Genomic DNA, 105,458 nt, shown 5'->3' with positions numbered 1-105,458 from the left:
TCCCTGGGTGGCAGTGACTCTGCTAGAAATAAGGGCTGAGAGATTTGAAGCATCGGCATGCCTCATGTCTTCGCTCTGAAAGTTCTTTCTGGAGCCTGCTTTGAACTCTTGAGATGGGAGGAGGAGAGCTTGGAGGAGATTGATCATCAACAGCTGACACTGGTGCCTGGAGAGTGATTGATGGGCCAGCTGCTGTTTGTTCAGCTGAGGAACTGGCTGGCAACTCTTCCAGGTCTGTTAACCCTTCCAGCTCCTCCTTGTCAGGGCTCATGACACTCACCTTCGGAAGCAAGTCTTTTTTTTTTTGCAGCTGCCGCTACTAATGGTGAGATAAGAATGGTTATAATAGCAAAGAGCTGGATTGAATGAATGATGGTTTTACCCAGTCTGGATATATTTTAGCTGACGGCAGCTTTGATTTGCTCCTGGCACTTTGGTGATACCTGTGTGTATTTTAAAAATGACAACTTTCAAACGTGTGAGAGAGGACAGCCACTCCCCTCCCTCCTCAAAACAATTAAAAATTGATGACTTTTACTCACCTCAAATCCCTAATTATAATCGTTGTGTGATCTTAGAGGATCTGGGTGTTTTTTCTGAGACTGCAGCTACTTCTGTTGTGTACTATTCCATGTCAGAGGACGAAGCAGGAAACAGAGATTAATGAGAGCCAAGCAGAGCAGCCTAAAGATGGAGAGGATGTGAGTTCAGAAGCAGGTGCAGGCTTTCTTGAACTGTTTCAGCTGACTGCTAAAACTGTGGAGTATATTTGTAAAAAGCTCCAGGAGTTGCATGATAAAATGGATCTCATAAGTAGCTGGGTTAAAAGTATAACTGAAGGGGAGTCTGATACATCTTGGAAAGGGGTCTCCAAGAAGACTAAGCAGCCAACATTAACTCATTCTGTGAACACTACTGTGGAAGATAAAGCTTTTGGAGTGTTAGCTGACTTGGCACAATTGAGAGTAAATAATCCCAGCAGGAATTTTCAACTAGTGCTTCAACCTGCTAAGGTCTGTTTGATTGTTGGCAAATATAATGGAGGCACCTCCAGCTGGAATACTAGAACTGCAGTAAAGACACATTTAAAAACATTAATGGGTGTCCAATTAAGAGGGTCAGATTTAAAAGACTTGGAAATTCTGACTAGTGTGAATCAAATTCAAAGAATCCTATTGACCTTTAACATCCCAGAAATTCCATCAATCTTGCTAAGGAACAAAAGTTTTTTAAAGACAAGAGGAATTTTCCCATCTCGGGTCTACAGGAACATAATTTTGGCACCCCTATTTCTGAAGAAAAGTGATCCCAAGCCCCATTACCAACATAAGAACTATAAGGGTCCAATTAACAACTTGAGGGTTACTGTAAGAAGTGCAAACCACAAGAAGCCTGACAAAGGGAGTGTTTCCATTAACAATAAATTAGTGCCTGCCCTCCCAGAATTGCTGATGGAAGAAGGTGATGTGGGAAAAAAACATCCAAGAGGCATTTGCTGATCTGTCTGACCAGGAACAACAATGGATTATTGACAGATTGGAGCTCTTGAAGGTCAAGTTGGTTAAATATGGAGCTGAAAAGCGGCCGTATCCAACGATGTCAACTGCCTTGATACATGAGGAAATGGACAAACTGTCACACCTCCCCCATAGCCCTCCCAAAGCAGATTTCATCAGGCCAAAATGTGGAGAGGTTAGAATTGCAACCTTCTCATCTACCTGACAGTGATAGAGAGATAAAAGAACTTTGGTGCCCCAACAAGGAGCTGGGGGCAGTAGTCAAAAGCCTGCCCAAGAGCATGAGAAATGGCAGTGTTTTCTTCGACAAGGATAAATCACTTGAACTGATAGCAGAAACTGACTGACTGAGAAAAGAGCCTGTAACTTCCAACCTTAAGATCTTGTCATGGAATATTGCTGGCTGGAAGAATAAGTCCTTGCTTCCTTAGGAAGTTTGATGTGATTTTACTGCAGGAAACTTGGGTACACTATGAGATTTCTCTAGAGGGTTTTAGGTCACTCTCTCCTCTTTAGCTTTCAAATCCAAGCGTTTTGGCTGATATCAAGCTGGACTACCATTGTTGTGGTCTTGTAACTCCAATTTTGAGGTGCTTCCCCTACAGGATTGTGGACATTTGGCACAAGCCTGTCTTTTGAAAAGTTCAGGGAAGTCCAATAATAATCAATGTTTATGCACTGCCATGCACTGCAAAAGAAACCTTGACTCTGTATTGGGATAGGCTCCTAGAGTTCTTAGAGGACCTAGAATGGAAATTTCCAGCCTTGGGTATCATAATGGCCGGTGACTTTAACGTCAGAATAGGTCAGATCTTGCAGGAAGGTTAGGTTTTACCCCAGATAACGTCCTGCTTAATTGTTTATATAATCTGAGACATTCTAAGGATCCCCAAATTAATGAAGCTGGAATTCGTTTAGCTCAGCTTTGTCTGAGGTTTAACTTGGTTATTTTGAATGGTCTACCTCCTTATGACCTCCCTGGAGAATTTACTCATGCCTCAAATCAAGGCTGTAGTGTTGTAGCTTATATGCTGATTTCTTCGAATCTGGGAGGCAGTGTAAGAACCTTTTCAATCTTGGGGCGTGTGGAAATTTGAGGGGTGGTGGCTCAGTGGTTGAGCATCTGCTTGGTAAGCAGAAGGTCCCAGGTTCAATCCCCGGCATCTCCAACTAAAAAGGGTCCAGGCAAGTAGGTGTGAAAAACCTCAGCCTGAGGCCCTGGAGCCTCCCCACAAAAAAGAAGTGATGAAATCTATGAATAGTAACATACTTGCAATCACTTGTTTCTATAATACTAGGGGAAATCAATACATTCCAGCAGCCCTTAAAGTTTTTAACCACAAAATCAGTGCTAAACTGCTTTATGGTATTTCAATCTGGATCACAGCCCTTAATAAAGCAGTAGAACAAATACAATCCTGCTTTTAAAGGAAAATATTAGGGCTGCCAGCGTGTGTGCCCTATGCAGCTATATGCTTGGAGACCCATCAAAGACTCCTAGAGACAAAAGCCTAGACTATAACAAATAAATTCTGGTTACGTTTACATTTTAGGAGTAGCCCCAATAATCTCATTGCATGCATGCTATCTGAACCCCAATTATCTGCACGGCTACTCAATATAGAAAAAAAATCTCCATAACTGGTTCAGTTTTGATGATTTAGTCTCCCTCCCTGAGAGGACTGCATTTGCTCTGATTAAACAACGACTTGTAGATATTGAAATGCAAGAACTCAAAAGCCTTGCCTCTGGCAGATGTTCCCCTTTGAGGTGGGGGATCTCCTCTAGTGGAACCTTGGTAACATATCTTTCTTGCTTAACTTCCTCTAAGCTTCGTAGAGCCTTCATGTTAGCTCGCTTTAATGTCCTCCCTTCTGCTGTGCTGTATGGGAGCTTTAAGAAAATTCCATATTCCAACAAGTTTTGTGGTTGTGGTTCAAGGGATATAGAAAGTACTGAACATGTTCTCCTGCATCGTACATTTTACTGTGATATTCGTGCCATGTACTTAGATACTCTTCTTCAAAATCATGAGGGACAATCTGATGGTGGTAAGACTCTCTTCCTATTGTCCTCTCACAACCCTGAGATTATTGAGACTGTGGCTCAATATCTGTGCTGTGTTTCTAAGAGGAGAGGAATGTTTCAAATGTTGGGGTAATATATGTTTTCTCCCTTGCCGATTGTGCACATCTATGCTGTTATGCCAATAAAGGTTGTTGTTGTTGTTTTCTACCTGAAATTATATTAACCAGGTAATTGTTCCAACTGGAACATAATTCTGAAAAAGAAAAGCCCATTGTAAAAGCAATACTGTGGAAGATTCAAGGTATTGAAGATTTGTTCATGCCTGATTTCCAATTAAACTGGTTACAGCATCTCATAAAGAGGTAAAATGGAACAGAAGTTCCCACATTTGTATAATTATAGAAAGCCAATACAGTATACTGAACACAACAGAGAAAACAAAATATGTATCCAGAAAAAACAGACGAAGGTCCTGTCCACTGAAACACATCAGCACTGCCTGAGACCAAAGAAAACAAAATCAAGATGTCCAAGAGCAAGTACCAATATTTCTGTGACCCAACAGTTGATGAACAGTAGCCTGCAGGCCACGTGAAATCTTATTCTGGGTCACTTATCAGCAGGACAAAGGGAACTTTGACTCCTGAAACCCTGGAAATCTCATTGGTCTACTGGGCTCAAATCTTGCTCTTCTATTGCAAACCAACTCAACTACCCCAGTGTGATAGGGTAAAGACTGCCATAGTTGCTTAATAAACTGCTCTGCAAAAGCTCCTGTAAAGAACACTGCCATAGGAAGAAGATTAGAGTGTTCCTCTGTGCTGTCCTTCGACATCAAGACCAATTTATCTCCATATACAAATAGATGCACATCATTTTGTATCTTCCATACAAATACATGGATATATCATTGGAATTTGACAAAAATCTATACTATATTATTTTCAAAGCAAAGTTTTGTTTTCCTGAGTTGTTTTCTACCACAACAAGAAGAATGATACAGATACTAGAACAGTTCTTGAGTAACAATAATGAATCCCCTCTCACACAAGGGAGATCCCAGAGCCTGTTGTCATTGCTTTGGATGTACTATCAAAAGTGATTCCCTGTTCCACTTGTAAACTGGGCACACTTGGCTTCAGTTCATTCATTGAATATAAACAGAAATATGCCATTAGCCTAGCAGCCCCTCTCATACTCTCTAAGTATAGGTGGGGACAGTGGGATGCGACATGGCTCTGACCCACAGAGCATTACCGGGAGGTTGCTTAATTACAAGGGCTGTCTAGCCATTTCTGAGATTGAGTAAAAAATGGGTAAATCTCCCCCCATCAGAGAAAACATATATTTTTATTAATCTATATAACCCAAGAATTCAGGGATTTCTTTACAAACAATTCCTGCCACATAAGTATCTAAGTAATTTTACCTTGAGCTACAGCTTTGAATAAAATTGTTTTTAGAAAAATGGGATCTAAATATTTTAATGACAAAAAACCCCCTCCTAGCTTATTGCAACCAGATGTATGCCTTAATAGTAAGGCTGCTCTAACAGTAAGTCAAGGAGGAGGATAAGATCTTATACGAAGTTTACAGGCATGCCTATCATTGGGGTAACCATTTCCGTTTGCTTCATACATACACAAAGGTATGCACCTCCCAGATCCTTTGTCAGGAGATCCAAGCATAGCAAGGGCAGACCAAATATCTGGAGGAATGTATTATGGAAGAATGAACTCTGCCTTTGAAGTAGGCTGCTGTGTTTCCTAAATGCTGCAGAGGACCAATCACTTCAGAAGTAGAACTCCATAATTCAGACTATGCATTTAAAATAACACTGCAGCACAGAAACAGGGAGCTCTTGTAATCTACACTTTCTCCCCCAGCAAGCTGGGTACTCATTTTACCAACCTCCGAAGGGTGGAAGGCTGAGTCAACCTTGAGCCAGCTACCTGAACCCAGCTTCCACTGGGATCGAATTCAGGTCATGAGCAGAGAGCTCGGACTGCAGTACTGCACTCTGCATCATGGGGCTTTTATGCTATCCACAGATTAACAGAAATATATATTCTGTTAGTCTATGGATAATAAATTTCTGTTAATCTATGGATAGCATCCTATATATGTTTGTGTGTGTGTAAAAGTATGACTGGGCTACCAAAAATTTGAAGGAAGTTGTGCTTTACACTTCTGATGAACCAGTGGCTCACACATACACATGGGACTCTGAAGGTACCAATACAGACCAGGGCATCTGCAGCAAACAAGAGCGCCTCCTCCTTGCCCCAACTTCAATGACCCAAATATTTGCTTCCTGCCACTGTACAAACCGAGTGCTGCTGGGCTGTAGGAAAACATAGCAGGGACACAGTGATACCTCTTTGATTCACAATAATATAAAGCTCCATGTTAGTTAAAATCTTGGATAGTAGGTTCCAATGTGCCCAAGAAAACTTACTGAAAACTTTCTCAGTATTGTGGAATAGGTTTAACATTGAATCATCTGAGTAGGCAGTTGCAATAATTAGATTCACACAAACCTGCAGATGTGGTCATATCTGCTTTTGGGGGTCCAATTAAAGTGGTGATAAATACTCTTTACCGATCTAGGTACAATCATGTGGAAAGCATATGTTGACGTTTTCTAAACTAGGCTTTATCATTGTCATTTGCAAACAGGCTTGTCTTAAAAGGTCCTGGTTGCTTTTATGAAGGGTCATAACAATGGCCCGCTGCATGGCAGATGGCAAATGAACAAGCTCTTGCCTCTGTAAGGACATCAGTAAGCGTTGAGGACTAGGGGGGGCAGAATATTGCTTCTGTGCCAACAGGCAGCATAGCCAACAAACCCTGGAGCCTTCCCATAAGCATCTCTTTGCTCACTGATAGAGTCCATGTGAATCAACAAGGCCTGAATTATGAATGTGATATTAGCTATTTCCAATTGTCATCACAATGATATTATGAGCTGACCATATTTAGTTAGTCCAGAACCCACTGCTGTGAAATAGTTGTCATTATTTCTGTCTTCCAACTGGAAGGGAAAAATATAATTTGCATAATAATCTGATATTTCTGTTCATATATAATCCTTGTACATATTAGCATTTTAATATAGACTCTTGCACAAAATCACTTGCCAGTTTCATTTGTAAATATACTTTTGGGAGCATCAACTGCTCCCAAAACAAGCAGCAGCAGTTTTGATCCAATGAACCACATAATTATGTATCTAAAACATGCAAGCAATTCACTATTCGCAGGTCCAGGACCTTGATTAGTTCTATAAATAATGCATCATTCACTCTCCATATCAAGTGGCATACAGAGGTAAGCAATGGCTTGTGAAAACATCAATGGTAGAGCAGTGTATGTTGTTCAGATTCACACAGTATTGATTAGTTACACAAGCCATCCAATCAGGAAACACAGCTGCGGGGCCAAAAGGCAAACCATCTAGCTATATGTAATTCTGAATGTTGCTCATAGTTACAGCTTTTGGGCTGAGAATCAATTCAAAGATGCATTGTGCAATTTTTTGAGTTCCAGGCGAAGCACAGTAATGTAGAGGGGCATAGAGCAGCCTATAGCTGCCTATAATTTGATTTAGCAGATCTTCAAGGCAAAGACAGAAACATTTATCTAACCTGTGTTTGTTGCAAGAATAACATTAGCCCGTGTCAGGATTTCAGACATAGCGATTTCCTCTCGCTCCTTCAGTTCTTTCCTCAGCGTCTTAATCTCATTTAGAAAATGGCTTCTCTCTCCTTTGTCATGGGTCTTTTTTGTTTTTGCCTGCACCAAAGCAAATAAAAGAGGACAATTAAAAAAAAATACAGCATGTCACTGCGCACAAAGTGTAGTAAAGGTAATGGCTAAAGCTAAAGAAGCAGAAACTCTCTCGTAAGAATGTAACACATCACAAATACAGCATCAACAGTACTCTTTAGAAGAGACTCAGTTCTCCTGCTTCTAGTGACAGAAGTTTAGTCTACATGAGAGAAGGAAATATAATTAGATTGAATGTACTATGGGTGCACATTTAACATGGATTTTTAAGAGATAGATTTTCTGGGATTAGGATCAGTGAAATTCTCCCTCCAACAACATAAAATTTAATAAGAATAAAATGAAATCAAACGGAGATCCAGTTCAGTTTCACTGATTCCAGGAAATACACATATACAGTGGGTAATAATACTGCTTCCATATCGATGTTTCTACCTTTGTCGCTAATATCTTGAACTAAAAACTAAATAATGAAAACGCACTGAAACTTCTAGACGCTTTTTGAAACAGTACACTATAACTTCACATGATGTGTAACCACTCTGTAATATTACCAGGCAAAACAGAGCAAATATAATGTGTTCTATAATAAACATATTGTATTATGAATCCTTTTGGAAATAATTCTGGAATATACTGTATTGTTTTATGCAGTTGTTTCACTGGTGTGCCTGAAGATGCATATTTAAAGTCACAAATGTAAATTGCCAGCAAAATAAGACACAGGAAAGATGTCTATACTTTTCACAGACTTTGATAATTTGTTTAATATGTCATTACCCTCAAAGTAACGCTACTTAGCCCCTAAATTGTTATTACTAATTAAATGCAATCTCAACACCAATAAACGTCCTCAGGTTAGGGAAATGCTAAGGCAAGCAGGGCTCAACTTGGACCCAGTTTGCCTGGAGCCTGGATAGCAGTGCCTACAATCTCCTCTCACCCCACTGTCAGTGGGGAGTAAGTCACACCCACTCAGTCCAGGCCAGAAACAGTGTAAGTCTGTAAGGCAACTACAGGCCCACACAGCCATTGCCTCCTCCCATACACTTGACAGCTGGGAACAAGACAGGCTCAGAAGTGCTGCCAGCAGTGCAAAGGGCTCAGCTCGGACTACTGGCAGGGCTCATCACACCCCCCCTCCATCCATCACCCTCCCCCCCCCCCCACACACACACTTCTAGCTGGGAGCAAGACAAACTCCAACAACCCAGCCACTGCCTTAGGGGCTCAGCTCATACCAGACCAGCTGTGCACAGGGGCTCAGGAGGCAACAAAGGATTAGGAAGGTGAGAAATGGACACCTGCAAGATGGGATCACACAACAAGCTACCTAGAATAGTATGACGTAAGACCACCATCCATGAGAGCTGTTTCATAGGCATTTTTCCTACAATACTGGGATGGGAGATGAGAAAGAGAGATTATAATCCTCTCTACTTCACCAGTCACTTATAAGAATTCTCTTGGAGTAAGTTAGTAATGTACTTTGTTCCATACTTCAGGAATGTACAGCATATATTCTGCAGCTGAATTACGTACTTTCGGCCAATAGAACGCTGCCAAAATGGCCTGAATCACACCTTTTATCTGAAGCAATGGGCAATATCTTACATTTTGTGTGTGGAAAGCCACACTGTTCTCCCACATTCCCCTCCTGCTGTGCAGTTATTTCCAACACCCAGAGTAAACCCTCCCTGGCCTCCCAGGATCTGTGCAGAGGAATAGCTGGGAAGGTTGGAGAGCCAAAGTGAGGAGGGGGGAAAGGATGAAATTGATCTCTTTCCTCAGTGGAGCTGAGCTTGCATAAGAGGAAAGGAAAGCTATTTCATAAAAACATGAGAAGCCATGTTGGATCAGGCCAATGGCTCATCCAGTCCAACACTCTGTGTCACACAGTGGTCAAAAAACCCAGGTGCCATCAGGAGGTCCATCAGTGCGGCCAGGACACTAGAGGCCCTCACACTGTTGCCCCTCCCAAGCACCAAGAATACAGAGCATCACTTGCCCCAGACAGAGAGTTCCAACAATATGCTGTGGCTAATAGCCATTGATGGACCTCTGCTCCATGTTTATCCCATCCCCTCTTGAAACTTGCTATGACTGTAGCAGCCATCACCTCCTGTGGTAGTGAATTCCATGTGTTAATCACCCTTTGGGGGAAGAAGTACTTCCTTTTATCCATTCTAACCCCACTGCTCAACAATTTCATTGAGTATCCACGAGTTCTTGTATTGTGAGAAAGGGAAAAAAGTACTTCTTTCTCTACCTTCTCTATCCCATGCACAATCTTGTAAACCTCTATCATGTCACCCCTCAGTCGATGTTTCTCCAAGCTAAAGAGCCTCAAGCATTTTAACCTTTCTTCAAAGGGAAAGTGTTCCAACCCTTTAATCATTCTAGTTGCCCTTTTCTGCACTTTTTCCAATGCTATAATATCTTTTTTGAGGTGTGGTGACCAGAATTGTACACAGTACTCCAAATGAGGCCGCACCATCGATTTATACAGTGGCATTATGATACTGGCTGATCTCCTTATCCTTGATCCAGCCTCACTAACACACATAATGTTCCTCTAGGTAGTCCAACAAGCCTTAGAATAATCTTTCCATGGATTGGAAGGAGGTGGAAAAACTGAAGAACAGGAAAATGAGGAATTCTGTGCAGAGTGAATAGATACTGCCCAGTGTTTCTAAGCCCTGAAAAAGAAGCAAATAAGAATAACCCCACATCATAAGCAAACATTGTGCATTTTCACTGCATTACATCAGAGTAAATGTTAGAGCCTTAAGGCACGCTGTTGTTCAAAACAGGCGGTTATCATAGCACTGGAGTCAGCAATAACCACAAATTATGAACATATGAAGCTGCCTTATACTGAATCAGACACTTGGTCCATCAAAGTCAGTATTGTCTTCTCAGACTGGCAGCAGCTCTCCAGGGTCTCAAGCTGAGGTTTTTCACACCTATTTGCCTGGACCCTTTTTTGGAGATGCTGGGGATTGAACCTGGGACCATCTGCTTCCCAAGCAGATGCTCTACCACTGAGCCACCGTCCCTCCCCTTAAAATTATTCAACATTCATATGAGTCTTTTTATTAGTCCAGTCTTTATTATGCAAAGTAACAGAACGGGGAGAAACCCCTGAAGAAATGGGGTGAGGTCAAATTATGCTATAAAGCTTCCTCTGAAATCCTCTGGATTAACTACTTGGGCAAATGCCATATAGAAGCAAGAGTGCTGGTTTGGGACATGGAAAGCCAAGCCCAAAAACCTAGCACTACAAAGGGTACTCTTCTGTGAGTCACTGTCTTTCAGCCCGATTCATTTGTTGCCATTTCTAAAATGTCAGATTACATGAGCCAATATCTCATCTAACAAATTAAGCTGCAACCTGGCCTTAATGCAAATTGAGAAAATGCCCATTCCATTCTGACTGAGTGGTCATTCTGAACAGCTTCTCTATGCATGCCAGATCACAAATTACTTTGAAGCTATTCAAAAAGTAATATCCATCTGGTCTTCATGCAAATAATTTTGAAATCACTGTTTTCTCAGGGCAGCCAACTGAAAATGCTCAGAATTCAAGAAAAATAATCTTGTGAAATGCAGAAGCACGGCACTTCTACACTAGGAATACAGTCTGATACAAAGCTATCACCTCATTCCACCCCACCCCCCGGGATGATTTATAAACCATAAATGCAAATATTCCCAAAGCAAGTCTCCAAGAACTTCATGTGACCCCTAAAAAGGCACAGCCAGATTATTCCTGACAATGCCATTTCAGAGATCCCAGAGGCTTCTGGAGCAAAGGAAAGGTTGGGGAGGATACACTTCCATGAGTGCCTTGTGCTTGTCATTCACAGGATCCAGCTGTATAAGAACCACCTATACCAAGCCAAAAGTCCCCAAAATACTGATGATAATATACAGAATGTGGAATGTCTATAACACACAGCCCTCACTCTTGAGGTGCAGTTTGGCAAACTATCTTCTGGTGCAATTCAGTTTGGATGGACATTAAGCTCTCAAACTGACTGCTACTGGGGACTCTTCCGGAGAACTATTTTGGAGTTGCTTCACCTCTCTGGTAATTAAAGACAAAAAGAAATTTGGGCATACTGCAAACAACAAACTGCTGAAGTAAGGAGTGGGGGCGACAGGGTGAACTTTAGCTCCCACTTGATAACAGACAAATGGTGGTTGGGTTGCTGCTAATTGTTCTCCAGTTAAATAGATTGCCAGTCTCTCTCTCTCTCTCTCTCTCTCTCGGCTTGGCTTTGCGAACGAAGATTTAAGAAGGGTGCAATAGTCCACGTTTGCTGCAGGCTCGCTGGTGGCTGACAAGACCAATGTGGGACAGGCAGGTCCGGCCACAGCGGCTGCAGGGAAAAGTCTGATTTAGGGTTGGTCCTGTAGCAGTGCCAGTATACTTTTAAGAATACATATTTCATTTCACTGAGGTCAACAGGGAAGAACCTGCTGACCATCCCCGGGCCGAAAGAGGTAAAACTACAGAGTACCCGCATGTGGGCCTTCTCTGTTGTGGCTCCACACCTATGGAACCAGCTCCCGGAAGAAATGCGGGCCCTGCGGGACTTTGAACAATTTCGCAGGGCCTGCAACACCATCGTTTTCAAGACGGCCTTCACCGATTAAAAGAGAGAGACTGCTTAAGTAATTTTACCATCTGTTGAAATAGCACCAGGATGTTAATTTTATTAATTTATTAATTTTAGAATTTTAATTAAATTGTTAAATCAGTTATTGTTTTTAAACATTATTGTATAACTTAATGCATTGTTCTAATGTTGTTAGCCGCCCTGAGCCTGCTTCGGCGGGGAGGGCGGGATATAAATAAAATGATTGATTGATTGATTGATTTGGAACTGCCCAATAAATCATAATAGAGATTCCTTATCTATGAACACTTCTGCTCCATAAAATATCACAGCTTTGGTATGTGTTATTTTTGAAGTTTTGATTTGGCAAATGCAATTCACAAGCAGGTGCATCACCCACAGAGCAACAGAAAAAAGTGGAAAAAGGGAGCATTTGGGCACCAAAACATTCTGTTAAATACCCCTTTTGGACACAAACCCATTTACTTGGGTAAATGACTCTGGGGCAAGTAGACCCTGGAGTCACTTGATGTCACTGGGGAAACACAGAACAGATTGTACCTCAGTCAGGAACAGGGGGTGTGAGTGCACTGAGGCACGTCAGTTGGTGGGCAGAACAGCCCCAAGAAAGACAGTGGGCAGCTAGCTAATTTTATTAACTTACTCTTCTGTGTTCTTCCTGCATGCTGCAGTTGAGCAAGTAAACATGGCCACAAAAAAGGCCAGCTGGACTATCATCAGCATTTTCTCATCAGCATTTATTTCCACTCTGTTTGACATATTATACAATCACAGATTTGTTATATCAAAGATCAGGCCTACACAACTTGTGAACTACCAAACTAATTACAACCCACTAGATGGATACGGCTGCTGATCCCTACAATAGTCAAATTGGCTTCTTTCTTTTCTGCCTGGACTTGCAAAAATACCAAGGTTGTCAAGAACCTGGCAGTTCACAATATATAGCTGGTGAACTCTGTTTGGCTTGACAGGTCATGAATTGTACATCCTGACACAGATGTTCCTCGACTGATCTTGTGATGTGCAAAAACAATGAACAAGACTGGGCTTCACAGGACAATTTGGTGTTATTCAAACTGGCATGGAATTCAATTAGTTTATCTCTCCATCTAGTCTGTCTCCTGTTTCAGCACTGCCTCGCCACAAACCCCAGCAATCTTCCGAACACCCAGGGAATCCACACACACAAACTTGTGTATGGGTCTCTAAATATATATTCAAAGAAAAACCTCCAAATTGGTGAATAAATAACAGCCCTGCAGGAAAAGCATAAGCAGCTGCTATGGGTGATGATTGCAGATTATTTTTTGTACAAACCTCTTCAGTCAGTACTTCTCCATAAAGTAGTAACACACCACAGTTACATTGATATGCAGAGATACTCTATTCTATTTGTACATATGAAGAAAGATATTTCAGTTGTGCCAGATAATTATTGGCCATCAGCATTTTATTAGAGAAACTTTCAACTGACAACCTGAGAGCCGAATCAGCTGTCTTGGTATTATCTGAAACTCAGCAGCCAATCCAGAGACCAGAGGATGTGCGGAGGAAAATGTAGATGTGGCCACAGGTTTTAATGGACATACATTTGGGGGAAAGTAATCTTCTACTCTTCTACTTAAAATGGCCATCCAGCAAAAGTAGTTACAGGCCAGAGTTTAGGAGAAGAGAACTCTAGAAAACAACACCAAGAAAGTTTAATTGCACTCAGATGAAAGCCAGAATATGCATGGAAACATGAGGTTCACATAGACATATGAAGTCTTTGGTTCCGGTACTGTAACAATGTAGCCCTGGGCAAGTCAGTCTTTCTTAGTTTCAGTTCAAAAGTCTGTAAACCACCTACCCCGAGGAAGTGTTGTAACATGACACACATTAACAGCTGTAACATTCTTTGCAAATTAAAAAAGATAGATAGATGATAAATGGTGATAAATATGCTACTGTAGGTGCAAAAGCAGCAAATTTTAAAGGAGCTCATGAGACGAGTCAAGTTACAACATCGCTTCACCAGAGATTCAAGTAACTCAAAAACAAATGGGTGAAAAGTAAAAAAGCAGCAAAGAAACCAGAAACAGAATGGTCTGTGCAACCTTCTGGAATCAGTTACAGATATGCCTCCATGTGACAAAGGATACTTTCTAGCACTGAGTGTTTAATGACATTATGAAGACATCTCGTACAAGGTCATTGGGAAAGAAATATAGACATTTGTATTAAAATGTATTATCTCAATTAAATTAGTGTCACATTTTAAATTAAATTTTAAACAGGAAATTAAATAAAGAAGATGACAACATACTCTAAAACTTTGTTTGCTGGTTTTGCTAGGCAATCTTAGGAGGGAACTAGAGGAAAATGTGCATAGCTACATTTTTATTTAATTAATCATCTCCTACCAGTTTCAAGCTGTAAAGCTACAGGCAAGCTCTAAATGTTGCAGTCTCTATTTGGGGGAAATCAGGAAGAATTAAGGTGGTGAGCACAATCCATCAAGGTCTACTTTCCATGCCACCTCAACCAAGTAGGGTTTCATGAAGGTTGTCTTTATTCTGCCCCATTTCATTTCAGTTTGGTGTAGTGGTTAAGTGTACGGACTCTTATCTGGGAGAACCGGGTTTGATTCCCCGCTGCTCTACTTGCACCTGCTGGAATGGCCTTGGGTCAGCCATAGCTCTGGCAGAGGTTGTCCTTGAAAGGGCAGCTGCTGTGAGAGTCCTCTCCAGCCCCACCCACCTCACAGGGTGTCTGTTGTGGGGGAGGATAATAAAGGAGATTGTGAGCCGCTCTGAGACTCTGAGATTTGGAGTGGAGGGCAGGATATAAATCCAATATCATCATTGTGAAGGAGCGGAGAAGCCCTTTAAACTCCCAGCGGCTCAGCTGTGGCAGGGAATGGGGAGTTAAAAGGATGGGAAACACCGGTGAAGGGGGGGGGGGGTTGAGATGGAAATGGGAACCACAAAATAAAGGTCTAGCAAGCTGAAATGCCTGGGTCTCCTTTTTCCCATGACAATCATCATTATCATCATCATATTACTCTGAACTCAAGTCAGAAATTCAGTCTCAGTCCAGAAGAAACTCCAGAAAAAAATGCAACCACTAATGATTGTTGGTGCCACAAATCACACTAGGTTCCAGAAAGGAACAGTTTCCTGCTTTTGATCTCCCAGACTGCTCCAATTAGTCCAACAATCAGATGCCCCAGGGTGTGCCACTTCTAAACCTGATAAGTAGGAACTGATCCTCTTGCATTATATTTTTGTACGTATATCAAAGCATACATCTTTGTATACCCTTCAAAACGCATTGCAATAAATGGTTGTTGTGCAACTAAATTAATCAGAGAGCTGGGATTGGCTGCAGCTCCCTGGGAACAATAAAAAGAGGCAAACCCAGGATGGTTGCTGTGTAATGTATGAAACAGTCCTTATGCCATTCAACAAAAACAGTTGTCATGATCTTAGGCCTAGAGCGCAGGGAGAAGCCTGCCTTGGAGATGCTAGTGGACCTATATTTCCCAGGATCCCTTCTGTCCCTCTGATTGGGTGGTAGAGATTTAAGAGAGAAAACTTGCCCAGAGGGGTGGGACCTGGGAGGAAAGCATAAATAGGTCTGGCTGGAGAGGCAAGTTGTTCTCTCTGGAGAGGCTGTAGATGGAGGAGTGTTATCTCTGGAAAAGCTGCAGCAGGAGGGTGCCCTCACTCAAGGGTGAGTTTATTAGGATTAGAATAAGGGAACAGCTAGTCAGACATGTCAGGGCTTTTATTTCTTAATACCAACTTTTACAATTTTCTATATTCACTGTGTACTAAAAGTTTTACAACCCACTTATTGTTTTTGGGCACTTAAACTTCTTGTTGTTCAGCTGCCTAGGTCCTCATGTCTCTTTGGTCACAGTTAAAAGGTACTTAAGAACATAAGAGAAACCATGTTGGATCAGGCCAATGGCCCATCCAGTCCAACACTGTCACACAGTAGTTAAAAAACCAGGTGCCATCAGGAGGTTCATCAGTGGGGCCAGGACACTAGAAGCTCTCCCACTGTGCCCCCCCACAAGCACCAAGAATACAGAACATCACTGCCCCAGACAGAGAGTTTCAAAAAGCCACAGTGGCTAAAAGCCACTGATAGACCTCTACTCCATATGTTTATCCAATTGGGGCAGTTGGGGACTAATTGGAGCAGTTAAAGAGATCAAAAGCAGGAAACTCTTCCTTACTGGAACCTATTGTGAAGTGTTGTACCAACAATCATTAGTGGTTGCCTTTGTTTCTGGAGTTTCTTCTAGACTGAGGTTGAATTTCTGGCTTGCTAATAAGGAAGACAGGGATTGGGTGGGTGCTCTGGGGCCTCCCAGACAGACCCTTATCAGAGTGGTGGCAACCAGTAGAAGGCGCTTCCTGGTCCCCTGTTGTGTAACAGCAGTATTAAGTAAAATCTGTGGGTCATAACCAGACAGCAGTAAACTGTTTTATAATTATGATTCTTGGGCAGTTCAGGAAATTGAATGTGAAACAGAAAGAAAAAAAAATTAAGACGCAGTGCATTGTGTGAATGGTGAGAAATCAAGAGACTGATCCAGCTATGTAATGAGAAAGACAAAGACGCTCAAGAGAAAGATGACAGAAGGAACCATAGTTTGATCTGCTGGTCCCCAGACTAAGGAGTCCGTGGAGAAGACAGCTGAAAATGGTTTTATTCAGGAATGCATTTGATTAAAGCAGCCCTAAACTGTGACTTTAAATTTGGTTTGGGATGTATGTATTTTATTTATGTTGTAAGCCGCCTTGAGCTCTGAAAGGAAGAAAGGAGGCAAGAGAGCAAGAGTTTGGGCGGGGGCAGAGGAAAACAATGATGGCAGAGCCTCTGTTAAGTTCAGCAGAGGAACCTGTCTTGGGGTCTGAAACACACAAGGATTTTTTCCCGTGTTGAAATGCACAATGCAAGCTCAGGAAGGAAAAAAGCTGCAGCAAGGTGGTTGGATCTCCGCTCCACAGAAACTGAGCTTTTGCACACATAAAACCCCACTATATCCTTCAATGAGCATGATATGAGTGAGTCACTTTTGCATAATTTCTCCCATGCATTTAAGCTGTGCAAAAGGAAGCACAGCAATAAATACACAGTGGATTGGGAAGATGGCCAGAAACAGACAAAGTTCTACCCAGCTGTGACTGGCACCCAGTGACCTTCTGGTGTTGACCCCACAACCCAGCACTGTTCATAATTCCCCAGCTTTTCCTGTCACAAGCTGTTAGACACCAGATGAATACTAGCAACATACTCAGAATAGCTGTAGAGCTAAAAACAGATTGTGAAAAATGGAATGCAACACATACAAATGCTTGGTCTATCTCCTTTCTGATATCTGCTACAATCTGGGCATTATCCCCACGTGCCAAGACTGCATCCAGGGAATGGTGCTGTATTGACTCCAGAAGGCGAGCTGGGTGACCAAGGCGTAGTATCCGCTCCTTATGGCCAGCAAGTTTTTCAACCAAGTTGTCCACAGCAATGTTAGATGGAGCACAGCACAGGACCTTAAGGAGAAAAGAGAAAGCTCCATTAATGTGGCTTCAAGCAAAAGCTTGGCTCCAGAAAGGGTAAAGAGACTGTCTCAGCATCAGGGCCAGGACATGGGTAGAGGGAAGAGAGTTTATAGACTTGAAGGGAAGAACAACATTTAATGTGCTGCTTGTGAGTCAGAAGGAAAACATTGTTAGGGTTATCAGGTCTCAGGGTTTGACATGAAGTTTCCAGGGATGAAGTTTAACAGCCTTTTCAAGATCTTCGAGAGTAAAAATTCTAGAGTGAGAGATCAGAGTCAATGGGACAAGTAGGCTCTTTCTACATGGTTTGAGAGATTTTGTTATTCACTCCTCTACCACCACATATCCACTCTGAAGCATGAGGCAAAGCCAGGCTTTTAAGGTGCCATCTTCTTTCCTCACCAGGCTCCAACACTGAATGGCTAGGGATGCACCCTTCAGCTCCCAGGCTCTGCTTATAAGTCTCAAAATCTTTCTGTTAGAAGACTTGCCAACCTTAAACAATGTGGAACATGGCAGTCTGCAATGGATTCCTCTTGTGTTTTCGTCTTCTCGCAGTTTTTCTTCAGGCAAGAATGCAAAACAACTCAATACCACTGAGGAAAATGAACAGGCTAAAACAATAGTTAAGACGTTTCAGGAGGGTTGATATCTGAGTTTAAATATCAGGTCCCCAGCCATCCTGTTATTTTGGAAAAGTCCTGTAACCTACTCAATCCACTCTCCAAAATATACACTTAGGAATAAGAGACCTATCTAGTATACAGCACTGTGCTGAGGACAAATAGAGTGTAGACTGTAAACTGCTTACAGACTGTGCTAATATAAGAGCTTGGACATAGCTTCATCCTGTTAATCCAGTAACTTTGATGCTCACAATGGCACAGAAACTGTAGTGAAATGCAGCATGGATGGGATTTGGAATTATGCAACTCCTTAGAATTTATACCCACTTACTCACTTTCAGGCCTTGCTGCACAGCTTGGAGTATTATTTCGACCACAGTTGTTGTTTTGCCTGTTCCAGGTGGTCCATGGATGATAGAAAGCTCCTTCTGTGCCAATGAAAACTGAACAGCCTCCTTCTGGGAGGCATCCAGTGATTCATTGTAGAACTTCAGTAGCCCTGCAAGAAGCAGCAGGAGAAGTATTTGTTCAGATCTCAGTCCCTGCAAAGTACATTTGCACAAGAAAGCAAGCACGACAGTACACATAAGAGGCATTTCGAAGTGCATTGCATTCGATGGCAAGAATCACCTTTTCAACAAAGGAAACACCCTGATTAACCCTCTGGGAAGTCAAGATCCCCTATGTGAGCCCCCACTGAGTTCTGGCTTCCTTTAAGAAAGACTGTGTTTGGCGGCAAATATCTCAGTCCTCTAGTTTCATATTTCTGAGACAATCTGTCTCTGTAAACCATCACTGGGAACAGAAAGTCAAGAAACTATGCCAGATTGCACTTTAAAAAGACACTGCACCAGTTACAGTAGGCCCATTGTGATCTTCCTGAAAACTTATAAAAATATGTTTTCCTTCATTAACAGGCCAAAGCACATAATGAATAGATGCCATGTGGAAATATGCTTTAATGTTGACACTAACCCATTGCATACATTTCGGGGAAAGCAGGCAAATGTTGGACATTTCCTCTTAAGAAGTAGACATAAGTTATTTTGTTCTGTAAGTCAAATCAGTATTATCATAAATGATTCTTTGAATCATAAAATGAAATACATCCAAGACTTTGATTTTTTTAAAAAAATTAATCTCTTATTATAGTGAATGGGTCAGAGCCAGCAACCAGCCATCACAGGGATCACAGGCCTTTCCCCAAACTGACCTCTTCTGTTGGTAGTTCCACTGAGCAAAGAAGTAGGAGACTTAATTGTATCCTTCTCTCCCTCCTCAGTTCAGCCTTCTGACCCTGTGGCAATTAGTCCATGCTGCTCCCCTGATCCTAAGAATCAATTTTTCAGGGATCAAAACGAAGTGGGGGGGAGGAGAACAAAAGGAAAGGTTGGCATCTTTCAGCACCTTCTCCCGATGGATCACTGGATCCAGCCCTACGTAGTCCTTACTTGATATTTCAATTCTTTTTCAGAAGACACTGAAACATTTCTATGGATAATACTGATTTGACTTACAGAACAAAATAACTTATGTCCATTTCTTAAGAGGAAACGTCCAGCATTTGCCTGCTTTCTCAGACATGTATGCAATGGGTTAGTGTCAACATTAAAGCATATTTCCACATGGCATCTATTCATTATTCTAGTACACATAGCTTTTAGTAATTTGTATGTTTTATTCGATCAACAAGGAGTATCCAGAACTAATGCCCATATTATTGCAACAAAAGAATGAAGGAAAAAAACTGAAGTTCTACACAGTTCCAAAGTACTTGCAAGCTTACCTGGGGATGCAAAGCATAACTAGATGCTACAAACTACATGGGTTTGCCATGGGGACTTGCAGCTATGTAGTAGTTGCTAGTTCCTAGTAGAAACTCATGAGTAACAGTGCTTCTGAGTCCCTTGGACTGGAACCACTGCACATTAGAAAGAGGAATTCCCATCTTTTCCCTGTGGTGTTTTCAGCTGTTGAAATAGTCTGGGGAATGCACAGGGGTGGGGAGTGTTATCTGCTTCATTGGAAGCCAGCACATGATGTCTTCCCACAGAGCAAATAACAATCTCTCACCATGGCTCACAGGCTTTTCAGCCACAGAAAACAGCACAGAAATTCCTTCTTCTGCAGCACAGTGGTCTTGATCCAAACTGAAGCCCTGCTGCACCTTTACTCATGAATAGTCACCAAAACTAGCATCTATAGTACAGCTACAAGTCCTTGTGGCAAACTCATGCAGTCTGTAACATCTAGTTAGGCTCAAAAACAGACCCTGGAGACCCTGAGCTGGGAATAAAGGTAGCAAAGAGAGAAATGTTTTAAATAATAAATAAACATTTAAAAAGGACCTGCAGCACATTCCATAGTTGCTGGCAAAACCAAATTGGCAGCAGAAACGGTATACATAGTATTAACCAGAATACTGGTTGAGTTTTCTTGCTGCCCCCTAACCTATGGATGTTAGGGTTGCCAATCCCCAGTTGGGGGCAGGAGATTCCCCAGTTTGGAGGCCCTCTCCCCACTTCAGGCTTATTAGAAAGTGGGGAGAGGGAGGGAAATGTCTGCTGGGCACTCCATTATACCATACAGAGACAGATTTCCATAGGGTAAAATGGAAAATTGATCCACGGGTACCTGGGGCTCTGTGAGGACCGTTTTTTGAGGTAGAGGCACCAAATTTTCAGCATAGCATCCACTGTCTCTCCTCAAAAGTTTCAAAAAGATTGGACTAAGGGGTCCAATTCTATGAGCCCCAAATGAAAGTGCCCCCATCCTCCATTATTTCTAAATTGAGGGAAGGCATTTAAAAGGTGTGCAGTCCCTTTAAATATGATGGCCAGAACACCCTTTGGAGTACAATCATGCTTGTCACACCCTTGCTCCCAGCTCCGCCCCCTAAGTCTCCTGGCTCCATCCCCAAAGTCCCCAGATATTTCTTGAGTCAGACCCGGCAACCCTATTATCTGTTTGTGTGTCCCCTATTAATTTCAAGGGAAAAAATGAAACGATTTTGTTCAAAAATGCTCCTGGGATTTGACATGGACAGCAGGGGGCTATTTCTTGGGGACATTGGGGGGGAGGGGTCAAGGTCCACACACAATCAACATCACCTTCAAACTTTAAAATCCTCACTGATAGACAGTTAACACAGTGCCAGCACTCTGCAACCCTAAGAATTTTTGCATGCTTTCACCCTTGGCCAAGCAAGTGTTTGAGGAGTTCCTATCCCTGGCATTCCTTTTTCATTATTGGTATTCCAGCCTTGCCCTTTCAACTACCCATTATGCCAGGGGTTCTAGCTCCAGGCTTTATTCCATGGCTTGTTTGACGACCGTGTAGCAGCAGCAAGCAGGAGAACATTTGGTTCCAAGGTCCAGGGAAAAGCAACTAAAAAAACAAGAAGGGGATTTTACAAAAAGGAACAGCTGGTAAGGAGGAGTTGTCACTCACTGGTATTTGGCAAATGCTACAGGGAACAGGCTTTTTAAAATTTCAGGCTGGCAAAAGACACTGAATGGGCTATTTAAAGTCTCCGTAACCACAAGGAGCTGGCACATCAGAAGGGGCACCAGTGCCACCTTTGCTAAGCCAGGCTGCCAGGAACCATCACATTCCAAGAAGCAGAGGAATAATTTCATCTCTGAACCCATTCAGTTTTCTAGACTTCTGCTATGATGACTAACAGGAAACAGACTTGAGGCTGTTTCGTAGGAAGCAGAGTTGTTAACATTACTGATTTTTCTACAAGTCTTGCTATTTTAGTCCCTTATTAACTATGATGTTCTCACTCAGCAATATATTTAGTGGACCAGATAATTTTAGATTGCCAGAAGCAAACATCTGAGTTATAGATCTCTTCTTCAAGCAGAGGCATTCAAAGCAAAGACCTAATAAAAGTTATGTGCAACAGCACAGGTTGATGTTCTTTTAACAGCCAGAAGGGTCTCTCGAATGAGGACAAAACCAAGTAACAAACTTTGCTTAAATTTTTCTTTTGTTATAAAGGCAAGTTTGACTCTGTGAAACATCGGCTTCTCTTTTTAAGCTTTTAGAGAACTCAAAAAAGTTCAGAGCCAGCATTTTAAATATTAGCTGTCCTATTTTAGAAAACATTGTGTTTACCATTCAAGAGGGTCTCGAGGCCTAATTTCCTTCAGACTTGCAGCAAATATTGTGTCCCTCAGAAGTCTGAGGTCTTATAATGACAGCCAAATAAACCCAAGATTTGTCACCATACTTTACATCAAAGTTATTACTTAAAAAGTCATTTTAATATTAGAGTTCAAGGATAGGAGAGCCAGTGTGGTATAGTGGTTGGAGTGCTGTCCTAAGATCTGAGAGGCCAGGCTTGAAACCACACTCTGCCAAGGAAGCTCATGAGGTGACCTTGGACCAGTCATACCCTTGCAGTCCAAACTACCTCACAGGGTTATTGTGAGGGTAAAATGGAGTATGATGTAAGCAACTTTGAGTCCTCATGGGGGAGTGTCACGACTCAGGGGGGTCTTACCAAGTACTGCCACCACTCTGGGTTAAGGGGTCCCCTTAAGAAGGCCCAGAGTCCTCTCCCAAGCCCTTCAGGCCTCCTGTAGCTTAGGCAAAATAATAGGCGCGAGGACCAGGCAGAGTGAACAACAACTAAAAGGTTTATTTTAAAGTCAGTGCTATATAAATTAACAAGGTGCATAAAACAGTAAAAGGGTGAAGGGAAAATAAACAAAAGTCCTAACGCGTCTTAACTTACGGTCCCTAAACTACTAACCAGCACTCACCCCTTCCCTTGGGTGAGGGAGCTTTCCTTGGTCAAGTTCTTCAGGCACAGCCTACCTCTAGCTCAGCCTTCCAGGAAAAGAACACCCCCTTCCTGGGCTTAGCCTTTATATTCTCTTCCCAGGTGCCACCCCCTCTGAGCCTGTTTCCCTCCAAACCACTTGCTATCCAATTAGAGGGACAGAGGGGATCCTGGGAGATGTAGGCTTTTCCCAGTAACTCCTAAGCAGGCTTTCCTGGGACCTGCAGGCCTCGCTAGGCCCAGGATCATGACAGGAAAAAAGGAGGAGTATAAATGAAGTCAGGTGGAACATGCTCCCAAACTGAGATCAAGGGTCTGCAAGATTTATTACAGTTCTGCAGGCCTGTAAAACAGCTGCTCCACCAGGCTTCTGGCTAACCAGCAGGGTCCATCATGCCCTCATGATCCAGTCTTTCTCAGCAGAAAAGCATATGAACTACTTAGAAGAGGAAGAACAAGCCAGGATTAGGCTGAGAGAGTGTGTCCAGACCAAGTTCACCCAGCACATTTCCTCTGATTTTTCTTTCACATTTTCCTTTGATTGATTGAATATTTTGAACTTGGACTTCCCAGATAGTAGGCTGATACTGACCACTATACACGGCTATCTTTCTATTCTTGTCCTGCCTCATAGAAGTTGTAGTAATTTCTCTGGGGAAGACTATTGTTTTGGAGACAAACACATAGCTCTCAGTCTGTGTCATGGCACCTTCACATGTTCTTGACCAGCACATGAGGCAGCTTAGGTACAAAAATTCACAATGCCCAGCCATTTCATGTTTCCCTCTGGGTCTTAGGCTCAAGGCATTGACCATTAGATTTCTGTAATGAATGTCAATAAATCAAAAGTAGGCTTGCAACCTAGGGATACACATCTGAACAACATTTTCATGATTACTACAGCATATACATTGTTTTAAGCATGTTTTATTTTAAGTAAAAAAAGCTCCTTTAATTGTGTTTGTCTATGCCCTTTACAAAGTTTATATCTCTACTACTTGGCATTATATTATGACTTGGCTCTACAAGGCCTCATTTATGTTAAATCCGCCCCTCATAACTAATGAGCTGGACACCCCTGCATTAAAAAGAACTGTGAGATTAATTTTTTTTTTACTATAAATCACAGGGAGTACTTTTCCACAGTACTTTAATGCAGGACTCAGCTTATGCCTTGATGCATCCATGCCTTCTGATGTGTATATATTCAAATGAGCCAATCTTTAGTGAGTGTTCATGTTTTACTGAGTGAAATTTTTTTGGAAATGTTGAAGCCATGGTGGGGAAAAGGTTGTCCCCTGTTTTTCCCCAAGGAAAAAAATAACATTTTAAGAGAAGCTGCCTTGGTGGGCTCTTCAACCAGACAGATCCTTAAAGAGACAGCGACATCTAGTCCACTGAAAAGAGGACTTGGATTGAATTTCATGGTTTAATAATCTCACTGATTTTCATGGCTTTCATGGTTTAGTAATCTCACTGATATACCATAACTGCACCACCCAAGGACAGGGTCCCCAATGCGGCACTCATGGGCACCATAGTATTTGCCAGTGTCTTTCCTTTGTGCTCACTAAATGTTTTTAGAAAGTGGTTAGGTCATGGTAGGGCTTTTGCCCAGTAGAGCTTCTGATTGGCTGTGCAAATTTTTTTAAAGTTGCACTGTCAGCATTTGCCAACACAGCACAAGGACCTTCACTGTATGACTGAAGGGAAACTGCCTGTATGCATGGGGGACATTCTGGTATTTGGGCAAGCCCTATAGCTTTAGGAGCAAAAACCCACAGAGTTTTGCCCAAATACCAGAGCATCCCTCATGCAATTACCCTGCCCACCCCTGGAACACCCCCCCCCAAATGCCCCCACCAGACAGGCAAGGGTATCTTGCAACCCTAGCTGTCACTGCACTTTATCTGCAGCTGCTCTAGTAACACAGAAATCATACAAGCCCTTCCCTATGTGGAAATCACCAGAAATACAAATGAAAGAACCTTTGCAGACCCTCCTTGACAGCACCATAACATTCCCATCAGCACGAATAGTACACAAGTAGTTCCACCATACAGAACTCTCCACAAAATGATTATTTAATTTCAAGAAATGATGTGATAAAAATAAGAGTGGTAACAGATTGGCTACATATGTGATGCTTATGGGAGAACACTGCCCTCTGGTGGTTACCAGCAATCTTTACACAAATGTAACATGCAACAACCTTCTTGATGAGCTAGTTTCCTGTGTTCAGATAAGCTTTTTAAAATGTAAAGACATATAAAATATTATCCCCTACCTGCACTTTGATCGAAATTGTCTCAAGAGTGCTCTGCCATGTGCTTGTAGTAAATCTTAATTAAACATCTGGCAAACCGTTGCATAACAAAGCATGTGCCAGTATTCCCCAATGACTGACCTGGACAAGATGGTATGCCTTGTTGATTAGATTTTTCAAGTCTTGGCCATGTAAGGGGATCTGAAGTGACTGTGACCTTTTTTGTCCAGGTATTCTTCTTAAGAACAACTGGGTTATTTTGTTTGCACAGCAAGAAAACCACTTAATAGTGCATATATTTATTACTTAAGACCTATTATATTGTGGAAGTTATGGTGTACTTTGAAAGCAATTTGAGCGCATTGGTCCTGGTGTCAGGAATAACTACAAAAACTGGAAGGATCAGATTGGCAGTGCTATCCTATGCACAGATACTCCAGCCTTCCCTTCAAAATCAAAGGACTGGAGTACCTATGCATAGGATGGCACTGTGGGTGTGGGGCCCTATCATGGATATCTGGATAGGCCCCATTAAAAAAACAAAGCCTGCACTGAATCAGGAACTGCACTTCAGCTTTGGATTTTGCAATCATTCTGGCTATCTGCCACTGACTTCCCCTTCTCTATGAATTTCTGATTACAACAACTCTGGGGAACATTTCTAAGGCCCCTATTCCTCTATCTAATATCACATTAACCAGTGAAGAACCAACAACTGGTGGATAGAAGAAAGTAGCCATTGAGGCTAAAATAGGGGAAGTCTTATATGGGATTGCTAGCAAACATACATGCATCACCCTACTGCTTGATGGCTAACAGCAAGCATCATGTACATCACAAGAATGGAACAGGTGAGGTGGGGAGTCTAGCTACTGACCAGTGGCCAATGGTAGGATCCCAGACACATGGATATTCCTCAAAAGTATTGGCATCGCTGCACGATCAAATCCCTTCTGTGTAATCATTTACCCTGAAATTGTGTGATTGTGAGAGTGATGGAGGGAGAGTACCATTGCAAGGGGTAGGAGGCAGGTTATAGAGGACTCAGCACTGAATCAGATCCTCAGTTTGCATTTTTGTTTCAAAGCATTTAGGGAATCAGGACTCATGAGGGACCCTGAGGAGAATTATACCCTTCTAAGCCCGTTGACTTCAGTAGACTTAGAAGGATGTGACTCTGCTTAGGACTACAGTGAATGAGCACAAAGACACTCAATAAGTACAATATCCCTGTTGGGAAAGCACATACTGCTGTGACTGCTTCAGTTTCTGTGACTTCCATGGTTTTATCTACATTGAAAAAGAAAAGACAAAGTACTTACTTGTATCACTGGAGTCACTAGGTTCAGAAGTACCAAAGAGGACATCAATAAGACCAGATGATGGGCCAGAGTGATACTGACTGAGTGTGTTTAAAGCCCTGACAAAAAAGAATACAAAGAAGGAGCTCTTAAAGACAATTCCTTTACTGACTTCAAAAAACGTCAACATCCCATATCACTAAAAGGAATTTACGTAGTGCCACTTAAGGATAAGCGGTTATAGAGACTTTTTTTTAGAGTTCAGCAGCAATTAGAAACTGTGGGGTTACATTAGGTTCCACTTCACTTTCTCTCCAAAAAATATTTTACTATTTTTTGCAAGCCCAGCACTCTTCATGTCAGTGCACATATTCTAACCACAGGGTATTACTGTTTCTAGCCATGGGGAGAGGGGAGGGAAACAATAGATATGTATGGCTATTTTAGTGTTTTTTATTATGGCATTTATAAGCTATCTTTCTTCAAATATAGAACTCAAGGCACTGCTCTGATCACCTGGAGGTAACTTGCTTTAATAAGATCCAGTCTTAAAAGGGAGAACCACCCAGATTATCATTATATACAACTGCCACAGTATAAAAACATGATAGCAAAGCTTGTATCCCTTGAAGCAACCAACACAATTCCTGTTATTAAAAAATGTTGCCAGCACCAAAATGTGGGGCAGTCAGGCAGCCACACAGAAACCCAGTAAAGCCAAGTCAAACAGAGAAATATCTACATACTGCATCTGACCCAGCTGCTTTCCTTACTGTGGTCATCTGCTATTTAAGAAAAGTCTCCAGTGCTGGGTGTCGCTTCACTGCTTGCAATCTATGGAACTGCAAGGAGAGAGGCACCTTACTCCCCATAACACTAGACTGAGAAAAGGTCAAACAAGATATGACAAAAGTCACAGACTTGCCAGTCTTTGAATGTCAAATTATAGTTGTGCACAGACCTGAATCATGTGGGAGCTGCAAGGGGGAGAGAAGGTTTAACTCTTCCACTCCTGTACAATTTCACAAATCAAACCCTTCAAAGGAAAGAAGATGGGTATCATCTTAAGGCCGCCTTTTTTTCTTTAAAAGATTACAACAACGCAATTTTGATTTGCAAAAACTTACAAGAGTGGAAGCATTATTCCTCTTTACCCTCAATGTGGCTGTGATCTCAACTTCACCAGCAACTGTCCTCCAAAAGATGGTTGAAGACATGACTGTGGATCTCCCAACATCATCTGCTCTGAACTAAGAAAGCACTCTACTACAAATACAGATATCAAAACAGACACTTGATAAAGCATTCTGGGCCCTTCTGCACTGCTTGTGGTCTTGTAGCAGGGTACAAGAGATAAAGCAGAAGGAACCAAATAATCTCCCTCATTAGTTATTACAACTTTGAAAGGACTTTAGAAAATATTACATCCATTGTAAAGGCATGTTTGCTTTCTATTTAATAATATCAAAGCAAAACCTGTGATCATAAAGCACTACTGAATAACCAATACTATTGGCAGTGGTTCATAATACATCTGGCATCAGCTCTTCCACGGTCACAAACTGAATTTTGTCTTTTCTCAGAGTATGAAATGTTCTTTGGTGAGGCTTCAGTTCAACGTACAACAGGCAACATCTCTTCAATGAACACAGACTGAATCTAGCCTAGACCACGGAAGAGCTGATGCCAGATGTATTATGAACTAAAGTCTCATTAGCATATATGGTTTACTCTGAGTAAAATAGTCATGTGAAGTTGAGTGGAATTATCCTTGATGAAGGAGAATATTGTCCCGAAACACAGCTGATACCGGGAATACGTATTGTTATTGTACACTTTACCACATCATTTGAAGATATTGTACATTTTATCACATCGCTGGAATTCATAACATTCTGGGAGACTGCCTTCATTCAATTGTACCAATAGCAGTGGTTATTCAATAGTGCTTTATGATCACAGATTTTGCTTTGATATTACTGATTTTTACTGTGATTATCCTCTGTTGCTTTCTATTTAATACATCAGATAACTAGAACTGTCTTGTGTTAAAAGAGTTAACACAACTGTCTTGTGTTAAAAGAGTAACAGCATGGTATTGCGGGTAGAGCACAGGCTAGGATCTTGAAGATCCAAGTCTGAATCTCCGCTGCCATGGAAGCTCACTGTGCCAGTCTTATACTTCAGGTTGTTGTGAGGATAAATGGAAGACAGAATAATGATATAAGCTATTTCAGGATCTCTGCTGGTGAAGAAAGATGGGATATAAATTTAGTAAGTAAATAAATAACCAAACGTACCTTTTAAGTCTCTTATACGTAACATCATTGGTAAGTTTCAGCAGACGATAAGAATTCTCTTGGTCCAGGCTCACAGGGCTATTATGGGGCTCATCAACTGCAATTGTAATTAACTTGGGGGCCATGCGGGTGACAATTCCTGTGGCCAGTTGATCCTTTTGGCCATCCATTTCATATAGCCCCACAATGTCACCTGTGGAAGAGAAAACATTGCAGAAAGGAAAATGCAGAGCATGAAACAGTAAATGTTTTAGTAGAAACACTACAGTTAAGCATTCTATTCCTCAGCAATGGATGCTACATCTTGCAATTCAGTCATCCAGGTCTGCAGAACTAGCTGCTTACATCTCTCAGGATTCCCACTTATCCACTAGCCCCATCAAAACCCCTTGCAAAACATGCCCTTAAAAACAAGACAGAAAGAGCACAGAATTTTACTTTGTGTGCACAATTTCATATCTTGAAATTTCAAAAGTTTGGCCCATGCTGGCCCATTGCTTAGAAAGATACAGCATAAATCCTACTAGAAACCAACCTGCATTTTAAAGATATGTGTACTGACTCTTGTTATATTTCCATTTTAGCTCAAGATTGTCAAATGAAGAACATGGAAAATGGTGCCTTGAATATGCCTTTAAAAGAAAAAACTCTGCCTTGCATTGATGCAGAAACTGACATGCTTTCATATATAGGCATGCTCTATTGCTTACTTGGTTCCAACACAATTGAGGAAGTTGGCGGATTTGGCTGAACAAACAGTTTAGTTATGCAAATTAGAGAGAACTAGGTAGGTAGGTAGGTAGGTAATTTTATTTATATCCCGCCCTCCCCGCCGAAGCAGGCTCAGGGCGGCTGACAACATCATTCAATTATACAAAAACAACAAAACAACAAAGTTACATTTAATGTTAAAATTCTAATAAATTTAAAATTGATTAATTAATTAGTAATAAAAGTGCTAGTGCTGTTTGTTCTTTATATGATGGCGGTAATCCTTAGCAGTCACTTCCTTCATCAGCAATCACTTCCTTCATCAGCGAAAGCCAGTCGAAAGAGGAAAGTTTTGCAGGCCCTGCGGAATTGTTCAAGGTTCCGCAGGGCCCGCATTTCCTCTGGAAGTTGGTTCCATAGGTTCGGGGCTACAGAGGAGAAGGCCCGATTACGGGTGCATTGCAGCTTCACCTCTCTTGGTCCGGGGGTGGTCAGCAAGTTTTTTCCAGCTGACCTCAGTGCTCTCTGGGGTTCGTATGGGGAAAGACGGTCCCTAAGGTAGACAGGTCCTCGACCATATAGGGCTTTAAAGGTGATGACCAGCACTTTGTAACGAACCCGGTATGTAACTGGGCATGGTATAAGACCTAAGCAATGGAACCAAGCAAACCTTGGCAACCCTGACTTCCTCTTAGATTTGCTTCAATATTCTAGAATAGCTAACATTTGAGAATATTAAAGGTAACCTTACAGATGGGCTCTTTCAAAAGTCTGAGCAAAGATGGTAGTTCACAGAGATAAAAGCTCATACGATCTGAGTGAAATGAAAGACTGTGCAGCAAATCTGGATGCTGGGAAGCCCTTTGGAGGAAAATGCATCAATGTTCAGGTTTACTATACAGTTATAATGTTACCAAGCATTTGATTCCTGGTAACTATCCCACTTTCAGTGTCGCATGGAAGGAGGAGACAGGTCACAAGTATTAGAAGCTGGCTTCTGGATTCATGTAAAACCAGTTATGTGTCTCAACAGAAACCTCTACTAAAAGTAACTGGGTAATCTCATTTTCTTTTTATACTTTATGTGAGTCCCTCTCTGGATTCCAGAATACCAATGGGAAATCCAGAAAAGTCTTCATTATTACAGCCCAATCCTGACACTGCCGTAGGCAATATGTATCAATGGACTGTGTATTCTCCCGTGCTAAAGCACAGACATACAACAATTCCCAGATGCCCAAGAATACAGATAAAGCTCAATTGAATGTGAAAGACTTCCAGCAAATTTTCAATTAAAACAAAACAAAAGCCAAAAATGGAAACAGGAAACTCCTTAAAGACGGATCATTCAAGGCAACTACGGGTAATGATTTGGAGTACTTTGGTCCAGCTCTGATCCTGGGTTATAGAGAATTAGAAAAAGCTTACCCAGAAACCTTGGAGTAAGCATCCAGATATAGATAAATGATTGGGAGTTTGATGAGGACAAACTCTGGGCAGACATTACTAATGTTTTATATACTCACAACCACATTTATAGATCTAAATAATACCAATTTTATGTAAATATTGTTCAGGCTCCTTTAAAAAAATGTACTAATGGTGAGTAAGAATATTTCCTGGTTTGGAAAGCAAACGGAAGTACCAACCATTTGATTAATACCAATGATTTAAATCTAGGCTGTTGGGTGTCTTAAATCATTATAAAAGCTATTGTTTAAGACAGTGAAAGAATAAGAACTATATTCCTTTGACCAAAGATGAGAAGAATACAATACATGCTGTCTGTACTGAAATAAATTCAGTTTACTGTACAATTCAGTAAAGGCAAAGAATTTTCAGGAAAAGTTTTGGAAACACTTTTTTCCCACCTTGCTCTTCCATGTTTAGTAGTATTCAGCAATAGATTCTTGTTGAATCTTTGCACATGGATGAAATAAGGCAGTGTTACTTCATATGAATATACAGGCAAATCTCCAAGACCAGATGGGTTGCCAATTGAATGGTATAAAACATTTTCATATTTCTTAATTCCAAAACTTCAGCAATTGTATAACGAAATTTTTGAGTCTTGTTCATTACCATTGTCATTATATGATGCCTATGCCATTGTGATTGCAAAATCTGGTGAAGACCAAAATCAGTGCCCAAATTTTCAATCTACTTCCTCGATGATTGTAGATGCCAAAATATTGATAGCTATTCTTGCTAACATACTTCAAAAGGCTGTTACAACTTTGTTGTACTGGTTAAGTGCATGGACTCTAATCTGGGAGAGCCAGGTTTGATGCCTTGCTCCTCCACATGCACCTGCTGAGTAACCTTGGGTCAGCCACAGTTCTTGAAAGAGCTCTCTCAGCCCCACCTACCTCACAGGGTGTCTGTCATGGGGAGAGGAAGGGAATGGAGATTGTAAACTGCTATGAGACTCTAATTGAAGGGCAGGGTATAAATCCAATCTCTTCTATTTTTCTACACATAGACCAGGTAGGATTTATTCAAAGTAGGCAAGGCTCTGATAATCTTAGTCTGGTCACTGATCTAATTGCTCTAAATAGTAAGAGATCTGATCAGGTTGCCATTATCTCAACTGATGCTGAAAAAAGCTTTTGACAAAATATACTGGAAATTTACCTTTGCTACTTTGTCTAAATTTGGCTTTCCTCATGAATTTCTGAAGTGTATTAGAATTCTTTATTCATCTTCCAGGTCTAGAATGCTGACTAATGGCATATTTTCCACATTATTCCTCTTAAAGGATACTCAACAGCATTGACCTTTTTCTCCTGTTATTTTTGTTCGAAGTCTGGAACCCCAGGTTGTCTTTAAACAAAATAATGTTAATCATGGCTTTGTACATAACTCTCTTGAATTTAAGATTGTTCCTTATGAAGATGATCTTTTATTATTTATTTTGGAACCTTAGTCTTCCATTCTTGCATTAATGAATATGATTAATACCTTTGGAGATTTGCTTGGAGATTTGATTAACTGCGCAAAATCTGAGTTGATGCCACTGGATGACAATATGTCATGCAGTGTATTTGCTTATGGACAATTTGCTTTCGGTGGTGCCCAGATGTCATTACTTATCTTGAAACACAGATTTTTAGAGATATTACACATATTATGCTAAATTTTAACAAATTAAATGCTGATAAAGTTTTGAATTTGGACAGATAGGCAACTTTAAATTTTGCTTCCCTGATTTTAGTTTATATCACCAGGCATACTCATCAACTTGTACTAATTATTGGGATTGCTCCTTGTAGTTGGACTATCCATCTTAGGCTCTTTTGGAGGCTTGTTTTCCGGTGCCCCCCGGTGCATTAGGGTATACTTATGGTAGACTGGATCCCATTCCTTCTGTTATTTCTGCAGCTAGAGAACAATGGTGCATAATATGAACTGGATCCATTTTCACATGCTAATTTAACAGTATGGGCCAATCCAGACCTAGAAATTGGGAAGAAATCTTTCTCTTTTTTTGATGGAAGGCTTGCACTGATAGGGAAATTTTTCCTTTAGACCAACTGACAACCTATGATGATGAGTTTTTGTCATTTTCTCAGCTAAGGTCTGTTGAATGAGTGTTTACAAATGCAACCTGTTTGCATCTAAATGTGGCTTTGCAGCACTAAGTGTCTCAAAGTCCCCTTGACTTCTGAAAACTCTAACTGAAAAGACGCAGAAAATGAAACCTGCAAGATTTGTCTATAAATATTGGATGTCTGTTAATATTATATGCAGAGTTTCAGAAATGAATGGAATAATAAGCTAGATTGCCCTCCGTTGCCCAAGCAATGGAATATGAAATGTATACCTGTTCTCCCCATGGATCTTAAGTTGTGATTCATCCAACAAAAAATTATGTTTAGGATATACTGGACACCACATAGACTCTTTGGCAAAGGTCTGAGTAAAATGTCTAATGGCTGCCATTATTACTCATAGGATATGTCACTTAAACCTATGCTTTGTGTATGTCCAGTCATTTGTTTATTCTTGGGAAAAGTCATTACCAATTTTGTATTAGAATGTTCATTGATGTTTTTAGGATGCATATATACTTTTTAACTATCTGCTCATTTCTTGGAGGCTAATTGATGGTCAATGAAGATAGACCTTCAGTGCCCTTACTACAGCCAAAAGACTCGTATTACAGCACTGGAAAAGTAAATGCCCACCACCAGTAAAATGAGAACTCTATCACTATTTGAATGTGTGGCATATAGATAACAAATGTGTATGGACTTATAGGTATCTGGAAACCTTTTTATAGAAACCTATGTGTATAGTTGCTGGATTGTGAGGTGATGGTGCATTTGAGAGATGGTTCATTTTTGAAGGCTCTAGGGGCTCTTTCCAAAGTCCATATTTGCCTACACTCCACACAATATATTTCCAGACTGTCTTTTATTTCAAAGTAACCAAGGATACGATGGTGTGGCAGGACTGAAATCACCACCATCATGCATGCCAGCTATCAAACGTGAAGAGTGAATTTAGGTGTGCTACTAAATATTTGCTTCATTTTATGTGAAAAGTAAGAATTATCCCCAGGGCCATATTCTTCTTAGGTCTTAAAGACCTATAGGTTCTCTAAGATTAAGTAAGGCACAAAGTGAACACCTATATTTGAGAAAGTCCATGCTGGGTTGGGGTGCCTGTCTCTCTCCTTGCTGCCTATCCCCTCATGGAGTTCTCCTCTTCCTGAAGGGGTGAAAAGAAGATGCCCTTTGGCTATTATACACAAAACCAGATTCTGAAGGCTATGCACAGGTGTTCTCTCTCTCTCTCTTGTGGAAGGAGAAAGAAAAACAAAGCATTCTCCAGCACAATGCCATAACAACACAGATCATAAACACATATGGCCGGCTAGCAGTCCTCCCTCCCCAAGAAAATTCCTTTGGTGGTGGTGGGGGGGGAAGAGTATTTCATGCAGCCTTTCAGATCATATATTAAGGAATACACAGGTTGGGCCTGGGTCACTGATCAGAGTCAGATGTAACACTACTCATGGCTGTAGGTTCTCAATTCCTATGAGCACAGTGCCCAATTAGGATCAGGACCATGGTACACAGGGAGGGGGAGCTTCAGTCTCCCCCCTTGTACCCTTTCTGTTAAATAGTGGGTCCAATGCATGAGGAGACTAATAGCGGTGAATCAAAGCTCTTTTATTATGATTACAGCACGGTAATAAGCAGACTAAGACTACTGAACTGGGCCAATGAGGCCAAATATATACACTGCAAAGTTCCCACGCTAGAATGACAATGGTGATTGGTTCAGGGAAGCAGAGATCTGAATCCTGCTTCCCATTGTTACTGTATCCCCAAGCTCAATCCTAAAGGCTCCAATGAGTCAGGCAGGAACTAGCAATCAACAACAGATACAGAATCACATACACAACATTCCTCCCCCACTAGTCCGCAAGCCCTAACATACAAAGTCCTTGAGGTGTGCAGGCCTGCATTGCTCCCACGTTGAGCGCCTGGGTGCAGGAATGGGCGTAACCATGGCTGGTGCTTGCTCAGACCCTGTGGCTTCTGCAATAGTGTATGGAGGGGCTGGGGATGCTGGCGTGATGGCTGAAGGTGCAGGGGCCTCAGGTGCAGTCAGCTCGGCCAGTGGGGCGAGAGCTGGTTCCTGGCTGACCACTGGGGCTCTGACTTGTGGTGACGTCCTCTGGGGGGGGGGGGCGCGTGGGACTGCAGCTGGTCTATGTGGCACCGGAGGGTGAGGCTGCTCTCTGTCGTGACCTCATATGACACAGCCCCCATAACTTCCATAATCCTAGTAGGAACCCATGCTGGGCCACCCGAAAAGTTCTGGGTGTAGACTGGGTCCCCCGGAGTGAACCCTCGGAGAAGCCAGAGCACTTCGGGAAATGCTTGTAGGTCCAGGGCTTTGTGTGGATGCAGCCAGTCTAGGAGGGTGGACAGCCGCCAACCCATGAGAAGCTTGGCTGGGCTGTGGCCTGTGGCAGCGCAAGAGAGGGTGTGCGGCCTCAGAAGGAAGTCTGCGAGGCAGGCCTCCCAGTTCCTGTGGATGATGCGGTGGAGAGATTCCTTGGTGGCCCGCACCATCCGTTCCGCCTGGCCATTGGTGGCCTGGTGGAAGGGCACTGATCTGATGTGCCATATCAGATTTCGAGTGCAAAAGTCCAGGAACTCAGCTGACATGAAGGCCATCCCATTGTCAGTGACGAGAGTATCTGACAGGCCATGTGTAGCAAAGGCCCTGCAGAGGGCGCTGATGGCCGCCTGTGAGGAGGTAGAAGCAACAGGGACTACTTCCAGCCATTTGGAGAAAGAGTCCACTATCGGGAAGAAGATTTGTCCCTGGAAGGGCCCAGCAAAGTCCAAATGTAGGCGGGACCAGGGTGTGCGGTGGACTCCCAATGATGCACTGGGGCATGGGGTGGTGCCAGTCTGGTCTCCTGACAGGTTGGCACCTGGCAACCCAAGACTCGATTGTGTTGTCAATCCCTGGCCACTACAGGTAGCTGCAGGCAAGTGCCTTCATCCTTACCACCCCGGATGAGTCTTGTGCAGAGCAGTCAGGACCCGCTTTCCCAAAGGAGGAACCCCTTGTGTGTGGAGAGTTCATCACGGCAGGACACGTAAGCTGCAAAATCCAGGCCCACCCGACTTAGTGGGCCATCCCCTCCACACCCAGTCCAAAACTCAGGAGAGGATGTGGTCCTTGGTCGACAAGCATGCAATGTTCTTCATGTGCACTGGGCAATCCAGGAGATTCTTGATCAGGAGAATCTGGTGTGCAGGAGCGGGGTCTGGGTCTCCCGACGGGAGCAGCTGAAGGCATTGGCATGAACCATCGCCTTCTCCAGCGGTACTGTAGTGAGTATTAGTACCTGGCCAGGAAAATGGACCAACGTAGGACCCAGAGTGGTGTCTGGCGGTCAGGGGCAAAGAGGCAGAGCAGCAGCTTGTGGTCTGTCAGGATGGTGAAAGGCCGCCCGTACACGTAGCTGTGGAATTTTTTTTTACTCCAGTGACTATGGCCAGGCCCTCCTTATCTATTTGCGCATAGTTGCGCTCAGGAGATTGGAGAGTCTTTGAGTAGTAGGCTACCAGGACCTCATAGCCATCCAGTAGCAGATGGGCCAAGACAGCACCAACCCCCTAAGGGGAAGTGTCACAGGCCAAGTTGATGGGTAGCCGCTCATCACAGTGCGCCAGCAAGCTGTATGAAGTAAGTCCTTAACCATTTGGAAGGTGGTGGGATGCTGGAGGCCCCAGACCCAGGGTGCATTTTTATCCAGTAGCTGATGTAGGGGCTCGGCTACTGCCGCCTTGTGGAGAAGGACTGCATGGTAAACATTTAGGAGGCCTAGGAACACCTGAAGTTCCGCCTTGTTGGTAGGTGCAGGGGCATCTCAGATGGACCAGACCTTTTCTTGCGCAGGGTGGATTCCATCAGCATCCATGGTGGATTCCATCAACTCAAGAAATCGACGTGGGGGACCCTCAGGAGGCACTTTTCCTTCTTTACCCTCAGCCTGGCCAACTTGAAGCATTGCAGCATAGTTCGGAGGCAAATGGCGAACTCCTCCTTGTTTGCTGCGATGAACAGCACATTGTCAAAGAATGGCTGGATACTGGGGATGCCTTTTAAGAGAGAGTCCATTAAGTTCTGGAAGATCCCCGGGGCAACGCTAACCCCAGATTGTAGGTGCTTGACACGGAAGGAGCCCCTGTGTGTTATGATGGTTTGCGCCTCCGCTGTGGCCTTGTTGATGGGAAGTTGTTGACAGGCCTGCGCAGGGCTTTTTTTGTAGCAGGGACTCCTTTGCGTATTAGGCCACACACCCCTGATGTAGCCAATCCTCCTGGAGCTTACAGGGCTCTTAGTACAGCACCTACTAAAAGCTCCATGAGGACTGGCTATATTATGGGGTTGTGGCCTAATATGCAAAGGAGATCCTGCTACAAAAAAAGCCCTTGGCCTGGACTAGGTACAACTTTGCAAAAATTCTAGCCCCTGCCAGTGAAGTTAGAACATGGCTGACCACAGGGACTGGTAGGCGTGGTCCTGCAAAGCCTTGTTAATGGTACATTTGTAGTCAGCGCAGATGTGGACACTGCCATTCGGCTTCACTGGGGTCACTATGGGGGGTCTCCCACCATGCATTTGACACTGGTTCCAAGACTCCTTGCGCCACGAGGTGGTCACGTTCCTCCGCTGTCTTAGGTTTCATGCACTTCTGTGTTCTGCAGTTAAAGCTAAACTTCGTCTTTAAGTCAACAGGTACTTACTTACCAGGCCCAAAACGGTTACAAGGCAGCTCTGAAAGTTCCGAGCCATGCTTTCTAGGCTGGAAAGTTACAAGCAGCTGGCCATACAACCCAGTTCTCTGACTGGCTATTTCAAGCTTCAGCAAGCAGACTCCTCTGCGCTGCAGTTCTTTCAAGGAGATACTTTCCTGCCACACCCTGGAAAGAAGAGAAATACATTTCAATGACTGGTAAGTGAATGATAAATATTAAAAAGTTTGGCTCTCCCCTCAAAAAACTGAGAAGAGAAATGAACATATGAACATATGAAGCTGCCTTATACCGAATCAGACCCTTGGTCCATCAAAGTCAGTATTGTCTTCTCAGACTGGCAGCGGCTCTCCAGGGTCTCAAGCTGAGGTTTTTCACACCTATTTGCCTGGACCCTTTTTTGGAGATGCCAGGGATTGAACCTGGGACCTTCTGCTCTACCCCTGAGCCACTGTCCCTCCCCTTGACAAGGGTGATGCTGATGATAGCTACAACAAAGCTGTCCAGAACATGCAAAAATGTGAAAATAATTTAGGAATGCCCTCTTGATTTTGGAGATATACAGAAACAGATCAAACTCTTGACTTATTCCAAGGGGGTGGGGCTTGCAGGATTCCTTGTCAGTTTACCAATTTACTGCTCATCTACCTATTTTATTTTTATTTATTTTATTTATATTTCGACTTATATCCCGCCCTTCCCACCGAAGCGGCTCAGGGCGGCTCACAACACACAAACTTACATAAGTTTATCTTAAAAACATTTACATAATAAGGATTAAAACAGTAAATTAATAAAACATAAAACCAGCGGTCTGTTAAATGCATTCTAATTCCATCCAGATACCTAGTGGTATCTGGTATATGGTAAGGAGGAAGGCTTACACACATCCCCTTGCCACACAATGGCCATGTGCATTAAGAGGCTGCTTCTCCTTTTGCTGTAGCTCCCTAGAGTTAAGGGAACCAGAGATACAAGTAAATTAATACTTTAGCCTCATAGTTTTATATCAGTCTAAGTAATCTGGAAAGGAAAATGGGTTGCTATCTTGTTAGATTCCCTCCCCCTTCTTTTCAGCTCCACTTCAGTAATGGACAAGGGGCCTACTATTTGTATTATGTTTCCATACTAAAGATAAAGAGATGGCAAATATAAGAAAACAGAAGACATATTAGTAGTAATGAAAGTATTTTTACAGGTGAGGCAAGAACATGGTACTTCTAATTTAAAAATATGGCTTTTGCGGGGGTTCAGGCATAGATTTGCTTTGAAGCCACACACTAGCTACCTGCAGTCCCTAGACAGTCGTTCTACATTTTTCTATGTACAAACAGAAAATTTTGGAGAACATTCTGTTAGCTACCAAGACCTTGTGCATACTGAATCTGGTCATCAAGCAATAAGCACAAAGTATATATGGAGGAAAAGGAATATCTTCAAATATGCCAAAAGAGTCATTTCGTATTTTAATAAAAGTTCTTCTGCAGCTTCATTTAAGGCTCAACCCTGAGCAATAAAAATGGGTAAATACGCTTTCTTCTCTGTGGAGTGCAGTTTGCTGCAGGCCCTAGAGCAGGGGTGGCCAGACTTGCTTAACATAAGAGGGAGGGAGGAGAGAGGGGGGTAGAAACAGGCCTCATTCTGGGCAGGAGCTCACAGGAGCAGAGTTCTGGAACCTCTACATTTTATTGTGCTCCTTCTTTCTTAACTTCCCCCCCAATACTGGAGAGAGGGAGGGAGGGAGGAAGGAAGATGGGAGAGAGGTGGAAAGGAAGCAACTTTAAATCCATTATCCAAGCCACTGGCTGGCTTAGCTTAAAGAAGTGATTTCAAAAGACAAATGCCTTCTCCAAGCCAGTTGATTGGGCAGTGGGGGCTTTGAGAGCCACACAATATGTGTGAAAGAGCCACATGTGGCTCTAGAGCCACAGTTTGGCCACCCCTGCCCTAGAGTCTAGGGAACCAGAGATGCTTTGAATTGATGACTTCATGCTACCGCTAAAGAAACAAGTTCAGATCCCCTCTGGGTGTGTGGAATTAATTGTGCACTTCTCTGGATACTCACCTTAACCTGGAGGTCTCATTTTTTTTTATATATTCACTTTTTCAGGAAGTGTTTTTAAGTCTTTCAACAAGTATTCCAATATTAACTCTCTTAAATAACTGTTAAGATGTCCTACATTAAACTCAAATATGTGGAATAAAACCAATTATGTCCCTTTATTTAATAACAGTAAAACAGAACTCCACATCCAAACAATTGATCTCAAAGCACTTAAGCGTTCAGTTGCTTCTACTATAATGCAAGGCATTGTTATGACATCCTGTGCTTATACTCTGAATACTTAATCAGAAGAACTGGCAATGGATTTCTCTATTATACTGCTAGATTGAACCTGTTAGAATTCTTCCTTCAGACAGGGGTTTTATCCTGTACTGAATTTGTAAACTCCCAGGCTAAGTATTTGTGCCTGGGTAGGTAGAATGTGGTGTTGCTGTAATTCTGACAACAATGCCCACTTGAAAAAGAAAAGAGAAAAAAGTATCTGGCTCTTTGAGGTATTGGTATATAATTGAAAATGAAAATACGTGTACATGGAAGGTCAACAGTGTTCTTTGCTGAGAGTTAGTGAGGACTGAAACTGATTTTAACATCAGTTCAGTAGAAAGGGTGCCCAATTAGTAAGAACAAGCGATTTCATAGAATCATAGAGCTGGAAGGGACCTCTAGGGTCATCTAGTCCAACCCCCTGCACAATACAGGAAACTCACAAACACCTCCCCCTAAATTCACAGGATCTTCATTGCTGTCAGATGGCCATCTAGCCTCTGTTTAAAAACTTCCAAGGAAGGAGAGCCCACCACCTCCCGAGGAAACCTGTTCCACTGAGGAATCGCTCTAACGGTCAGGAAGTTCTTCCTAATGTTGAGCCAGAAACTCTTTTGATTTAATTTCAACCCATTGGTTCTGGTTCTACCTTCTGGGGCCACAGAAAAGAATTCCACACCATCCTCTAGAATAGATGACAGCCCTTCAGGTACTTGAAGATGGTGATCATATCGCCTCTCAGCCGCCTCCTCTCCAGGCTAAACAGCCCCAGCTCCTTCAGCCTTTCCTCATAGGACTTGGTCTCCAGACCCCTTACCATCTTTGTCACCCTCCTCTGGACCTCCTCTGGATTTAATATTAACCATCTATTGTTCCACCTTGGGAGCCTACCATTCTTAAGGAATATTGAAAATATAACCTGGTGTGAACCAAGGAGCTGAATTCACAATTAACTGGTATATTTTCATATTTTCTCACATTTCCAAGATTACTCCTTTCCCTTCCTTTTCAAATTACAATCCTGCAGGTCAAACTATAGTTTCACTTTATTCTATAAACAATTTATTAGTTAACTTGTGTTTTCCTTCTTCCTATTAAAATTCTATAATTTTATCAAACCATCAATAGCTTCAGTAAAATCCCTAAAACAATTCCTAATTTGTAATATAATAAACTTTCTTTCATATTTTGGAAGGGCATTTAATTGCTGTTTTACAACTATTAGGGGGGCACTCGGAATCCAGGAAGTGAATTTGTTACATTTTTTTAAAAATATCTATTAGCGAGCTGGGTTTTTTTTAAATTCACCCACACAGTTTGACACATAGGCACTGAACAGGAACAGGGTGTGTACATGAAGCTGCTTTACACTGAATCAGACCAGTCTGAGACCACTGATCCATCAAAGTCAGTAATGTATACTCTGACTTACAGTGGCTCTCAGGTACAGGTCTTTCACTTCACCTGCTACTTGAACTGTTTGTTAGCTTGTTTTTCTAGAGAGCTCAGGAACTGAACCTGAGACCTTCTGCATTCCAAACAGATGCTCTGCCACTGAGCCACAGCCCTCCCCACTAGATACACATAACCTAAACCAAAGCTCCACAAGCACTGAATGTGTACAGTGATCACATATTCTTGCCTATTTACTTCAGTTAAAGTTCAGCTACAACTCAATATTATACAACTTCTTGTGTGCATGAAACTGCCTCTCCTCCATCAAAATTTTTGAGATAGCAACTGCACATATCATGCACGTATTGGAGCTAGATACCTATAAGGCAGGGTGGCCAAACTTGTTTAACTTAAGAACCACATGGAATGTGATGTTTGAGAGCCACAAGACATGAATGTCAGTTGTTTCAGAACCGCAAGACATGAAGGATGGAAAGGGAAGGAGGGATGAAGGCAAATAGATGGAGGAGGGAGAGAGGGAAAGCAACTTTAACTTTAAATGCATTCTCCAAGCTGCTGGCTGGCTTGGAGAAGTGATTTATTTATTTATTTATTTATTTATTTATTTATTTATTTATTTATTTATTTATTTATTTGGGATTTATATCCCGCCCTTCCCACAAGTGGCTCAGGGCGGCTTCCAGTGATAGATCCAACAAAATTACAGTATTTAAACATATAAAGGGATCAGCATTTAAAACAGATAAAAACAGATAAAACCATGGTTATCAATAAATATTAATAAATATTTCAACTGTATATAAAAGAAATCCGGCAAGTTACATTAAAATTCTCAAGCTAGGTATAGGCTAGCCAGAAGAGGGTCGTCTTACAGGCCCTGCGGAACTGTACAAGGTCCCGCAGGGCCCTCACCTCTTCCGGCAGCTGATTCCACCATGTAGGGGCCATAACAGAGAAAGCCCTTTCTCTGGTGGATTTCAAACGGGCTTCCTTCGGCCCAGGGATAGTAAGGAGGTTTTGTGTTCCCGACCTCAGTACTCTCTGGGGAACGTGCGGGGAAAGACGGTCCTTCAGGTAGACAGGTCCCAAGCCATATAGGGCTTTAAAGGTGATAACCAGCACCTTGTACCGGACTCGGTATATTACTGGAAGCCAGTGCAGGGTCCGAAGACCCGGCTGAATGTGTTCCCACTTTGGGAGACCCAATAACAGCCGGGCCGCGGCATTCTGCACCAGCTGCAATTTCCGAGTTCGGGACAGGGGCAGCCCCATGTAGAGGGCATTACAGTAGTCTAACCTCGAGGTGACCGTGGCATGGATCACTGTTGCTAGGTCGTCGCGCTCCAAAAAGGGGGCCAACTGCCTTGCCCGCCTAAGATGAAAAAACGCGGACTTGGCAGCGGCTGCTATCTGAGCCTCCATCTTTAAGGAAGGCTCCAACAGCACCCCCAAGCTCCTGACCCTGTCCGCCGCTATCAGCGGCGCACCGTCAAAGGCTGGTAGGGGGATTCCCCTTTCCGGACCGCGGCGACCCAAAAGACAAATGCCTTCTCCAAGTTGGCTGACGGGGCAGTGGTGGCTTTGAGAGTCACAAAATATGTGTGAAAGAGCCATATGTGGTTCCTGAGCCACAGTTTGGCTACTCTTGCTATAAGGTGTCACTGAATTAGATGGAAATGGAAGGCTTCCATTTTCAGCCTCATTATAGTTTTTAAAGCACTAGAAGATTGGAAAGAATGATGCAGCATGGTTTGCATTTTTAATTAACCATGTTAACTGAGACCCATCCACTCAGCATATGTGCGGGCCCTTATCTGGGAGAACCAGGTTTGATTCTCCACTCCTCCACTTGCAGCTGCTGGAATGGCCTTGGGTCAGCCATAGCTCTTGCAGTGCCTGTCCTTGAAAGGGCAGCTTCTGGGAGGGCTCTTTCAGCCCCAATCTACCTCACAGGGTGTCTGTTGTGTGTGCAGGGGTGGAGGAGGTAAAGGAGATTGTTACTGCTCTGAGATTCAGAGTAGAGGGTGGGATATAAATCCAATATCATCATCATCATCATCATCATCATCATCATCATATGTCATATTCATATTAATTATATACATTGGGCTTGATTACTTCTTAAAACATTCCAGATGGGTAATCATGTTAGAAAGTTGGAACCTACACAAGAAAGAACCTTAAGAGTCCAACAAATGTATTGTGGCAGAAGCTTTTGTGAGCTAGTACTGTTTCATCAGATGCAACCTTTTTCTTGTTTTTCTTTCCTTTTATAGAAGTGATCGTTAGTGGTTTCCTTGCATGCTGTAGATTAACATATAAAAAGCATTTATGGCTAAATCTTAGTGGCTAAAAGATTTTGAAAAGCTGGAAATGGAAAACATTCTATTACTCCACTGTGCATTACTGAAGCATCTGTTTTGGCATCACAAAAAGGGTAGTAATTTTTAAAAGTCACAACGCCTTTGTAACGTAGTAAATTAGTCTTTTGGATACTATAGCAGGCAGCGCAAAACTTGGCAATGGCTTCAGAAATAAGCTAGTTTCCATCCAATAACATGAAATTGATACATTCAGATATCATCAACCCAGAATTTGCCTTTAAAATAGGCTCAATATATTTCACACAGGCCTCTTAATACCAGGAACACCTAAGAATTATGTGTGTAATGGATTCAACTTCCCCTGAGCCACAGTGGCAAAGCCTTTGCACAAAAGGGATCCCCTTGTACTTGCCCTCGAGAACCGCTGAGGGAAGCACTGAGCATCTGGGCAGAGTAAAAGCTTTTCTAAATTTATAGACATCAAGGTGATGGAGATAGTTTAAATATACAACCTGATATCTAAGCTGCTCTGATGATCTAAAGGCTGCATATTTGGCAAGATCGGACTGCCTCTCAATGTCCTTTTATGTTTAGTAAACTGTCAAAGCAATGCTCCCATGTGGCACCTTTCCACGGGGTGCAATATCTCCCTCTTTTAGAGCTTTTGGAAATGTGGGAAGGGGCCATGGCTCAGCATGTGCTTGGCATGCAGGAGGTCCCAGGTTCAATCTCTGGCATCTCCAGCTAAAAGGACCAGGTACTAGCTATGTGAAAGATCTCAGCCTGAGACTCTGGAAAGCCACTGCAAGTCAGAGACAACACTAACTCTGATGGACCAATGGCCTGATTCAGGATAAGGCAGTTTCACACATTCATATGTTTAGATCAGAGGTGGGGAACCTCCATCCCAAGGGCCGTATAGGTCACTTGGTGTGGCCATCAGGGATTGCTGGGCCAAACTGAGCCATGTGGCAGCCTCTCTGGGGCCTGGCTGGCCAGCGAGGATTGTGGGGCCCAGCCACGCTGTGCAGCAGCCTCCCCAGGACCAGGCAGGGATTACAGGGCCCAGATGTACTGTGCGGCAGCCTCCCTGGGGCCTGGCAAGCCGGCCAGTATTGCTACAGGGCCTGGAAAAGTTACTGTCACAGTTCGGTTTGCACTTGAATATCCCAGATGGTGTGGCCTAATATGCTAATGTATTGAGTGTGTGACCTAATATGCTAATATTAGGGGATGTGGTCTAATATGCTACTGAGTTCCTGCTGGGCTTTTTTGTAGAACCTATGCATTTGCCTAGGGTGGCGGGCCGGGTGTGTATGTGTGTGTGTGTTCCAGATTAGGCTCTCCCCACATTACTTCAAATAGAAAAACAATTATTTGCATTAATTTTGCTGACCTGAATAATTCTCCCTCAGTGGAGCACTTTTTTTAAGTTGATAATTTTTTATGGTCTGTTAATGATGTTATAAGTATCCATATGGCCCTTGGCAGAAAAAAGGTTCCCCACCCCTGGTTTAGATCTTGACAATGACTGTCGGGGAGGGACAGTGGCTCAGTGGTAGAGCATCTGCTTGGTAAGCAGAAGGTCCCAGGTTCAATCCCTGGCATCTCCAAAAAAAGGGTCCAGGCAAATAGGTGTGAAAAACCTCAGCCTGAGACCCTGGAAAGCCGTTGCCAGTCTGAGTAGACAATACTGACTTTGATGGACCCAGAGTCTGATTCAGTATAAGGCAGCTTCATATGTCCATATGATGAAGCCTTGGTAATATTTTGGAAGGAACTGCGGGGGCGGGGGGGGGGCAGACAAGGTTGCTTCCTGTCACCCTCTAATAGAGCTTTCGTACTCGTTTAGAAGTAAGCTGGGGAGGAAACTTAAACCGATAGAAAACAGTATTAGCTAAACTTAAACTGTTTAATCGCAGTTTGTTTTAACTGTTCTAGGTACTCGGCAGAATTCACGGGTTTTTTTGGGAAACATATGATCTTCAAAATGGGACGCTTTAGTTAAAATCATTATTTTATGGACGCGATTCAAACGCATCCACCGTTTTCTAGACAAGTCTCCCTTCAGCTACACCTATACAGCAAGAGGCCACGGCTTCCCAATGCCCGCTGGCGGTACCTGGCTTCCGATATCTCGGCCTCTCTTTCTTCCTGTAACAACACCAGCTGGTGCGAGACAAAATCCTGAACTACAGTTCCCATCGTCTCGACTGCAGGTGCGTCTCTCCAGGACTTCTCAGTACCCTTGGAAGCAGCAGCAACTCTCAGAAGTGCCACGGCGGCCCTCTGCAGCCCGGCGCGTGCTTCCTCCCGGCCCCAGTAGGCGGAGGCTCCTCATTCTCCCCTCATATTGCACTTCCGCTTCCGTTGCTAGGACGGGGGGGGGGGGGAAGAGGCGAGTGGGAGACAGTGATGGCAGTGGCGCGGTTTGCGGCTTCGTATGGGCGTGCTTTGAGCGGAGCCGGGAGAGGTAAGGCAGCGTGCGGGACGGCTGGCGTTTTAGTTGCTGCCGCCTCACTTATGTTCGGGGTTGCGGTTTGATTCTCTTCCTGGAAACTTTATCTCGTCTGCGTTACTGTTTGCATCCCTTCTGGCAGTGTTTGTTTTTAGTTTTCTGCTGCGAGCTTGGGCCTATGCTTTGCATTCTCCCCTCCTCTCATTTGTTTCTCATTTTTCCTATTAGAGGAGCCTTTCTGAAGCCTGCATGTGCAATTAGCAAAGCCAGAATCTGTTCCATTCCTTGTTTCGGAACTGCTAGGTCCTCCACTTTCCCATCTTTATTGTTCCTGGCTTTCAGACTTTACCAGACTTACCGCCACAGCTACATATTTTTTTTTTTAAGTGGGGGCAAAAGTAAAAGATTGTGCCCCCTTATATATTTTTTTTGTTTATATATACATATACGAACAATGCTTTTAACATAGATATATAATAAACCACTATTTTAAACAGAATAAATTGTGTTGACTTCGGTGAACTGTTAATAACACTTTTACATTATGATAGATCCAGGTAGGCAGCTGTGTTGGTCTGAAGCAGTAGAACAAAGCAAGAGTCAAGTTGCACCCTTAAGACAAAGTTTTATTCAGAATGTAAGCTTTCGTGTGCTAGAAGCACACTTCATCAGACACTTTTATATTATCTTAGCCATCATTAGCTAAGCATTCCTCCTAGAATTCTTTTTGTTGTAAGGAGCTAAAGGAGTTCTTAGCCAAACATGCATGTTAGCTGTTAGGAAGACAGACTTTAAGGAACTCAGAGGCATGAAGAGAGTCATTCCATGGCAAAAAAATACTGAAAGGGAAAGGAGCAAGTGAAGGGTGAGCTCTCATAAGAACATAAGAGAAGCCATGTTGGATCAGGCCAATGGTACATCCAGTCCAACACTGTCACACAGTGGCCAAAAACCCAGGTGCCATCAGGAGGTCCTTCAGTGGGGCCAGGACACTAGAAGCTCTTCCACTGTTGTTCTCCCCCCAGCACCAAGAATACAAGCATCACTGCCCCAAACTGAGAGTTCCATCCACTGATGAACCTCTGCTCCATATGTTAATCCAATCTCCTACTGAAGCCATCTATGCTGGTAGCCGCCACCACCTTCTGTGGTAGTAAATTCCATGTGTTAATCACTCTTTGGGTAAAGATTCTTTTATCTGTTCTAACCTGACTGCTCAGCAATTTCATTGAGTGCCCACAAGTTCTTGTTTTGTAAGAAAGGGAGAAAAGTACTTCTTTCTCTACCTTCTCTGTCCCATGCATAATCTTGTAAACCTCTATCATATCACTCCTCAGTCAACATTTCTCCAAGCAGAAGAGCTCCAAGTGCTTTAACCTTCCTTAATAGGGAAAGTGTACTTCTGTCAGGGAGCATGAGGGTCAAGAGGCAACAGGGCGCCGTGCTGAGGATAAGGGGAATGTGCCCTCAGAAGGAACTTCTTCAGTTGGTGAACAGGTATCCTTTCACACCAAGGAACTATCCCTGGGCAGGGAGGGAACAGGACTCTTGGTAGTTGGTGATTCAATCCTTAGGCAGGTAGACAGCTAGGTGGCAAACCTGCATACTGACTGTATGGTGACTTGCCTGCCTAGTGCGAGGGTAACAAACATTACGTGTGTTGTAGATAGGCTGGTAGACAGTGCTGGGGAGGAGCCAGTGGTTGTGGTACATATTGACACCAACGATGTGGGGAAATGCAGTTGTGAGGTCCTGCTAGGCAGGAGACTCAAGGCCAGGACCTCCAAGGTAGCTTTTTCAGAAGTGCTGTTCTACACTTTTCAGGCCCTGTTCTACATGCATGGCCGGAGAAACAGGCACAAACTAGGAGTCTCAAGATGTGGATGAGACGATGGTGTAGGGAGGAAGGGTTCAAGTTTGTTAGGCACTGGGGTGCTTTTTGGAACAAACTTGTCACAAGAAGGAACCAGACTGCTGGCGCTTAAAATCAAAAAGGTGGCAGAGCAGTTTTTAAACCGAATCTTGGGGGAAGCCGACAGGAGATGAAATGTCTCTGGTTCGGGGTAATTCATCTCAAAGAAATGAAGGGTTAGCTGTTACTTTTCTACAGGGCAATGGATTAGAGTTGTCCGCTGAGATGGTGACAAACAGTATGGACTGCCTGGCAAAGTCTCAAGGCAGCAGGAGGAAGGTTGCAGGCCTAACATGCCTGGGGAATTATAGATGTTTATATGCAAATGCTAGAAGTGTCTGAGGTAAACTCAGAGACTTGGAATGCTTAGTGTTGGGGGGAATTGTAGACATTTTGAATATTTCAGAAACTTGGTGGAATGAGGAGAATCAGTGGGACACTGTTATTCCTGGGTATAAATTATATCAGAAGACAGGGAGGAAAGGGTTGGAGGTGGGGTAGCTTTGTGTGTCAGAGAGGGTATACAGTCCAGTAAGATTGATATGGTAAGAGAATTAGATTTGCTTCTAGAAATGCTTTGGGTCAAAATAGTGGGCCCAAAAGAAAGCTTAACTCTGGGAGTTTATTGCCTGCCAGATCAAAAGATAGGGGATGATTATAAAATGATGAAAGATTGCAGCTAGACATAAAAACTGTGTCATAATAGGTGATTTTAACGACCCACACATCAATATGTGTTCAGGTCGAGTGAAAGAGATTGAGTTTCTAGACACTCTCATTGACTGTGCTGTGGAGCAGATGATCACAGAATTAACCAGGGAAGAGATGATCTTGGACTTGGTCTTAAGTAATGCACAAGACCTGCTGAGAAATGTAAAAGTAATTGCACCACTTGGGAACAGTGACTATAATGTTATTGAGTTTAACACTTTTATAAATAGGGAGTTGCCCAAAAAGACCAGCACAACTTTTAACTTTAAAAGGGGCAACTTCTCTGAGATGAGGGGGCATGTGAAGAGTAAACTGAAAGGAAAATTGGGAGGCTTGGATGCTATTTAAAACTACAATCCTAGTGAAGGTCAGATAAAATATATACCGCAGGTTAGGAAAGGCACAAATAGGTCTAGAAAAAAGTCCTGCGTGGTTAACAAAGTAATGGAAGCTGTAAAAGATAAGAAATATTCCTTTAAGCAGTGAAAAGCTAGTCTGAGTGAGGTTAATAAAAAGGAACACAGGCTGTGGCAAATAAAAGGCAAGTCTGTGATCAGGCAAGCAAAAAGAAACTATGAGGAGCATATTGCAAAAAACATAAAGACCAACAATACAAATTTATTCAAATACATTAGAGGCAGAAAACCAGCCAGGGAGGCAGTGGGGCCCTTGGAAGACTAAGGGGTAAAAGGATTACTGAAGGAGGGTAGGGAAATGGCTAAGAAGCTGAATGCATTTTTTTGCCTCCATCTTCACTGTGGAAGATAAGTGCTTGCCCACTCCAGAACAGCTGATTTTGGGAGGGGTGTTGAAAAACCTGAGTAAGATTGAGGTGATGAGAGGAGGTCCTATGACTGACAGACAATTTAAAAACTGGTAGGTCACCAGGCCTGGATGGCATACATCCAAGAGTTCTGAAAGAACTCAGAGGTGAACTTGTGGATCTCCTGACAAAAATATGTAATCTCATTAAAATCTGCCTTCATTCCTGAGGACTGAAAAGGTAAAGGTAGTCCCCTGTGCAAGCACCAGTCGTTTCTGACTCTGGGGTGAAGTTGCTTTCACAACATTTTCACAGCAAACTTTTTATGGGGCGGTTTGCAATTGGAAGGTAGCTAATGTCACCCCCATCTTTAAAAAGGGTTCCAGAGGAGAAATTACAGGCCAGTCAGTCTGATCTCAATGCCAGGAAAGTTGGTGGAAACTTATTAAAGAAAGAATTAGTGGGCACATGGATATACAAAAGCTGTTGAGGAAGACTCTTATGTAAGGGAAGATATTGTCTCACTAACCTGTTAAAGTTCTTTGAGGGGGTGAACTAATATGTGGACAAGGGCGACCCAATAGGTGTTGTTTTCCTAAACAAAGTCCACTATCCAAATAAAGAAAAGAGATACAAATTCTTTATTCTAGAAAAAATAGCATTTATTGGATAGCCAAGGCAAGTTTCTAACATCCAAAAGAATCCACAGCAGTTGCAAAGCAGAGATATAAGAAAAGTAAACTCTCTTGCTAGGGCATCATGCCCTTAGGAGAAAATACAGATAAAATAGCACAGCATGTAAGGGCATTTCTTTCTTGAATAAAATTAAGCATTAGTAATAATGCATATATTGAATATAAACCATAATCTCCCTTCAATTAAAAGTGAATTTTTCTCATTTTTTTTCTACTTAGCTTCTCACTGCATCAGCATAATTTATGGTATTTTCCACATCACTTTCAGTAGACAACATAGCCAGGCTTAATAATGCTACTGGTACTCTGTTGACCAGAGACTGGTTTTTATAAACTTTGTTTTGCTAAAATTTCTCTCACAGGATGCTGATGTTGTTGGTAGAGTGGCGAACATTCTTAATGCTTAACACTATACACAAATTAAGAAATGCATCCTGTAAATCATTTGTGTAAATCACAGATAATAAATCTAGGCAGCTCTTTTGTTCTGTATTTTTAGAAAAAGTATGACTTTGATCTCTGAATGTTTTGAGTTCACGTTTAAATTCATCAATATTTAAGTCCTCTGAATATTTTTTTGCCAAATGTTCTGCAGCCACCATTAAGTCTGTGCTACTCATTTTCATTAGTTTTTCACCACCAAGAGAAGACTAATATCCCAATTGTGAGAACAAAAAAGTAAGAGAGATGACTCTGTGCTCCAGGGAAGAAAGCTGTGGGGGTCAAGAGCTGATCAAATCCCTCCCCTAGACATTCTGACTCCAAACTTCTCTGCTTCTTTTCCTCTGTGTCATCAATGATCCATTAATCACATTCCACACATCCTTCTTCTTTACCTAATTACTCGTCATTTACCTTGCTGATAGATCTGTCCCTGTCCCCCACCCTCCTCCAGACATTCTGTGTCTCTTTCTGGTATCTGCCTTTCCCTCCAGGGAATGTCATTGCGCTGTGAGGGCAGTTATTCCAGTCCCAGAACACTTCTGCTACCTTTAGGGACTGTCATTCCCCTCTGAGAGCTGTCATTCCAGTCCTAGAACATTTCTGCTACCCACAGGAACTCTTATTCCACTCTGGGGGCTGTCATTCCAGCCCTAGGACACTTCTGCTACCTGTAGGGACTGTCATTCCACTTTGGGAGGGATCTCATTCCAATCCCAGAGTAGTCTATCTTGGCCCAGAGAGCTTAATGAAAACCCCATTCTACATTTTCTTTGCAACTCTTTTAGTGCTGTGGTGTATTTCAGTGGACCCCATGCAATGGCATTCTTGGCTCCCATTATTTCCAATGGGTCTTCCACCCTCTCCCATTGTTTCCGATGGGCAGTGCTATCATTCCTTTTGCATTCTGCATTTCAATCAGTCAAATAACACCCTCGATGAGACTTAAATCTGCTTCTCATCCTCTCCCCTTTCCCATTTCTCTCGATTTCCTCCAAAAGAGCCTTATCTTCCCCCCCATCCACAATGCCCACTAACCCACCTCCCCTCCTTCTCAGCAACCCTCTCTTTACTTGTTAAATAAAATTGTGCCCGCCGGCCCAGAAAGGATGGGGAGGTCATAGAGGCAAGGAGTCACTCACTTCCAACTGTCTTTCACTCACGGACTCCCTTGCTGTGTGAGCGCATCTTGGCTGCTGCCCTATCCCTGAAGAAAGGAGGTGAGAGGGTATGGGGCCAATGGCGTTCCTGGCTCCTCTGCTCAGCACATTTCTGGGGAGCAAGATGAGGGCAACTGGCAGCACATTTTATTTTATTTATTTTTGCTGATTTCTAGTCCGCCCTTTCCCAGGTCGGGCTCAGGGAGGATTGCAGCATAATAAATAATTAAAATCACATCATAAAACAATAAAATTTAAACAGCTAGAACATTAAAATAAATTAAAATAAGACAATGTCAGTGTACAGATATGTACATCCTTCACAGATTGAACACGGGTTGTGGTCAGTGCAGGGAGGCCAATTAGCTGGTGTGAGGATGCCCGCCCACCTCAGCCAAAAGCCTGGTGGAACAGCTCTGTTTTACAGGCCCTCCGGAATAGCGATAAATCTGGCCCGTATCTCCTTGGGGAGCTGATTCCACCAGGTTGGGGCCAGGGCCAAAAAGGCCTTGGCCCTGGTTGAGGCAAGCTGGATGTCCTTTGGGCCAGGGGTGGTCAGAAGGTGTTGATTGGTCGATCATAGAGGCCTCCGGGGCTCATATGGGAAGAGATGGTCCCGTAGGTATGTAGGTCCCAGGCCGCGTAAGGCTTTAAAAGTCATCTGCATACTGGTGACAACTCAGCCCAAAACCTCTGGCAATCTGGGCAAGGGGGCGCATATAGATGTTAAATATCATTGATGAGAGAATAGCTCCCTGCGGAACACCACATTCCGGTGGGCAACACCAGGAGATCTCGCCAATTGCCACCCCTTGTCCCCAACCACAGAGAAAGGGTATTTCCCAGTGACTTTCTTAGTAATGTGATTATGAAGGGAAAAACTGACTGCAATACACCCTAGTTTCTAAGAACAAAGTGAGTCAGGAAATCATAATTTCTTTACTTAAAAATTGTTGTTGATGTAAATTATAGAAGAACATGCTATCTAGTTGCAGCCAACTCATGATGGTGATATCCATGGCATGTTCTATGCAAGAGATGGGCAGGGGTGGTTTGCCATTACCTTCTTCTGCGTAGGGGATGTCTTATGCATTGGTACCTGTTGCTTCTCATTCCAGACTTCCTGATTTTTTATTCCTAGGGAAGTGAAACAAAGCCAGCCATAAACAAGCTAGGGGTTTTTGCAGACTTGAACAGAGATGAACCTCCTGTCCCCCACCTGCTGTTCCCACTACTCTTCAGCTGGGCATTGGGAGAAAAATGGTGTGTGATTGCTAGCAATGTGATGTTGTCACTTCCACTGTGGCCAGAAGTGACATCATTGCATTGCTGGCAGTGCTTCAGCACTTGGCCAAAATTATGGTTAAATCATAGACTTTTGGCCAAGTTGTAGGGCATGTTGGTGATCAAATAATGTCACTTCTGGTTGTGTTGAAAGAGATGTCACTGCATCACCAACTAGGAGAGCCCCGCCACTGGTGAGATACCTGCTGGTTGACAGGGTGGCAACCCTAAACTTGGATACTCCAGGTATACAGAAAAAAAGTGATTTTTTTTTTAAATCCTTCCATGTCTTGATATATGCCCATTGCCATTGTAAGGCTGATTAGAGAAAAAGAAAATAGTGGAAGGCAGAAGAAGTAAATTTACCAGCTCAGACAGTGAAGCTTTTTAGTATCTTGGAGGAAGAGATTTGGGTTTGGAAGGGAAGTCTATAATTCCCAGCATTTCCTGTAGACTCCATCGTGAGCAGTTTTCTGTAGACTCCAATGTAATAAACCTTAAATCTCAGAAATCTGGTGAAGTGCACAATGTTTCTTGCCTTTGGAAACATATGCATCTGTCAAGGAATCCAAAGCTGAACCCCATGGCTCCCCAGGGTTGTTGTACACAAGTAACCAAATCTTTCTTTGAAAAAAACAAAAACATGAAATTTCATTTAATTTCTGTCAAAACAAAAGACTTAATTTACAGGCAAACATTGTTCTAAAGTCATACAACAGAAAAACAAGAAAACCAGATTAACTAACACATTTTCAGAACATGTGTTAGATGGTACAAACCTTAAGTCCAAGAGTTAAAGGCTCATACATATAAGCATGTTATAGTTCAGGCCTTCCGTCCATCAAAATCCAAACTAGCCTCTTTCTCTAGGTCTTCACTCAATTATTGTTTTTTGGCCAAGCAGCATCAGGTGATGATGACATCCAACACATTCTTGTTGGAATCCTATAGAAAATTACCTCATCACTCCTGATTCCCCCCCCCCCATTCCTGTGGGCTGCAATTTTTCATGAAAAGCTGATTACCAGATTTCCAGCTCTGGCCTTGAAGACGATAAGGGCTGTGTAGGCTGAGAGACCAATTAGTGACACCCACAGAATGGAACAAGCCTGTTGCTATTCATTTTAACCTGCTAGTGGGGGCCAGGGGTATTTTGCCTCCCAGTATACACAATATAGCTAAAGATAGATTTGAACCAGCTTACTCTCCCCATGCTTATTAGGTTGTTAGCTTTTATTAATCTTCTTAAACCAGCTATAGTTTTCATCACTGGAGCATCACCTAATATCATTAGGGTTTGTAGAATCTTTCGGGCTCAAGTGCCGTGTTCTACTGGAGAAAGTTTTCCTTCCAGATGTTTCGTTCTCAGCTGCGGAGAACATCCTCAGTGGTGTTGCAGCCGGAGCAGGCGCTCTGACCTTCTTGGCTGCTGTGCATTGATGCTCCGGCTGCAACGCCACTGAGGATGTTCTCCGCAGCTGAGAACGAAACGTCTGGAAGGAAAACTTTCTCCAGTAGAACACGGCACTTGAGCCCAAAAGATTCTACAAACCCTAATGATGTTACCAGTTGTGAAAACCTGAAATCTTTGACATCACCTAATAATTAAGAAAGTTCCTCTATTAAAATTTTTGCTCTTACTTTGAATATGGATCTTTTAAAAATTTGTGGCAAATGGCAATGCAGCTGACATGTTTGTATGTACTGAGGACAGGTAGGAAAAATCAGTGTCTGGTTTCTGCAAAGCAGCTGCTTAAAGGTGCAATCAAGAGTAACTTGTTCAATTTATTTTCTATACTTTTGTATTAACTCTCCTATAAATAATTACTTCGAGCAGGTTGTCTTTCCCTGCAAGAAAAGTAAATGCAATATTGTGACTGCAAAAATGTGATTAAACTAATAAGGTGTTAGATTCAGCTTTCAAGAGGGGATTTTCACTAATCTTGCTATTAATTCAGTCAAGTTAATGATCATCATTTTTCAATCTGTTCTGCTGGTTGTTACTTTGTCACTACAGTAGATTTTGGAACAATGTTTTAATCTTAAACTTTTTAGCTCATTTCGGATAGAAAAGCTGAAATTGTTAGAACCAAGCCCAGATTCCTACAACATAATGTTCAACCCTTCTTTCTTTTTCTACTATTTTTACATTTCACATGAATGGGGACTATTTTGAGCCTGATTTGGTGTCTATTTGTATTTTTGTTCAGATTAGATAGGTGTTTTACAGAAGCAAGAACAATATAAATCCATCCACCTTTACTTTCTGCTGTATTGTCTTTCCTACTCATTCTGGATTTGGTACAGCTCAATATTAAAACAATGAAGATGGTTTCAATGTGACTTTTTCCTTCTTTCTGTTTCAGCCTCTCTGTTGTGGTCTACAGCCCGAAAAAGTTCAAGGAGTGCTTCAGTACAGCAAGGGTAAGAGCAACATATTGAAGTGTTGGTGTGCCTTTTACACTTCCACAATCCTGCACTTCCTTTCCTTGCTTAGTTCCAGTTACCACAGTACTGTTAAGTTCAAGAGAACAATGCTATTAAGTTCAGGGTTAAATTATCCCTAAAGTCCAAAACTGTAACAACAACATCATCATCATTTGGATTTCTAGTCCACCCTCACCCTGCATAGCAGGGCTCAGGGCGGATTACAACAGTAGTTTTAAACAATAATTATACAATAATTTAACCAGTTAAAATGTAATTGAATTATTAAAAAATACAAGAAGGCGATAAAACAGAATTTATAATCCCTGAAAAGACTATCTGTATGGCTGCTCGATGTAAATCAAATCCCGAGCAAGTGGACTAGCCGCAACTACCAAAAGGAACATTAGAGAGGTTTATAAAATTATGCATAGGGTGCAGAGAGTTTACATTTTTTTCTCTAACTTGAGGGCATTCAATGAGACTGATGAGCAGCAGATTTAGGACTGACAAAAGGGAATACTTCTTTACACAATGAATGATTAAAATGTGGAATTTGCTGCCAGAGGATACTGTGATGGCCACAGGAATAAACAGCTTTAAAAGGGGATTCAAAAGATTCATGGAGAATAGGTCTATCAATGGCTATTAGTCATGGTGACAGAGGGGAACCTCCACATGCAGAGGTGCTAAATCTATGAATCCCAGAGCCAGGAGGCAACATCAGGAGAAGATTTTGGCTTCCGTCTTGTTGTCCCTCCAGAGGAACTGGTTGGCCACTGTGTGAGACAGGATGCTGGACTAGATGGACCATTGGACTGGTCCAGCAGGGCTGTCTTAATGTTCTTATGTTCAGGGTCTTGTCGGGTACTGTTCTGACCCTAAAAGCAGTTATGTTGGGATGATAAAGAGCACACCATAACAGAAATTTCCTGTGCTTCTAAATCAGTCCTAAACAGGAATTATGTGAAGTGTCCAAAACTCTTTTTCCCCTCAGCATGGCCATGAGGAAGGCCTCTTATTTATTTATTTATTACATTAAATTTCTATCCTGCCCTCTCCACAAGCGGACTCAGGGTGGCTCACAACATTCATTTACACAATTAAAATCAATACATCAATAAAATCAATAAAACATCATTACAATTAAATTTTTTTTTTTAAAAAAAAAGCTATTACATGGTCTGTATCATTACTATATTGGCAGTTCTGCTTTTCAGACGGTGATCACCGAGTACTCTAACAGATGTCAGGTGGCAGCTCTCTCTCAGTTAAATATTGAAGGCCTGTCAAAACAATTCGGTCTTACAGGCCCTGCGGAATGTAGAGAGGTCCCACAGGGCCCTTATGGCCTCCGGGAGAGCATTCCATAATTTTGGTGCTGCCACCGAGAAGGCCCTGGCTCGTGTCGAACGCAACCTGGCCTCCTTTAGTCCAGGGATGGACAGTAGATTTTTTGTCCCTGAACGCAGTGCTCTCTGGGGAATATATGGGGAAAGGCGGTCCCACAGATAGACAGGTCCCTGACCATAAAGGGCTTTAAAGGTCAATATCAACACCTTGAAACTGATTCGGAACACAATAGGTAGCCAGTGCAGCTCTTTCAGCGCTGGCCAAATGTGCTTCCATTGGGGGAGCCTCATTAACAGCCACGCCGCAGCGTTCTGCACTAGCTGTAGCTTCCGAGTCAGTGTCGAGGGTAGCCCCATGTAGAGAGCATTACAGTGATCTATTCTTGAGGTGACCGTAGCATGGATCAGCATTGCTAAGTCGTTGTGCTTTAGGAAAGGAGTCAACTGCCGTGCCCGCCGAAGATGAAAAAAGCTGGATCTAATAGTGGCTGCTACCTGGGCCTCCATTGTGAGGGAGGACTCCAGGAGCACGCCCAAGCTCTTGACCTTAGGGGCCGGTATCAGTGGCTCCCCGTCAAGAGCCGGCAGATGGACACCTCCCCTTGGACCACCCCGGCTCAGATAGAGAACCTCCGTCTTCATCGCATTCAGCTTCAGCCGACTCAGCCTGAGCCAAGATGCTACAGCTTGAAGAGCCAGGTCTAGATTTTCTGGGGTACAGTCGGACTGGCCGCCCATCAATAGATAGAGCTGGGTGTCGTCTGCGTATTGGTGACAATCCTGTCCATACCTCCTGACAATCTGGGCAAGGGAGCGCATATAGATGTTAAATAGCATTGGGGACAGAACCGCACCCTGTGGCACACTACATATGAGTGAGTGCCTCTGGGATGATTCCTCCCCTATCACCACCCTTTGTCCCCGATCTTGGAGAAAGGAGGTCAACCACTGTAAGGCGGACTGCTGAATCCCCACGTCTTAGGAAGCAAGTTAATACTTTTCCTGTTCTTCCATTCAGAGAACAGCAAATGTTTTTATTTTCTTGAGCCTGTACTTCATTCCCTTTTGCTCTGCTTTACTGCGCCTCTCTGCACCCCTGGCAAACATTTTGTTACAGCTGTCACTGAGCTAGAAACTTGACATTTCTAGGAGGTAAGCTAAGGTAAAACTGGGTGCTTGGAAACCACTTCACTTTAGAAATTGGCAACTTGCTGCTTGTATGGTTATGACAACTTCTATTCATTATACTTGTTAGGGAGAAAGCTCCTTAGGGGACACTTGTGCTGTCAAAGGTTGAAACATCCATTTTATTGGAGGGAGGGTACACAAGAAGAATCCTTAGATGGGGAAGGGAGCATGGAAGTGTATAAAGGAAGACTCATAAGAAAATACATGGAATGTGTCTAAATATCTCTTCATTGCCTGAACTAAATCTGTATGAGGTGTGAGGTTATTCCTCTCTTCTTTCTCAAAGGCAACAAGAGAATGTCTTTGTTAAGAAATGGTGGTTCCTTATCCTAGCCTGGAGGCCTTCCTTCTCCCCAGGCAGCTCCACCAGCAGTCTTTATATTGAGTGCCAAATGGCACTTCCTGAGATATCAAGAGATGGCTCAGGGTTCCTTGGGTTTGGCTTCCACTTCTTGTTTTTAGACACTGATCCCACACAAGCAAGGCAGTCGTATTTTTCACCACTGATTATCTGATGATAATGATGATTCACCACTGAGCAGCTGATTATCTGATGCTGAAAATGTGTCTTGATTTTGTGTAACAGGGTTAACATGGGATAATTCTTCATTCAAAGACATCCAGTTTTGCTGAGTTCAAATTTTCATGGGTAATCTAATTTATCTCATAAACAAATGACCAATCATGTTTTGGATTTAAAATCTTATGGAACCTATAATAGGAGCAGAGAATTAATTTTCATACACTGTTTTTGAAAAGCACAGCAAAAGCTCACAAGATCAGTTTCACTTGTCTGAAAACAACATTCAGCTCTCCAGTTAATCCATGTGGGCATAAGAATTTTTTGTATGCCTGCTATGCAGCACTTTGGGGAAACAGCCAGCATGGCTGTTGTACAGTCACAAGGTCTAGAAAACGCCTTGGTTTTACAAGTAATAGATCATGGCCTTGACATGGGGGCTTGTCTGAATAACTGAAAAAAATCACATGGTATATTCAATACCAGCTATTTCAGTGTTGGAGGCTTACAGGCTTGAGTTGTTTTCCATGTCAAACTCCCTGCTCATATCAATAGTAAAGGTTTTTAATTAACGTAATCCCTGACATCCAAGCTTTTTATGTTATGGGAGTTTTACGTTAGATAGCTTTCAAGTTTGCAGTTTTCAGCTTGCTTTCAGGTCTGTGCCATGTGTGAGCTCAGAATGCATTGTTTATTTTCACAGAAGCCCAAGAATCATCTTCAGTTTTGAAATAACATGTAACATGCAGGGGCTGACAAGGAATTATTGGAGAGTTTCTGAGCCTTTACAAACTTGTGCAGGTTAATTCCTCTCATCTCCCTGCCAACTGATGCTCAGCTTTTCTGCACATTCTCTTTTGGGGCATTTTCAGCACTTGTCAAACTGAGATCTCTCAGGGAGGGGAGGGGGAGTCCTGTTTTTCAACATCCCTTGAGTAGGTTTCCTGTGGGTGGCATGGCATGATTGTTTTCTTCATATAAGTCCCCCCCCCCTGCCCCCGTAGGTAGAGACCAGACCTTCACCTTGCCTTTGGGTGGTTTTCATTATCCACATGAGTCAGCCAGTTTACCATTAGACACAATGATCAGCATAAGCTGCAAGGCCCATTCCATTCATAAGCCCCATTGAAATTTATTGTACTCTTTTGAAAAGTATGAAAGGGGAATAACCATTATCTCATATGACTTCAGAGAATCTGTAACAGAAGCAATTACTAGTGGATTGTACCTACTGTGGCTCTCCCTTTTGTGGCTGCAATGAAATAAGTAGACAGCTTTTATTAGAAAGCATAGGGAGGTTTGGGAAGGGAAGGCCCTTTTCCTGCTGTTTCCTAGTCCCTGCCCTTACACCCTTTTATGGTGTAATGTTTCAGTTTCCCTTGCTCACTGTGAACATGCAACAATGCAATCCAAATTTCACTTTAAAAAAATTGTCGTGCCCAGAGATGCAAATACCCTAATTTTACAGAACATGGGGAGTGGGGGTCACATAATTGAGGTGAGGGAATTAGCACAACACCCTGCATAGAAAACCAGGATGCATCCTGTCACTCTGCTCAACTAAACAATGTGGAGGAGGCTGTTTCTGCAGAGGAAGGCTCCATGCTTACCAGAGTGAATTGGCAGTCTGATTTCAAGTTATGTATTCCATATTTGAGTTATCAGCCTCAACATGAGGCCTGGGGCTCTCCCAGACCGTAGAGATTAGTTCCCTTGAAGGAAATGGCAGCTTTAGTGAACTCTATGGTATCACATTTCCACTGAATTCCCTTCCCAGGCACTTCCCTGCTCAGGCACTGCTACCAAATCTCCAGGAATTTCCCATGCTGGAGCTGGCAACTCTAATTCTATGTTGTTACATGACTGCAGATGGTGGTGGGATTTAAGTTTTTGCCATTTGTGTTTTAATTTCACTTAGCGTTATTTTCTTTTGTTTCTCTGCAGTTCTCTATGTTATGCTATATTGTTAAATAGCATTGGGGAGTGGGACTGTTCCCCTGTATGGGTAAAATTACTTAATTGCAAAGTATGTATTTGCAAAACATTCTAGTATGTAGTTAGGCAGTCTCTGAGATTGCTGCAAAACATCTGCTGCTTTCTGAATGCTGGAATGCTCATCCCTATAAGAGTAGATGTGAGTTAACTGCTGTGTCGGCTTTTCTGTGTCCTCAACAGGGCTTGAATTAAGGGCATTGTGTGGCTTTGAGATTTGACAAGAGCATACAAAGTAAACAGTAGATTCCCCACGGCAGGAGGAAATTTTTCTCCCTTGTTTAGGCTTCCTGTGACTATCCTTTAATGATAGAGACACAGTGTTCATTCAGAGCAGAGATTTTTGAAAGCAGTGGATGCATCCTGTTTAATTACATGAAAATTGGATCAGTCTTCAATGTTGCTGGCTCCATAGTTCTTCTTGGCAAGTAAACATACTACTGTTTTCCAGCAAAGATTTAACAAACGCTATTTATCAGTCCATCTATTCCCTCTGATTGGAAAAAGCATTCCATGCCCTATAGCCAAGGCTTTCCTAGACCAGTTACCAGAACACTTTTTAACCTTCTTTGTACAAAGCATGAGTTCTGCCACTGAGCTAAGGCTTCTCCCCGTTATCCATTTGTCCAACAGCCATGTTTTGCATGTCTGGCTTTTTTACCAGCACAAATCCCCTACCATTACATGGGGCTACCCCTGATGCTAACCCGGAGACTACAGCTAGTGCAGAACGCTGCGGCACGGCTGTTAATGGGGCTACCACGACGGGAGCACATTCGGCCAGTGCTGAGAGAGCTGCACTGGTTGCCTGTTGTGTTCCGAGTTCGCTTCAAGGTGTTGGTACTAACCTTTAAAGCCCTTTATGGTCAGGGACCTGCCTATCTACGGGACCGCCTTTCCCCATATATCCCCCAGAGAGCACTGCGATCAGGGACAAAAAATCTGCTGTCTGCCCCTGGCCCAAAAGAAGCCAGGCTATGCGTAACAAGATCCAGGGCTTTCTCGGTGGCAGCACCAGAACTTTGGAACACCCTCCCAGAAGCTATAAGGGCCCTGCGGGATTTGTCGGCGTTCCGCAGGGCCTGTAAGACCGAACTGTTTAGACAAGCTTTTCTGGTTGACTGAAAATGGGCTGCCACCGGACATCCTACAGAAGCTGGCGATCATAGTCAGAACCCAATACCGCCAGACTGGATTGAGACAGCGCAAATAGTTTTAAATTGATAAGTGAACTATGTTTTTATATGTTTTATGGAATTGATTGTTTTTATGATATTGTAAGCCGCCCTGAGTCCGCTTGCGGAGAGGGCGGGATATAAATGTAAAGTAATAAATAAATAAATAATGGACATGTTGCATTCTCCATTTCAGCTGTGCTATAGAGCCTGAGCTCTGTCAGCTGAACCACCCATTTTGGGTGGAGAAATATCTCTTGACTCACATCCAGGCCAGTTCCAAGCCTCAGGTAACTTCATTTCAGGGTATAACCAAATATGAGCATTTCTGAAGCTCCCAATTGTTTTCAGATGTAATTATCAGGCATATATGGACCCAGTTTGTAAGTTTCTCCATAGAGGCCAATAGCAACACCCAGGCAATTTCAGATCAGGGGGAGGGATGAGTTAACCCCCTTCCATTGTGCCACATTGTCAATCTAAATCAGACCTCCATGTGCCTGATGATTAATTTAAAAAACCCCACTGAGAGCTATGGAGATGGCACACATTTGATTGGATGCTTAGGCTCGCATACCCACTTTTCTCTCATCTGGCACTCCATTTTTCAGTCTATTCAGCTGACTGTCAGTTATTCCTGATTTTGACAGCAAAAATAAAACTGACACAAAGGGAGTCAGTTTCACATAAAAATTCACAAATAGGATAGAACCTCTCTGTAGGTGATCATCACAAAGATAAACCTGAAGCAAATTATTTTCCAATTGCAAATGCAAAATATGAAACTTGAAAAAAATAAGTCTGAATTCTTTTGGTTTCTCTGCTGTTCGGGAAACTTTCTCCTTCTTTTAAGAGCTATCTGAAACATCCTTTAATTACAGGAGTGATTAGTCAGCCATATCATTCATTAACAGGAGATTCTTATTATTTGATAGGCTCCTTCCAAAAACATCCTTAACTTCACCCCCATGGCCTGAAATCAAACTGCCAGATCCAGCAGAAGAGGTAAAGCACCATAATGGTAAGTATCTTAACTAGAAGTGAAGAGTTTCCTTTCTTTGCAGTCTCTGTTCCTCATTACTCACTTGTTGCTGTGCTCTGTCCTTTAGCAGAGCATGTGAATGGAGACAGTGTAGGAAAATCAGTCTCAAGAGAAGCAGTGGAGGAGAAATGTGTCAATAAATTTAAGTTGGAAGCAGAAGCTCCTGCTTGCAAGGGAAAAGATTTATTGATAGCCAAGCTGTCCTGCAGTGTGAATGCTGGTTTGCATGCTTGCTTATGAGTGAGTGCTCATCTTGTCAATGCAGTGCTTCTACATTGCTAGAAACATTGCAGTATAGTTAGCAGTACATTTTGTTAGCAAACAATCTGTTTGTTAGCAAACATTGTAGTATAGTTAGCAGTACATTTTGTTAGCAAACAATCTGGCCTTATGTTTCAGGTTACAGGAATTTGCATGAGGAGTGGGAATTTTTGAATTTAAATTGTTTAAGAGGATACACACACACATACAGAGAGAGAGAGAGGAGTATAATTGATAAGCAAAATGAGATTTATATAGACAAGTATAATTGACAAGCAAAATGAGATGAAAATAATTTGATGATGCCAGATGAAGGTCTGGATTAGAAAAATCTTTAGTATCTCTAGGTCAAACACTTTTGTGTTACAATAAGTATATACAATATTTTAGATCACTTACTAGTTTTGAACTTTTGCTATATAATCCTGATGAGCATGGATTAGAAGTTAAAATGTATTCCTTGATAAATGTAGATAAAGCTCATAATAACAAATGCCAGTTTAAGAAAAAGTGAGAAACAGCTTGATATAGAATTAGGTTTCTCAAGAAAATTGGTGTAAACTTTTACTTTTAAGCTAGTAGTGTAATTTAGGAAGAGCTCTTTGAAAACAATGCTTCAGTGGTACTACGCCTCAAAGGATCGTTTGAAGTATCTAGTGCTTCAAATTTATGCTACTGATATTAAAAACATTCTGGTACTTCTGTATGATTGCTGGGATTTCACTGCTGTGAGAAGATATTGAGGAAGTATTCATAGGTTGAGACAGTTCATGGTTATGAATTGGAAGTTAACCCATTGTTTATCTATTTATACTATATTAGAAAAAAAATCTTAAATCTCTAGTAGCTGATTTTTAAAATGATTATTTCAACTCATAGTTCTACGTTGCTCTATCCAGGCACTTTGAAATACTGAAACCTTGATATGCAAAATATGGTTTGTTACAAGAAATATTTCCATCGGTGTTGGTTGACCTTTGTTGGCATAAAGGAACAGGGTAAAAAAGAAATTTCAGATCAGATTGAAAATGTCTTTCATTCACATTGTGAAGGTTTTGGGATTTATAACATACCAATTTAAAATGATGTTTTGGGGTAATATTTTAGCTTAACTGTATTTGCTTATTATTTTTTTGGAATGTTTTTCATTCTGATATTAAAATATATTTTGATACATTAATTTAAAAAGAAGAGCTTTTTATAAATCCGTAGCACATGGCGTCTTAAACTTTTTTTCTTTTCTGTCCTCTGTAAAAGTCAGGAAAAGACTCGTCCAAGCTGTCCCAAGTAGCAGCAGATTACTTGTCAAAAGCTTAGTGGTTCATGGTTGTCTCATGTATTAGAATCATTTGAAGACATTTCCAAGCAAATCAAAGGGTGGCAGAACTTGGGAAAAGCTCTAAGGTCTAGAGCTGTGCAGTTATATCCCACTTGTACTATAGTGGTAGTTATATCCCACTTGTACTCCCCAGCTCCCATGAAATTGCTCAGAGAAAGAGCTGCTTTGGCAACCTGGAAAGCCATTACCAGACAGGGTTAGCAGTACTGATCTAGGTGGACCATTCTGACTATTTTGGTCTTGACGGCCTCAACGTTTTATAATCTTAAAACAAGGTGTGACTCTCTCAAAAACACAACAGAGAAGCAATGTTCACAGCGGTAGGTTTGCATTGTGATGGTTGTGTTCTGCCATCTTTGGAAGACTGACAGTGGCTCCTTAAAAGTTAGGGCACAGAGGGAATAAGATAATTAAGAACCAGGAAGCGAAATTGTCCAGACTGATGATAGATGAGGACTTTGTTAGGGTATTCTACAATCATGAACAGTTTTCTTAATGGAATACCGCATTTAAACCACTAGATTTTGCTTTTCTTTTTCAGCAACTGATGCTAGTAAAGCATCACAGCCATCTTCATAATCCTTTATGAAAGTCAGTTTATTCAACTTTGCTTACATTCCTCCCCTTGTGCATTGCATTAAAGACCTTTTGACTCTAGTAAGCATGGAAAGAGACCAAATATTCCTTTGGATCAGAGACTATTATTGTAACTGGTTATCTTATCATCCAACATATATATGGGATTATATTTGACACAATGTGTATAGGAAAGAAACTGACCAAACCAACAGAGCTAATAAAAGAAATACAGAACAGTATTACTGATCTTATTCTAGGTTCATAACTCCAGTCTGAAAATTTTGTGCTGGCATAATGAAAATGCACTTCTAAAATTTTGAAAATCTGAGGGCTCGTTAGAAATCACAGGAATGAACAATTTGGAAATTACATTCCACTTCTCAAGTTCTCATCTTCCAGGATTCTCCAAGCTCTTGGGGGCTTATGCAGGATAATTTTGTTCCTCTTCCCCCCTTTCATTGACTCTCAGCAGTTGGGGGCGTGTCTTTTTTCTTTGAGTTAACCCACTGTCATTTTTTTGTGTGTATCTGGGAAACCCTGAAAAGGTGGAGATCCCTACTTAGTCTATGGGTGAAGTGGTTTTGCTGTTTTCATGATTGGCACCAGGGCTAACCACATTGCTATTTGATCCGAGGATTCAGATATCAAATAGTTACATGGGCCATGTACTCCTTGATTAGAATTGATCCACGGCAGACTCCACCACATCACCAAGGCCTGTCCTATGACATCACAATTCTATTCCCCTCAAAACATTTATAACCAGGACAAAAAAATGTGCTTTTCTTCCTCTGGCCCAACCAATCTGGTTCTGTAGTTTTATACCATTTGACCTTGCAAATCATAACATCGAAAAAAGCCAGGAATCCTGCAAAGGTAGAAAGCTCAAAAATAAGAAACTTCTTTCCAGAATAAAAAGAATAACTGCCTACACCTACAATTACCAGCTTCTAACCCAATGTCTTTTCAGGAAAGTACTTTCAAGACATGTTATTTTTCCCACGTTCCTCTCTTTTCAATAAAGCTGTCAGCCCCAGCATAAGAGACGGGGAAGAAGGATGTTATGCTATGACTGCATGACTTCACTTGTCAATATTTACCCCCTTTTCCTAAAAGAACTCACGTTGCACATGGTATGCTTGGGGGTGGGATCTGCTGCATAAGCAATGATCATAGGGCAAGTTGTATTCTGCTCATCTTCCTGTCTTTCCTTTGCCCTTCTCTGCCCTTTCTTGAATCTATCATCATCTAAATCCATGATGGAACATCTGTTTTTTGCTACTGATGCTTGCCCCAGCTGGCACCCACAATCTGCCCTCTCTTTCTGAGGCATTGCAGGTCCCATAGCAACCACTCAGTCCCAGCCAATTATATTGGGAGGCCCAAATGTATCATGTGAGAAGCCCTTCTTCTGTGACGCATCCAGGCCTCTCACTGTGGCTGGCTGGGATGTGGTGGTTGCAGGATCATACTTCAGTTCAGGTTGAGGCAATAAAGTCGCCATAGCAACTCTGCAATGTCCAGTCATGCACACCCTAGGAGATTGTGCAGCAGTATCCATTTTTTGGTCCCAAGAGCATTATCTCTAGCATAGAGCAGCCTCTAAGAATATAGAAGTTGGTCATCCCTGTTATAATGATGAAGTTATAATTAAACTATAACAATTATTTTTATCCTGCTTTTCAATTTAAAAAAATTGACTCTCAACAGCAAAAAAAAAAAGACAAAATGCAGTGAAATGTTCCTTGCAGAAATGAATCTCAGCTGGGTGCTTTCTAGCCTTCCATCGGGTGGTTTTCTTGATGGTGCAAGAGAAAGGAGCTGTCAGGTGGCATAGGATCCAGGCATAACAGAGAGCTGCCTGGCACCTTTTGGGCTTTGTGTGTCTGGATGGATTTTATGTAAGTGACATTTGATATATTGATTGCTGCTTTGGATTTTTATTTTATTTATTTATTTATCTATGACTTGTATCCCGCCCTTCCCACAAGTGGCTCAGGGCGGCTTCCAGCAATTGAGCAACATAAAAATTAAACAATATTTAAATATATAAACCATTAAACATTTAAAACAGTTAAAACCTTAAATACCAGTAAACGTTCCAAATACATATAAAACATATAAAACAGAAGTCTGGCAAGCTACATTGAGTTCTCATCTTAACTAGGTGTAGGCTAGCCGGAAGAGGGTCGTCTTACAGGCCCTGCGGAACTGGACAAGGTTCTTTCTTTTAGGAAGAAAGGCAAGATATCAGTGCTTTAAATAAAATGGACATCATGTAACTATGCAAGAGTCATTTTCTCTGAGGCTGGCATACACACAGTCCCAGTATGCACATTCAGAATTCATACTCACTTCATTTCTTTACTAACTTATCAATTTTCCCCAGACCTTCTACAGAAAGTGAATGAACTGATTGCTAACCAACAATATGGAAGGCTGTTTGCAGTTGTCCATTTTGCCAGTAGACAATGGAAAGTAACCAGTGAAGACTTAATTTTAATTGAAGGTCACATACCAGCTGAATGTGGAGACAGAATCCGAATGGAGAAGGTAAGCTTTCTATTATCAACCATTTTATGCCCACAGAAGTATTTCTTTACAGTCCTGGTGTTTTTTATAAGTGAATTCCTGAACAGCACTTGTATTAAAACTTCACATCTCTAAGCATGTTTGAGTTCGTCCATATGTGCAATTCTAATTTTCTCCCCATAATTGGGTCCAGGATGTGTGAGGACAATCTGGGTAATTTCTATGACTGTAACATTTTGAAAAAGGGCAGCTGTGATTATGGAAATGCCTACCGTTGTCCCCATGCAAACAGCCATGAAGGTTTCTGCGTTCTGTTAAATAGGTTGATACTTTCAGAGAGCACAGACTTTTGTTTTGCTTATCTTCTGTAAATGGTTTCATTTTCACTCAGGGCAAAACTACATGATACAGCATCCCTGCAGACAATCTGGGGATGCCACAGCCATTTTATTTTTGGGTTAAAAATGACATGGGGCCCAGTCCTGCCTAGGATTATGGGAGGGAGGAGAGGCACGTGTGCTGCTTTTCAAGAGCTCAAATGCCCCAAAGGGGTAGAAAGGAGCCTGTTACCCTCCCCCTGACACATTTGTGAGTAGGAACAGACCCTTACAGCATTTTTAAAGCAACAGAAATCCTGAAGTAATCATCTAGCTGTCCCCTCAGAGCGATCTTTTGCACAGACCCATTAGATTTAATATTGAGGAGGCCACTTAGCCTTCATAGAGTCTTTAAATCTCCTTTCAAATTCTATATGATGATTAGCATCATTTTTTCCTTATCAATATAGAATTGATTGTGCTTCAGTTGCACTAGTGTTTTGGAAGGAAACTGAAAGCAAAATAGCAGGATCTCCAAGGACCAAAAGTATATTTAGGACCATGTTTTGGATAATGAACCAAAGATTACCATTACTTTTAAATATTACATATTGGACAATGTCTTCTCTTTCTATAGTAATACTTTATTTAAACATTTATATCCTGCCTTTCCTCATGGTTCAAGGCAGCTTACAATAACAGTTAAAAGCATCTGCAGTAAAATCGAAAAATAAAATAGCAAACTCCTGATCTCCACCTCCCTTAAAAGATGCCTGCCGTTCAAATCCTCTCAAAAGTCCTAGCAAACAGTGCCTCCTGACAGAATAATGTTTTAGAAGCAATAATGCACTAGGTAAATGTATGAATCTATCCCCCTTCTGAAAAAGTATTGGAATACCCCATAACAAAAATGTTCATTGTTAAGTTCACATGTCACAACTGCTTGGGGTGGGGAGGGGGCAGAATCATGTCCCATTTATAGAGGGTGAATGTGTGGAAATGGGCAAATGAAGCGTTTCATGGCATGGAAATAAATAACATCCCATCAAGCCTCTATTAAGGAGCAGTATGCTGTTCTTGAGGCCTTTTGGCAAGCCTAACATTTTACCCAAACTAGGTAGCTGAAGGTGAACTTTCTGAAAGTGGAAAACAATCCTAGTCACAGAAACCCACATTATTTTCTGCTGGGTTTTAACTTTAAGCCCACAATATTTTGAAGAGAAAAATAATAAAAGATAGTTTATCCATTCAATTCAAACCAGTCAGTGTCATTCTTCTAGGTATTATTCCTAAAACAGAAGTATGCCTTTAGAATGATGGCACTGATAAGAAATGCCTTCCTAACAGTTTGATCTATTGCTGTTCAGTGTTGGTACACCTATATAATTGATAAATGCTACTTGCTTCAGATAGCATTTTATAACCGTTAGGGGCATGTGCTTCACAATATCCAGCTTAATCCACTTTTAATGTTATCATGGAACCTGGTGATCATCGTGTGTGTGTGTGTGTGTGTATATATATATATATACACATACATATATATATTCTAGTCAAGTGCCTACTTACACAAGGGGGCGGAGCGTCGAGAGGGAAATGGTGGATGCCTGATCCGGTAGCTCTGTCTGAAAGCCCTGAATCCCTGCCGAAAACCACTCTCCTCCACAGAAACTCCTACTTTAATTGATGAGAAAAGCTGGGGGAACTCTCTCCCCAAAAAAGCAAACAGCAAAGGCAAGTGTTAAAGCGTCCCTAAGCAGGGAACGCTGACCGTTAGGAGAAACCACGAATATAAAAGACGCTTCAGAAGAACCAATCACTGCACTTACCTTGCAGAATATACTTAGAACAGCCTTGCAGGACACAGAGAAAACTATTTTGGACAAACTAGACTTTAATCTGAAGGAAATTATTCAACCGCTGTCTGAACAAATTATCTACAGCACAAAAAACCCCCCTGATCTCACTGCAGAAAACACTATGAAACTGGGAACGACATTGCAATCTGAAAACTTAAAACTACATGCAGAAACCCAGACTTTAAAAGACAGAGTACTTCAGTTGGAAACTCAAGCAGGATCCCAGAACCTTAAATTTAGAGGCTTTGATGAAAATCCAAATGAAATCTCAACACTTATTCAAGATATGAGTGTCTGGCTGGCTTCCATCCTCCAGTTTAAAGAAGGACTGTTCCCTGTTTTACTCAAGGCACATCAGATTGGAAACTTAAGCAAGGCAACTAGATGTCAACCCAGAGATATCCTGGTCTCCTTTGCAGACATAAGGCAAACAAAAATGGTTCTTATTAAAGCCAGAGAACTAGGATATCTGACTTTTCAAGACCTAAGAATCCAGGTGTACCCTGATTTACCTCCTGAGGCTCTGGCAATATGTCAAAAGCTTAAAGTAACTATGACCAAACTTCGAGATGAGCACATTCCTTCTCAATGGGTCACGCCTGGAAAAATCATGGTGAACAGGAACGGAACTATTTTATATGCAACAGATGAAGACAATAGTGCGAACCTTTTGAAAACCTTGGGACTGGAAGCAACCACTGACCAAAGCAGAAAATCAGCAAAAAGAAAACTATCATTGTTGGACACCCCGGACAAGCAGCAACAATAGGAACACATATGGAACACAGCTTGTTGAACTCTTTAAAGCCTAAAGATGACATCAAGCGAAAAGTAACTTCATGGAGATTTTGAGTGTATAAATACTACCAACAGAGTGGAGGGACGGGCAGTAATATGGTTCTGCTGCAAGTTTGTTATTTAGTTAGACTTACAATAGTAGTGGTCATAGGAAAGACCATTACTTGGGCTAGTGGGGGGTTCTTAGATAGTAGTTTAGTTTTAAGGGTTGTAACTTACTAGAAGATACCATCCATTTAATATACATTTGATTTGTTATATTACTTTTGGCTTTCTAACACTTCTTCTTCACGACCCCTTTTTCTTTTTTTTCTTTCCTGTTTTCTCTCATCCTTCTGAATAGTGCTTAAGCTTCACTTTTATCATTCTCTTAATTTTTCTTTCTGTTTAAGGTTGGTAGGTCAGAGTTCTGGTTCACCTTTTTAGCTGACTGTTGTTCTTAACATATTATTGGTTAATGGGTATACGCAGTTTGTAATTTCTACTATAATAGCTCATAAGATATAGGTAGGACAATTTTTTGGAAACTTAAGAACTTTAAGGGCGTATTTATAAGTAATAATTTCTGAGCAGATCTGTTATGCATTTAATCTGCTCTTGGAATGTGAGGGGACTTAACAACCATATAAAAAAAGAGAGTAACAAGTGCCTACTTATAGAATTATTTAGCAAGGGGAAGAGGTTTCTTATAAACCTATTTCTGTGGCGTCCAGTACTGAGAGGCCTTCTCTGGGTATTGAGCTCTTATCAGCCATATACTACATCTTTGGATAGAGCAGATGAAACATTTGCAAGAAACTGACAGCTGGAAGGACAGAAATTCAGGACAGTGTGAAAAGGTCTTGCTTTTATGTTTAAGCTTTCAGTAAATCCTGCCTGCATCTTGTCAGGATTTAACAGCACAACTTAAGAAGATCCCAGTTATCTGTTTTGCATGGCTTTGTACTGCTTCACTGATGGAGTAGCTGGTTAGAAAGATAAGCAAAAAAGACAGTTCTAATAAATTGGCAAAAATAGTTATCTTGTCCACAATGGAATGCTACCTGTGTTCTTGATGCCACTGTTTGAATTCCACTGAACCCAAAGGATAGCTAGATCTGCCTTTCCCTGTACATGTATAGTGTCCTCTGTGTTACCAAGGAAAGGACCACCACAAGAAGTCCCTTTTCCTTTGAAAGTGTGTGGAGATTACAGTAACTGACAGAATTTCTTTGTGACGAATATAGTTAAATGTGTTAATTCCTATCTGTCATCTCTCAGAAGCAAATTTTATCTTGTTTTCTGTTTTGTTCTAAGTGAGCTTAGTTAAACGTGAGAACACAGTTGTCAGCAACTAGAGTATGTATTGGACTGGCCTGTTTCTTCTTTGCCTTCGAATTAGTCAGCTGTAAACTGTCTAGAAAACAAAATAACCATATTTTAATGAGCCTGTTCTTCAAATAAAAAGGTAAAGGTAGTCCCCTGTGCAAGCACCAGTCATTTTCGACTCTGGGGTGACATTGCTTTCACGTTTTCATGGCAGACTTTTTACGGGGTGGTTTGCCATTGCCTTCCCCAGTCATCTACATTTTCCTCCCAGCAAGCTGGGTACTCATTTTACCGACCTTGGAAAGATGGAAGTCAGAGTCAACCTAGAGCTGGCTACCTGAACCAGCTTCTTCTGGGATTGAACTCAGGTTGTGAGCAGAGGACTCCAACTGCAGTACTGCAGTTTTACCACTCTGCACCACGGGGCTCTGGTTCTTCAAATGCATTACCAAAATTCTGATGCTGTTGCTGGCTAATGATATTGTGGCAATGACACAATTATGGCTGTACATCCTTCAATCTTGCCTAGGTATTGCTGGTTGGTGCAGAAGACTTCACTCTGCTTGGGAGGCCACTTCTGAGGTAAGATATACTTTGGAATAGTTCTGTCCTTGAAGTTAGCTGTCAGCCTTATAGAAATATTTTCTGGACTGCAGTTCACCAAGCAGATTAAAGGCCATGAAGCTCAGTATCTGGGAGGAGGCTGAAGATTATCTCCTATTTCAATTTCTATGCCTGGGATTTTCCCCTCAAAGTTTTAGTTATCTTGCCTATGGAGTGGGTCCAAGACAATGACTCCTGGGATCCATTCTGTGGGGTAGTGAAACAAATATTTGGCACAAAGAGCTCACAACTTTCAGGTCAGCTTCTGAGGGAGGGGTTGCTTTCCACTGTACTGTGTCTTACCTTCTCAAATTTGCTTTCCACTGTACTGTGTCTTACCTTCTCAAATTACCGAATTTGGTCTGTGTTTGAGGCCATGGTTGTTCCACTCTTGAAAAAACCAACCTTGGATCCTTTAGATCCGTCCAATTACCACCCAATTTCAAACCTACTGTTTCTGAGTAAGGTAATTGAAAGGGTAATTGTTTAACGGCTCCAGAGTTTCCTAGATAACACATTGGCACTGGACCCATTCCAGTCTGGCTTCCACTGCAGCCACAGGATGAAGACTGCTTTGGTTGCTTCTGCAGACAGCTGGATCAAGGCAGGTTGGTGCTGCTGCTGCTACTTCACCTTACAGCAGCGTTTGATGTGGTTGTCCATGACCTTTTGGCCCACTGCTTCATTGACATAGGAGTTCACAGGACTGTCCTGAATTGGCTGTCCTAGGTTCTCCAGGGTCAGGGACAGAGGATGGTGTTGGGGGAAAGGGTATCCTCTAGACACCCCCTGATGTGTGAGGTGCCTCAGGGGGCTATCCTCCCTCCAATGTTATTCAGTGTCCAGCTGGTGCAGAGATTCAGGCTGGGCTGTCATCAATATGTTGATGAAACCTAGCTTTACGTGTTGGTGGGTAGCCAGTCAGACTCTGTCCCAGTTAATTTGGCTGAGGGTTTGGAGGCCGTGGTGGGATGGCTAAGGCAGAGCTGGTTAAGGATGAATCCTTCAAAGATGGAAGTTCTCTGACTGGGTTGGGGAGAGGCTGGTGTGGAGTGCCAGCTCCCAGCTCTTGACAGTATGCCACTAAAACTGGCACCTACCATTTGGAGTTTGGGGGTGATCCTGGATGCCTCCCTGACAATGGAGGCCCAGATCACCAATACTGCCAGGCTAGTGTTTTATCAACTGTGCCAAGCCAGGCAACTGCCCCCCTACCTGTCTTGCTGTGACCTAGCCACTGTAATCCATGCAACAGTCACCTTCAGATTGGATTACTGTAACTCACTCTGTGTGGGCCTTCCCTTGAGGCTGACCGTGAAACTGCAGTTGGTTCAGAATGCAGTGGATTGGGTCCTCACAGGAACCCTACACACAGCTCACATCTCTCTGATGCTGCAAGAGCTGCATTGGCTTCCAGTGGAGTACAGGGTCAGGTTCAAGGTGTTGATGTTGACCTTTAAGGCCCTTAATGGCCAGGGACCTACATATTTTTGTGACCACCTCTCCTGGTATACCTCTGGAGAGCCTTGCATTCTGGTGATCAATATCTGCTAGTGGTCCCCAGCCTGAGAGATCCAGCTGTTGTTGACCAGGGCTAGGGCTTTTTCTGCTCTGGCCTCAACCTGGTGCAACTCTCTGCCAATTTCTGTCTAGGCCTTGTAGGATCTACTTTCTTTCTGCAGGGCCTGTAAGGCAGAGATGTTCTGCCAGGCATGTGGTAGAGGGCAGCAACAGTTCAACCTGGTACTCCCATCTCCACCATCTCCCCACAAGATAGCAGCACCACTGGAAGTGTAAGGTTGGGCATGGAATGTGAAAATGGTGATTCATTTCATTTTGTGGTTCATTGGGCTGCTCAGTTTGGTGGTTCATTTCATTTCATGTTTCTTCAATTTTGTGAAAAATTCATGATTCATTTAGTTCAGGAAGGCATAGAATGGCTCCCAAGTGGGCTAGAGATGCCAAACTTGCTGCAAGCGCTTCAGCAGACTCTCCTAGACCTGCTTTCCAAGTTTGGTGCGAATTGGATTTGGAGGGAGCTGAGCTACAGCCCCCCAAAGCAGGTGTCCCCCATCTAGACAGTTCACTGGGAACTAACTAGAAACACAGGGGGCTGGGGAATCATGTCTGGAAAAACGAACCAAATGACATGCCAAGAAAAAAGCTGGTTTGTGTTCGGGTGCAGCAGGAACAGATGAGCCAGTTTGGAATGAACCATGAATCAGCCATTTTTAGCATGAATCGCACAATTTGTGGTTCGGTTTGTGCCCATCTCTAGTGTGCCTCATGATGGGCAGTGCTTGTCAATTCCCCACTTCTACCTCTGACTCCACTGTCCCCCAAATGCAACATTTAAGGAGGACATTTTGGACTGCAACGGGAGTGGGGAGGCAGAGAAGTTGTGGTCTGTTGGTGGAATGAAGATGTAAGTCACACATCCAGGCAGAACTTTCACTTTTGCAAGGAAACAAGGAAAAAATTTTCCCCTTTATTTTTAGGACCTTATTTAAAAACAGCAAAATATCTGGGGGTGGAGTCCATCTGTCTGTCCAACAGATAAAACTAGGTGTCATTAACATACTGATGGCAGCCTGGTAGACCAATTGGGCACATATAGATATTGAACAACATTTGAGAGAGGATCACCCCCTGCAGCACTCTTCATTCCAGTGGGTACTGCCAAGACATCCTCTCACCAAGCACCACCCTTTGTCTCCAACCATGGGAATAGGAGGAAAGCCATTGTAAAACAGTCCCCCGTATTCCTTTGTCAGCTCATTCAGGGTTGCCACTTTCTGGAAAGTCAGGGAAATGGAAATTGGTCGGGGAAAGTCAGGGAAGTTGGTCTAAAGTCAGGGAAATTGTGGTTAAAATATATTCAGATTGTGGATTTTTGACCTGCTGCTGCAAGAGCATGCTCTATTCTTGTGGCAACTGGAATAGAGAAGTAGCAGAATACAAGTTAAAATTAATGATGCCCTTTCCCAGCTCCATCTTTTTCTTAGCTCCACCCCCAGCAACCAGCCTGATGTGTTTGTTGAGCTCTGTCTGTGCATGATTTCCAAGGTCTGCCTGTAGCATTTGCAAAGCAAGGCTAATTTAAATGTTTAGTAATATACAAACTTTAAACATCTAACTGTTTTCATCCCCACCTGTTAGTACTGCATTTAACTTACATATAAAGATAAGCATGTTTTTGGGTACGGAATGGACATTTTGTCTCCTGCTAAACCCAGCACAGAGTTGCAAATGATTTTTGCTGCTGTTGGATTTCACAGACAACTAGCACTTTTTACTCTGCACCATGCAAAGTAAATTTTGAAAATGTGATTGCTTGTTCCTATTGGAGTTTACAGAGTAACAGCGCTCTCACCCTCTTTCCTGACTTTTCCCATGCGTAAAGGTTGCAAATGAGGGTTGTCTGCTTCTCTAGATTGCAGAAACTCTACCTCCTTTCTTGCTGCTGATCTGCTCTTTGGAAAGTTCCTACTTGTTAGCATTCAGAGTTTACTTGAATTGAAGTTTGTATCTTGTGTAATTTTGGGGGCAATTGCAAAACAATATGTTGCTGCAGTTAATATTGAAAGAAGCTGATATTAAATCTCTTACTTTGACTAATATTTTTGCAGTTGAGACGTGTGTAGTTGAAGAGTGGAACATTTCATTACCTTGCTTTAAAGCAACACAACCTATTCATTTTTTAGCTTGTGGTTATATTTGAATGGTCAGGGAAATACACAAATGTTGGTCAGGGAAATGAAAAATAAAATTTTAGTGGCAACCCTGTCATAGTTTCTCCTTACTGCTAACCAATGGGACCATAAAGTTAGTTTCACAGTAACCATCTTCCAGTAGTTAAAAACAAACCAAAACTGTCACTACTCAATTTTGTTACATTTTAATTACATGCACAAATCAACTGCCTCCAGGAAGATAATCCTTTTACTTCTTAAACATTTTTAGAAGAGGATTGTACTAAGACTCTGGCCCTGTGGTGTGTGGTGCCAGGAGAAAAGGAGACAGGTGCAAGGACTACTACATGAGATCAGTATTGTGAGTTGCAGTGTTGTCTTGGAGTGGAAGGGACCTGTGCTACTTGAACATCGGGAGCCTTACTCACTCACAGTTTTTCAAATTTTGCTATACAGTTTGACTATACCATTGCTATAAGTTTAACATCAAACCAGAATATCAGGATTCTGCATTCAGTGGCACATTTAGTGTTTTTGCAACACATGACTGGAATGAGCTTATCATGGAACTTTGATAAGGAGTTCAGTTAAGAGATGAAAAGTTTATTAATGGCTGTAATGTCAATGAACACTATATCAATTGGGTCATGTTTTATACATTGCTTAGTTCATTTAACTTAAATTGACCTATTTTCTTTCCTCTTAAGTAGAGAAAAGTTCTGAATTAGAAACAATTTTGGCTTTTGATGGCTGAGGCTGCTGTTGACCAGATACTTTTGTGCGGCATCTCCCCCATTCTTTTCCTGGCATCTCACATATAGATCCTGGATCCTTTGAGGTTAAGGCACTGGTTGGCAGCATAGGGACTGTAAATAAGAAAGTTCTTGTGTGTGTGTGTGGGCAGGGGGTTATGCAGAAAGTAGTGCATACAGGTTACCTTAAATGTTACAAACTTGGTTACCTGCTTGGCAGTGCTTAGCTGTATTCAACCAAAATCTAATGACATTTCCTCATTCAGTTTAGGGCAGTTCAATTTGATATGGTGTATACTGTAGTTGTGCAAACTTAGCAATAGGTGCCAATCTCTGTTGCATTGTGTCATGAGGGTTTGTGGTAATGGGGCCTTCCTAGATGGCTGAAAGGACAGACGGGGCCATATTGTATGTTGCAGAGGTTTGGAGGGAAGATTATACTGTGTGCACACTATCCATGCTTCCTAGCTTGGCAGGATTGTCTCCCTACAAGTGTGGGCTCCTGGGCAAGCAGTAAATGTGATAACTGCTTAATTTGAGTGAATTGATGAATGCAAAGCTTTTCTGCTCTGGTGCTGATTTTTAAAATTTAATCACTGTTAATATTAGAGCAATAAATTTCTGTAAATTCCAGTTTTGCTCAGTGCTGTTTATACCATTTTATGATTTCCAAACTCTCTTTCTTGGAAGCAGGATAAAGACTAGCTCATAGTAATAGCGCCAACAAATAGATGGTAGCTAAGTATTTTGTTTGTTTCTCCTAGAGCTGCAGAGTTCAGCTATTAATGTCTCTCAAGAGGTTAACATTTCCTTTATCCTTCTCTGCGCTCAGTCATTTTACATTTATGACAAACATCCCTGGTGAGTGGGCATTGACACGGATACTTCATGTTTCAAAACACATTCACTTGACTGACCTTTTCAGTTGGTTTTTTTAAAGACAGAATCATTCATTGGCAAAATTATCTTTAAATGTCTTCAACAGGAAAGTGATTCCAGTAATGAGCTTTTAATGCTTCTCTGGAAAGGAAGGCATGATGAAGTGCCAGATCCCAGATGCATTAATCCTCAGACTTCCTAAGACATTAGATTTTCAGAAAGCAATGGTCTTGGTGTTGTGGATATGTATGTGCACTTCTTAGAATCAGGTTACAGTGAGAAGTCATAATCATCCCGTTAGGGGAGGGCGGGATATAAATTTGATAAAATAAAATAAATAAATACTTTACTCTTTCTTTCTTCTCCTGTTCAAATTGAATGAATAAGGTAAAAAGAACGTTTTGTCGCACTAAGGTGTGAAAAGAGCTATGTGCAAAGTTTTCTCAAAACTCTAAAAGAGCCAGTTTGGTGTAGTGGTTAAGTGTGCGGACTCTTATCTGAGAGAACCGGGTTTGATTCCCCACTCCTCCACTTGCACCTGCTGGAATGGCCTTTGGTTAGCCAAAACTTTGGCCGAGGTTGTCTTTGAAAGGGCAGCTTCTGTGAGAGCTTTCTCAGCCCCACCCACCTCATAGGGTGCCTGTTTTGCGGGGAGAAGATATAGGAGATTGTAAGCTGCTCTGATTCAGAGAGAAGGGCAGGGTATAAATCTTCAGTCTTCTTCTTCTTCTAAAATCCACACAATAGCATGTGGACGCTCTAGTTTAAAATGCTTTTCATATCCAGGCTCCTCATCAGCCTTACTTACTTTCATAGACTTTGCATGGTGCTGTAAAGGTTGCTTTCACGTGGACATTTTGCTCCATGTTCCCCTTACCGAACTGCACCTTGGGGGTGCTTTCATGCAACTTCATTGTGTAATCATACACCTTCTGGCTTTTTGCTTTACCCTGCGGTTTCCTAAACCTGCTTTGCTGATATCTTTGTGTGAAGACGGTACTTGGGACAGTTTTGGAATTTCTGCACCTTCCCCCTCCACACACGCACGCACGCACACACACATCCAGTGCCATTTCTTCTCTCTCACACATACCAGCAGACTTTTTATTAGCTCTTTTTAAAAAGCAGTAGTTACATCATTACAGTATCATTACACTAGTGATAAAACCTGTTATAAAAGATAAACATCCTCTTAGAATAACAGAAGCTTATCTGCGAGGCCATTAAATCATAAAGCTATATCCCTGTTAGGTCCTATCTTGGAAGGGGAATGCAGAGACACTGTAAGTTTAGGATTTGCTAGCAAAATACCTTTTCTTATTTCTTTCTAGTGGTTTGCCTAAAACTAGCTGTCTGCAGATTGTTCCCAGTAGCTATGCTTTCTAGGATTTATGTTTAGTTAATAAAGTTCTATTTTACTTACAGTCTTTGGGTTTTCTCCGAACACTACTCAGAAGATCCTACTGGGAAAGCTAAGATTGGTCAATTACATTGACCAGCTCCTTAAGTTCTGAAAAAGCCTGTGCTGATGGATTCAGATAGAAAAGATAGAAGGTTGGGAGAGCAGCCCACATGCCTCTGTTTCTCTCATACACAATAGATGCTTGCAAAAAATGCCAGATTCAAAAGAATTTCCTTTTGCAGGTCCTACCTTGGAAGGCTTCCCAACAGGCAGTGGCAGGAGGTGGGATTGAAAGTAAAAGCTTTTAAACAGCAGGCCCTTTTGGTTCTTAGTCAACTCAGAATATGTGGCTGAATCCTAACAGAAGGAATAGAGCAAGGGTGGCTGAGGGACACTGAGGACAAAGGACAATACCAACTAGGAGTTTTGAAAGAAAGCCGACACCAAGCTCACCAGTGGCATGGGGGAGGTCAAGCAGGAAGGGCAGCACGGATAATTTACCCTGCGAAGAGTCTCTGTGAATGCCTCTGCTTTTGTAGGAGCAATGAGAACACAAGGGGGACTCATCCCTCTATGAAAGCCATCCTAAAATTCATAGCTCATAATAAGTGAAGTCCATATCAATAGCTAGGTTAACTTTCCAGAGACAGACAGTATGTCTGGATGAACTGAGATTTTAAGCCAGCTGTTTTCAGTCTGTGAATAACTCATTGTCCACTTGTCAGGACTATTTTTTTCCAGTACTTGATGTCAGAAGAATCTATAAAAATCAGCAGTGCTCAAAAGCTCGCTGGTTGGGCTTAAATCCTGCTTGCTGGTCACAACCAGGAAGCTGATCAGTCATCATAACCAGGAAGCTCATCTTGGGTGTTTCCATTCAAATTCAAAAGTTGTTGTGTGCATAGCTGCAGACTGCTTTCTTACAGCAGCCATCCCCCATCATCTACTTCTTTTTGCTCTCATGTTGCAGCCAATTTATGGCAACCCATAAAGGCAAGAGATGCTCAGAGGTGGTTTGCCATTGCCTGTCTCTGCATTGTGACCCTGGCATTCCTTGGTGGTTCTTCCATCCAAATACTGACCAGAGGTTGGAAGGGATTGCAGGGGGAATATGAGGAAAATCCCCATCTGTCAGCACTCTCTGATGATTGTTGGTTGAATCCATCCTATTTGCATCATGCTATCATAAATTTAGATGGGATATTTACTAGTAGAGCCAGTTTGTGTAGTAACTTGAGGAGCCAGGCTGATGCCAAAGCACTAAAAGATGAGTAACTGTTAATATGAGGCTTTTAATTTTAACCAAACGGAATTTCAGAGAGCCAGTTTGGTGTAGTGGTTAAGTATTCAGACTCTTATGTGGGAGAACCGAGTTTGATTCCCCACTCCCCCACCTGCACCTTCTGATGTGACCTTGAGTCAATCACAAATTCACACAGAGCTGTTCCTCTCAAGAGCAGTTTCTCTCAGAGCTCTCTCAGCTCCACCTATTCATAGGATGTCCGTTGTGGGGAGGGGAAGGGAAAGGAGATTGTAAGTTACTCTGAGACTCCTTTGGGTAGTGAAGGGCAGGGTATAAATCCGATCTTTTCTTCTCCTCCTCCCTTTTTTGTTTTTTCTTTTCTTTTTTCCTTCTTCACAGTATGATAAAACTTCTGCTTTACAGCAGGCTTTAAGAAAATATTCTAGAGATAATTGGTTCAGAATAAGTCTTTTGCCAAAATTTTTGAACAGTTGATAAGACATCAAGCTCTCTGGGAAATGTGTCGATCAGAATATTTTATTCCATCTGTTTATCTTACTGCTGTTGTTTGCAAATATAATGGACTCTGTGTTGGGACATTTCACTGTCTGGCTTCTAATCACCATGACCTGGAGCAGTCTTTGCTTTCATATATATAGGATTGTATTCTGCCAAACATGAGTGTAGCATACTGGGCGTCATGCATCGTCTCCATTTTCCCCTTCTTCCAGAAGCTCCCTTTGATTATCAAAAAGCTTATGATGGAAGTCTGGGACCTGCATGGATTAAAAACCACCATGTGAGTTGAGGCGGGGGGGGGGGGGAGAGCTGCAGCAATGAGGGGTATTGGAAAACTCACCCCTCCTCCCTCTTCTGCTAACATTGCCTCTTCTACCTCAATGTGGCACCACTCAGCTACGTGGCTTTCTTTTCGAACAGGTCCTATAACTTCCAGCACCAGGTTTTAGGGGGTCAAATGGGGCTGTTAGCACAAGGAGAATGCAAGTACACTTAGACACCTAGGTAACTGGCAAGTTCTTTTTGGCTTATGTTTATAAAAGATCCCTGACAGACAAGTTACATAGGCCCTGAGTCCTTCTCCTTGCCTACTCACTCATTTGCTAATTTTTTTCTCTTTCATTTTTGTAAAATCATGTATTTATATGTCCCATATAACACAGTCAGGACCCAAGGTAGGTGACAACAATAGAAACAATCCAAAAGATGATCAAAACATATAATTAAAACAGAATTAAACTGCATATGCCAAAGCCTGCTAATATGTGTACATTTTGCCTTTTCCCTAAATCTCTTCTTCCCTCTCATATCTCACCTTGTCTAATGCAACAGCTTTTTAGATATTTTTCTTGAATTCTTCAACTTGTGTAATCTGTTTGTCACCATTATACATGTTACTTCTCTATTCCTCTCTCTGCATTGGCTCCCTCTGATCTTCTCACCTTGTATTGAACTTCTCACACATCTACAGTTTCCCCTTCTCTTGTTTTGTCTTTCTTAGAAAGTAAGCATGGGATGACTTATGTCTTCTTTTTAAGTAAATTGTCTATCATTCTATAATAATGCCTATTATTACTGTTGTTGTTATTATTATTAACAGTATTGAAGTTTTCCTTTTTATAGCAACTCTGTTGATAAGAAAATATCAATAGCTAGTCTGTTTTGTTTTCACCATTACTATACAGGAAGGACCTTGTCTGTGTGGAAGCTACTGTTATTGAAAAGACAGAATCTTGGCCAAAAATTAACATGAGGTTTCGTCGAAAATGCCATTTCCAGAGGAAGAGAAGTAAGATTAAAATATATATAATCCCATTTTTTCCCAATCCTCAGAACACAGAATGATGTAGTTATGCTTAGCTGGTGCTATATAAAATCAATATGATGTTGGAGTATGATCCACAATGATCACGTTTCCAAAGAGTGCAATTGTGTGTGTGCATGTGTAGGGCAGAACAACCCATATTGTTAGTAAACCCTTTTCAGTTCAGCTTTCTGTACAATAAGTGTTGTTCCCATCAGCCATACCCCAATCTTTATGTATGAATCCACAGATGTTAACAAGCTGAAATCTTTAGGCACGCTTTGATTAGCATGTTAACAAGGTTGTTTCTTTGGAATGACAGCTTATTCCTGAGTACCTTGGGCAAGAATCTTTTCAGATGCTTATGACTGAAACCTTTAACTATGCTTCCCTCTGATCAAGATTGCTCCATTATTTGGGCCTTTATTGTTAACATACTCACCTGTAAAGCTGTAATCTAATTCTTACTTTTTCATTCTCTTTCAGTTATGATTCAGCCACAGACAATCCTGAGGATAAACACCATTGAAATTGCTCCCATTCTGTCATGATAAATCTTGGTTTGTTCATTAGAGCTTTAGGGCAATATGAAAAAGAAAAATGTTTCCGTTGCATTCTGTCATTGCCTCTACTAGAAATGTATTAGTAAATAAAATTCCTGTCCTACCATTATTTCTCATTTGGAAGTAACTATACTCATAAAATTGGTAATCAAAGTATTCTTTCTCCTCTGATAGGGATTTGGGAAGAGTAATATAGAACAGGTGTAGACCAAAACTTGTAACCCCACACTCAAGTCAACCACAACCAATCAGCTAAGTCTGGTATCCCTACAAGGAGCTCTATAATCATGTTTTTGTTGTCTGTCCAGGACTGCAAAGATGAGATGGGGTGGAGTGGCAATGGTGGTAATTGGCACCAATACATGATGGGTAGACTGTGTTCATGGGTTTCCCAAGTTATACAGGTTTGACTTGGGCTTTGTTGTGTCCCTGTGCACTCAAGTCTGGCTTTTCTGGTTTTAGCAATGGAAAGGGAAGACATTAATTGTCCTTACAGAGCATCTTATGTTAAATAGCAGTACTTCTGTGTATGGAGTTCTCTGAATCACAGCTGCATAATAAAAGCATTAAACCAAGAGTTTGTCTTTTCCAAGAGGACCATATCATGCTAAAAATTCCACCCTGCATTAGGCAAGGTGATCCCATGTCCAATCCCTGGCATCTCTAGTTTAAAGACTCTCAGGCAGTGGGAAAGAGCCTTCTGTCTTATGAGATCCCAGACAGCTACTATCAGTCAGAGTAGATTATACAGAGCTAGAGACTCTGGATATTATTATTATGAATTTAATTTCTATCCCACCCTCCCCATGAATAGGCTTAGGGTGGGTTACAACGTAGGAAATTATACAATAAGTCACATTAAACTTGTAAAAACATCAATTAAACAACAGTAAACAGTAATAAGATGGCAGTTTCAGTGCAGTTTCAGAATTTAGTGGGTATGGCCTAGTCCATGGACTTCAAATTTAATGGCTGCTTGTCAACAACAGCTGGACAAGTAGTTTGGCAGGCATTCAGCAGCAATGGAGCAGGAGGGGCTGATAGTATTGGACATCCAGTGCTGCAACGAAGGTTTGATTATGTATAATGCATCAGCTTTGCTGTGGATAGGCAGGAACAAGTCTTGTCAGTGCCTGGATGGGTGACCTCCTTGAAATCCTATATAAGCCATCTTAAGTGTTGTAATGGGATAAAGATGAGATTCAAATTCAGTTTTCAAAAGATACCAAAGGTCTAAGGCAGCTTACATAGTTCAGGGTTTTTTGGAGTCCATTGTTACCAGCAGATACTTTTTCTTACTTGTTTAGTCTGATTTTTCCAACCCACTTCTCTGTCCAGAGAATATTCTGATGAAATAGGTTCCAAGCCCGCATTATTGCAAGGAATGTATTCTTCAGATAGTCGCAACCCATTTTGTCTAAAGGAGATAAAAATCACTGTTTTGCTCACTTCTAAAGCTATTAATTGAGAACCCTGCTTGAATCCTTTAGTGCAGGGGTAGGGAACCTTTTTTCTGCCAAGGGTCATATGGATATTTATAACATCATTCGTGGGCCATAAAAATTATCAACTAAAAAAACAGTGCTCCGCTGAGGAGAATGATTCAGGCCAGCAAAATTAATGCAAATAATTGTTTTTCTATTTGAAATGTGGGGAGAGCCTAATCTGGCGCGTGCGCGCACACATACACACACGGCCTGCCGCCCTAGGCAAATGCAGGAACTCAGTAGCATATTAGACCACATCCCCTAATATTAGCATATTAGGTCACACACTCATTAGCATATTAGGCCACACCATCTGGGATAATCAAGTGCAAACTGAACTGTGACAGTAACTTTTCCAGGCCCTGCATCAATTCTGGCTGGCCAGCCAGGCCTCAGGGAGGCTGCCACATGACTCGGTTCAGTCCAGCAATCCCCGAGGGTCACACCAAGTGACCTCGCCCTCAGGACGGTGGTTCCACACTCCTGCTTTAGTGCTTGAGTTTAATGAGATGGATTACTAACAGTTCATTTTCCCCATTTTCTTATTCATACTGACAAAATGAACCATTTTCCTCTTTTCAGTCCTCTGAGAAGCCGCTTAACCAAAAACTAATGATCTGTTAGGAATAGCCTGCATTGCTACATGGGATATTAATTCATTTGATGGCCTGATTTAATATCTGCTTTTATAATTAACTTTGCAGGAACAATATTGTGCAAACTTTGTTCTGAAATACAGGAAATGTCATATAGGTTTTCTTCAAAGTGCTTACCTGGTACAAAAGTGAGAGAAAGAAATTTAGTAATATGAACTGGGCTGATTTCCGTTAATGAGTTCTGACTTTTATTCCTCAACCATATTGAAAATATCCAGTTTACCAACCAATTCAAAATTTTTTAAAACAGATTTGGTTCCACTGAATTCAGCTGTTGCATGTGATATTATCTAGAGTCTGTGGGATGATTCACGTAGGCAAGTCTGTCACTTGATAGCTGTAAGTGATGACTATCAGAAACCCAGCACCACAAGTCACACTTTCACATTTGCTGTTGTTATGCATTATATTTCAGTGGGTTAAGTTCACACATTTGGATCCCAGTTTCAATCTGCAAAGAAAGAAAGTAATATACTTGCATGCCTGGCCCTGTTCTTACTTGTGTTCAGTTGTTAAAATTCTTTGAACTCTAATGAACAGTATCCAGTCAGATCTTCCATTGTCTCAAAAGCTGCAGTGAATATGATTTTTAAAAAACTTAACGGCAGACATAGATATGACACTTTGTTCAAATATTTGTGGCTGTGCTAATTTCCATGAGAAGAGCATTACAACTTTTTCCAGCTATAGAGTTTAAAAAAAAAAAAAATTAGACACAGATTGGTGCTCGGCCTCAGCTTGGTCTCTTTGGTGTCTGTGGATGTGGGCATGACAGCTTTGTTAGGAGTCTTTGGACTCATTCTCTAACCTGATTTATCTTTTCAGCATGACAGATTCATTCTGGCTGCTAACAGAAAATATGCATTAGTGGCTTGAATTCAGAAAGCTGGGCATGAAAGAAAATGTGTTTCTGTGCTTGTGAAATACAGGTGCCATGCAGGTGAAATAGTCTTGCAACAGTTAATAGGCAAAAATGAGCTCAGGCCCCAACTGTAGTAAGTCTTGTTGAAGTCAGTAGCAGTAGGCATTACTTAGCATGCCTGCAGTATTCACCAGCTGTTACATACATGATCTCAATAATCCATACAACTACTCTGTTGCTGTTCAAGGACAAAGTCACGCCGGGCCCTCCTGTCTTCTACCATCCTCCTGTAGAGTAGTCCAATAAGGAGGGGGGGAGCACAACTTGCCTGAAGCTACCAGATGAGTTTATGTTAAAAGTGAGACTTGATCCAGGAACGTCCTTTGTATCTCAGTATACTCCTAAACATGCACTGGATGTTTAGGATTTACTTTTCGGGGTTTATTCTCTAGGAAGTATGTTTCTTCAGTGCAATTTTATGCAGAGTTAAACCACTTATTTTAATGGAGTTAAACTGGAGTAGCTCTACCTAGGACTGCATTGTATTGTAGTCGCTATTGGATGATAGGTGAAAGAGGCTGCTCCAGGTTGACTAGATAATTCAGCTAGGATAACGTTTTCTATGTCTAAAGTCTTTGAGCCTTGTCTCCCAAGTTTTTAAAATGTATGCTGCTATTTTAGTTATTTTGTTGCAGCAATCAAAAGCATGCCTCCTGGCTATTCACAAAGCAGAACTGCATAAAATTATCAGAGGAGAATGCTCTTCTAAGAAACACGCATACAGTGTAATTTCGTTGACCTGAGTGACCTGGAAGAAGGCCAGAATACTCTGCTAATCAGAAGCTGAGATATATGGGAGTTGTGTTTAATTAGCACTTCTCTGACCTAAGGATCACATGAGAATTTGGCTAACCAGGAACTTCAGATCATCATGATTCAGGTTAGGCAAGCTGCTGCATTAGAATAATTACAATTTATGAGAGACATGCCGAGCCACAATAACAGTTAATAGCATGAATGAGATCTTTCATTATATAATCCCTTTACAGATCATTTAATTATGTGGTGATGACTTGTCTTGCGGCTCCTTTCCCCTTAATCATGAAATTAAATCAATTTCTGTCGTTAAATATAGCAGGGGTGGCCAACGGTAGCTCTCCAGATGTTTTTGCCTACAACTCCCATCAGCCCCAGCCATTGGCCATGCTGGCTGGGGCTGATGGGAGTTTTAGGCAAAAAAACATCTGGAGAGCTACCGTTGGCCGCCCCTGAAATATAGTATCAACTAGGATCAGGTTTGTATTGTGGCTACTGTGTTCCAAAATCATAGCTTAAAGGGAATTTCTGGATTTGTCTTTTGAGAGGAGTCATTCTTTTTTTACGATGCACTTCCCTGATGATCATGCCTTCTTTCCAGTTTCAAATTCAGAATATTCTTGTATTCTGCTTTCAGGGTTTTATGCTCTGGCAGCACCAGAACTTTGGAACACCCTTCCAGAAGCTATAAGGGCCCTGCGGGATTTGTCTGCGTTCCGCAGGGCCTGTAAGACCGAATTATTTAAACAGGCTTTTGCGGTTTGAAAAAGGGCTGCCGCCGGACATCTTACAGAATGCTGGCAATCACAGTCGAGAATTCAATACCGCCTATATTGTACTGAAATAGCGCCATAGAATGGTTTTAAAGTTGATATATGTAAATTATGGTTTTATATGTTTTATGGATTGATTGTATTTTATGATGTTGTGAGCCGCCCTGAGTCCGCTTCCGGAGAGGGCGGGATATAAATGGAAAGTAATAAATAAATAAATAAATAGAAAAGCATTATTTTCATGTATTACCTTCCTCTAGACCTCAGTGCACAACACTAGTGTACCAAGGAAATGCTTTATACAAATGCGTCTGATTATTGTGCCCATTGTTGGAATTTACAATTCTAAGTTCCAGTCATTATAGGTTTAATACTATTTACCTGTTTCACTATTGTCTGCCTGACCCAGTAAGAAGAACTTGGCTCTCTGTCAGTAGAAAGAAAGCCCGGGAAAGACTATTTGCTTATCTGTGTCAATTGGTCAGTTAGTCAGGTGACTTCCTTTGTCCAGGTAGAGAGGTCAAGAAGAAAGGGGAAGTATCCTCCATTAGTCACGTGTCTTTCATTGTGTTGGGATGCAGGTCTTAGAGCTTGTTTTCTATCCCAGTTCCCCCATCCCTGTAGTAATAAACTTATGATTTGTTTTCATACAAAAGGCTCTCTCAATCTCATTTCAATTCAAGATCCATCAAACTGTTTGAGTTAGAGAAATTGAATTTCAAATAGAAATACCGTTAAATGCTTTAACAAATTGGAAGCATGGGCAGTTTTTGATTTAACACCCATCAGATAAATTTATTCATGTGCAAAGGCTTGCGATACGTGCAACAACATTCTACAGGCAGACCACTTCTGACGTTGCCAACTTGCCAGTCGCCTTTCCAGCTGCCTTCAGATCTTCTCCTTTCCAACCTTTCCCCCAATGTCCAACTTCCCAGTTTGCTTTCTTCTTTACAGTATACACACGTCATTAAGACAGGGGCTGTAAATATGCTGTCCTGACCTGTTTGTACAGTTTGAGCTGTTTGATATAATCCTGGCAGTTTTGATTGTTTTTGCTGTAAACCGAACACAGCAAAAATAAAAACTCTGAAACCATTATGGCACTCTTTCTCAAACAGAAAAAGAGAATTCTTTTTTAGATCTCAGGATTTCTTAGTTGGAAACAGCATTGTTTTTTTTAAATGTTAGTAATACATGCTTTACCTAGCTAGCTATTGATATGATCTGTGAGGAAATGTCACTGTTTCTAGCCTGTCAAGAAATCCTTGGTAACACAGTGCTTCACAAGACTGAATCCCTGGTATAAGCAGAAAGGAGGGAAGGCTTATTGAAGTTGTGGAGAGACTGTCAATGCAACATATTATGTATTGATCTTATAACCCGAACAGCACTATTAATAAAGCCAGAATGTGCACGAGATAAAATCCCTTTTCCTGTAGAATGTCCTGAATAATCTCTCATTTAGTATCACCATTCACCCTTAAAATATAATCCTGAATAAGATTTAAGTGTCATTCTATTTTTGTAAGTGTACAAAAAGGCTGATATGATATGAAATGACTATTACTCCATTTGAGCCTTCTGCTATATTACATTATACCTCCTACTGGGAATTGTAGGAAGGGGATAACAATGAATGTGTTGGCCATGCAAAGTTCATTAGAGGTAAGACACTAATTAGTTTTAAATGTCTCCTGGGGCTTGATTCTGGAGCTTTCAAACAGGGTTTCTATCAGGGCAGTTGAACTTGAAATTGATACAACAGGCAAAGAGTGTTAAAGATGTGGTTTTTCCCTCACAGTTGTGTGGTTCCTCAGCTGTTTGGGGTCTGTCTGAAGATCTCCTTCCTTTTGGGGAATGCTATAGAAGCACATGCTGGGAGGGGCTTCTCCTGAGTGCAGTTAGTAAGCTGCCTGCTAATGTCTTAACTCCTGGGTCTGGAGCCACTATTCATAGCTATAAATCAGAGTTTACTAGAGGTCAGACTCTGGGGGAAAAGGCACAGATTTACTGGGGGCTTGTATCCTGGGGCTTTCGAATGGAATTCTAACAGGTGAGTTGAGCATGGGAATTTGAGGGGGCAGGAGAGAACACCCGTTGTCTGAGCTTCCTGAAACAGGACTTAAAAGCACCACATCAGAAAGGAAGGCTGTGTACTGAATTATCCTTGCTGTGGAAACTTGCACAGATTCAGATAAGCACCCTGTTTCACTCTAAAACACCTTTAAGTAACTAAATCAGTTATAAAGGTAGAACAGGAGCAGGTACTATCCAGTGTTTTGCAGGGAGTGCCACATGTGTGATTTTCTACCCACTTGGTGGAAATCGTGGATGTGTAAGTCAGTGCATGGAGTTCTTGGCTGTCAGGGAGCAGGTTTGTTCCCTTTAAACTAAGGTTACTGACCTGGAGAAGCTGAGGCAGAGAGAGAGGTTTGGAGGACAAAACCTTCAGGGATTTACCAGGACAGTCCCACTTCTGTGCTGGCAGCTTTTCTGCTGTTGTGGATAGTCTGAAGGCTGTCAGTCTGAGGATGAGAGATGTGATCCCTTAGAAGGAATCCCTTCCTTGTGTGATGGACCAATATCCTCTCATACCAAGGACACCCCTCCGGGGTTGGGGGGAGGTGGACTTTGGCAGTGGGTGATTCAGTTATTAGGAATATAGAGAATGGAGTATGTGACAAGCAGGCATTTTGACTGCATGGTGTCTTGTCAGCCTGGTATGAGGGTTGTGGACATCACACACTGTCTACATAAAATGATAATGCTGGGGAGGAATCAGCAGTCATGGTGCACATTGACAAGTTACACTAGAAATTGTAATCATATGGTTCTGGTGAAAAAATATAGATTACTAAGAAAATTAAAGGCCTCAAATGTAGTGTTTTCAGAATTGCTACCAGTTCCCTGCTCAGGGACGGACAGCTAGACAGGCACAGATTAGAGGTCTGAATTCTTAGAAGGGAAAGTGGCAATAGGAAGAAGGGTTTGGATTTTTTGGGCACAGGATACTTTCTGGGATAAGCTGAACGTACAAAACAGATGGGTCTTAGTTGAACTCAAAGGAACTATGCTAGTGGTTATATCAAAAAGGTGGTAGAACAGCTTTTGAACTAATTCCAGGAGGAAAGCCACAGAGCTGTAGAACTGCTTTGGGACAACTTAGTCCAAAGGGATGACAGCATAAACAGAGAAATATTAGTGGGAGCACATCTGAACTTGGAAGTGAGAGTAGGATGACAAAGAAAGGCCATGTGTGGAGACTATAGTAGGAGTCCAAGTAGGTGAGGGTAACTTACTATTTGTGTCTATATGCTAATGCTAGAAGCCTCCAAGCCAGCATGGTGGAGCTGGAGTGTTTGATGCTGAATGACAATTCAGATGTAGCTGAGGTCTCAAAATCATAGGGGAATAGGGAAAATAAGTGGGATACATTCATCTTTGGTTATACGTTTTGTAGGCAGAACAGAGAGGGACAAGTTGGGAAGTGGTGTACTGTATAACAAAGGGGGTATAAAGTCAAATAAGATCTAATGGTGCACTGGAACAGTTGGTCACAGACCCAAGGAGAGGGGCAGTGATCTTGGTTCTGGATAGGATCAAGATCTGGTGCAAGATGTAGACTTTGTTGCACCAATTCGGAACAGGGTCCACGATGCTATTAAGTTCAGCATTCACATCATTTGGAAAGTTACCCAAGTCCAAAACAGTAACACTAGGTTTCAAAAGAGGAACTTTACAAAAATGAGGGGAATAATTAAAAGGAAGCTGAAAGGAAAACACAACAGAGTCAAATCCCTAGAGCAGGGATGACCAAACTGTGGCTCTGGAATCACATGTGGCTCTTTCACACATATTGTGTGGCTCTCAAAGCCCCCACTGCTCTGTTGGAGAAGGTGTCTTTAAATAACTTCACCAAGCTAGCTAGTGGCTTGGAGAATGCATTTACAGTTAAAGTTGCTTTCTTTCCATCTCTCCTATATTTGCCTGCCTTCTCTCAAACACGTGATGTTCATGGCTTATGGCTCTCAAACATCTGACATTTATTCTATGTGGCTCTTAACATTAAGCAAGCTTGGCAAGCTCTGCCCTAGAGGGCGCCTGGAAGCTATTTAAAACCATGCTAATTGAAGCCCAAATAGAATGCATTCCCTGGGTTAAGGAAGGCACTGCCAGGTCTAAAAGAAGGCCTGTGTGGTTAATGACCAAGTCAAGGAAGCCAGAAAAAGCTAAAAGGCTTCTTTAAAAAAAAAAGGAGGTCTGTCCCAATGAAATGAACAGAAAGGACCACAGGGCCTGGCAAAAGAAGTGTTAAGTTAATAATTAGACATTTGGAAAGAATTTGGGGAGTAGGGCATCAAGGCAAACGATAAGCTTTTATTTAAATTTATCCATAGCAAAAAAAACAGCCAAAGAAGCTGCTGGGCCTCTGGATGACCAAGGAATAACAGGGTTGCTTAAGGAAGATGGGGAGATGGCAGAGAAGCCTGATGAGTTGTTTGCATCTGTGTTCCCTATGGAACGTGTGAGGCTTGTACCCAAGCCACAGCCACTATTTTCAGGAAGGGAGCCTGAAGAACTGAGTTGAATTAAAGTGACAAGAGATGAAGTTCTAGTCCCACCTGGAAGATTAAAAGCCAGTACATCTCCAGATCCTCGTGGCATATGCTCAAGGGTTCTTAAGGAACTCAAATGTGAAGTGGTTGATCAACTAAACCAGTATATCAAGTACAAAAAAGAAGGTTCCAGTGCATTTGTGTGTGCTAGTTTGCGCAAAACAGTATTTGTTTTCTTAGGCAAGAACTCACACACAAACATAATTCCATAATAGTTACACTAGTGCAAAGCTGTCAGTTTAGCAAACTTAAGGTCACTGCATTTTACTCTCAGGAAGCTGTTAATCAGAGCCTTGAGCATAAACTCTTGTGGTCCAAATCACAGAAGACTGCACCGTCCAAAGCACTTTTCTTTAATAGATTTTTAAAACACGGCATGATGAAGAGGATAAATTTGGCTGGAACCATTTCTTTGAAAATCTCATGTGGCCTTTTGTGCAGATCTGAGTGCTTTTTACAACTAAGCTCGCCAGCAAAAACGGGTCTTTTTGGTCTTTTGCTTACAAATTCTTAGTGCGTTTTTAAAGCCTCAGAGTGATGCCAGTAGTTCTTAATAGCCCAGATATTGTTTGTTTTGGCTAGGAGTCCAAAGTGTCAAAAAGTGGGTGTTTGTTTCAGTCTGAGCCCCAAACCCCAGTGAAGGTAGTGAAGAGCTCATTTATGAACTTTACCGGAGAGGCCAATATTCGCAGAATATGCTCAGAGTCTGGTGTTTTTCTCAGTGTCACAAAGCAGGTGGAAGCCTATTTTTCCCATTAGAGTGGAAGGAAAGAGAGTGGCTTGTTTTTGCTGGTGAGCTTAGCTATAAAAAGCACTCCGGTCTGCACAAAATGCTACATGGGTTTTTTGAAAAAATGGTTCCAGCCAAGCTATCTTGTATTCTTTCCATCCTGCCCTGTTTAAAAAAAAAATCAAGGAAAGGAAAGGAAGGTGCCATGGACAGTGCAGTGTCTTCTGTGATTTGGACCACAAGAGTTGATGCTCAAGGCTCTGATTAGCAGCTTCCTGAGAGTAAAATGCAATGCTCTTAAGTCTGTTCTGTTCTTGTGACTCTTCCTAATCCAGGCTCTCAGGATTTATGTAACAAAACTGGCAGCTTTGCACTAGTTAACCAGTATATGCGTAACTTCTCACTAAAATCACTCACTATGCCAAAAGACTAGAGAGTAGTAATCGTTACATTGATTTTTAAACAGAGAGGAACCAAGAAATTACAGGCCAGTTGACCTGAAGTCTGTCCCAGACAAATTAGTAGAAACTGTACTCAGAGATAGAATTATTAACCATACAAAGGAACAAAGCCTGCTGAGGGAAAATCATGGTTTCTGCAAAGGGATGTCCTGTTTTATCAACCTTTTGGAGTTCTTTGAGAAGGTGAACAAACATGTAGATAAGTGACCCAGTAGACATTATACTCTTGGTCTTTCAAAGGCTGTTGAAAAGTTACCTCACCAAAGACTTCTGAGAAAATACAGCAGTCTTGGGATAAATTATGGATTCCCTTATGGATTAAAGACTGGTTAAATGACAGGAAACAAAAATAAAGTGACAGTTCTTGAAATACAGGGTATAAGCAAGGGGATTCCACAAGGAAGGGCTAGTCCCATTTAATTTGTTCATAAATGATCTGGAACTAGTAATGTAGTGGCCAAGTTTGCAGGTGACATAAAGTTATTCAGGATGGTGAAAACCAAGGCTTACTGTGAAGAGCTCTAGGAGGATCTCCACAAACTTGGTGAGTGGGCAACAATGTGGCAAATGAAACTCAGTGTTGGTAAGTGGAAGGTGATGCACAACGCAACAACAATAACAACAAAAAAATCCCAGCTCTAAGTAAATGCTAATGGAGTCTGAACTTGCTGATACTGAGAAATAGTGGATAGCTGAAAGAAAGTGTCATCCCATTGTGGCGCAATGGAGATTATTAGGAAAGGGATTATAAATAAAACAGCAAATACTGCAGTGCTCCAGTATAGAGCTGTGGTGTGACTTAACGTGTGAATAACATGGAATTTCTGGACCATGGCTTACGCTTTCGAGATGGTGGTCTTCTATCAGGAGATGGTTTGCACCTTATGGAAGTAGGGAAAAGGCTGTTTGGTAACAGCCTTGCTAACCTAATGAGGGCTTTAAACTAAATTGTATGGGGGAGCGAGACAATGATTCAAAGCCTTGTATGATGCCAGAAACTGGGGATAAGAACATTAAATATTTGCAGAGAGTGGTGCATACACTAGGTAATGTGAACTTGCAGGTTTGTACAGAAACTAAACCCTCAGAATGTATAAAATGTGGATTCCGATGTCTCTACACTAATGCACAGAGTATGGGAAACAAACAGGAAGAACTGAAAGTCCTAATATGGGAAGGAGACTATGACATAATAGGCCTTACTGAAACTTGGTGGAATGACACTCACAACTGGAATATTAGCATTCTGCGGTACAACTTATTTAAAAGGGACAGGCAAATGAGAAAGAGCGGAGGCATAGCAGTATATGTAAAGGAGGTATACGTGAATCTGAGCATGGCAGCTCAGTTGAAAGTCTCTGAGTAAAACTAAAAGGAGTAAGAAAAAACTGATATTATGGTGGGGGTCTGTTATAGATCACCAAGACAGGCAGAGGACTTGGATGAGATACTCCTACAACAGATTGCAAAGTTTTCCAAGGGAAGGGATACAGTGATCATGGGAGATTTCAATTATCTGGACATCTGTTGGAAGTCCAACTCTGCTAAAAATGAAAAGTCAAATAGATTCCTGACTTGTCTTGCTGACAAATTCCTTTTTGGGAAAGTGAAGAAGGAAACAAGAGGATCTGCTATCTTGGATTTGATTCTCACCAACAAGGAAGAATTGATTGAAGAAGTGGAAATAGTGGGCACCCTGGGCAATAGTGACCACGTGATTTTGGAATTTACAGTCTTAGGGAAGGGAAAAGCTATATGTAGTCAGACATATAGGTTGGACTCCAGAAAGGCAAGCTTCGATAAACTTAGAACTATGCTGGATAAAATCCCATGATCAGAAAGACTTAGGAAGAAGGGGGTTCAGGAGGGGTGGGAGTTTGTTTTTCCACCAAACTCTTTATTTGTTGCATTTGAAACCAATCGTATTTGTTATTCAACTCCACAGCAGTTTTCAATTCTATTTTGCCACTTTGTATTTTTTAATAGTTGATTGTATGACAGCCATTTTTCCTCACCTGTCTCAGCTGTTATTTTATTAAAATAATAAATGATTTTAAAACTGAAGGAATAAGACGAGAGCAAACAGAAATGGATAAAGTTCTGCTTGGAGATAATGAAAAATTTATTTCAAAAACTTATAAGTTACTTTTAAAATGGTCTACAGAAAATGAAGTAGTGAAATCTCAAATGATTAAATGGGCAATAAATGTTAATAAAGAAATACAGATGGATACATGGGAATATTTATGGAAGAACTCTATGAAACTTTCAGCATGTCAGAGTATTAAAGAGAACTGTTTTAAAATGATGTATGGATGGTATGACTCCTAAAAAATTGGCAAAGATGAATAACAAGATTCCAGACAGATGCTGGAAATGTAAAAAACATGAAGGTTCTTTCTACCATATGTGGTGGACTTGTGAAAGAGCGAAAAAGTATTGGCAGATGATCCAACAAGAAATTTCTAGGATCTTGGAATATGAATTCAAGAAAGCTGCAGAGACTTTTCTGTTGGGATTAGAAATGGAAAAATTTCCAAAAGAAGATAAAACTATAATTTGGTACTTGCTTTCAGCTGCTAGGACACTATATGCGCAGTTATGGAAGCAAGAAAAAATACCAGAAAAATGGGATTGGATTGTAAAAGTTATGACATGGAGTGAGATGGACAAATTAACAAGAACTTTAAGAGACTATGATTTAGAAGATTTTAAAAGGGAGTGGAAAAAATTTAGAAGTTATGTAGAAGACGGGTGGAAAGTAAAAGGACTTTGGACAATTTTTGATAATTAAACTTTAGAAGAAAGAAGAATATTAATTTCAGTTCTTAGGAATTAAGGGTACCTTTTAATGTTAGTATTTTGAGTAAATAACACTGGCGGGGGTCAAGTAATGGGAGGAGGGGTGATTAGAAAGAAGCATATGGGATAGATGAAAAGAAGTTATTAATGGAAATTGTTACCATATGTTATCAATAAAATTGTTTAAAAAGGAGGGGTGGGAGTTTCTTAAAAGCAAAATACTGAAAGCGCAATCACAGACGATTCCTAAGAGAAGAAAAAATGGAAAAAGCCTAAAGAAGCCGAGTTGGCTCCATAAACAGCTCCATAAAGACTTGAGAAATAAAAAAGACTCCTTTAAGAATTGGAAGGAGGGCCTTATAACCAAGGATGAATATAAACAAATCACCAGTGCTTGTAGAGAAAAAATTAGGAAAACTAAAGCTCAGCATGAGCTTAGGCTGGCCAAAGATGCTAAAAACAACAAAAAAGGGTTCTTTTCTTATGTTCAGAGTAAGAAAAAGAGCAAAGACATGGTAGGCCCATTGTGAGGGCAGGAAAGTGAAATTGTAACAGGTAATGTAGAGAGGGAGGAACTGCTCAATTCCTACTTTTCCTCAGTCTTCTCTTCTGAGGGAAACGGTGCTCAACATGGCAAAAACAGAACATATAAGTAGGGTATTAAGTTCCAACCTAGGATCAGTGTAGGGGTAGTACATAAACACCTAGTTTCTTTAAATGAAAGTAAGCCCTCAGGGCCAGATGAACTGCATCCAAGGGTTCTAAAAGAGCTTGCAGATGGAATTTCTGAGCCTCTGGCTATTATTTTTGAGAATTCTTGAAGAACAAGACAGGTGCCAGAAGATTGGAGGCAGGCAAATGCTATCCCCATCTTCAAGAAGGGGGAAAAAGAGGATCCGGGTAACTACCGACCCGTCAGCTTGACGTCTATACCTGGAAAAGTATTAGAACAAATCATCATACAGTCAGTCCTGGAACATTTGGAAAGAATTGATGTGATTACTAAGAGCCAGCATGGGTTTCTCAAGAACAAGTCATGTCAAACTAACCTGATCTCTTTTTTCGAGAAAGTGACTACCTTGCTGGAGCAGGGGAATGCTGTAGACATTGTTTATCTTGATTTCAGTAAGGCTTTTGATAAGGTTCCACATACTGTCCTTGTTGATAAGTTGGTAAAATGTGGTTTGGATCCTGTTACCGTTAGGTGGATCTGTAACTGGTTGACAGATCGCACCCAACGAGTGCTTGTGAATGGTTCCTCATCCTCAAAGATCTGTCCTGGGACCTGTTTTGTTCAACATCTTTATAAATGATTTGGATGAAGGAATAGAGGGAATGCTTATTAAATTTGCCGATGATACTAAATTGGGAGGGGTCATCTAGTCCAACCCCCTGCACAATGCAGGAAACCCACAAATACCCACAGGATGACCTTGACAAGCTGGAAAAAAGGGCTAAAACCAATCAAATGAATTTTAACAGGGATAAATGTAAAGTTCTGCATTTCGGTGGGAAAAATCCCATGCATAGTTATAGGATGGGGGAGAATTGTCTTAGCAGTAGTATGTGCAAAAAGGATCTAGGGGTCTTAGTGGATCATACGCTGAACATGAGTCAACAGTGTGATGTGGTGGCTAAAAAGGCAAATGCAGTTTTGGGCTGTTTCAACAGAAGTATAGTGTCCAGATCACATGATATGATGGTATCGCTTTAATCTGCTCTGGTAAGACCTCACCTAGAGTATTGTGTTCAGTTTAGGGCACCACATTTTAAGAAGGATGTAGACAAGCTGGAACGGGTCCAGAGGAGGGCGACGAAGATGGTGAGGGGTCTGGAGACCAAGTCCTATGAGGAAAAGTTGAAGGAGCTGGGGATGTTTAGCCTGGAGAGGAGGCGGCTGAGAGGTGATATGATCACCATCTTCAAGTACTTGAAGGGCTGTCATCTAGAGGATGGTGTGGAATTGTTTTCTGTGGCCCCAGAAGGTAGGACCAGAACCAATGGATTGCAATTGAATCAAAAGAGTTTCCAGCTCAACATTAGGAGGAACTTCCTGACCGTTAGAGCGATTCCTCAGTGGAACAGGTTTCCTTGGGAAGTGGTGGGCTCTCCTTCCTTGGAGGTTTTTAAACAGAGGCTAGATGGCCATCTGACAGCAATGAAGATCCTGTGAATTTGAGGTAGGTATTTGTGGGTTTCCTGCATTGTGTGGGGGGTTGGACTAGATGACCCTGGAGGTCCCTTCCAACTCTATGATTCTATGAATATTGTGTTCTATTCTGGTCACTGTATCTCTAAAAGGACATTGCAGAGCTGAAAAAAATACAGAAGTGGGCAACCAAGATGATTAGGGGGTTGGTGCACCTTTCCTATGAGGAAAGGCTAAAGAGACTGGGACTTTTCAGCCCAAAAAGATACAACTAAGGGAGACATGATGGAGGTTTATAACATTATGCATTGAGTAGAGAGAATAGACAGAGAGGACTTCCCCCCTCTCCCAAATACTAGACTTCAGGCCTCCAATGAAATTAATGGACAATAGGAAATAGTGGTTAGAATTTGCTGGTAGAGGTTGTAGTGATGGCCACAGGCACAGATGGTTCTGAAAGGAGATTTGACAGATTAATGTAAGATAGCTATATCAGTGGCTACTACCTATGATAACTAAAAGGAATTTCCATATTCAGAGTCAATAAATCTCTGGATACCTGTGCTGGGAAGCAACATCAGGGCTTTAGCTTTTATGGTCTGTTTTTGGTCCTTCAGAGAGATTGGTTTGCCACTGCAGGAGACAAGATGTTAGACTACATGGCCCATTGCTCTGATCCAGCAGGGCTCTTACATTCTCATGGATGCTTCCTATCACAACAAGCAGTGTTGTTACCTCTCAACACATATGGGGCACCATTTGAGTCATTCCTGGAAAAGGTTATCTGTTTTGCCTCCTATATTGCCATTCCTTATATTTGAATAACGACATCAGCTGCCTTCACAAAACTCAGGAACTTCAGACAATTCTGAACTCCCAAAGCATTCAACAATAGTTTGGGTGCTAGGACTATGTTCATAACCCACGATGTAATGGTAGATCAGCCTGATCCCAACAGGATCTCTTTGCTTTGTTTCCTCTTTCCTTAGCCCAGCATATGGGAAGCATTTTGGAAGGTTACAGTCACTGTTAGCCTTGAACAATAACATCAGCAACAGAGACACCATAAGAGTATTATAGCAGGGAAGGCAGAAGCACCATATTCTTTGATTCTGCTTTCTGGTTGACAAATACTGTAGACTGAAAGCCACAGAATGTGAAACAGAAGAAAAGGATCTCTAACCCAGCACCCTCCCAGAGGCAAGATCTTCTGCCCATGGAGCTGTCCAGGCAGTCAAGATAAGAAGAATATATAAGAATGTATAAATATTGCATGTGAACTCAAACTTGTAAAAAAGCAGTCTTCCTGAAGATAACTAAGAGCAAAAAGTGTCCCATAGCCTCTTCCAAATGGCATTGCCCCCAGTGGTCCCTGCTGCCATTTCTCCATTTCCAGCTACCTCTCTGGAAGGAGTTTTTCCAGTTTTTAAAAAAGGACATTGAATTACCCCAAATTCAATATTTTTGGTGTGTGCACATGATGTGAAATAGCAGCTGCTGTTCTTCCACGCAGAACACAGCAGTCATTTCACAATAAAAAAAACTCACGACATCTGACAAGGTAGTTCATGCACTTCTTGCTTTGGGGGTAGGTGGGTGGGATTTAATTATGTTGAGATCAGGTATAAAGGAAAATGTTCCCATGTCTGTTGTTGACCTACCTTGATGAGAGAAAGAAAGAAATCTGTCACTGTTTCAGTTCTACCTTTAATATGCACGAAGCAGGACAGGAAACTCAGGCAGGAGATGAGAAACATCTGATTGATCCCAAGAACCTGGATTTGAAGATGTTCTGCCCAGAACTTCACTTTTCCATATAATGAGTTAGGTAGGATTTACTTTCACCCATTTCTCATTGCCTTTCTGATGAGTGCCAGGATTCTATAGCAGCATGCATCTATTTCCCAGTCTGTCTGAGGTGCCTATGGTGTGGTACCAAACTGAGAAAGCAAGAAGGCTAGCCCAAAAGTCCTGTGGATTTTTTTTTTAAAGTTGATGCATTAAACTAGACTTTCATAGCAAATTTAGGGTAATCCTCATTTCTTTTGCTGTCGTGGCTGCCTTTGTTTGCATACACAATGACAAACTGTACTGTCACATCAGCCACTAATAGCAAGGGGGGGTCCAAATGTGGAACCTGGATGCACAGCCATTTTAGCACTCTGCTTGTCCTTGGGCAAGTCCCCTTTTCTTTCTTCTCTTCTTGGCCTAACCTACTTCACAGGCTTGTTGGGAGGCTGCAATGTTGCTCTGAGCTCTTTAAAAGAAATGTGGTGTGCAACTTCTGAGGTCATGACAGTGAAACCCCTGAGAAGGAGAAGTAATAACAATGAAGTAATATCACCATTACTAAAGATCCTCCCTAAACCAAGTCTGTGTTTCGGCAGTTGAAATGGTTGCATGTCTCTAAAACCCAGGTTGGCAATTCGGAGAAGGGTAAGCTATTCCTTACTCATCTTCCAATGGACCTTCTATGAAGTCCTGTTATTGTCAGATGCTACTCAGCCACTGCTCTCTTTTGCCTTTAAGGGTAGCAACTGAAGAGCCAGACAGCAGCACCTAGGAGCTAATATTGGCTTAGGGGCCATTAGCTGTTGGTCCTTACTGTGAGTGCTGTGGTTGCCTATGGAGGGTAGGCCTTCAACGACTTTGCAACGGCTCTATGTTAAGAGGATGTAGATAATTGTTTTAATGTTCTCAGCCCCCAAACTATGCACATTTAAGGAGTATTTACCTTGTGGGTCCATCAGTGGCTATTAGCCACAGTGTGTATATATATATAGATGTGTGTGTGTGTGTGTGTATAATTTTTTTGGCCACTGTGTGACACAGAGTGTCGGACTGGATGGGCCATTGGCCTGATCCAACATGGCTTCTCTTATGTTCTTATGTGGGGTTCTAGAGAATTGGTAGGATTAACAAAAGTCACTTACAGACCAACATGGCTGCCATACCATGAAAAATGCAGGTGTGTCCTTGGGGGAAGATACCTGTCTTTTTTGATGGTGAGGAGTTTTAAATTCCTGTTTGTGCATTGTAGCACCCTTTATTTATTCAGTTTGTAGCCTGTTAAAAATATAATGTGTAAACCAATCAGAACAAGCCTTACAATGTTAAAATTTGATCTTCAGAACACTTTATAATCTAGGCTGCCAGAAACCAAGACCGATTCCTCACTAGCAGTTGCTCTGCCCTCAGGCTTCTGCTTTCCCCAACTCAAGTGATCAATTCCCCACCAGTCGCTGCACAGGCACATTTTGATCTGCGGCTCCCTCCAATTTCCCTCTTGTTTTCTTGGAGAGCAAGAAACTATGAGGGAAAGTGGAGAGAGCCATGGTTCAAAATGCGCCCGTGCAGCGACGGTGGGGAATTGATAGCTTGAGCCGGGGAAAGCAGAATCCTGGTGGCAGAGGAACTGCTAGAATAAAACTAAAACTAAAATAAAAGTAGACTTGGTGGAGAATGTTGTACAGCTGAAGAGTTGGTATTAAGAATTCCATGTGTCCTTAGAGACCTAATTTGGCCCACATCATAAACTTCAAAAGGCATTCTTGTTTGATCTTATGGAACACGAGCTAGAAAGAGTTCTCTCACAGCCAAATTAGACATGACACAGAGTCCTATGAATAAATCCCCGAATATTTTTGCTGTTGAAAAGGAAATGGGTGGGTCCCCAGTCTGGGAGAGAGAGTTAAGCTTCTCTTATCCATCATTTTCTTCACCTGAAATAGCTTTGCAGAACTGCTGTTTGTTCCATTAGTCTGTCCCTCACATATGTATATTTGACTCAGACTATTGGGATCATTATTTGTGCCTTGTATGGAGCCTGAAGAATACTAGAGGGTTAGTTCCAATGTTGGATTACTTGTCATATTTCCAGCTCCCACATTACAAGAGGCTGGTCACAACAAAAAATAATCAAAGGAAACCCCAAGCAGAGTGCATTGCTAGAGTCAAGCCCTACATTTATGAAGGTATAGATAATCTTGCTAGGTCCAGACATGAAAGAAAATATACCAGCAGTTTTGATGACTGTATCTTTAAATATAAGGGACTTAATAGATAAACTGATGGATTGCACGAAGGTTTGCATACTTTACAGATGAAAAAGTTGCATCCTTGCTCAAGCCAGTAAATGATGGTCTGCAGTGATAAACAACTGTCTGAGTTATTACCAGTGAAGGGTTCTTGCATTTGGGAAGTTTGTCAGCTACATTTGGGTTGAAGGTTCGTACTGCTGCGACTTGCAGGTCATTTAGAGATATTTTTATTTATGATTATTATAATTTAAAATATAGCCAATTGCAATCCTGTTTGTGGAAAACAGACAACTGGCATAGCAAAAACAACAACAGTATTTGTGTTTAAAGTGCTACAATTATTTAGAAAACAACACATGAGTAAAAAGTCCCCCTGAGGTTCTAGTGGCCAAATTGGATGTAGAATTAGGATTCTGACAACTAATCAAGTTACAAAGCCCAAGTAGCCACCATGATGACTTTGGATTAAACATGCATATGCATTTACATGATGGGAATTCAATTTCCAGGATAATTTGGTGTGTGGGGTGGGGGGGGTTGATTCAAATTGAAACTATGACAAATGGAAAGAAGGTGCTGCAGCCTTCCCTCTGGGACCATTTTCCCAACTTGAAATGGCCATGGGGAGCTGCTATTTGCTCCACTGGGGAAACTTACAGATCTGATGGCTACACCTAACTACAGTTCAAACATTTGTAAGAATTTACACTATACAATAATAACTTGAAGCCCGTTTTCTTTTACAGTATCTCCTAACGGGAATTCTATCTGTATTGTTTCTATGTTGAGTACTCATCACACACCTACAAAGAAATGAGTGTACTGGCAAATCAAGCTGGTGTTGATCTACTCTCTCCTTATGCTCGCCAAACTGACAGAGGGGTGTCACTCTGCAATTAATGACAGGGGAGCAACTTTATTAACAGCTTTATTAACTTCCGTGGCCTTTTGCCTTTGGTAAATACAGTGGCATGTGCCATTTCCTCAAACTTCAAACTCTTTTGTGCCCACTCTTTTTTAAAATAGGAAAATAAAATCTTAAAGGGACAGTAATACTGATTATATTAGCACATAAAAATTGCAGGTAGCCATAGGTCCATTGGGGGGAAAATCAGTAGTAAACTCTTAAAATTTTTAGGACTTCGGTACAAAGTGATGAGCAAACTTTCAATGAGGACTCTTCTTAACATTGGATGTTATTTAAAAAATAAAGGTTAGGGTGACAGAATATGTTGCTGGGCACAGTGGGGGAAAGTCCCTGTTTATAACTGCAATAAAGGCAGTAGTTGTTCAGCACTATTTGGAGCATGTAGCTCTCTCATTTTACAAATAAAGAATAATACTGCAGTCATATTAGAACAGCTGAAAATTAATTTTAGAAGGTGTGCTTGGGACACAATCTGAGGATGCAAGCTTGAGTACTCTTACCTAGTGAGTTCAGGGAATTTCCTTCACTGGCAGAGTCCCATAACAGATAATCACAGTAACCCAGTCACAAAAGTAGTAATAAATGATAACACAGTCTTCTGATCTATTGCAGCATTTCCTACCGGATAGGCACTTAAATTAATAAGGTGCACTTGGACTACTTTCATTATTTTATTTCTGGTTTTGTTTTTCAGTTTAGGAAAAAAATGACTAAGAGGGGCATGATAGAGGGATATAAAATTATGCATCAGGTGGAGAAAGTGGATATAGAGAACATTCCCCCGTATAGGATTGTCTGGAGGAAAAAAATGTCCTGTCCCTTTAACAGAGACTAAATGGGATGTTACTGAACAGGTGATGTTACTTACCTCTAAGCCATGAAAAGCTGCCCATTTTCACACATTAAGCCTTTATTAAAGGTACAGGACATTTTCTCCAGGTCTTTTGGCAGTCCTCGAATTTGGGGCACCCATTAAAGCTGGCAAGCAATAGATTCAGGACAGACAAGTTCTTCTTTACTCAGTAAATAATTAAATTGTGGAATTCACTGCCAGTGGCTGTAGGAAGGCCAGGAGAATGGAAAGCTTTAGTATAGGGTTAGAAAGATGCATGGTCCAATCATTGGCCACTAACTGTGTGACTAAAGTGAACCTCCACATTCAGAGAAAGTAAACCTCTGAATACTAGGACTAGGAAGAGACAGCAAGGAAAGGCCTTGTCCTCTATTTGTTGTTCAGTCACATAGTCGATTCGACTCTTTGCGACCCCATGGACCAAGTCATGCCAGGCTCTCCTGCCTTCCACCATCCTCTGAAGTCTGTTCAAATTCATGTTAGTTACATCAGTAATGCGGTCCTCTGTTTATTTTGCTCTCCAGGGCAACTAGATGGCCAACGTGCAATGCAGTTGTCTGATCCAGCAGGGCTCTTCTTATGTTCTCACAATGCACTCATTCTGTCATGGGCCACAGTTCGGGGCTTGTAGTTCCATCAACCATCATGGTTCTAACCACTGAATTACACTATCTCTGGAGAACTGCAAAGACTTTAACATTTGCACATGGGAAATGTGTTCAGATTAAAAACTCAAGTTGTTTAATTGCTCTTTACATGCACATATTCTCTACTGCTGAGATGGAAGATGAATTTCACAACAGCAAAACATTAAGTAAATAACAAAAAACAAAAAAATCAACATAAAATAAACGAAAACATCACAACACACAACACAACAAAAAAAAACACACAAAAACATTAGAAAAAGAAGAGAAAAGATACAACAAAAATAATCAACAAAAAAAAAACAACAAAGAAAAAAGACAAACAGATAAACAAAAAAATAATTCAAAAAATCAAAAGAACAAATACAATAAAAACAAAGAGCAAATACAAACAAAAATAAAAAAAACAACAATAAAACAAACACAAAAAAACAGCAACAAGACAGAAACATCACAATACAACAACAAACATCACAAAACAAAAAACAAAAACACTACAAATACAATAAAAACAAAACCAACATAAAAGAACAGAAAAAAACAAACAAACAAACATAACAAACAAAAAACACAACAAAAAAAAATACTACAGAGCAAAAAAGATCAGAACAACAATTAAAAGCAGAAAACACATAACAAAACAAAAAGCATAATACACATAAAGACCATATA

General features: G+C 41.7%; 2 protein-coding genes across 4 annotated transcripts; one reads left to right on the top strand and one right to left on the bottom strand.

The window, feature by feature from the left end:
* Positions 1–7,183: 7,183 nt before the first annotated feature.
* On the bottom strand, positions 7,184–46,322 carry LOC132591070 (DNA-binding protein SMUBP-2-like). Of its 2 annotated transcripts, XM_060263954.1 has the most exons (7): positions 46,017–46,322; positions 37,821–37,993; positions 28,824–29,016; positions 26,545–26,642; positions 18,500–18,663; positions 17,329–17,529; positions 7,184–7,340 (listed from the first exon to the last, which is right to left on the bottom strand). In XM_060263954.1, the coding sequence occupies exons 1-7, from the start codon at positions 46,097–46,099 to the stop codon at positions 7,188–7,190; spliced, it is 1,065 nt and encodes a 354-aa protein (XP_060119937.1). In that variant the 5' UTR covers positions 46,100–46,322; the 3' UTR covers positions 7,184–7,187. The 2 variants fall into 2 exon arrangements, with proteins under 2 accessions (XP_060119937.1, XP_060119938.1); XM_060263955.1 differs by lacking the exon at positions 17,329–17,529.
* Positions 46,166–88,861, top strand: LOC132591071 (large ribosomal subunit protein bL21m-like). Of its 2 annotated transcripts, XM_060263958.1 has the most exons (8): positions 46,284–46,367; positions 55,685–55,742; positions 62,908–62,993; positions 67,583–67,746; positions 72,537–72,589; positions 82,282–82,385; positions 82,887–82,952; positions 88,852–88,861. In XM_060263958.1, exons 1-7 carry the CDS (start codon positions 46,310–46,312, stop codon positions 82,949–82,951), a joined length of 588 nt encoding a protein of 195 aa, XP_060119941.1. In that variant the 5' UTR covers positions 46,284–46,309; the 3' UTR covers position 82,952; positions 88,852–88,861. The 2 variants fall into 2 exon arrangements, with proteins under 2 accessions (XP_060119939.1, XP_060119941.1); XM_060263956.1 differs by lacking the exon at positions 88,852–88,861 and having other exon boundaries at positions 46,166–46,367; positions 82,887–83,072.
* Positions 88,862–105,458: the final 16,597 nt, after the last annotated feature.

This window comes from Heteronotia binoei, unplaced genomic scaffold (assembly GCF_032191835.1).
Source record: "Heteronotia binoei isolate CCM8104 ecotype False Entrance Well unplaced genomic scaffold, APGP_CSIRO_Hbin_v1 ptg001470l, whole genome shotgun sequence".
NCBI lineage: Eukaryota > Metazoa > Chordata > Lepidosauria > Squamata > Gekkonidae > Heteronotia > Heteronotia binoei.
This window is presented reverse-complemented; position numbering and strand designations above follow the sequence as displayed.

Coding starts and splice junctions, on each gene's coding strand:
- LOC132591070 (XM_060263954.1), bottom strand. CDS start 46,099: ATGGGAACTGTAGTTCAGGATTTTGTCTCGCACCAGCTGGTGTTGTTA. Junction 26,643..28,823: donor ACGTATAAGAGACTTAAAAG/GTACGTTTGGTT, acceptor CTTTTTTGTCAG/GGCTTTAAACACACTCAGTC. Junction 17,530..18,499: donor CTGTGCAGCAAGGCCTGAAA/GTGAGTAAGTGG, acceptor TTTCTCCTTAAG/GTCCTGTGCTGTGCTCCATC.
- LOC132591071 (XM_060263958.1), top strand. CDS start 46,310: ATGGCAGTGGCGCGGTTTGCGGCTTCGTATGGGCGTGCTTTGAGCGGA. Junction 62,994..67,582: donor AGAGGTAAAGCACCATAATG/GTAAGTATCTTA, acceptor AATTTTCCCCAG/ACCTTCTACAGAAAGTGAAT. Junction 67,747..72,536: donor ACAGAATCCGAATGGAGAAG/GTAAGCTTTCTA, acceptor AATCTTGCCTAG/GTATTGCTGGTTGGTGCAGA.